At 36.9% G+C, this 106,032-nt stretch overlaps 3 protein-coding genes across 3 annotated transcripts; 1 reads left to right on the top strand and 2 right to left on the bottom strand.

Annotated features, from left to right (window-relative positions):
- The first annotated feature begins 5,588 nt into the window (after positions 1 to 5,588).
- LOC579904 (ileal sodium/bile acid cotransporter-like) lies at positions 5,589 to 10,331 on the top strand. Its single transcript, XM_011665720.2, has 2 exons — positions 5,589 to 5,769; positions 8,046 to 10,331. Exons 1-2 carry the CDS (start codon positions 5,758 to 5,760, stop codon positions 9,477 to 9,479), a joined length of 1,446 nt encoding a protein of 481 aa, XP_011664022.2. The 5' UTR covers positions 5,589 to 5,757; the 3' UTR covers positions 9,480 to 10,331.
- Positions 10,332 to 30,369: 20,038 nt separating this feature from the next.
- LOC115924277 lies at positions 30,370 to 35,642 on the bottom strand. Its single transcript, XM_030986383.1, has 4 exons — positions 35,494 to 35,642; positions 34,482 to 34,589; positions 33,150 to 33,320; positions 30,370 to 30,738 (listed from the first exon to the last, which is right to left on the bottom strand). Exons 1-4 carry the CDS (start codon positions 35,503 to 35,505, stop codon positions 30,484 to 30,486), a joined length of 546 nt encoding a protein of 181 aa, XP_030842243.1. The 5' UTR covers positions 35,506 to 35,642; the 3' UTR covers positions 30,370 to 30,483.
- A 14,070-nt stretch (positions 35,643 to 49,712) lies between these two features.
- On the bottom strand, positions 49,713 to 91,574 carry LOC580019 (solute carrier family 28 member 3). Its single transcript, XM_003724985.3, has 11 exons — positions 91,155 to 91,574; positions 68,675 to 68,779; positions 67,250 to 67,533; positions 62,674 to 62,830; positions 61,258 to 61,452; positions 59,796 to 59,957; positions 57,469 to 57,725; positions 56,325 to 56,493; positions 55,559 to 55,717; positions 53,862 to 54,042; positions 49,713 to 52,284 (listed from the first exon to the last, which is right to left on the bottom strand). Exons 1-11 carry the CDS (start codon positions 91,248 to 91,250, stop codon positions 52,187 to 52,189), a joined length of 1,863 nt encoding a protein of 620 aa, XP_003725033.2. The 5' UTR covers positions 91,251 to 91,574; the 3' UTR covers positions 49,713 to 52,186.
- Positions 91,575 to 106,032: the final 14,458 nt, after the last annotated feature.

Raw genomic sequence — 106,032 nt, 5'->3', positions numbered from 1 at the left:
TTGTATATATTTTCAAGTACTTATCAACCGTGTAATTTTGCTGCTGATTATATTCACCAAAGCTTAGCATATTAATGAATTAATGAATTATGCAATGAATTTTTAATTGTGTTTTAATCTCACATGTTGTGTCTTTGTATATCTTGATTTTATTTTTGGAAATGCAATTCTTTTACATTCACAATTTTAGTGCATCAATTTTCATTATTTTGTATGGGAATAGGCAATATATATGGTGCTAATCTTCTGTTCTCTATTTCAAGTAATGGTAACAATCACATTGATTTCCTTCATTGTCATTGTGGCAGATTGATACAATATTCTAGAATTGTTAATAAATGTATTTAAATTTGATATAAACTTAGCAGAACCTTTTTTTGTTGAAATAAAAGCATAAAGATGCTTTTTTTATTGAGTTTAAAACATGAAATATCTTTAAGCTACACGTACAGTATATACCATGAAGATTGGTCACATCCAGTTCTGAAATCATTCCTTCCTAAATGAAAAATATATTCAGAGAAATATCAATTCTCTTATAATCTTGTTTCTAGGCGTTAAATCTGATAGCTGTGTGGTTGCTATTTACCTGTTAAGAGTAAAATTTGACATGGTTTTTAAATTAGAAGTCAACAACTTCAGTCCCAACTCATCAGAATCACTTGATTTTCTTTTTTTGTCTCAAATGAATGAATATGTATATAATCTTATAGCATGACAGCTAGTAGGATACCATGATGGTGTGCCATAAATTGTACCAATATAAATATTTATCACTTGTTTTGAGATGCACTCTTGAATGTTGACAGGGCAAAATATTTGTAGACCTTTACAATTGCACATTGCATTTGGACTATATTCTTAAATTTCATCAATAGCAATTAACAATTTCAGCTGGGGTGAAGGTAAATCATCTTATTTTGTCGCATTATGCATCAGGAAATTTAAACTAACAATGAATAAAACTTTCAAGAAATCTACTTACAGCATTTTCAGTACCTGATCGTATTGCCTATAAAAATCTTGTTCAGGTTATTAAAAAGCTATTGAAATTGTCTTGATATTGTCTAACGTGTATGTCTTGAGACCGTGAAGGTTCATTTTAAAAGACATCAGTATTAACATTATCTGGAATAATGAATTAAAACTATAAATATGTACCGGTAGGAAGGAATTCCTTCAATGGCACCGAAATCAGTAGCCCAGCGAGAGTGGGTTTGATCTCAGAGCAGCTTGAGAACCTCGTATGGTGGTTGTGAACACTAAGAAAGTACATGTACCTAAATTAAATATTTATTGTTAGAATATTATTATATCAGAAAGTATGATTGGGGTATGACATCTTAGAATGTGGACTGTTCATAACCATGGAGTATTTTTGTTCTCACAGTGCATATGCTTTTTGTTCTACATAAATGTGGCTATGTACAAGGGTGCAAATGTGAATATGTACAAACATACATTTGCTATTTCATTATCTACATGTACATCTTGCTAGATCTTTCATCTCATGTCTTACTTATTTGTGATCTGAGATTTGCTACAGTGACAGTTCTCCAGGCTTTATTTTTTCAAAAGTTAGGGTTAGGGTTGCAAAGGGATTTAGGTCTGGTTGAGGGTTTGGGTTAAGGTTAGGGGTGCAAAGGGATAACCCTTCAGTTTGGTTGAGGGTCATGCTAGGGTTAGGGTGAGGTGTGCAAAGGGATTTCGGTCTGGTTGAGGGTTTGGGTTAGGGTTAGGGGAGCAAAGGGATAACCCTTCAATTTGGTTGAGGGTCATGCTAGGGTTAGGGTGAGGTGTGCAAAGGGATTTCGGTTTGGTTGAGGGTTTGGGTTAGGGTTAGGGGTGCTAAGGGATAACCCTTTGGTTTGGTTGAGGGTCATGTTAGGGTTAGCGTGAGGGATGCAAAGGGATTTCGGTTTGGTTGAGGGTTTAGGTTAAGGTTAGGTGTGCAAAGGGTTTTCGGTTTGGTTGAGGGTTAGGGTTTAGGTTAGGGTTACAAAGGGTTTGGGTTTGGTTGAGGGTTTAGGTTTAGGTTAAGGTTAGGGGTGCAAAGGGTTTTTGGTTTGGTTGAGGGTTTAGGTTAAGGTTAGGGGTGCAAAGGGTTTTGGGTTCTGTTGAGGGTTTTGATTATGGTAAGGGATGCAAAGAGTTTTTGGTTCTGTTGAGGGTTTTGATTATGGTAAGGGATGCAAAAAGTTTTGGTTAGGTTGAGGGTTAGGGGTTCGGGTTTTCGAAGGGTTATTGGTTTGGTTAGGGTTGCAAAGGGTTTTCGGTTTGGTTTAGGGTTAGAATGAGGGTAACAAAGGGTTTTTGGTTTGGTTTAGGGTTAGGGTTGCAAAGAGTTCTCGGTTTGTTTAAGGGTTAGGGTTGCAAAGAGTTCTCGGTTTATTTAAGGGTTAGGGTTGCAAAGGGTAATTAGTTTGGTTGAGAGTTACGGTTAGGTTTGCAAAGGGTTTGAGGGTTAGGGTTGAGGGTGCAAAGGGTTTTAGGTTTGGTTGAAGTTTGGGTTAAGGTAAGGTATAGTTTAAGGTCTTGTCGAGAAATCGTTCAGCTGTTTTTGATAATATTAGGCTCTTCCATTGGACATATTCTAAACCTAATGCAGTTATTTTACTCTGTTGATTGTAGTGTATTTATTTTTAAAATATATATTTTTTTTGATCGACGATGCAAGTTCGTATGCAATGTGCAATCAGCTATATTATATATTCATATTATTGAAAATCAATCCTTGTTGGTTGTGTTTTTGTAAAAAATGTAAATATGAAGAAAGGTTGAGATAGTTAAGAGTTAAAGAGAAAGAATGAATGAAAACCAACAAAAATACAATACACAACTAGATTTGTAATACTTGTTTCAAACAAGTTGTTTGGAACAAGTATAGGTGGGCTGGTCGAACTAAAATTTGAGACAAAATGAAGGGCACATATGAGATAGCTCATTGTCTCAGCTACAACATACTCGAAGTTCAGCGTAAAGGAAGTTAAAACTATATTATATATTCATATTATTGAAAATCAATCCTTGTTGGTTGTGTTTTTGTAAAAATGTAAATATGAAGAAAGGTTGAGATAGTTAAGAGTTAAAGAGAAAGAATGAATGAAAACCAACAAAAATACAATACACAACTAGATTTGTAATACTTGTTTGCATGGGTGTCGATCTGTCACTGATACCTATTCATCAGGGGGGATGATCTATTCATTCACCCCCCCCCCCCCTGAACAATAGGTATTACGTAAGTATCGACACCCATGCTTGTTTGGAACAAGTATAGGTGGGCTGGTCGAACTAAAATTTGAGACAAAATGAAGGGCACATTTGAGATAGCTCATTGTCTCAGCTACAACATACTCGAAGTTCAGCGTAAAGGAAGTTAAAACTACAGAGATATTGCTCGCGAAAGACGGGAATGTAGAATCCATTTTTTGAGAAAAAATCATGTCCCATAGAGAATACACGCAAAATGTGCAACATTGACATGCCTCCTTTAATCGCAAAAATACGCCATGATGCCTTTGTCAAAATGAAAAAATAATACCTATTGGATTTGTAGAAAATTATCTCAGCTAAAAATTTGGAAGAAAATTGACCGATATTTACAGAGATACAATCAATTTTCCAAAAATATGATGACGTCATAATATGCAAATTGAAATTTTGAGTTCGGAGGCCATTATGATGACGTCATGAGTTAATTGAGGGTCAAATGAGACATGAAATCATATCTCCGACTCATACTTTATCAAGATATGAAAACAAATTGAGGTCATCTTGCATCCTAAAGAGCTACAATGGATTTTGTATAGGCATGTTTTTGCCCATAATTATGTGCTATGTATTACAAGAGCTCGCACGCACGGAAATTCTTGTTAAACGGTCGATCATTCCGTTATTAATAGTCATAAAGAGACAAACATGGTATCAATTTGTTTGTAAATATATGTGAAATATTATGAAAGGAAAAAAATGGCAATTCTATGTTGTGCAATAGTTTTACGCGCGAAAACGCGCACGCTTGTGCGTGTGCGCGATTTTTTATAAAATGCTTAGAATAGCCTAAAACGTATACAAAGTGATTTTGAGACGATTTTGAGCATTTTAAAATTTTATTTGACCTGAAATTGACCGGACGGATATTGACCTTGATCATGATAAATTTGAATGAGTAATACTTCTCGGTTATGAAGATATGATCATGAGTTGAATTTCGTAAAATTTTACAAAAAGGCGCCTAAATGACGTCATCAGTCAAGGTCAAGGTTGAAAAAATGTCTGTGCTTTGTACATATGCCTTTACATATGTGTGCCAAATTTTAAGGCATTTGATCCAGCCATTTTCAAGTTATCTTGTCCACAAAAAAAGTGGTTAGAAATAAGAAAAAATAAAGAATAATAAATAAATTAAGGCAATTCTAACGAAATTATAAGGTGGTCTGTACGTTATACAGGCCACCTGATTAACTATAACAATTTTTTTTTAAAGTGGTTTTGAGTGAGAACAATTTAGAGAGAAACGCACAAACTCTGTGAATAAAAAGACTTCAGAAATGGAGTCTTTAAGAAAATAAATAGGTCTGTTCAAGCATGGGCCCGGCTTTCGTGGGTCCCGGTTCAAGATCATTCGAATGCACTCTACATGTATTTACGAAAAAGTACAAGTTCGAGCACGTTCAGCACATTTACATAGCACAGTTCACGTGAGGTGCCTGGGAGGGAGGGGCATCTTTTCGCCCAAAAGATTAACAAACTTTCCACATCACGACATTCATCATTGCCTAAATGAAGTATGGTAAATAATTTGTTTTATAAATCTGAAGGTTCGATGTTCTGAACATTCGTACCCGTAGGTTATAATTCTGAAATATGTTCGATGCCATTTTCAGAATCGTAAGCTTTTGGAATAACGAACCGTCAGAAATATGAACCTCTGAAAAAGAAACGACATTAAAAACAAAACAAAACAAAAATGAAATAACAAACACAGCAGATGCATCTTATTGTATACACTCTCAAACATATAAAACCAACAACTAGGTACCCCAAATCTTAACATGAAAAGAACATGCATGTTTGTTGGGGAAAATTTTAATCAACATTCGGTAATTTTTACCCAAGTTTGGGTACAAAATATTCTATATCGGGCTAAATCTCACATATAACAAACACACTTGTCCTTTCTGTTAATTTTACCCAAAATGGTTAAGTTTTTACCCAACACTTTAGAGGTTAAGCAACTCGGACCTTGATACCGTGAGAAGGAACATATCCGTCGTGTTTCGCACCGCGGGGTACCTCCAAGCACCATTGTTCCTCCCAGTTTACTTGACGGCTTGCAAGATGTCTTCATATATCTTTCTTTTGTTTACTCACTTTTCCCAGGTATTGTTAGTCAACATTGCTTGTGAAATCATGCTGGCATATAAATACTGCAGCCTTCTTCTTTTTGTTGTAGCTCTGCCAATCACAGTCGCGGACACAAAACGGTTCGTCTAATCCGCGTATTTACTCGGCATGAGATTCCAATATTTGATCGTCAAACGTTTGATAAAGAAAATCAAATTGCCATTTCATGCTGTGTCATCTTATTTTTCTTATACATTGTTTTGTATTTTCATCCTTTTTTTTCTATAGGTGAAACGAAACAATCTGAAAACATTATAAATCTTACAGATTCGGAGGAGCTCGCAAAATTGCTGACGGCTGCAGTCGAAGGAGACGCTTTGGCATCTTTTCGTTTTTTCTTCACAATTGATGTTTCTATTGGTAAGCTAATATATTCATTGTAACTTTAGAAATGTAATAACTGAGCCTGCATGTTTTATACTGCAAAAGATCTAAGAGTTATAATGTATTTTGAATATTACAATAAATGTAAGCAGAAGAGACTGAAAAGAAGGAGGAGGAAGAAAAACAGACCCCCAAAGAAAGCCCACTTGAAAAGGTTGAAATATATAAACATTTGATTTCAATACCGGTAAGGGCCCATTTTCAAGAAGAGTGGCATAATCTCGACGAAATAATGTTTAAGGTGGTATCTCACTGAGCGACGAATGATTGCGAACATAGCGAATTTGGGGCTTCGCCAGGGCTCGTAAAAGGTTCGTAGAAAGCTCCCAAACAGTTTTTCTTTGCGAATTTATTTTTACGCAAATAGTTGCAAGCGTTTGCAAAACAGTCGTAAGCTTTTGCAAACGATTGTAAGACGGTGTCACTAAAGTTCTTTTTTGATTCGCCAATGCTAGCGACCACGTGACCATAATTAAGCATTTGCCGCTCAGTGAGATTACCCCTTTACGAACGTTACTAATTTTGGATTCCCCAACTTTTCTGACGAATGTTGGCGAAAACTCCTGGTACTCAATGGGTCGATTTTATATAGGACCCGTTTGCAAAGAGCTTACGATTGTTTTGCAAACGCTTGCAATTGTTTGCAGAAAAATGAATTCACTCATTGCGAGAAGAAAAATGTTTGCGACAATGAAACTGTTTGCGAACTTTCTTGCAACCTTTTACGAACCTTTTGCAACACTAATAGTCTCTGATTTTTGCCAACATTCGTCAGAAAACTTGGCGAATCCAAATTCGCAACGTTTGTAAACATTCGCCGCTCAGGGACATAGGTCCTAGGGCCTATCTCACTGAGCGGCGAATGCTTGCGAACGTAGCGAATTTGGGGTTTCGCCAGAGTTTGTAAAATGTTGTAAAAGGTTGCAAGAAAGATCGCAAACAGTTTTCTTTGTTGTAAACAGTTTTTCTTGTCGCAAAGAAATTTTGAACATGTTCAAAATTTCTTTGCGAATTTATTTTTCCGCAAACAGTTGCAGGCGTTTGCAAAACAGTCGTTAGCGTTTGCAAAACAGTCGTAAGCCTTTGCAAACGGTTGTTAAACGGTTTTGCTCTTTGTTTTCGTCAGTTCTCTGTGTTTCGCCAAAGCTAGCGACCACGTTACCATATGGTTCCTTTATAAAATCGACCCATTGAGTACCAGTAGTTAGCAAAAGGTCTCAAACGTTCACAAATAGTGGCAAGGGATTGGCAAATAGTTGCTAATCTTCGCAAAAGTTGTCGCTAACATTTGTTTACAGTCGCTAATAGTCGCCAACTGCCTTTCGCAAACACTTTCGGAGATATTCGCTCAAATGTTGCTAATTGTCGCTAAACGTCACTTAATGTCGCTGATTTTCGCCAACATTCGTCAGAAAAGTTGGCGAATCCAAATTCGCAACGTTCGCAAGCATTCGCTGCTCAGTGAGATAGGCCCTGTAACCATGTATCAGTTCGGATGTTCTGCGTTTCTTTAAGGCCCTATCTCACTGAGCGGCGATGCTCGCGAACGTAGCGAATTTGGGGTTCGCCAGGGTTCGTAAAAGGTTGTAAAAGGTGGCAAGAAAGTTTGTAAACAGTTTTCATTGTCGTAAACAGTTTTTTTCGTTTTTCCGCAAACAGTAGCAAGCGTTTGCAAACAGTTGTGATCGTTTGCAAAACAGTTACTGGCGTTTGCAAAACAGTCGTAAGCCTTTGCAAACGGTTGTAAGACGGTGTCGCTCTTTGTTTTCGTCAGTTCTCTTTGTTTCGCCAATGCTATAGCGACCACGTTACCATATGGTTCCTTTATAAACACCGACCCATTGAGTACCACTAGTTAGCAAAAGGTCTCATACGTTCACAAATAGTGGCAAAGGATTGGCAAATAGTTGCTAATCTTCGCAAAAACTGTCGCTAACATTTGCTTGCAGTCGCTAATAGTCGCCAACTGCCTTTCCCAAACACTTTCGGAGATATTCGCTCAAATGTTGCTAATTGTCGCTAAACGTCACTAAAAGTCGCTGATTCGCAACGTTCGCAAGCATTCGCCGCTCAATGGGATAGGGCCTTTGGCGTTCCCGACGAGTTCTTTTATGACAACGAACTTTTTTATTTCATATAAATAGATTATTAAAAGTCGAATTAAAATGTGATTTTTTAATAATAAAAAATAATAACTGCATGTTGAACAACATGGTAAAATGTTTTTATAAATCTGTTTTATTGACTTGCAGATGACACACAACATGTATCAGCAACAAGTCTTTCGGTCCTTGCTAACATTGGTTTTGGGAATTCATGTTTGCATCGCACGTATTGACATCGTCTTTGAGAACCACACAGACGTGTACGTTGAGGAGGGACAAGAACTGGATATGAACGTGACCATATTAGTCTACAATGGTTCGGAGAGTACGATTATCTTTCAAAGTCTCAATGAAAATGAATTTGAAATAATTAACGCATCGACGTACAGTGTTTCCGCCGGAATGGTTTTACCTAGAGTTTACCATGTGAAAATACGCGGAAATAATCTTGGATTATCGAGTATTGTTATAATGATGTCAGGAGTAGGATCAAACGAAATGACACGCGTTGCTGAGATACCTGTCAAGATTCTGCTTGTGGCTAATTATTTTTATGACAACGTTTTGAATTATCTATTTTTCATTCCATTATCTATTACGTATTTTTTGATGGGATTCACGCTGGATATAAAACTAGTTTTGAAGAACTTAAAGCGTCCATTTGCTGTTTTCATCGGTTTCACCTGTCAGTTTGTGCTCATGCCGGCATTAGCGTTTGGCATCGGTAAGATGCTGCAATTGGAGCCAACAGCAGCTATTGGTTTGCTACTGGTTGGGTGCTCTCCTGGTGGAAAACTTAGCAATGATCTGAGCATCCTTGTAGATGCAGATTTCGTGTTGAGTGTCACCATGACAACTTGCTCAACTCTCCTGGCCCTCGGGACTATGCCACTGAACATATTCATCTACACGCCTCTCATCACTGACTCCACAATCGAGACACCCTACGATCAAGTTGCTATCCAGCTGGTCGGCATGCTCATCCCTCTCGCAGCGGGCGTCCTGGCACGGTTAAGATGGTCACACTATGAGAAGAAAGCTGTGAAGATAATGAAGCCAGTAATCGCAGTAGTCCTCATATTGGTTATAGGTTCATCGTTACCGTTTCAGCTCTACATATTCTACGCCCCCTGGCAGATTTATGTGTCTTCTCTTCTGTTACCTTTAATCGGAGGCACCTTAGGCGCCATCATGGCAAAGTTGGCTCGTTTAAAGAAAGAGCAGATAGCCACAATTGCCTTTGAGACTGGCGTCCAGAACGGAATAATAGCCTACGTCGTCCTAATCAACGCCTACCCCAAGCCGGAGGCGGATCTTGCAGGGCGGGTCCCCTTCATCAGCATCATGCTACAGTTCTTTCTTGGAATGGCAGTTATCGGTATCTACACCCTGCACAAGCGGTTCGTTTTCAAAGAAGGCAAGGAACCTGTGGAGGACAAAGTGGAGATCGCCATCGACAGTGGTACTTACCGATCCACTTCCGATTCCACTGTCCTCAAAGATGATGTGAATGAGGAAATACAGCAACCAACCGATCGAGGAGCAGTGATTAATCTTGCTGTCGAAGATACTGAATTTTAATAATCATTTTCTCCTACAAGTACATAAACATTTGAGTAGATTGCTAGTTTACACATTACGTCGGCTTATTGTCGATAGGTTGCAGGGAAAATCATGCATTAATTTCTTTGAATGATGTCGTCAAGTGCCATGAATATTGGTGGCTTTATATGAAGGGCATTTTCGGAACTAATCTTTAAGAGGACTTTCGTACAGTCTGGTGGAGGAGAACAAAAGTGTAAAGAGTTTTCTTAACCAAAGGTCAGTACCGAAGTGCCCTTAAAGTTTCCATAATTTTCCCGTTTCTGTGAAATTCTGTCCTTTCTCTCCTTTTTCTTCAATTTTTTCTCTTTTTATCCTTCCCCCTCTCTCTCCTCTTCCCCGATATCCTTCTAATATTTCGATTATTTGTATAATACTACTTCTTCATTCACTCATGTTCTCACTGGCCCACTCACTAACGAGTTCACTCGGTCACTATTCCTCGATCACCCGATCACTCACTAGCTCACTCGCCCACCTTCCCACTCACCCATGCACGCACTCACTCATTTCCTTACTCTTTACTTAATACAAACTCATTCATTCACTCACACTTACTGATTTCTTCAATAATTCACCCACCCATACTTTCCCACTTACATCTTCACTCATTCACTATTCAATCACCCACACTTCCCCACTCATCCACACTTTCTCACTCACGTCTTCAACCATTAAGTACTCACCCGATCACTCATTCACGCACCCCCTCAGTCTTACCCACTCACTCACTCACTCACACCTAAATCAGCATCTACTGATACTTTCTCGTTCTCTCACTCACCCATCCATTCATTTATTACAATAAAGCTTGCTTTCACCAAAATATTATAAAAGGTGTCCTAAATGACTCAATCAATTACTTTGAATGGTGACTATATTTCTAGTTTTATACAATTTGAGAATTAATAATCAAGTTTGTAAATGAAATAACGTTCATGAATATTGGAATTAAATATTTTTTGTAAATAAAGCTCATTTTAAATGGTTGCGCAATCATACTGATCAACAAACATTAATTATGTATTAAAGCTTATCAACACTAGTGTGGCTAGAAGGGATTATACCACACAGCGAGATCACTGACAGGTCCCCAAATAACATAAGAAATAGAGAATCATGGGGGACCAACAGGCACCGATTGGGGAAGTTTTCTATATAGAGGGAGCAAGTAGCTACAAGTAGGACATTGGGGCTTTAAAGGCTGCATTCTAACTTACAGGCATATGCTTGGTAGGGTATAAAGAACTTTAGCCGCAGTAACGAATTTAGCAATGCTGTTAATAACCTGTTTTAATAAGGCTATGATAACTCTTCAGCAAACGCCTCGCGCGGTATATATCTTTCCTTCTTAGATTAATTACTTTCGTTATTAATCAGACTAGTCACTATATTATGGTTTTATATAATCAAACTGGAATATTCTTCTTTTTTTGTGATATGATACACACAGCGGAAGAGGAGGGTGGTGGATTTCCTTTTTTTTTAAAACAAATTGAACAGACACGTATTATAATTTGCTTATCAAATTAGTTTATTGCAGAACGGCGATGGTGACACAAAATTGTCAGATACCTATGACGTGATACACGTTTTTAATAGTTTTTTTTACTCAATGAATAACAATAACTTTCACAAAATATACATGTACGTCTACCATAAAATTATAATAAATATATTCATTCATATCCACGTAAATTGATCACCACCTTAGATTAATTACTTCCGTTATTAATCAGACTAGTCATCATGTTATGGTTTTATATAATCAAATTTGAACATTCATATTTGTGAAATGATACACGCAGGGAAGGGGAGGGTGACGGATTCCCCTTTTTTTTAAACAAAGTGAACATACACATATTATAACTTGCTTATTAAATTAGTACATTGCAGAACGGCTATGGTGACACAAAATTGTCAGATACTTATGACGTGATACACGTTTTTAGTTTTTTTTTTTAACACAATGAATAACAATATCTTTCGTAAAATATCTACCCTCACGGTAAAATTAACATATGTATACATGTCCATGTGAATTGATAAGAAAATATTTGTGAGGAATATGATTTATCGAGGCTATACTAATAAACTAGTTTACATAGTGTTTGCGTGATACACGTTACATTGTAAACTAAAGTGTATAGATCATAGGAGTGAAAGAGAGTCATGTGGGAGAAAGAAGGGGAGAAGGAGACAAGGATAGAGGGGAGAAAGAGAGAAAGGGAGAGATTTGATACATGTAAAGAGCATATAAAGATGAAGGAGAGAAGTAAATAAGTATCAGTTTGAGTGGGATATATAACGAGTGAGAGACAGACAGACATAGAGGTAGTCAATGAGGATCTGGGATACTAAGTATAGGTAAGATTGAGGTAGATTGATAATAAAATCAATTTTTTTTGTTGTTGTTGTAAAGTTCATGTTCAACAAATGTCTACCTATTGTTCTACAGAATGTATTTGGGACACTCACACACTACCCCTCATTGTTCTCTCGTTTCCCGAAGAGGAATAGTTACCATACGGAATAATTATAATTTATATTTTAAAATTTTTACTGCAAATACGTCATACTTGACACAAGTAGAAATTTGCAAGATGTATACAGAGAATAAGTAGAAAAGAAAAATGCTTATATAATAAAGTTTACGGAGACTAAAATATTTGCTTAAACCTTGTATAGTACTGATAGGCTGATTTGATAAATAATACTTTCTGATTAATAGAAGATATTAACTAATCGGTGCTAGGTCGGGACCATCATTACCATGTGACGGCTGCAGCCGAGGAGTCTGCTTTATGACGCCACTCGCTCTTTCCACTCGTGGCCTTAGGAATGTCTCATATCTTAAAGCTTATCTGTACTGGTTTATATGAGGGATTAGACCGCCCTGCAAGGTTACTGAACGGGTGGTTATCTCATCAACTCAGCTCTCAGTTAACGTAAGAAAAAGAGGATCATGGGGGACCAATGGTCATCGATTAGGCATTGTTTTCTATATAGAGGTAGCAAGTAGCTACAAGTAGGACAGTGTGGCTTTAAGATTAAGACTGACAGGTCTACTACTACATGGCAGATTAATTTCTCAAGATGAATAATCAATGACATTATAAATTTATCGGACCAACAAGGTAAATATGCATATTCATCTCAATAATATAAGCAAAATATAAATAATAGGCTTTACATACATTGCACGTGTATGTGAATACTGACAATACTAAATATCAAAGGCAAACATCTTACATGTACATCCCAGTATCAAGAATATATTTCATATAAAGTAATCGACTGATACTATCTTATTTTGACAGTAAAAATACAATTTTATGAAAATGTACTAGTTGTTACTACAAATATATTAACAGTTTATATTTTATCTTCTATGGACTTATAAATAAACAGAGACTCAATATTCGTCTGATTTGTACATTATTCGGGCGTTGATGCACTTTCGCACCAGGCGCCTAAAAATGTGATTCCGTACGTTGATTCCCTTCAATAAGTTCAAAGGAAAGACTCATAATTATAATACGGAAATCACATTTTTTTAAATAAATATTTATCAAGAGTAGCAGAGAGAATTTAAATAGGTCTTTCCTTTGCATTCTTTGGAACCAACGGGATCACATTTTAGGTGCCCAGTGCGAAAATTCACTAGCGTCCATATCCGTTGTCAAGGCATTTGATTGGGTCATTGCTGTTACGATGTTTTACTTGGCTGTAATTCCGCTTATTGCTTCAACATCCCTGAGCAACGTATTGACGGCAATCTTTAAGCTGTCTAGGATCACATAGTCACGGAGGACCAAGGTGGCTCTGTCCAGACGGGGGATGTAAGGCGGACGGGTCATGACGGGTGACGGGGCGGAGGTCGCAGACGGCGATGACGGCTGTAAGATGTCGACCTGGAGAGTAGAGTAATATGTGACACAAACGTGACATTTTGACGGGAACTGTCGTCCGCGGGTACTGGAGCCTGACCATTATAGATCCGGGCGCCACTGGAGCACTAATGACATGTAATTAAACCGAAAGCTTCAGCGCCCTACGTCTTGCGCCACTCACTGCCTCTTGACAAATTTCAGTTTTATTCAATAGGCTTAAGCCCCTTTCACACCGGATCTGCGTAGACTTGCGTACAAATTGCGTACTTTCTGCGTAAAAAGTCTACGCCGAAGGTACGCGAAAAAAATTAAACATTTTAATTTTTTGCGTTCATCTCGCGTACCCACTTGCGTCCCTCCGCGTACAGTTGCGTAGGCCGGCGTAGGGTTGCGTACAATCGGCGTAGTCGGTACGCAACTCTACGCAACTCTCCGCAAGACCCGGTGTGAAAGCCCCTTTAGGCTATGCTAGACGGTTATTTATTTAAGTTTTATAAATGAACGACAACAACACAGACAGCAGAATCAAAGCGGTTATATATACAATACACTACTCACCCAGTCATTGAGAAGTCCTCTGGCGGTGAGCAATTTATTTTGCAAGGCTCGGACCTGTGATTCGAAACTACGGGTCCAGGAACTTATGCGCTCGTCCTCTAATATCGTATCCAAGAGATAGTCGAATGCTCGGAGAACGCATGCGTGTCGGTGAAACACTGTGATGTAGTCCTGCATTGGAAACAAGGAGTAAAGCAGTAAAATATAATATCATCATAATTATGATTCGTTCACATCTCACAGGCCTGCATTATGAACTCCGGTTTAACTATGGTCTAACTCCAGTTTAAATCAGCCATTTAAACCGCAGCTTCAGATATTTCTGAAGTCGGGTTTATCTTAAACTCCAGTCTAAGAATCTTTAGTTTCACTTGGACAGGAGTTTAAGTTAGACCAGAGTTCAGAATACAGGCCACAGACTTTAAACAAAAAGGTCAACATAATGCCATTTTAAAAGCCTTGTGTGCCACCTATTTACATACTTTAAACAAAATATAGGCGTTTAATACAACAGGGTATTGAATTAATACCTAAGTTGATTTCTTGAAAGTATTGGCCATTGTGTTACAGATAGATTAATAGTAATTAATATTCGGATATATTGAGAGGAACTGCAGACAGCGAGAGATAGGAAGAGTGAAGGTAGCCGACTAGAGATCAAAGTGAAAGACAGGATGACAGATACAGATAAGAGAAGGAAACATCTACTAGTCAGCATGGCAATATTCATTCATTCATTCATTCATTCATTCATTTCGGTTTATTGTGTCAAAAATTCCATGTTATAACAGTCGGGAGACTGATACAAAAAAAGATTACAAAGTTCAAAGAAATAAAGAGAAATTAAAAATACATGTACATCAATATGGAAACGATCACAAATTAGTTCAAGGAATAAATTAACAATAACAATAATGAAAACTTCAATATATTGCACATCATACATTAAAATAAATCGAATTTACATACATGGACGAGAGAGGAAAAAGGAAGATAAAAAAGAGAAAATGGACAAAGCATTTCATTTCCTTTTCTCGTAACATGTAGATTTGACATTTACATTTTAAACACAATTAACATATATTGATAGATAAAACGTGATGGTGATAATATCGGATTTACATGTTTTAAAAATAAACAACTCTACTAGCAAATATGAAGAAAGTTGGAAATTGAGAAATGAAATGGGCACCTGCAGAAGATCTAAAAAAAAAAAGCGTGGGAAAATAATGCACCAATGCATTAGTAGAGCGTCGATCTCATATCACTGAGGTCCTCGGGTACACCTTGATGCCGTAGGTCCGCAACTGATTTTCTTCAGTTTATTCGAAAACAATTGCGATGATTGCATTATTCAATGATTGATTATTCAGTAACCAATTATTGACTTATCATGATCTTTCTTCAGAACTATGTGTTTACTAGTTACTACGAGAGTGTACACTACTATATCCGGTTGGTATTTTGGCGCCGATTTCCGGTATTCGTATCCCAGGGAATTTCCCTATTGCAGTAACAATGAGTAATACGGTAATCAGGACACTTCCAGGAGAATGATTTTATTGGAAAGGTTGGAAAGTTCCATGTCTGATGATCGAGGCTATAGCTTCACAGATCTAAACCCTTAATTTTTTTTCGAATGTTCACGTTCATAGTTGTTGAGTATGATACGAACATTGCTCATGAATAATGGCTTGATAATGATGAAAAACATCGAGCTAAAGTTGTTTTCTTTGAAGTAAGTTAATTATCCGTTTTATGCGCGATATAAAATTGTCATTGGCTGACTCTCATAGAGAAGAGTTATTGGCGAACGCACGGGAAAATATTATTTCTGTTGGTAGAATTTCGGCTACACTGGAGGCTCTTGTTTCTTGAACTTTGTTCATTCTTCAATATTTTCAATGTACGAAACAAGAAGGATATTTATCAGATTACATTGATAATGCAATTGCTATTTAAACAGAGGGAGAGAAAGGGAGGAGGGGAAATATTTAGGTATGGAAAATACACAGTAGTCCGCTTTGATTGGTTTAACAAAAAATAAAAACAATAAATTGTAGAGGTCTTAGAATGACATAGTAAAATATAAGACAGGAAGTTATCCTCGGTTTAGGTTTCAGCCTCTGAGGAAGGACGATGAAAGCTTCACTTTTGATTCTGTTTGATAAAGACTTCTTGCGATTGCGCTACCTTTTAACTGCGTCATTATACAAATCAACTCTAAACACATACACACGCACACTATTATATATATATATATATACATAAACAAATATAAACATAAACATAAACATATAGGCCTATCCATATTTAGATACACACATACATACATACATGGGTGTCGATCTGTAATTGATACCTATTGTTCAGGGGGATGATCTATTCATTCATCCCCCCTGAACAATAGGTATTACGTAAGGATCGACACCCATGCATACATACCTATATTGAAAATTTTCAAAAAACAGAATCCAACGAAAGGCAGATTCCGGATATGAATAGAAAAAAGTCGAATTCACAACGCTGTAGTGTTGTATATTCTATTATATCATAGTACTACATTTCCCTCCTAAAAATTGTTTATGCTGTCTTAATACAGATGGACGGAAATCCCAGTTTAAAGGAGTTGTATTAGTGGTCACCTCCTTTGGTGTACAACCAAACTCAAACAGAAAATTGAATCAACTCCAAAGTTAGTAGTTGAATAACGCTCTTGAAAGTGCAAACAAAGTGATTACTGATATGACTGCCCGCAAAGAAAATATCCACTCCCGTACATATCCTCACCCGAACCCACACACACATGCACACATGCACTGGCAATGTAAAATCTATATGCTTTAAAGCCCCCCTCTTAAAGTGTTGGGAGCCCCAAAATCGCCAAAAATTTGATGGCAAATAGTGATAAAGGATTCATAATTTGGGTTTCCTGTTGTACGCAGAAATCCTAAATTTTGTTTCTTTCATCAATATTCGACTTCAAACACGTTTGGGGGATCCTTGCAGAAATGACATCCTCTTTCACATTATGATACAATTTAAGTGAAATGTTGCCATCAAATTTCTAGGGCTCCCAACACTTTTAGAGAGATTTTAAGGTGATTGTTCTTTTCTTACCCCTGCTCCGATTAACATTAGGGTGCTTCCGGGACCGCTACACATCGTGACCAATCCTACGTCTGTATTTACTGGGAGATCGCCTCTTTGTGGTTGTCGGACAGTCACCTGTTTCAAACAATACCAAGAAGAACAAAATTACACGCATACGATCTATTGCGATACACTTTTAATGCGTTCTATCTCATACTCGTGTAGAACAAGTTGAAATCTCCAATCTGCACTGTCTTTTAACGCCACTATGAAACAAGAATATTTGCTATGCGAGTTATTGCATTTAGAGATGGTGACGTAGGAACTATAGGCCCAAATTGCAACTGCAGGTGATCAAACACTGCCTCTTTTGATACTGTCCTATTCGTCATTCAGTCTTATCCAATGCAGGAAAGACTTATTAAATGAACATATCGGTATAATTTGTGTTCAGGTACTTTTATATTACATTTCAAGCATTATTGCAAAAACTTTCAAATGTCAACCTGAAGCAATTTTTAAAGCCTTATGCATCTCCTTTCGAAAAGTGGAAACATTTAAGTGATGTATGACATAATCTAAAGACAAAAAGAAGTATTTCAAATGCTGTTAAATTTACTTCTTAAATCTCTTGTCTGCAATCTTTTCTTTTTGTTATTTATAAATCGATGCTGTTTACAAATCGAGGAATTAAAAAAACACGTGACTTAATTTTTTACCAATTCCACTTTTCTTATTCAAGAAAAATACTTTTGTTATTTTCCAACGTTCACATAAAAAAAGAGAAAAATGATTCAACTTACGTAGTTGAGAAGTGTAGTCTGGATGTCACTAGATAACAGCATGAGATGGAGCCGAGTACGGGTGGAGAGATCGGAGACGCTAGAGCGTTGGGGTGCGGTTGGACCTGGAACAGGGCTAGCAAGACCGGCTCCGAACACAGTCGCTTTAAATAAAGGGATAATACGAAGTTTATTTAAGTGACGAAATAATGCCAGTGCTTACCATTCTTTCGTCTTTCCAGTGACATTTACTGTTTGTACTGTATTATAAACAGGTATAATTATCTTTCAATCTTTCCTATTTGCGTCTACACAGTGTATTTCGCAATGTAATGGCATGCTCTGTATTATGATTATATTCAACTCTATGAAACCTTTTTAAATGCAGTAAGTTTGGCAGGAAACAATAATTGGAAGTAATAATATATGCAGTTTCCGGAAGCCTTGGCGAAGTATTCAAGTCTGTGATATTACTTGCTGTGGTCGAATTTTGGTTAAATACATTTTTCACACGTGCACGTTAGCGCTCATTTTAAGATAACTAAAAGCCGTGAAGTAGATTTTATGAGACTAAATTCCAATCGGGTAGAGATTATATGAGAGAGAGAGAGAGAGAGAGGGGAGAAACATGTGATAATTGCAGTGAGCTCATTGTGGAACAATGAGCCTTGACCTGCTCTGTTACTAAATACAGCAAATTGTACATTGTAGAAGTAATAGTTTTTCTGCGGGATGTAAATGCGAGGTTACAGGATGAGCACCTTTGTACCCTGGTAAACATGAATATATGGGAGAAAAAAATACAGAATTATGTAAATTCAATATTTTCCTTCAACATGATTTGAAGTCGACCATCTGATTAGAATGAAATGATGAATTAAAATTTATATCTCGCACATGTAAATGATTTCCGATTGTGCGTGACCTCATAGTGAGAAAAGAAGTTTAAAAACTTGCAGGGAAAAAAATCCCCAGCGAAATCCTGTATCGTGGGTACTAAAACGGGAATTTTTTACGCGACTTGTTACGATAGGAACCATATGTCGCGGTACCAATGTTCTTTGGCAAGGCATTATTCTAAACATTTGCAACTCTCCACCTAGGTGTTGTAAATGACTTGTCATGTACTCGTTTGGAAGAAATTCCTTGAATGCCAGAGCACCTTATAGATACTATGTCCCATTTGCAGGCCAACAAAGTGAAAAGGTTAAATTCCAACGGCATTTAAAAGATAATCCTGATTTAGAACTTCCCTAAAAACAAAAGGGCTTGAAAACTTTTTTGTTTGAGGGGGAGGAGGGATTTCAGACCCTTGTACCGAATGGTCGTTCCTTTTTGTGCTGCGCAAGGATTCAATCAAATTAATTTTGGCCATTACAAGAAGTGGTTTATTGATGTAGACAAATGCTGATATACCCTTTACAGCTCATTTCTATGTATGTTATTACCAAAGAAAAAAAAGTCAATCAGTCACTCAATAGTGTTTGACAGTGAAGTCTAGAAAGTAAACGGGTTTCCTTGCATACAAATTTGAATACTAGGACACTGCTAACGTTAAATTTCACAGATAGGACAAACGTGACATAGCCTATTCATAATACACTACCTTTGACCAGTTAGCTCAAGTCAGGGTAGAAATAGTAAAGCGCAAAGAAATATATCTCCAAAGTTACTACTGCCTTTGTTAAAAGTCGATCTTAAACCCAACATAATGTTTAAAGTTTTGCAAAGTTCGGGTCTGATTGTCGAGCCAAAGAGTAGACCAGTTTGAAGAGAGCAAATTTACAAATATCCTCCGAATATTGACCTTTAAATATAGAGAAAACCCACTTTGTGTATTACTACCAAAGTGATGGCGTGATTTATGAATATCTTTTATTTTTCCCGTTTGAAAAAGAATACCACGTGCATATCATAGAATGTATCGTCGTTGAAAAAATAAACAATGATTACATAACTTTCATGAACACGTATTCAGCATTTACGTTTTGTACAAATGATCTTCAGTAATAATATGGGAAGATAGTATCTCTAAACGTGATAGATGCGGATATGTGATAAAGATCGACGAAAAATACTAACATCATATTCCTTGATTGAATAGTCCATAAGCCTACAATAAATAACAACATTTATTGGTTTAGTTGTCAAAGGAACAAAAAAGTTATAGACACAATATAAGTAAGATTATAACTACTTATTGTTGTCTTAAAAATGAACTACCTACCGATGAGCGCCAGAATCCTCAAAAGATGCATTGTAGATAGGTTTCTGTGAGATATGATCCGTGAGTATAAATCTTCAGTCCGATTGATGGCTCTCAATTAATGAGAGTTTGCTTCATAAAACCTTTCTTTTATAGCCGATAACAGAATTTACCCACTGCATATTGCGAAACGCCATAGTACGCACACGCACTCTAGCGCTCACCCACACACACCCTCCAAAACTTACACATACACACGCAAACACTACACACATCATTTTTAAGGCATGCCTAGAGAAATTGAGTAATAATTGAATTACTAAAATTAAATCATGATAATCTCACCTTCTACAGAATAGGATATTTCCACATTCGTTTTCCCAAATATAAATAATATGAATATTTCTCTGCACGCATGATGTGGTAGTTCCCTGAATAACGATGGCGGGCTGTGGGCTGCAGTTTTCACCCCGCTTGAAAAACGCCCCAGAACTAAAATTTCCCCATTTACATCTTTTGATTAAAAATCTAAAACTATATAATGGAATTCTTAGTAGATTTCAATGCTACATGTAGGTTACGATTGTAACCGGGCGTTTGTTATGAGTAATTAATGAGAGTGAAAACGGATTTTCTTTACCTGATATTTCAAGGAAGTTTATGGGAAATGTAACGGAGCGTTCGACAGGATATGGCCGGTCAAAACTTTTGATCTTCGTCTGGACCACAAGGGATTCAAACAAATGCAGTAATCGGCAGAAAAATTTAGATTAAAAGCACCTATTACAAATCCCAAAATAGTTACTGTATGTCAAATGAAGAAAGAAAACTAAAGAATAAACCAACATCGTGTTATCGTATTAAAATTAGAAATTTAGACACACATGTTAAGAGAAAGGCCATATATCTTGCTTAGTTTTTTGAGTTGGTTGCCACTACCACACAAACGAAGCCCGCATTGTTTATTCAAAAGATTTTATCTTAATAAACAATATTTCAGAGGTATTTTTTTTTTAAATTTGTAGCGGCCCCCGTAAATTGGAGGGGGCGTCCCTCAAAAGCGGCCCTTTTGAAGAAAAATAGTATTTCGTAAGTAATGTTTTAAGGAAACCTTGAAACACCATATGAAAGTGAATTAAATTATCTACATTTTGATTGATATCAATTACAACGGAAGTGGGATTAATTAAAGTCGTAATTCAAAGTAAAAAACAAGATTTTTGGGGTGATTTTCATAAATTGAATTTTATCAAAAGACCCTATTTTCCTTATATAAAAAATACCCACGCCCACATTTCCTGAAAATCCCTGAAAATAGAATAGGATAATGATTATTGTTGTATATTATGTGTAAGGGAAGAATCTCGTTATTGGACAAAAAATCTTCACATTCGAAGACAGTGAAAGAAGAACAAGCTTTATGTCAATACAATGGAATGCATTTCTTTACAAATATTACTTTAAGGTATTGAAAAAGCATTGTCTGTGTGTAAATTCGCAAGGAATCTTTTTTTGTTCTTTGCTATCAGATAGTTATATTTTATTAATCAAATCTGAAGCATTGTATATATTTAATGTGGACATGTTCACTTTATCTAACATTTGGAAATCGTATTTAATGCATTTAATGCTACATCCTAAAGGTTTACAGAAAATCATATAACAATTCCTAAATTTAAAAATACATGGCATGCAAGCTAATACTTTCTTTGAACGGAAAACGACTTTTTTTACATCAAATAATTATCATGATTCTGGTAATTAGTGCATCCGATAGGAAACATAAATTCATAGTGTCATTCATGTGAAGTGCATGTACTTATAGGGTGAGAGAAAGTAATAATCATTATTATTATTATTATCAAGAAGAATGCAAGATATGCAAACAAAGTAACAGAGAAAATATACAAAGAAAAATAAAGAATGCCATTATGGCCAGTGTTCACAAAAGTAGAATTCTGCCATGTTGCCCGTAGGCATGTAAACCTCCACATGCAATTTTCAAGAAATTTGATAGATATTGCTCGGTACATATAATAATATTGAATATAGTTGTCATCAAGGAAATCATCAATGAATAAATAAAATTGCCATAATTGAAGTACACCTATACCAAAATAAAATGAATTGATCATCATCAATTGATTATTAAAGATTGAAAACGAGAGAGTAAGAGAGAGAAGGAGACTGAGAGAAAAGTGGAAGATTAAAACTTCTTCCATAAAATGACGCCATCAAGCAAACTTTTGATATGTGTGATATGTGTAATATATTGAGCTTGGAATATTTCTAAAGGATGGGAGAAAATGATGGAGCTAACATTGGACAGTGTTCAGTGGAAAATTCAGACTTTCCATTCATCACAGTTGGCTTGAAGTAATATTAATTCGCTTGTCGAGAAAAAAAAGTGTCTTCTGTAGTATAGGAGAAGGACAAAAATATGTGTTAAATAAATGCTATGGATTCTATGTATGCTATGTGCCTCAATAAAATATATAAAATATATAAATATATAAAATATATATATATATTTTGCTTGCGTAATCAGTTTTACGATTCAAATCTCATGGGACTTTTTAAGCTGCTGCCTAAAAGTAACTTGTGTTATGAGTATTGCGATTCGTAATAAATCGATATGTTGAGAAATATAATACAAACTACTTTACTCCGATTTTATTCGATGCTTTTTGCGTGATTATTTCCGGCCAATTACAATAACAAGGAAACCATAAGGTAATAGACCATTAAAACATTCATTATACGAAATATTTTGTGCTTATTGATAGCCCTCATAAATGATGATGATGATAATGATGTTGTTGATGATAATGATGATGATGATGATGAAGATCGTAATAGCAATAATGAATATTATAACAACAATAATAATAATCATAATCACTATCATCATACATCATCATCATAATACTAAAGATAATACTCATAATAATATTCGAAACAATGTTAACAGTAATGATAATGATGTTGATGATGATGATTATAATAATGATAGACAAGGATGCGAATGACTTCTTTTCGTACGGAATATTAATAAGCCTGTTATCAGAAAGGTGTCCTTTTAGCAGTGATTAGAATAGACTAAAAGGATAACCATATGGTAAAAGAATGAGTGATAAGAACAGAAGAAAAAAAGATTACTTTCAGATAACAATTGTGAATAACATCCTATTCATCAATTTTACCCCGTTTTGCCAGATGACGGGCTGGGAGAGAGAGAGAGGGGGAGAGAGAGAGCGAGAGAGAGAGAGAGAGAGGGAGGGAGAGAGAGAGAGAGAGAGAGAGAGAGAACGGGGATGGGAGAGATGGGTCCTACAAAATTGCTAAAATAATAATACCCTTACTTCTGATCCTATATATTGGTTTCTCCTATGGTAATAGTTCAGTTTAGTTAATGTTATTTGTTTATCTGGCAATTGTTGCCTTTCGATCATTTATTTGATTATCATATCGTTAACTATATATATATATATATATATATATAAACACATGAATGTCACGTACTAAAACTTTCTTTCAATATACAGTATACTATATTTTGCTGAGCCTTGGCCCTCCGACGTCCACCAATAAGTCTAGTCGTCTCCACCGCATTCCTTTAACCAACTCTTTAACCAATCAAAAAACAGATCATATACATAAAGATTCTAAGCGTTAAAGATAAACTTTAGTACTGGTAATGCGATTGCATTGTAAAAGAAAAGGTGTGGAAAGGATTAGAAACAGTTGATCAGGTAGCATGTAAGTATTGGTGTGCACTGCAAGGTTCTCGAGTCATCAAAATCATAATAAATTTGACCGAGTCTTGGTAAAGTAACAAGCACTGACATAGAAAGCTATATATGGGACAACACACATGGTGTCGGGGCTAGTACTACCTTGATTTCCTTGTCTTTCTATGCTCATTACTCAGCCAGTATACATTTTCTTCCAAAATTGTTTGGCACATGTCATTTATTTGTAATCTTGAACATTCAGTGTAAGTTTCGTTTGATTCTGTGAGAATTTTTTTTTTTTTTTTTACCAGTACTGGAGTTTATCTTTAATATAGGCAGTTTTCTTTTCTCTTATTGAATTTTTTTTCTTCTTTCTTTCCCTCTTCTTCATGTATCACTCACTATAAAAAGCGAAGCATCTTGGGCTCAAATAATTATGTGCGGTGCAAGGTGGTTAGTAGGGGTACAGGTGTACCCTTTTAGTTTTAAAATACAAATTTGACCAGAGCCTGCTGGTGGTTAGTGTCTGTGGAATTTAGGAGAATTGGGATTGCATTTTCGCTTTCTATGCCAGATTCTGTAATAAGCATGCTCTCTCTATAAAGAAGAGCGGGCACTTGCATAACAAATGGTTAACTGTTTACTTTTGTGTTCACATTTTGAACAATGTCCAGTCTCATGTTTGATTCAACTCAGATAGATTTTTATATAACCCTAAGTTCCCCATTCTTAGACGATGGGGAATAGTTTCGTTAATTCTGTTGTTCAAGTAACAAACAAATGATTTTGATACTAGAGTTTGCGTTTTCCATCTTTTTGCCATTTCTCTATGTAGTATTTCTTTATAACATAGTTTGATTCTGCTGTCTTTATTTAGTCTTGTTTTATCAAACCTATCTGTTATTTCATTGTGTTGTAGACCACACTCAAAATCGACCTGGGTGCCCTTGTACACGGGGTTGAATAAACGATTCGTCTTTACGAGATTCTATGGCCTGGAGTGAACTCAAAGAGTCGGTAAAGATAACTGCCCCGGCAGTCCATCCTACCATAGCTATTTTCCCAATTCTCGCTGTTCCACCTGCGTTTCACTGAATAAATTACTACAAAGTCCCCAATTTTTTAATTTAAATATCTGTATTACAAATATCCAACTGATCCGTATCACGGGTAGCTTTTGAGTCTTAATTCTAATTGTTTCACCTAAGATCCATAGAATAAATTACCACAAATTATAAATTAATATCTAAAACATATAACTGCATTAGGATTCCCCATTGCTCCGTGGTGTTTCATACTAGGATAGATTTTTGGTCATAATTCTAATTGCTCCTCCTCACTTCCATATACCACAAATTTAAAAAGTACATAATATATGTGATGGGAATTTACCACTGTTCCGTTTCATATTTAATAAATGATTACACCGACCGAATATTTCATTTGGTATGCTTAATATAGGGACCATCCGGTTCCAGTATATAGGCAAAGGGTTAACTGACCGACAATTTCTCGCATTTCCTCTTCTCTGTCTCTTTCACACTCTCGCACTGTTCTGTCTGTCTGTCTGTGTCTTTGTCATTTCGTTTACTTTCTTGCATCTTTCACGTTACTTTCTCGGGCCCTCATTCGGTTAATAGTATAAGTCCTTTTAAAAAAAAAATCACCGATTTGAATGATGATACTAAACAGTTTCAACTCATTTTACGTTTGTGTATTGTAAAGTTGAAGAATGCATGTTCTGAAATTAGCATGTACGTTTAATTACTTCCCCGACATAATTCCACATAGTGTTTGAATTTTTCACCCTCCGATAGCCCATTTTATTTTTAAAGTATTCCCTGTACAACAAAATTGGACATAATAGAATAATGAATATTACAACAAAATGGTCATACTTTGAACAAAAAAATATACACACCAAAATGATAACGCCAGATATCAACGGAGTGAATGAGAATGGTTTGGGAATTGCAGTTAGACTTGTACTGTTAAAACAATCAAAATTCTCTCGAAATTCGATATATATTTTTTACATCGAATTCCTCCGTTTTGTTTGCTCGACCTAACTCTCATTCGTGATTAAATAATGGAAGAGGTTCTTCAATATGCGATTAATATAATTTCGTATATAGGTTTATAGATTATTATGCATCACACTTGCTATTTGTGAAAGTGTTTTTAAAGACATATCATGGTTAATTACTTATAGCACCGATTGCAAATGCGAAAGTAGATAATTATGTGTTGTTGTGTTTCTTTGTATTTGGAAATATACTGTATCAAGATATTTCAAACGAAATATCGTAGTATAAAACTTATTCTAGAATTCAACAATTTGACACATTACGAAATGTTTAAGTAAATTTCAACTGGAGCTGTAGATAGTTGTAATTGTTATGAATGAAAATCATGAATAACCCATGTTATTCCACAGGAATGAGATGGTGAGGTCTTAGTTTGAAGATTTTTTTTTTAAATAACCGAGTCTGAATTAAAGACTACGCTCTAATCCCATGCTTTATTACCGGGTCTTAATTTGGAAGATAGAGGGGTCTTAGTTTAAAAGGTTTTTTTTTTTTTTTTGCTTTGTTTTGTTTTGTGTTTTGTTTTTTTAACTTTTGAATAACCGGGTCCGGAGGAAAGACTACGCTCAATACTCATGCTTTATCTTAGTTTAAAAGGTTTTTTTTTTTTTTTTTGCTTTGTTTTGTTTTGTGTTTTGTTTTTTTTAACTTTTGAATAACCGGGTCCGGAGGAAAGACTACGCTCAATACTCATGTTCTTCCACAGGAATAAGATGATGGGGTCTTAGTTTTGAAGATTTTTAAAAAGTTTTGAAATAACCGGATCTGGAAGAAAAACTACGCTCTAAACCCATGCTTTATTACCGGGTCTTAGTTTGGAAGATGGTGGGGTCTTAGTTTAAAAGTTTTTTTTTTTTTTTTTTTTTTATTCTTTTGAATAACCGGGTCTGGAGGAAAGACTTGCTCGATTCTCATGTTATTCCAGTTGTCGAAAAACCCTTTCAATCATTTTTGAAGAACAAAAATAAGAATTCTATATTTTTTTATTGCAACCAACTCATCTGCGATTCTAAAATTTGTTAAAATTTAAAAAAAAGAAAAAGAAGTACGGATAAGGATGATGTTCTCCTAGAACACATATTTAATCTTTCCACGACCCTGGGTGCGGTTCCCGACATCATGAAACTTACAAAAATTGTTCCGATTTAAAAAAGGGTGACCCCTTAGATTCATGTAGTTACAGGCCCATATCTCTCCTGTCTTTCATCTCTAAAGTGTTAGAAAAACTCATCTATGATCGCACAGTAGCCTTTTTTAGTGAGTAATAATAAACTCTTTGACTCATAGTTTGGCTGCAGACAAAAACTTTCGACTGTTCATGCTATTTTACATTTCATTAATCATGTTGCTTCTGCAATTGATGATCCTGGACCTCTCTATAAAGGCCTTTGACACAATTCGACTATAAAAACTTTCACATTGTGGTATACGTGCACTGGAAACGTCTCGGAGTGGTTCGAAAGCTACCTCAGGGATAAGAAACAATACGTATCCATAAATGGAGTAGACTCAGGCTTTCAACAGTTAATATGTGGAGTTCCACAGGGATCCATTCTGGGGCCTCTTTTATTTATATTGTATATGAATGACTTTTAAAACTCATCCAATCTGTTGTCATTTATATCATTTGCTGATGATTCTTCTGTGTTTTTCTCACACAAAAATCCCAATGCACTACTTGAAACCCTTAATCTTGAACTGGGTCTTGATGAAGAGTGGATTTGTGCTAATAAACTTTTCTTAAATTTAAATAGCACTCAATGTATGCTCTTCAGCAACTCTATTTCAGTGTTTACATTAATAAAACAGTTATAAACTTAGTTGATACGTCAAAATTGCTTCGTTTTATCATGGAAAATAAGCTCTCTTGGAAAGAACACAACTTATATTTAAGCAAAACACTATCAAGGAACATTGGAATAATCAATAAATTAAACATGTCGTTTCCTAAGTATATTTTGAAAAATTTGTACTCGACGCTTATCTTGCCTTATCTTAACTATGGCATACTTGCATGGGGAAATTCGTTTAATTACCAGTTGGACAAATTATTGATACTTCAAAAACGCGTCATACGAATAATTTGCCACACTAATAGGTTAAGCCACACTATGATTTATATTTAGAAAATAAAATATTAAAAGTCAATGACATGTACAATTGCTTTTTATGCTGTTTTATGTTTCAATTAAATTCTGACGAATTTCCTCATGCCATTACGTAGACATTCCAAAAGAAACAACAACTTCATAATTATCCAACCCGGCAGTCTTCCATTTTCACTTACACAAACTGAGAACTCTTCCTGCCCAATGTAAGTACTCTTAGATATCACTTGAAATGTAAACTTCTTCTTCTGTAAGAAAATGCTTAAGAAGGTCATTTTGGAGACCACCGTTATTATCATCACTTGTTGGTTGGCTACACTACACACCCATTTTTATTCTTCTTTTGTATTTCTTTGTTGTATATATGTAACAAATGTCAAGGGAACCTTAATCACACGCTTATTGCTTCCAAGGTTTTCTCCTCTTTACTGTAAATTAAGTTAGCATCCTTTGTATTTATGACTTGTATAAAATCGTCATTATTTTTTTTATTACCACCTATCTATCGCATACATTTATAAGTTTTGTTACCTTGTATATGCGTTACTTTGTCAATTCTGTTTATATACTGTACAGTTAATGTGGAAATAAAACACATTAAAAAAATATCACGACGAGAGAATTTTACAATATTGTAAAAAGGAAGAAGTTTATTTCAAGGATTGAACATAATCAAATAAATTATAGTGATATTGAACATAACATAGTCTTGGTCATATTAGGGGGAGAACATTTTACAAAAGTATACCATGTTATTTTACAGAAATGATCGTAATTATATAATCACAATAATATAAATGTATGATAATATAACTTAATTGCACAGATCGAACGATAACATTGCAGTAAAATCTATGCCTGATCTTCGAATATCGACAGTTTAGATAAATATGGGTAAATAAATGAGAAAGTCTTCATAATGTGTTTCATGCGACAGAGACTCCACATTATTTTTTTTGATTAATCCGAAGTAAATGCTCAATAAATTCAATTACATTGTACTCTACATAGTAGATACTTCATAATGATGGTTCGGATCCCTGTATGGCACGGATGTCCTTTGGCAAGGTATTAATTCACATTTGCCACCCTTCACCCTGGTGTTTAATTGGTACTCAGTTACATCATGAAGTCATTGTAGTTTGCTCAGTATTGTGAGTGTCTGAAAATATGGTGCTTGCCTGGAATGATCCCGAAGGAGTGGAGAATGTTGAATACGTAGGGTACCGGCTAGCCTGAATCCGATGACCAGGGTAATATTATACATGTATCTATATCTAGCGCTCAGAGATATCATCGATGTATTAAGCGCCATTTAAACCCAGAATAATATTTTCATTATCACTGTAATATTAACTGTAGACCAGGTTTAAATAACAAAAGTATTTACTGATTTATGGAGCGCCAAAATTCAAACTCTTCATCCCATAATATTACTATTATTCCGAGAAAAGAAAAAAAAAACATAATCGCTTTATGGAATACATTTGAATTCTAATTTTCGTTGTATGACTACATTATTTCATTCATTCACTTTACCACAGAATTATAGCAACTTGTACATTATAGAGAGCTTGAGACTGGGGGATCCATAACAAATAGGTTTTGATTAATCCGCTTTAATTTATGGATACAAGCTATTACGAATTGAATGTGCTTTACATGCCAAGGTTCAGCATTATACACGTTACGTTATACAGGACTTATGGAGTTAAAAGACATTTAGCGATAGAGTGACAAAATATAGAAGAACGAGAAGGAGAGATGGGGAGAGATCGATCAATGAAAGCGGAATAATATGTGTTTGTCTCCCGTGATAAGCATTATAACATGCTATTTAAAAATCGCGTTATACACACAAGGTTTGTGGAGACTATCGAATTCACATTGAATGCCCTCATAACAATACTGATATGATATATTATCTACAAACATGTAATGTATTATGTTACTCTTATCTGCATCCTTGTTTGATAAATGATGTAATGATAGTGGAAAACCTAATGTAGGTTATACCGAATAGGTCCTGATTGGCCAATGATTACATTTTTAAAATTTGACTTTCCTCTTTGGGTTTCCAAGGCGTACGAAAATCTTGTACAGTCCATCCCAGAAAATGTAGGCACCGACAAAACAAACAAAAAACTATTTTGGGGCAAAGTTACTGCTATCAATTGCTAGAACTACATTTTATGAATTGAATTTACTATTAATTTAATCATTATTTAAACATTCCTTTAACGTACAATTTCTCAATATAAATACTACAACAAGAACAAAAGGCACTTATGAAAAGAAAGGATTTAACAAGGTGTAAAAAAGTAACCTGAAAATTAGGTCACGGGAATACTTTCTTTCTTCTATGAGTTTGATATACAAACTAATATCAAGGTATGACGTAACCTGAATTGGCGGTGATACATGATTTACAAGCATGCACGAATATATGACTTTATATATTTATCCTCATGGTGCAAATAAATACAATAATAAAAATAATTATCAAGGTGTTTTTGGAACCATTAGAAACAATGACGCTTATCAGTCATGACTAGTCTACCTTTGTTTTTTACCAAACAGACATCCCTGATCAAAATCGAATCGACGTATGTCTTTAAGGCTTCCACGATCTCAAAGCCGTACTCGCCCAAGGCCGGCAAGTCCAAATGGGAGTTATTTGAAGGCGGTTGAGTCATTGATAATGAAGGGAAGGATGTTGATGTCGGTGATGTCGGCGTAAGGGTCGAAGTCGGCAATGATGGTTGTAGGATTTCAACCTGTAGGTTAAGCAAAGAAAAATGGATTTAAAGACTAGACTTAAATTTAATATGTTTAATTCGATTTCTTTTCCCCTATTTATTTATGTATATTTTCAACAAAATACATGTATCATAATACAAAGTACTAGGCAAATTTTAAACAAGCATTCTTACATTTGAAACAAAGACAATATCGATACAGTGCATTATTTTCTTACAAGATGTCACAGATTAGCTTCTGTATTCTTGAAATTTTAGGCCTGGCTCAAGCCCCACGATAAGGGATAGAGCAACGTCGATCTGGCGCTGCTCAGTGGCTGCCGGGCTCACGATCAATTGGGCAAAAAGAATATCCGTTTCGGTTTAATAAAATTTGGAGTGGACTATTAGGCTATTATTATTATTATTATAAGTTTAGAATGCTAGAATTCTGTAAAATGAAAGTAGACAAATTCGTCTCCTTGAAATTTTTCTCCCCATTTCCTTTCCACGACAACTTAATTATGTTTTTTTTAATTTGTTTACATTATATAATAAAGCTTGGTAGATACAATCTGCGCATGAGCAGATTGTTATTTGTACAACATTTGAAAACCCACTGAGACAAAATACTGGATACACGCTCATAAAGGTTTGTTATCAATATCTGTTTAAGCCCCAGTGCATTTCAGGGTATACCGGTTGAAGTATTCTTTTCAAGAGGGGAAAACAAAAGCCATTCACAGAGCACATCCAACATGATCATTCTAGAATGTGAGTGGACCTCCCCATGTTTAAAAGATCAGTGGAAATTTGGGGGGCCATGTATGCCATGTACTAGTACGATTCTCATCTCCCTGATCTGTTTTAAAGTACACGAAATGTAAGGGTCAACACATGGCATTCCATAAAGTCGTGAACTTTGAACAGTTCAATTGCAAATCAGATAAATCCGTCGCTCAGTTTCCCTTTTTTTTTAAAGCTAATCTTAAGGTCTGGTATGGGAGTCGTATCTTGAGAGAAAATTGCTATGATATATTCTGGATTGTTTATCCTGCAGTAAAAAAAAAACTTACTGGGCATTATACAGTAGGCTTGCGGATGTACCATGTGAGAAAGAGAGGGAGGATTGAGGAGTCCTGAAAAGGACTCTCGGCAAGTTCTTGAGGGTGTGTAGTCCTGAAAAGAACTGTTGGTGTAGTCTTGAATAAGACTGTCGGTTATCTTTCTAAGCTTATAGTTCTAAGGAGAGCTATAGCGCTGGGCATTATCTTCGATCAGGGGCGTAGACAACGGGGGGGGGGGGATGAGGGGGATGCATCCCCCCACCTCACAAGGTGGGGGGGATGGCATGTACAATCATCCCCCCCCCCCAGGTTTTGGGGAATGATATTTGCTTACTTAATAAGTCATAATGATGATAATAATAGTAATAATAATAATGATAACAATTATAATATTAATAATAATAATAATTATGATGATGATAATAATATTCCTATTCATTATTGTAATTGTGTTTATTGTTATTAGCCGCATTCACACGGTGAAAGCCAATTCAGACGGTAAAAAAAAGAAAATCTTACAAGTATTTTGTGGTTATCTTGTGGTTTGGAAACCACAAGATAACCACAAGATTAAACAGGCGCGGATCTACGGGGGGGGGGGGTTAGGGGGTTTAAACCCCCCCCCCTTGGGCGGCCCAAAAAACAAACCAAAAAAAAAGGGGGGAAAAAGGAAGAAAAAAAAAAAAAAAAGAAAGAAAAAAGAACGCACGCTGGAGAGAAACCCTTTCAAGTGCAAATATTGTGAGAAGATATTCAACTCATCTGGTAACTTAACCAAACACATGATAACTCTGGATATAACTGTGTATTTAACTGTTACTTGATTTAAAAAGACGTTATCATGCACTGCTTTTTATGGTCTCCATTGTGTTAATAGATGCCAGGAAAACATCACTTACGGGGTTCAAATAAACACCCAAAAAAAAAATCGGCTCGTCGCTTCGCGGCTCGTGGACGATGCTCCGCATCGTCATTATTGGTCAACCCCCCCCCCCTTAGCAAAAAGCTAGATCCGCCCCTGAGTCATCCCCCCAGGTGTACGAACCTGTCTACGCCACTGTCTTCGATAAAAACCACGACTCCCATTTGCACATAATGACCTCTGCTATAAGCACAAGGTATCGGGCCTACTTACCTGGATTTCCTTATCAATCTAGTATGCTCATTACTCAGCCACTATATACATTTTCTAACAAACTTGTTTTGCATATGTCATTTATATGTAATCTTGAACAATCAGTTTCGTTGGATTCTGTGAGAATTTACTATCTATATTTACCAGAACTCAAGTTTATCTTTATCTTTATCTACAAGGCCGCTTTCGAGAATATGGGCCCTGGGGTTTTCCCGATTTTTCTCTCTATAGGGATAGAAATTACTCACCCATTGAAAAAGCAAGGAACAGACATTGAGTATATGTGTCTTCACGTCTAGGATCTTTCCTGTCAATGTGACGTTAAACGACAAATTTTGCTCTGTTTCTAGGACTGTGTCCAAGAGGCGGGCGTAAGTTTTTAGGGAGCACTCGTTTTGCCGAAGAGCAGCTGCATATTCCTGTGTTTTGGTCAAGTAAAGAAGAGGCTTAATATAATTTAGTATCAATCTGGCCTTGAGATGAAGTACAGAAATATATATGTATATATAAACATATATATATATATATATATATATATATATATATATACACACACACACACAGAGATACATACATGAGTCTTATTAGATACATATGTTTATGAATGATGCTAAATGATGATATAACATTTTTACAAAGCCTCTCCCCCCAAACAAAACAACAACAAAAAAAACCCTTTAATATGCCTTTTCTCTGCCTTCCTTTTTTTTTATAATAACTTTAATTGTTCCAAAAGCTCTCTCCCTGCAGAAGCTATCGTATTATTGTATTACAAAATTAAATTTGCTCCTTATAGACAAATTTAGAGAAACAATTTGCTGAGCTTTAAACTCATAATAAATCCCCACAAAAGAAGAGACGGTAAAAGCAGTACAAATAAAGCCGCACACCACCGAAATCAGAAGAAGAGAGAAAGAGAGAGAGAGAGAGAGTGTGTGTGTACAAATAAATGGAGACGCGAGAGCTCCTCCCCCCCCCCCCCCATCCAAGTAGTCCAACCCGCAGGAGACATGCACTTCTGTATCAAACTCCCCTTGAACCCTCTACTAAAACCACAAATTAAGTGTCTTCATGTCATATTCAATTAAAGACAATTAAAAGAAACTTTTAATTTCTTCCGTTTTTTTTTTCTCATTAAAAAAAAAAGTATACATACATAATGACATAAGCAATTTAATATAGCAACAGTTTTAATACAGGGGAGACGGCGTACTACTTCCTACAAGCTTATATATGCTTGTGTTGGATGCTTGTTATAACAATGCATTATAAATATGTAAGAATAAAAAGTAGAATAGTAAAAAATAAATTTAAAAAAAGGAAAAGAAGAGAAAGGGAAAAGGGAGTCGGAGTAAAGCTGTTGCAAATAGTGATAGTTAGCGTATAACTATTCTAATAACGGTACTGGCGGAAACATGACCACGTAAAATCAAGAGAAATAATGCTACTGGAAACATAAGGAAGTAAAAATTCATACAGGATTAATAACAACGCAATGTTGATATTATTCTTGAATATGAAGCAATGCTATTAACGAAATTGTTTTAAGTTGATTTTCTGTGAAGTTTTGTTTTTCTTACCCCATCACCGATCAACGACAACGAATTGCTTACTGTGCATGCATCCTTTACTTTCTCTACAATCTCATCTTCAGCTGATTGGTTTTTGGCTGGTTGCCCATCGCTCTCCTGTGCAAAAAAAATAAAACAGTACAGGTGTGTCGTTTTGTATATGGTAATAGTAATTATACTTATTATTACTACTACTACTACTACTACTACTACTACTACAATTTATACTACTACTTCTACTACTACTTCTACTAATACTTCTACTACTTCTACTACTACTTCTACTAATACTTCTACTACTACTTCTACTACTGCTACTACTACTATTAATAATGATAATAATAATACTGATAATAATATTAATAATAATAATAATCATTATTATCAATAATCTTTATAATTATTTTCAGTTTTATTATTATTATCATCGTCGTTATTAATAGTAGTAGTAGAATATTATCACTATATATATCTGTATTTAATGTGTTAAAAAATAATCATTATAGTTAATCAAATTGAGTTGAATAGATTAATTATATAAGGGAAAAAGCAGTCAAATACCTGAATTGCTGAGAATTGCACAATTTAATATATCAATTTCATACCACGTTTGCATAAAAAGATCACTACCTTACATATAAAATAAATAATGGAATATGAGAAGATTTTAAAAAAGAAATATACAAATGGAAAATATATACAAAATATATTCAAAATATGTAAACTGTAACTTGGTTAATTTTAATTTATTCTTTTCCCATCTCAAACAATTAAGGTGATACAGATTTTCCCATAGGTTATATTATTGAATTGGAAAATTCACAGGATTATATGATAATTGTTTAGACATTTATGAAAGTTATTCCTGATAAATATACTGTGATACAGACTTTTCCACGGGTAAAATCATTCTTAAATTACTTCCGGCAAAACGAATATTACATTAACTTAAGGTTTTTCTGTGCTTGGAACTTGCCATTTCCAAACCTACATCAAGTATATAAAACAGTGCAAAACTTACGTATTCTAGCATTAGGTTAAAGACCGATTCTTTCAATGACAAGGCACGAATATATGTAGAGAGGGCGCATAATTCCGTCCTTGTCTGTTCTGAGATAGTCGAGACTAGAGATGCGTTTGGAACTGGGTTAGCACTACTCACTCCAAAGGCGGCCGCTTTAAACAGACAGAAAATACGTGTAACAAGTAAAGTTGGATCGGACGTTTGCCCTTATATTAGAAGTCATTAAGTAACCGCTAAAGGTTGTCGATCACTCGATCACACTTTCCTGCCGAATATAGACCTATGTTTAGTCCCATTATCACATTTTTGTGCAAGGTGCATGTGACCTTTAGCATGACTGTGTTAATTTTGATGATTACTAATGCTCACGTGATCAACATTTTCCATTTCCTCCAATCACAATGCAATCGCATAATCATAACTCAAGTTTATCTTTAAAAATTCGCTTCATAGTTGAAAGTCCATTATTTGCGATGGCTATACAACTCTCATTGGCAAACGTGAAACAAATAAAACACAAAATAGATCAAAGGCTATCGCACAAAGAGCTACTATTTGGTTGATACTGATCCAGTTTTGACCACTAAGAATACGCCTTTCTTCATGTCGTAACTGAAAAGCTTGTTTTTGATTGGCTGATGAAATTGGTATTAAACTAATAATCGCGGAGGAGGTTTACGGTACACCGTAAACCTCTTCCGCGATTGTTCATACCACCATGCAAACCTTCAAACTAATAATGATTACATCATTTTCATGAGCACTTTTCCAGTATTCGTACAGTGGTGGGTTATTATACTTTTGGAACAAATGATCTTTATATGCCAATGTGCAGACAGTTTCACTCTGCTTGTCAAAGAAAAAAATGAATAAATAAAGTAATTAATAAATCGGCTAAAGAAATATCACACAGATATTTGTACTCCTTCCCCAACTGAAAGAATGATGTCAAGAAAAGGCAATGGTGGTGATAATAATTAGAACAACAACAAGAAGAAAAGAAATTGGTAAATACTAAAGAAAGAGAAAAATTTCCATCGTGAAAGACAAAAGACAAAAGACAGAATATTACTCCGATTGACTTGGAGTTTCCAGAAGGAGGAGACCAATAACATCGTTAAAATGGCGTGAGACAAACTCTTTAAAATATACGATTTCGGAGCTAATGTACGTTGTTCAAAACATGAGAAGATTAGGCAAATAACCAGATCACAATAATTATCTATTCCTTATCCGACATAATAATAATGCACCTAATAAGAAGAAACATACATTACTGTATAACTATAGTATGGCTGTATATTTAAACCGATAATTAGAAGCATTGAAATTAAAGACCTACCAGTGAGCGCCAATATCATCAATCGAAACATATTGAATGAAATCTCCGTCAGATGTTGTAAAAAATTCGATGGTTTTTGTTAATATTCAGTCCAACTGATGGCTATCTCTCGGTGAATGACAATAATCATGTGGAATGGTCATTATTTTATAGGAATTTTTGTACATACCCATTTTTAAATCATTGCGTAACGTTAAAGCGGTAAACATAGGCCAAACGCCTACGTATACCGACGTGTATTCTCTCTTCCTTCTCATTTGCCCATATAGAGAATTTCACCTGTGTGACATCTTTTCTTGGAATAAAGCAAATTAAAAACAAGACATTGAATTCTTCACGGATTCACCTATAACGAATTAGGTAATTTGCCGTTTTGATAGAGACATAACACATATAGAAACATCTGAGATATTGAAAAAAGAGCGATTGCAAACATATATAATATGCTCCGTTCTTTGCGGAAGTTCGGCCTTTCACATGAAGATCTAGTTACTATTTCCATTGGCTATATTCGCCCAAACTTGAATATTCAACTCCAACTCCTTTTGTATTACATGTTTATATTCCTTAGTATATTATTAATTCACAAATCTGAGATTGTTATATTACACAGTTATTCAATGTATTATTTTATGAAATGAAGTATACAAATGCATATTTATATATTTCTGGTGTTCACCTTAATATTCATTTTTGTTTGTAATGTATCATCGTATTTTATCAGTATGTACATAATCGCTGTCAAGAGCCCATTTTCCCTTTCTTTCAATCTGTCCCCCTTCAGTGCCCCCCCCCCCTCTCTCTCTCTCTCTCTCTCTCTCACTCTCCTGTGTTCACATCTCTCTGAATCTTGTCATCTCTCTCTTTCTTTTTTAACTCAAATTTTTAAATTGTAATATTGTATAAGATTAATGGTATACAGTAAACATGTAGACACTCTTCATAATTATGTAGATTGTAGTCTGATATCTCTTGAAATGTATACTTGTCTTTTCCATCAATGTTTTATTCATGTGCAATTCAGTTATTTGTAACTGCGATACATGAAAATAAATCAATAAATACCATTTATCTATCTATTTAGAAACTCAAAGAAGATTTGGTCATTAAAAGAATCCCACCTTCCACTCATATTATGTACACGCCTATGTACAAGCTCGTTAATTAGGAGAATGTTTGCACTCTTCACCTGATACTTCGGGCTGTAGGCCTAATTTCTGAAGAGGATATCAAACAGATTGCATAATAGATAAGGTCGAGACGGTGGGACTGGGTGTGTTCAGGTTAGTATGGAATGGAAAAAGCACCGCCAAAAGAATTCCAATTAGGGCATGACCCATGACAGAAGGTGGCCCCTTCTTTTAAACACAGGCGAAAAATCTCAATACATGCAAAGTTTCCCTTTTTATCCTACTAATAGGTATAAACGTAATACTTGTCACTGATTTTGAGGAACTGTGTCCCTTCTGCTCCCCCCTGCTTTTTTTCTAAAATACTAACAAAATTAAATCCGCCACAGCCTCATTCATTGGTAATGGAGATTGAAAAGCAAAATGGCTGTTCAGGCCCTTTAAAGCTTATCTGCCATAGTTTACAGGAGGGATAAGAGCGCCCTGCAAGTTCACTGGACAGGTGGTTATCTCATCAACTCAGCTCTCAATTAACATAAGAAAAAGAGGATCATGGGGGACCAGTGGTCACCGATTAGGCAGTGTTTGTTATATAGAGGGCGCAAGTAGCTACAAGTAGTGCAGTGGGCCTTTAAGGTGGGGATAAGAAATATGTAAATATGTGGGAGCAGGGATACGAGAAGAGAATAGATTATTGCGTGCCAGAAGACGATCGAAACAGTTATTTCTTTCATGAGTATCCTGTACTACCAGCGAAAGAAGGAAGTTTACAAGGAAGTGCAAAGGTATTTTTTTTTTTAGTGAGAGAAGATGAGATAGAAAGAGAGAGAGAGAGAGTGATGGGAGGAGAGAGAGATGGGAGTGTAGAGAGGAAAAAGAGGGAAACACACACGCACACACACACGCACACACACACACGTAGAGGCGAGAGAGAGAACTATCAAGAGACCCATGGAGATGCGAGACAGAGAAAGATAGTCACAAGACAATGAGATAGATACTATTATATTCCACATACTAAGAATCTTGCTCTACGATTGGTCATAAGTAAATCACGTGATCAAAGATAGTTCGCCCATCATTGATGGGAGAAGCAAAAAGTTCGTTGCCCTTTGTAGATAGTACTACTATCTACAAAGGGCAACGAACTTTTACTGAAGATAGAGGTACTATCTACAAAGGGCAACGCACTTTCACTGAAGATTATCCAAAAGCGCACTAAAATAATTAAGCGCGCATTACCAATGAGCGCAATTAAAGCAAACACATGCGCGCACCGTACCCTAAAGGGGTTGGGTTAAACTTTTAACCTTTTTGGTGTGAATTTCATTTGGGCCTGGTGTCTTTCATGTAGATGCATACACGTCCTTTTCTTGTTGTAGTTATATTGTTTTTAGATGTGGAATATAAAGCAAATAATCACCTTTTGGTTTCAGGCGATGGCAAACTATCACTTCCTCGTCGATCAGAATGTATACGCTATCTTTCCTCAGCTTCGCTTCGGAAAGATAGCTACATCCAGATCGCCTCGGAAGTGATAGTTTGTCCCATCACCTTCACCAACGGTAGTTATTTGCTTATTAACCAAGTATTAAAAAAATAATGCGCTGAAAAACAGCAGAACATAGAAGCTTAAGTTTTTGTTTTATTATATATATATATATACAATAAAAAATAAAAAAAGAGATTGATAATACAGTTCAATTAAATTTCAAACAGAATTTTCTTCTATTGTGTATTCATTTCGAGTTTGCTTTACCTGGAAATTCAATACGACGTGCGAAATATATAAAATCTGATAAAAATCTAATTTATATAGATGACCAATCGAGCATAAACAATAAGGGGGTTTTGCAAAAATATTACATTGCTGATTACGTAAATCTCGAGGTACTTTTGTAAAAACTTGTTTACATAACTTTTGCGATGCAATTTGTGAAGATTTACATGTTTATATTTAAAGTTGTTAAAGTACAACTGTTGTTTCAATTTTTCAATTAACCTCTAATTAATTTTAAGTTAACAACGTTACAATGAACATCAATTAATACAAAGTTATCATACGATTGATGTTCAATTAAAAAACAAAAACATGTATTCAACTATCGTTGGTAGACTTTAATTTGTAATGGTAAAAGTTTCTCAAAAAGGCCCTTCATCGGGTGTTCATATTTTACTTCGTGGGCATTATTAATCACTCTTTCTGTCTTTCATAGCTTGAGAAAGATTTGAAACAATCACTAAAACAATCCTAGTAGCATATAACTTTGTGTTCAGTTACTGGGATTCACCTAAGATATTGAAATTACACATTTCACTCCTTTATTTCAAATTAAGGATGAATAATTATGTTTTTGAAAAGAAAAGTATTCGGTTTTCATATTGCAATATTTACAAATTTTCTCACGGATAAAATTGAATATCCGTATGTAGCCTCCAGTCTTTTTTTTTTACCGGAATAGCAACCGACCATTTAAAAAGAAAATTACATCATTAATCTTTCTCACAAGAAAATAAATCTGCACTTCAATCAAAATTCTTTTATATCGGCTTTTGGGGAAATGGTTTTTCGAATAATGAATGGATAATGTGGAACCAAATTTAATAATGCTTTTAATCAAGACGCGTATTCAGAACACAGGAAAATAAAAGACGAACATTTACAACAACATACCCAATAATTATTATTTTTCTAGAATTTCCCTGCATGTTTTTAAAAGTAGAGTCATGGGTAATTCTCTAATCACATTGATGTTTTATCAAAAACATGAATAGCAGGTATAGGTGTAATTACTCTTACATCTAAGGTTACCTGAAACATGGGAAAGGGATGGTTGTTTCTAAACAAATTTAATTATTTCATGAGTATTTAATACGTCGGTAAGCAGCAGAAGTTTACAATAGGAAATGCACAATTCGTTTAGTAGGAAGTGAGAAAATCAAAAATAGAAAGAGAGAGAGAGAGAGAGAGAGAGAGAGAAGGATGCATGATTGGAGAGTAATAGTTAAAGGACGGATTGGAGGCGGAAAGTGAAATAAGACTAGTGACTGCAACTTATTATGACGCCATATAAAGACATATTGAGTGCCCATCTATACGACAGTATAAACATACATACTGGCGTTTTACAAAAGCGTAATTAAAGAAACGATAAAAGTTTTATTAAAGCCCCACTGCACTACTTACAGCTACTTGCCCCCTCTAGATAGCGAACAATGCCTAATAGGTGACCATTGGTCCCCCAGTGATCCTCTTTTTCATATGTTCAGTGAGAGCTGATTTGATGAGATAACCACCTGTCAGTGACCTTGCAGGGTGGTCTAATCCCTCCTGTAAACTAGTACAGATGGGCTTTAAATCTGGTCACTATTATGCACCATAACCAGCATGAAACTTAGTAACATCTGCCTATAAGCCTACCGTTTAATATGTTATTAACATTGTAGATAATTCAATTTACACTAACATTGATTGTTGAAAGTCTGACTATAGGTCTCAATGAGATCAGAAACTCATGTTTTACATTTCCCCTACGAGACAGCTTACATACAGTAATAGCTCATTACGCAAATCTTTAAAAAAAGAAATTAATCAATTATTATTAGTATCATTACAAGACACTCACAATGTCCGGATTGACCACAACACAGGAATAGTAGTAACAGTCTACTTACAAGGAATCTCTACAAATGTCAATACCTCCGTTTTCACAAGGAAATAGATATATTATATTTCAATAAAAATTCAATCTATCAGTCTATTTGGACGATCAAAGGCGGTGATCCAGGGTAGGGATGGTCCAGGAAATTTTGAAAAATTGAATGCAAATATAATATATATATATATATATATATAGAGAGAGAGAGAGAGAGAGAGATATTGAGGAAAGGCTTCAACACACTACTAACATTTTTAAGAAGTGTTCTTCAATGAAGTGTCACCATTACAAATGGAACTTTTTCTTGCTCGGTCGCTTCGCTTCCTCGCAAACTATAGTACTTAAATATAGAAGGTGAATGTATTACAAAGATAGAGATTTTCCCATGTTTTACAAGTGCAAGACAATGTACGCTCCCAATATGATCTATAGCATGGCTGGCAGTTCAAGGAGGTGGCACCTATCTTTGGAATTAGTAGAGGGGCCGAAGAAGAAAAAAATGGGTATAAAATGCGATTTTACGATTTCTGTACAAAAGATTGTGGATTTTAAAGCCTGTCTGCACTAGTTTGGCCAGAAGGGATTAGACCTCCCTGCATGGTCACTGACAGGTAGTTATCTCATCAAAACAGCTCTTAATTAACATTGGGAAAAGGGGACTATGGGGGACCAATGGTCACCGATTAGACATTGTTTGCTATATAGAAGGCGCAAGTAGCTATAGTTAGTGTAGCGGGGCATTAAGATCAGACTACCATTTTCCTTTGTGATTGAACGCGCTCTAAACAGCAAATCTTCCGAGCCCTAAAATTGTCTCAAAAGGATGAATAACAATTACAAAAGAAGTCGCTAGAATACAAAGTTTTTAAACTGCAAATATGCGAAATATGTGTATTCGATGTGTGTGTGCGTGTGTGTGTGTGTGTGTGTATGCGTGTGCGTGTGTGTGTGTGTGTGCGCGCGTGCGTGCATGTGTGCGTGTGTGCGTGTGTGCGTGCGTGCGCGTGTGTGTGTGTGTGTGAGGGGGAGGGAAAGAGTAGGTATGAACCGACATTGATTCCCCCCTCCCCCTCCCGGCCGCGTTATTTTCTTCTGCGGCACAGATTGGGGCTTTTTTTTTTTTAGAGGCCTTGATTTAACCCTAACCCTAACCCTAAACTTTCCCATAGGCTCAACACGCACCTAACCCCAATCTGTGCCGCCGAAAAAAATAACGCCTCCCGGCCTAGACAAGATTTCGCTGGCCCCGGCAATTATATTTCCCCTCTTCTCAGAGTTGACGATCGCTTTGTCGCGATTTTGTTTGTTTTTGTTTTTCTTCCCCATAGCAATATAGACTGGCTTCTATCCTGTGCTTTTAAGAATTCAACTTTTCACCTTTTAATTTTTTTTACCGAGTCATGGTCGATATGAAAAAGGATAACATTTGTTCGCCGTTTATCAGGACTTTACTGCCTCTTTCTGTATTCCAAAAGTCCCTGAAAACCATTCTTTTCAACCATTAAAGCAATTGTTGTATGTCCTTGAAGTCAGAAAGAAGTATGAATTTGTTGTCCTCTGTTTGCGTATTTTTGTTGTAACAGTTATGTTTGTAAAGCACTGAAATTAATCTAGGAGCGCTATATGAGTTTCAATATTGTATTGTAGTGTATTAAGGGGCCGATCCGGTCGGCGACGAGGAGACTCAGCCGATAGGCCGAATAAGCGGGGGGGGGGGGGGGGGGGGGGGGGGGGGTGAGCACTATTTTTGTTGGTTCGACGGGAGGGGGGTATGGAACTCTATTTTTCTTTTACTCAACAACCCCCCCCCCCCCTCCCTATGACCAACAACAACAAAAAATTATTTTTTAATTTTTGTAAGAGGTAAAATTAACGTTACCATCTTTAATAACTATTTTTGGGGCCAGGTGAGGGGGGCCCGGGGATCCGCCACTGTGTATTGTTTTAGTATATTGTCCTTGCTGTACTGTGTTGTATTGTATTGCATTGTATTGTGTTGTATTAGATTATGACTTCAACTTAACTCTTATATTGCTTCCTCTAGATCGATTGTAATATTAGTTAGAAAAATATGATGTGTTTTATGAAACCGATATCGCATCATTTCTTATGCGTCGGACTTTGTGTTACTGTTTCGGTTAAATTCAAGCCACTTTATCACTGGTGAGTCTAATGGATAATGTAACATATCTTTGCATTTACCGTAAGGAATTTCTTGTGAAGCAACTCTGCTGATATTGGAACTAAACAAAACTATACTGTTAAGAGAATGTATTGATAAATAAACGAATAAACCAATTTATTTTCAGATGTTGTTTCCATACGACTGCACGTTATGATTTCCATGACGACGGGGAAGTAAGTGGTAGTATTTCATAAACCAAATGTGACAAGTTATCAATTTCATCCCAATTTATGATATTTTTGTACTCGGCGACAAACAGGAGAGATATCCATGCAGACCTCATAATCCACTGAACAAATTGCCATTTTGAATTTCGTTAGATTTAGTAATCTCAAAAGTATATCAAATACTCATTACTTTCTTATAATTGGTCCGATTTATTTCACACTTTCGCTCTTCCGTTTCTCTCATTTTTCTGCGTACGTAAAGATGAAATCATGACACCCATCATGACACGGTGGTACTATATACTTGCCCCTGCCACAATTGATCCGCGGTAATTTCATACACTAACCAAATTCCTAACTTCAACCCTGGACCAAACACTGTACCTATACCTATAAACCTCTGACTCCTAACCCTAACCCTAACCCCAACCTTTTACTCTTTGATGAAATAATGCACGGAGCATTTGAGTTGTTGGCAGAGCAAAATTTAATTTTTGCTAGATCTTCATTGATAGCACGATTCACAACTCCACAAACATCCACGCACCCATCAACGACAACACAAGAACACAAAGTATTCCAATCCCTTCATGCAATAGTCATGAAATAATAACGTGGATCACTCTCTTATACATTTATTGATACAATTTGCGTAAAAATTTACAAAAGCACGGTATAAACGATATCGATATCCATGTTCTCTCTACACAATATCAATACATGTATATTAAGTAATGCTATTTATAAGTGAACGATCACCACTTGACCCGTTGACTTCTGAATTGTATAGGTCCCATAGGCTTAGCATGGGGACCACCAGGTTCCTGTTAGCAAAGGGTTAACACAATAATATTGTACATTATAACCGCGTATAATTTTCCCACTTACAAGAAGCCCCGTATGCATAATACACTATGTTGAATTGGGGAAGGAAATGGAGAGGGGGGGGGGGGAGATAACCCAATCCTTCAGTAATTGCCATATAGAACCTTTAGCTATGTGCTGCATCATTTGTGTCGTTTCGCTCTCACTTTTTTTCTTCATATAAATATTTAATCGTGGTAACGAACCATAATATTAAGACCCGACTATAAGATTCTTCATGGAAAGTTATATTGTACTGAACATGATGAACGAACCATATATATTGTGGGGGGCCTATCATATTATTTCCACCAAAAAAATACCGGATAATCATTATGCATACAAAGAAACGTTGCAGACTTGCAGTCATACATGATAGATTTTGTGGACACTGTAAAGAATAATGTACACGTATTATCCAGAAGGCGTACTTTTTGAATTTTGGGGACAAGAAGAAATATAAATATCCAACGTATTTCATGTTCTGTACAGCAAGCATAAAGAAAGGAAAACGAACAAACAAACAAAGAATAGGTGAAATGTACATATACATCTTTAACAAACAAAAACGTGGGTAATTCATCCGAATGTGCGTTTGTCAACTCCACTTAGATGATAGAAACAAAGGAACACCAAAAGCATCGTTTCAACTTAGAACGTCCCGAATAATAATCTTTTAATCTGAGAGTGTCACAGCAGAGCAATTCACCATATTACTACCTCCTTGCCCGAATATTTTCTAAAGTATCTTTTATGGGGCAAAATTACTATTATTTCAGCAGAATATATTTTTACGCCCAATAATAATAATGATAAAATTACCAGTCATAGCCGGCGGCCAAAATATATAGCGCTCTGGTATATCGGGTACCTAATTACACCCGAGTGGTGTGGCTTGTGAGGGTAATTATCTTATCAATGGACGTTAGCACCGGGTTGGGATTCGAACCCTCAACCCCTGGATTGAGAGGCAAGTGAATGAATCACAATTGCACGACACCTTATTGCCCTGGGGCATGTGTGGATTATTATACAAACAAAATTAATCCTAAACATATAGGTAAAGTACGTGAATACGAACATAAGGGCCCGAATTCTCAAAGGAGGCTTGTCGACAAACCTAGGTTTATGTATAGGTTTGTCGACAAACCTCCTCTGTGAATTCGGGCCAAGATGTTTATTTTCTTACCCAACTTAATTAATGCAAACGTTAGGAATGAAGCTCATTGATACTTAAAACCTTGAGCTTTTTTCTTCTTTTACTCTTATTTTTTGTTCTTTATTTGTAATAGGTCGCTTTCAATTTTCTCCCTGTCTCATAAGGGTTTTGCAAAAAAATTGATTTATAACTATTTATCTGCGAAAAGACTTTTTCTTGGAATATTTGGTAAAAGGCATTTATCCTTTTCAGAAGAAGATATGCACCACCATGCGCGAGAATAAATATTTCGAGTCAACTGTAAACTGTCAACAAGTGCAAACAAAAATAGTACAAAATTAATCGCAAACTGCTGAAAATTTTAAATGTAGGTTTTATCAAGAAGCAGAAATTTGCGCCCGATTGTGACTTTCACGAATTCATCTCCAACGCTACAAAACGACAAACAACTTGTGATAAATATCATTGTTGCGACAAAAAGGACCCCATGACGAATAATACCAACTAAAAAAAATAAATTAAAAAAAAACCAAAACTTTTGAATCACTATATTACGACACACTCCAACTTTTCTTCACATAATATTTTTCTTTGCTACTAAGCAACATTAATAAATAATGCACAAAAAATGAAAACAATGAGACAACTTTTACGAAAAGTCCTTTTCACGTGTTTCGAGAACGTGAATACGAACATAAGGGCCCGGATTCTCTGTGAATTCGGGCCAAGATGTTTATTTTCTTACCCAACTTAATTAATGCAAACGTTAGGAATGAAGTTCATGTATACTTTTAACCTTAAGCTTTTTTCTTCTTTTACTCTTATTTTTTTTTTTTTTGGTTGTAATGGGTCGCCTTCAATTTTCTCCCAGGCACATAAGGATTTTGCCAAAAAATCGATGTATAAATAAATAATCGCAAACTACTGAAAATTTTAAATGTAGGTTTTATCAAGAAGCAGAAATTTGCAACCGATTGCGACTTTCACGAATTCATCTCCAACGCTACAAAACGACAAACAACTTGTGATAAATATCATTGTTTCAACAAAAAGGACCCCATGACGAATAATACCAACTTTCCTTCACTACATTTTTTCTCTGCTACTAAGCAACATAAATTATAATGCACAAAAATGAAAACAAGGAGACAACTTTTACGAAAAGTCCTTTTCACGTGTTTCGAACCGGTAATTAGAATACCTTTCGCACAGCAACTCATCAGATCCACTGCACTGTGCAATGAGGGGTTTCCCCCAATAGGCTCACTAAATGTACTTCCGATGACGGGTCCGAGATCCTTTGTCAGAAGGGGTTGGGAAAAAAGTCTGAAAACTTTTCGACAAGGAAAAGTCCGAAGTAGCCGCCGGATGTTATAAAAGGTGGTAGTTTCTTTCTTTCTTTAATAGATATGCCAGATCGGGTTTAGAATGGATGGAATGTGGCTCATGTCCCTCTTGTTTTCTTTTCATTTTAATTCCTTGTTTGGGTTATTAACATTAAAAGATAGGATCGGAAGAAGAGAAAAAGGAGAGATAAGCCTATAATTTGTTATACTGTCATCCACATTATATATTTTTAAAAAGAGAGAAAAAAGATAAAGAGGGAAATTAATATTAAAAGGGAAGGCGTTGGTGATCATAGTCACTTCTTGACTGATTGCCATTACAACAAAAAACAGCAACAACGAAACTCCCGGATCCGTCTGGGATATCAATATCCATTTTCTTTGAATGACACATGTTGCATGTTATGGTGGAGGTAGTTTTCCTGGAGGTAGTTTTCCGTAGAATGTTTTGGGTCTGTTTTAATTGCATGTGAACGGAACAATAGTTTCGTTAGCGACAGTTATTTTATTTGTTGTCCTTAATTGGACCGTCAACTCTCAGGTATGGTCGTTGTGTATTTTTAAAATTAATTTTGGGGTTTATCCCTAAACGAAAGTTACAGGATGTTATTTTGTGCTCAAATTTTCTTTCATACTTTGCATCATCTACGGTCAAAATGTGTAACACACTCTTAAACGACAAACAATGAGAGAAGAGTCAAGTTATTTGCCGACTCATTGTTTCCTTTTTATTTCAATTGAAGATGTACATGTATATGAAGTGTACTACAAACATTTTATATTAGAATAAATTCGGGAGTATTAAAGTTTGTAAGAAAATATAGTAAAATAAAACCCTTGCAGATGGCTGCCCTACGTGCCTCCCCCCCCCCCCCCCACTCCGGGGTTGGAAGTTCAGCATGCCTGTTTCCAAAATCTCCGGTAAGGGGGTACTTTTTCGCGGCCCGTATTGACTTTCACACCGGAGATAGGGGTGCTTTCAAAGGGGGAAAGGGGAACAAGCATACGCGTACCCTAAATAACACTGCGTTGGAGGGGGGCTGCATGACATGGCAATAATGCCCTTGTAAATAATATTAATCAACATCTCCAAATGGTGCAAGTATTGAAGAAGATTAGGAAATCTAAAAGGGAATTTCTCGATATTCCTATGAGATTTATTAATAAAATAAAAATAAACAAGGAAATGGTTTATCAGCAACATGATAGAGATTGACTTGGTAAAAAGGACCTTCCAACAAACCAACACGCAGACTAAAGGCAACGGGTGTTTCTCTTGTTTTCATGACTAAACACTTTTCAAAATACTGATATAAAAATTCTAACATGCTGGTGCATATGTGTCAAATCAAGAGTTGGGTATTTTAATAAAAATATTGGGTAACTAATTAAATTCTTGTTAAACTGGGTTACTCTGTTACGTTACCCTTTATCGATTACTGCTGTACAGCATGGGCAGGATGCTTAAAAACAAAATCTAACAAAGATTCAGAAGATACAAAATAGATATGCAAGTTTGTTTTAAAAGCTGATTGGTATACATCTTTTTATCTTTTAACTAGTCTTAGTTGAAATTCTGTTGAACAAGGAATTAAGTATCAGTATTGTGTCCTCGCATACAAACAGTTCCATTGTACATGGAATATTAGGTCAACATACGCTAAACCCACTACTCTACCCGTTATTCTTTAAGCCGCCTCTATCGATTCCCTAACCCCCCCCCCCCCAAAAAAAAAAATTACTTTTATAGCTCCCTCTTTGTATACTCCCAAAAGATGTCAAGACAAGCTCCTAGCTCTTTTTCAATCTTTAAAAAGAAATGTCAAGTAGTTTTAAATGTGTTATAATCACATGGTTGTTATCCTATATTACCTGTTCAGTTTATTCCTTTCTTTTGTAACTCTCGCAATTATATTGTGTATACATTTCACTAATTAGAGAGAGACGGAATAAATGGTTTGGACACATAATACGACATGATGAGGGCTTGATGCTCCGAGTCATAGAAGGTCGTATTCATGGAAAGAAGAAGAGGGGAAGACCTCGTAATGTGGAGCGACGGGGTATGAGACGATGAAACGGTTGGCTCAAGACCGAGGAACTTGGAGAGACACTTGATATAGAATTTTGAATGGGTCACTGAACCTGTCATAAACTGACAGATCACTATTGATGATGAATTATTTGTACGTTGATATTTTCTAGTATTTCATGCAAAACATTTTTCTTCTTTTGTTGTTGTTGCTGTACTATGTATTTTGTATGTTGCAGCAGGGTGCCATTGTAAAGCAGTTTTTTTTAACTGAATGACCTGCCCTGCTTTTTTAAGCAGACATGAATAAAATAAAATTAAAACAATACCTCCATGAGTATTAAATGGTCCAATATTTATTTACTTTCGGTACAGAATGGTGATGACTCATAGCATTTATAGATTGCTATATTTTTGTTAAAAAAAAACATTCAAAGTCTCCTCCTACAAAGTCAATATTTGCATATTTATTGAAACAGGTACGCGTTTGAGGCATGATTTGAAATGTTCTAGATAATATTTAGTCTAGTTAGGAAGAAGCTGCCCACACATAATGTCTTTCCTAGGGGCATTTTTTTTACCCAACTTTATTTTTGTTAAGTGTGTCATGTTTGTGAAGGTGTAACAAGGAGGAAAAGGAATTCATTCAGATTGGTTTATCAAACATCTCTTAATCAACCATTTACAAAATAATGAATTACATGAAACATTTATTACAAATCATCATGACTACTTTTAACACTATATTTTCCACATCTATCTAATTTTTGTGCATCAGACACACACTTTGATACACATGGTTATAAAATGTAAATGTTAATGACGTAGCCTGTCATACGTCTACATTTGTAACAACATGAAACAAATATTCAATGTTATAATCAAATCTATATTGACACATTAAACAATACATTTAAATATTCAAAAAACATTAACAGTAAGAGTAAAAATCAATATCCAGTGCATTATTTACAAAATATACATTAATATAATGTTATTCTATTCAATGTACATATTCATATATTTTCTCTGACTTATGTCTACCATACTATTAGGAAATACTGACAAGAAAGTGAAGAAACACACAAACTCTTACCATTCACAAGTATAATTCTGAATTGTACCACACATTTACGTCATTGTTTTGCTAATCCTGAAAATACAACTGAATAATACTTAACTTTTAGGAAATATTCATTGATCCATTTTTTAGACAGGCTTTACTCACCTTGTGTATGGAGTTTGTCATTTCTAGTACAACAGCAGTGTCACCAAAAAATACTACTGCAGTATTGGTAAAATACACATTAATCTACATTTTCTGGCAGCAATCACATCAATTCTGGTCTTTCTGGATAATTTTCTTTTAAAAATAAATGTCTAATAATTATCCTCCGACTAGGTTCGTGATTGAAATTAAAAATTGAATCATTAGCGACATCGAAACCATTCCTATATAGACAAAAACAACCTACAGTAATCAGTTCATGAACATGAAATTCAAAAATCAGAATATTAAATATTCAAATATCTTTCTAACCAGCAGTCAATAATTGGATCCGAACTTTACTACAGACTTGTACCTTATTCATTTTCTGATCTTTTCAAGATTCAAATGGATGCATTTTACAGAACCATGAAACCAATTGACAAGTTGAAAACTAAATAAAGTTTCACCAACACCGATTCTCCTTTGTTATACAATTCAGAAATAATAATAGTACAATGATATAAATAAGTCGTAGTATGCTAATAATAATAATAATAATATAGCGTTAAAATATACAACAAATACATTCATAAAGTAGGAATAACTGAGGTATGAGGAGACATTTAAAACAAATGGAACATGTCTTTTATATTCCATACCAACAGTAAGTTGCATAAGGATGAGGTGGAGTTCAGGTAATGGTAAAACATTATATAAGAGGTGTTTTCCTCGTTTTTGTAATGACACAATATCAAAGAGTCATGTTCCACAAAAAGGAATACCTTAAGAAGCTTGCATATTTAAAATTTGATTAAGAGGATTTTACAGCTTTGGAATGAATTCTGATGCCACATTATCACATACTTATATATGCATCATCTGCTTTTCATTCTTTGTAATTTCCCGCAAAATTTTCAGGCAATTTATTCTCATTTCGAAGATTCCAAAACATGATAATGTACAATTGTTCCCGTTTACTACATTTTTGATAATTCAAAATTTGAAAAGATACTTTCACCACCACATCTAGTAAGTCCTTCACATGTTACATTAGGTCTGTCCTCATCATCTTGAGAATGCCAAATAGCCTGCTATTTCTGATTTGGGAAATAATCCAGAAGTTATAAATCGCGTCTTTATCAGCTCGAGATTTGACATTGAAACTTGAAACTCGAGCTAGAGAAATTAGCTTGAGATATTTTGCTCAGCTTTCACGCATAGTGCAAGTCTTCGGGCTGGTGAAGACGCACTGGACAAATAGCGGGATATTTTGCAAACTAGCCCAAGATATATGTTGGGATGACTATCTCATGAATATCCCACTAATTGCAACTTCGGACTGATGAAGACACAAATTAGCTGGATAATTTGCGATCGAGATATTTCAAATAGCTGGATATTTGGCAATCTCGAGCTGATGAAGACAGGCCTATTGTATAACACACTATACAATCATCCAGAAGATAAACAGTTAGAATGACAAGTATCTACATAAACACATCAATGCACACTCTGGCAAGAGTATTTCTACCGTTAGAAACAAGAAAACAAATAAAACATGGCAGGATTTTAGAATTTATTACAGATGTTTAATCTCTAGCTGTCTGGACTTATCGCAGTTATGTTGGGCATTAACGTTGTGAGAGACGAGCTCGGGCCATCAAAAAACGATCTGTTGGGGTCGTACAAAAGCCCTGCAGTAGATCAAAAGGGTGCAAGAGAGGGACCATACAAGAAAAGAGAGAGAATAAGATAACGAGCAAGAGAGAGGGAGAGTGAGAGAGAGAAAGAGTGAAATAGAAAAGAGGAAAGAGAGAAAGAAAGAGTGAAATAGAGAAGAGGATAGAAAGAGAGATATAGAGAAAGCATGAAATGGAAAGATAGAAAGAGTATGAAATAGAAAGTCAGTGAGAGAAGATAATATGAAGGTAAGGATTAAAAGGTTTGAAAAGAAATGAAAGACGACAAGGAGGAAAATAAACAGTAATATAAAAATTAATATTTCAATATACATTGTGTACTTATATTAATGTTATTACAGGTATTAATAGAAATAGAAATATGCTGAGAGTAAGAAAAACAGGGGGAAAGTATAAGCTAATAATAATAATAATGTCAACTTATAAAGTGCACATATCCATTCTAAAAGACTGCTCAAGGCTCTCTCTACAGTATCAAAATAATAATACAATATTAAGACTACATTGGATGTGCAGTCTCCCTGTCCCTAATGATACCAAGTATATACATCATAAACATAGATACTTTTGCTATTCCCAAATATTTAGTCTAATTCCAGCTATAGTATAGCTATCAACTCATGAATTGAAATCATGGGGTACAGTAAATGTGTTATACTTTGTTTACTTTTACTGGGGGGGGGGGGGGGCAGGGATGCAGGGGGTCATAGATAAAACACAGATAAAAGGTGTCTTTAAAATTGTAAAACACCCCCCCCCCCCCTAAATACTCCCTTGCCTTGAGTAAAATATGGGGCATGGACTAGCCCATCAGTCTGACCGGCATGACTGGGGTTGTTAACATATTCCTTTAAACGAACCCCATTTAAAGGGGAAGTCTTCCCTGATATTAGCTTGGTTTTAATGGAAGCAGGAAAATGAGAGGAACAGGTCATTGAGAGTTAGAGCAAATCCCCTCCCATTTGCTCTGTACTAAAAACAAAATTATATTCCCTCAAAGAAATTTTTCTTTCATACATGCACCCTAAATTAAATTATTGCAAATAAGTTTCTATACAACCCCTGTATGGAAAGAGATCCATTCCGACATCAATAACGACAAAAATTAATGTTAATGAAATTTTCTATACAGAGCAAATTGAGGAGGAGCTCGTCACAATGTTGCCAATTTGTGTGTAATAGATCGCAATTTCAATAATTTGCAACTTCAATAATTCACGACTTTCTTACTGTTTATTAGAATTTGCTCAAACTTTCACTTGCCTGTTCCTCTCATTTGTCTGCTTCTATTAAAACATATTTAATACCAGGGTGGACTTCCCATTTAGGTGCCAGGGGACTGAGGGGCTGTGTGGAGGATCCCTCATTCCACCCAAAGTGAACAAATCATAAAATTAAGTTGTGGTTGTAGTTTTTTCAAACCAGTCTCCGAATTGATAATTTGAAATCGTTTCAAATTCATTTGAGACTTGAAATTATTTCCGCATTTTTTCTCTGTTTTCCGAAAGATCCGATTAATGAATTGGGAATTGTTGGTATTTTTATGAAACAATGTAAGTAGAAGCTTTTACCTGCAACACATGAAGTAAGCAAACATGCTAAGCTGCCAGCGATGAGTGCTCTGACAACCATCTGAGAGATGTCTGCTACCCTATGAGGGATGAGCGGTACCATTGCACCTAACATGATACCAAGGCTACCCAGGTTTGTGAAACCACACAGTGCATAGGTCGCTATCACCTGAGTCCTAGGCTGAAAGAGAGCAGAGCAATGTAAATAATGAGAGCCTATTTTCATCAGACCAAAGTACGGAGTCAAATATCCTGATCCCATCATGCACAACGATTTCCGGTTTTCCTCGTTTGTAAATTTTGTTTCTATTGGAGCCTCACTAGGCAATCAATGTTCTTCTATAAATGACTTCAATTGTTTTTTACAAGGTAACTATACTAAATCTTGAAACCTATTACCGAGGGAGATATTGCCGAGATTGTTCAAAGTTTTAAAGCAAATAAAAGTGCTGGACATGATGATATCAAACCAGAGATTAGGAAAATTATGCATGTTTATGCCAAGCAACTTTTTCATATTAATGAGTCTTTTATTTCAAGACAACTTTCAGATCATTTTAAGTTACCAAAAGTAATATCCCTTCATAAGAACTTGTGTAAAGAAAAACTAGAAAATCAAACACCTATTTTTATCTTGCAAATCCTATCAAATTTGTTTAGAAACAAGGGAAACGCTCTCGGCAGTTTATCAATATGATAAACCAGAACGTCAATGAGGTAGCGCTCATCCGCATCTCGCAACAACAAATATCGTAAATTTTATGTGGTACACTTTTGAACTGGTCAAAAAATAAAAGTTTGAAGCCCTGGAAGGGACATAATTTAATTTCATTTGCATAAATAATCAATGGAGCAAAATCTCAAAATTCTGTGAAGAAGTTTAGTGTTCCAAATTTAGCTCTACCAGATAAGGCAAACCAAATCAAAATTGGTCAAGATATGAGGGAAAAGAAGCAATTTTTGTTATTTTGGAATAAATTTGCATAAATTAACATAATTAATTAATGGAGAACAATTTTAATTCTGTGTAGAATTTTGGTGTACCAAAGTTAGCTCTACCAGATAAAGCAAACCAAATCAAAATTGGTCGAGAAATGAAGGAGAAGAAGCACTTTTTTGTGATTTCGAATAAATTTGAATAAATTAGCATAGATAATGAATTTCACGATTCTGTGTAGAAGTTTTAAATCCCCCTCCTAGCCCTATCATATGAGAAAATCAGAATCAAAATCGGTTGAAAAATAACGAAGAAGAAGCATTTTGAAAATCTTGATGTTCATGCCACAACTTTAACCTTAGGTTAAGTTTTTGATGTTGACATTTCCGCCGTCGCCGTCACCGGAAAAGCGGCGCCTATGTCTCGCTTTTTGCTACGCAGGCGAGACAAAATTGGTCTACTAACTATTTGAATAAGAATAATATTTTAAAAGCATGATGCATTTGAATAGGTCATTTTCCTTCAGACAATCGGAGCATACTAACTAAAGCGTTAAGAACGTTTTTAGCAAAGTTCCCAAGCCCTCCTTAAGAGCAAACTAACTGAAACGTAAAGAATGTTTTTAGCAATTTTTACCAGGCTTTTTCAGGGCTTTCATTTGTTCGGTAGGATTTCATGGTGTAACTCTGAAAACTTTACCTTATAACATTGATGATAAAATGATTGTTACCAATTTTCATGTACCGTAAGCAGTACTTACACTGACTTCACCCTTTTCAATATAAGTAGCAAGATCCTTGTACGCTATGAACTCATTGAGAAAGGTCTTGATCCCAAGTAGTTCTGCCACCATGCCACATTCTGAAGGCGTTGTTCCCAGGATCCATGCCAACGGGAAGAATAGGTACCGACAGATCAGCTGGAGAAATGAAAAGTGCCAATTTTGATCATGTAATGGAGTTGTTTAAAGGCATTGTTTAACAATGTTTCCAGTTTTACAAATCTGAGATGCATGGCGCTACATGTTATCAGTGTCTGTGATATGGTGCAATATTAAAGCCCTAACAAAATTGCGCTTCAAAATGATCATGAAGTGCTTCAAAAAAGTAAAAATCTTTGGGTGACTGGTCTTACCATACTCATTTTACCCAGAGTGGAAAGTTAAGGAAGTTACTTTCCAGATTTGTCCTTGGTTTCTAGGATAGCAGAGGGTTTTTTTCACAAAGACTAAGATCGACTTTAAGTTGGACTTAACTATGGCAAGCCATTCATGCCAATAATTCCCCTCAACCATTCCTGGCATTGGTTTCTGAAGAGAAGTATAAATAGTGGTCATAAATCTACAGAATTTGCATATTTTTATAGTTCATTATTGAAGGAAAAATTATTTTCTGAAGATCCTAACTGAGAGACCAATAGTGAGAGCAACCAGTGGCATGAACAGCCTGCCATAGTGAAGTCCAACTTAAAGTCGATCTTAGTCTTTGTGAAACACCCCCCTTGGACTCTTGAATAGCTAGGTTTACCTGAAAGCTAAAGTTCTCTACACCGGCCATGTTTCCTAGCCATTTGAGGACAGCATTGAGGAAAGCCAAGAAGGAAATAACGGCCAGGATATTGCAGATGATGTAGGCACAGATTTTCAGGCCATCAGCAGCTCCATTGAAGAATGCCTCCAAACAGTTTCTCTCAGGGCTGCATGAAAAAAAAGGACAGATGAATATATAAATGTACACATATAACCCTACATGTTGTATTAAAGATAAAGACCAGTTATGGTCATGTGATTGCATTGTGAAAGAAACGTTGTGGAATCGATCAGAAAAGGTTGATCATCTAGCATATAAGTATTGGTGTGTACTGCAAGGTTCTGGAATCATCAAAATGATAAGAAATTTTGCCCAGTCTTGGGAAGTTACAAGCACTGTACACATAAAGATGTATATGAGACTACGCACATGTGCGCGACACGTGCGTTATATCTATCAGGTTCAAATAGATATAATAAATTTACCAAATATATCAATTAGTTGGCGATTTCTCGGCAAAATTTGTATGACCACATATTAGTCAAAACATATTCTTTCACATGATTGGTAATAACAACTTCCATTTCATTTTATGATAGGGGGGCGTTTCCAAAACTGGTCTTTACCTTTAACAGGACATCTTTATATAACCCTAAATGGTACATTAACCGGACATCATAAAAAACTGGTATATTACCCTGACCCTAACCCTAACCCTAAATTCAAAACAATATAACTAATTAAACTAATGACTAATGAATAAACCTATTGTTTCTCGGGAGGCCTATAAGTTGCTTCTGCATGCAAATGTACGTAAAGGGCAGTAATTCTATTGTTCAATCGTTAACAGTACACGCAAAATGTCCTGCTAATTAATGACCAGTGACTAAGTGACTCTTTTTTGTTTTACTTCAAATGATGCTGTAAGATGTATAAAATCAACGATGATGTCATTTATTATGACCTTGCAGTCATACAGATGTGCCAGGTGTCTGCCCATTACGTTGGATCTCAGAAGCATTTGATCTATATCAATATTCAATTTCTCTTGAGATGTACACTAAATGAAATAGGAAAGGCCTCTAAAACCAGGAGAATCTTGCCCCTTCCTTCAATAGAAAAAAATTCAATGGCAACTTACACTTTCTCTGTCTCCACGTTGAACACTCGAGCCGTTTTGGGTCTTCTCGTCTCAGGGTAGACCATCTTGGCGATGGCCAGCGCTGCTGGAGCCGAGATGATGGATGCGGAGAGGAGATGGGCTGCGTTGATCCCGAAGCTGATGTAGACTGCCAGCATGTTACCAGCGATGGTGGCGAATCCTCCGGTCATCATGGAGAAGAGCTCAGAGTTTGTCATGTCATTCAGATAGGGTTTGATGGCCAGGGGTGCTGTGGTCTGTGGGGCAAGAATTCAACATATATAAATATATATATTGGAGAATTGCGTTAAAAAGAGCCATACTTAAGCTTATGCCCACCGGTTACAACAGGATAATCTCTAAAATATATATATATATATATATATATATATATATATATAAATGCATGTATGTTCATTGGGAAGATGTTAGCACTTTTCACACTTGATTAACCTCCACAATGTTCCACAGACCTTTTTAGTTGACTTTGAATATTGTAGAATGTCTATGAAACATACACAGACCCCAAACCAGAAGCGGATCCAGGGGGGGGGGCACAGAGGGCACATGCCCTCCTGGCGCCCCCCCCCCCAAAAAAAGTGCTCTTACCCCCCGCCGCTTATTTAGCGGCAGCGGCTGGCTGAGTCGTGATTTTTTCGGGACCAAAAAAGTTATATATATGTCCTCTTACCCCCCCCCCCCCTCCCATGTGCCCCCCTGTGTGCCCCTCCCCTGGAAGAAATTCTTGGATCCGCCCCTGCAAACAGTACGGGAGTGTGGTGATTCAGACCCTGGCGCGTAACATTTTAGCATAAAATTTGCCCCTCTCAACCCTGGTGAGGAAAAGGGTAACCCTCCTGGTGGGAAGAAACTCTGGACTGCTTCCAGCACCTTGATGCAACTTAGCTAAAGTCAGGGTAATAATGGTATCCTCTGGGATGGATATATTCTCACTATGACTTGTTATATGCCACACAGGGTATCTCCCAGTGCCACACTGTATTTATCATGGAATAGGTATACAGTTAAACCTGTCTATGAAGACTACCAAAGGGAGACAAGAAAAGTGGTCTTTATAGGCAGGTGGTCTTTATGTACAGGTTCCTGGCGTTTTGAACATGAATCAGTGAGTATTTATTTACGAGGGAAACAGAAAATGTGGTCTTTCTATACAGGTGGTCACTAAAGCAGGTTTGACTGTACAGAGGGCTTCAAGATTATTTAAATGTTTCCTGTGCTAGATAAATCTATACTGGTGTTTAAAGGGTTGTCATGGAACTAATCAAGACTGAAAAATGGAATTGTGTTGCCCAAAGGAATTCCTGTCATTAGGTACCTAATGTTTTTTCCCGATCGACACATGTGGCAAATGAGGGTTCATGCAAAGAAGTAAGGAGAGTATTCAAAGTGTTTAATAGAACTACCGGTAATGTTATTATTACTAATTATACAACACCTACGTGGATCCTTGTCATTTGATTGGACGATTGTTGGTCACATGATATTCAATAGATGGTATATTGCACGGTCGTGCATTTTTGGTTATATGCGCCGTGCATTTTTGGTTATATGCAGACTGCGTATCTCTCTGCTGCATGTGCGCGCGCGTATCCCTGGGTGTATCTGACGCGAAGGCAATCTGCATGTAATTGAGAAGGCTTGACTCGAACTGTAATTTATCTTTATAAGGAGTAAAGCATAATTTGTTGATTAATGTTCTATTAGGTCTTCTTCGATGTTGTATAAAACAAATAATGAATGTTTTTCATTCGTTTAATAGTGCAAATATGTTCATTCGTTGAAAGATTAACGTTAATTCTATTCAACTCGGCTGACGCCTCGTTGAATAGAATGTTAATCTTTCAACTCATGAACATATTCGCACTATTGAACTCATAACCATTCATTATTTGTATATTATGTAATGGATCCTCTAAATCCTCATAGAATAAATTCAACACAAAACAATAGACCCTATGTGAAATAAAAAGTGATTGAAATCTGCATAAAATCATCACGAATTACTCAAGAAAACATAATTATAAGTTTGACACGAAATTTTCCTCTTTAGTTTTGTTTTGTGAAAATCAAGTACATGTAATAACGTTTAAAGCCCCACTATACTACTTATAGCTACTTGCTCCCTCTATACAGAATAATGCCTAAGCGGTGACCATTGGTCCCCCATGATCCTCTTTTTTTATGTTAATTAAGAGCTGAGTTGATGAGATAGCCACCTGCCAGTGACCACCCTGGATGGTATTCCTCCTAGCCAAACTAGTACAGACAGGCTTTAAAGCATAAAATGTGAAATTGTTATCATTTACCATTCCCACAAAGATGTTTGACGCAGCTGCAAAAGACTCGGCTCCTGAGGTGCCCATGGTAAAATGCATGATAAAGGCCAGAGCCTTTATGATAACCTGCATCACGCCCATGTAGTACAGCAACCCACACACAGAGCTGGTGAAGATAATTACAGGAAGAGCCTGCAAATTCAAGCAGAAACATTATTAGTCCAAGGGAGTGTTTCACAAAGACTAAGATCGACTTTAAGTTGAACTTAACTAGGGCAGGCCTTTCATGCCATTAGTTCCTCTTAACCATTCCTGGCATTGGTTTCTCCACAAGGGACGTACAAATCAGTCACAAATCAGATCTGATAGTTAATTATGGAAGGAAAAAAATGGGTACCTGGCAGGAATTAATTCTTTGAAATGCTAAAGCGCCGCAATGGCAGCACAGCTAAAGCCGGGGTAATAATCTCCAAGTTTGGAAGCGCTTAGTGATTCTAATAACCGCTATATAAAAACTGAGTATTATTATTATTATTATCTAAAAATCATAATTAAGAGACCAATGGTGAGAGCAACCAGTGGCATAAATGGCCTGCCATTTTTTAGTTTTAACTTAAATTAGATCTTAGTCTTTGTGAAACACCCCCCAGATCTCAAATTAATCATCAGTGTCATAATACCGACATTAGTAAATACGAGCTAAGGGACAGAGAGTTTACTTGATTAATGATTCAAGTATAACTATCAAAATAATAGAATAGTTTTCCAATTAGTATCCCTCAATCCCCATCCGTAGAAATGTTCAAGGAAAGTTTGAAGTATTTCTTGTTTAATAGTAATTTATAGGGCAATTTTTTAAAGTTGCTAATTATCTGTAATTGTTATTATTAGACTTATGAATAATTATTGCTGTATGTTTACTTTACATTGCACCTTGCACCAAGATTAGGCTAAAATAATCTGCAAGTAAAATATAAATATACACAAATAAAAAATATATTATTTCATACTCTCTTTCCTTATGTTTAAGTATATATACTTCCTAGAGGGCCACAAAAATTTTTGATTGCAAAGCACTGTACTGTTACTGCTAGAAAAGTTAAGAAAAATTTATCCTAAGCATAGTTATTTGGAACTAAAACTGAACCTAACCAACTCCATTCTAAACCTCTGGCTTCAGCCTTCTTCCCTATTTTCTTGAAAGTGAGTTTTCTTTTTTCCTTCTTCACACTAGTAAAATAGGGAAAAGAATATAATATTTTCATCTTTATTATTTCATTCCAGGATTTCTTCTACATTTATTTTCTGGCAATAAGATTATTCTTTTTTTAATTGTTTGAACTAGTGAAATTGGATACATATGAACAACATTTTCTATATTTCAAAGTAATACTATTCTTCATTTGCATACACAAAGTGTAATAATCATTTCCATCTAGTTTTCTCCTCTCATTTATGTCATATGACTTATCATCCAAAGAATTCTACTCACTACAAAGAGAAAAGAGTGGAGTTCGAGCGGGGCGGGGCCAAACACAAACTCTGCACCAGCCGTTGTATAGTTGAGGAATATCTCCACGTTTTTACCCAACCAGTTAAAGGCTACGAAACCAGGGTGTGTCCGTAGGATGAGAATTCCAAGAAAGAGTTGGAGGTAGATGCCCCAAAACACCGTCTTCCATTTTATCTGAAATGATGAATAACATATTGGATAATAAACTTGTACAATTCTTGGGGGAGTATGAAAACTGTCATGTCTTTCCAATCAAAATATTCACTTGATGACGATTAAAACTGTGTAATGGTTGATCAACAATTAATGTACCAAATATTATAAACAATGGTTAATACTTGATTATGATGAATCTATTTGATTATGATAAATGTACTTGAAAAAACGTCGGTTTGTAATAACTGATGACTATGATACCTGATAAATGATACTGATGGATTCACATGTAACACTTGACAAATAGTAATGAAAATTGTATAATACTTGATGAATATAATGGCAATACTCCATAGTTTGCAATATTGAGCAAGATTATTTACAAACTGACTTTCATACTGAACAATGCTGAAATAATATTAAATTAACTTTGATGCACAATTTGTAATGCCTTCAAAACAATATATCATAATGCAGATTTTGTAATACAAGATAATTGTCTCTTTCAACAATCATTCCACATTTTGTGGTTTGTTTTAAAAACTTTTGATCCATGCAAAGCCCTAAAAATATACAAGATGTACAAGTAGAAACTGCAAAATTGTCTTCCCATGACGCTTCAACTTGTGTCGCATGACCACGTTGCATTTGATGCTCAGATTTTTAAAAGGAAAATAAGCTTTAAAATCCTTGAGTTGGTAACATGTTGTAAGGTTCAAAATCATTCTATTTCACCAATTTTTTCAACCAAGTCCCTACCCATATATTTGTTTTCAAAGACATAACAGTTTATTAAAACAATGTAGCAATAGAAGACAAATATTTGTGTTGCCATTTTGAAGAACAATGACATGTGATCAATTTAGCCCTGTCAATAAATCCTGTCTTGAAAGGGTGGTCATTGCAGTTTTTCTTAAATTTTATTTCTACTGGGAGTGTTTCACAAAGACTAAGATTGACTTTAAGCTGGATTTAACTATGGCAGGCCATTCATGCCACTGGTTGTTCTTAACATTGGTCTCTCAATTATTGATGTTTGGATAATGTTTTTTTTCTTTCAATATTGAACTATCAAAAAATATAACTACTGTAGATTTGTGACCATGATTTGTATGTCCCTTGAGAAACTAATGCCAGGAATAGCTAGAGGAAATAGTGGCATGAACGGCCTGCCATAGTTAAGTTCAACTTAAAGTCGATCTTAGTCTTTGTGAAACAAACACTCCCTTGTACACTTACTCTTGCTGGGAATTTAGAGAGAAGAAAACTACAGAAGAGCATGAAGAAGATTCCAAGGACAGAGATGAGACGCTCAGGCTCGAGAGCTAAGGATTTAAAGACCCCTGTCACGCCAGCCAATATGATCAGCATCAGGGTAACCGAAATATACACCATCCTGAAGAAGAAAAAAAATGTGATAAAAAATATCATGACCTTTAAGCTCATCAAGGACAAATCTAATATTATGTCAGCAATGAAAATAAATGTTACATTAGAAATAAGATGTTATCATGATATGGAAGAAGTCAGGGAAAGTTTGATCAAATTTGGATTAATAATAAGAAAGTTATGATTTTTTGAAGTTGCAATCAAATGAACAAATATTTGCAACTCTGTGAAGTATCGTGCAAGGTCCCCTCCCATTCGCTCTGATTATATAAGATATCAGACAGTTGGGTAAGGGGAGGGGTTGATGGAGATGAACATATTTATTTTTACTCTCTCTCTCAAACACACAAGCACACACACACACACACACACACACACACACATAGTCTTTCCTTCTCTCTCTCTCTCTCTCTCTCTCTCTCTCTCTCTCTCTCTATCTGTAAACTTTTGATCTGTTGTCATTATCTCTGATTGGCACACATATATTTTTTAAACCCCTTTTCTGACCTATCATGTACTTTTATTCCTTGGGCTATTTTGCCCCAACCTGACCTTGGACCTTCAAAAAGGTTTATAAGCTGCAACGATAAAGCTGAACATACATCTCTAATTAAACATCACTCCTGCTGAACAGCAAAACTTTACATCATTTGACCCAGTCAAAGATCACTTCAAAATCAAAATGTATCAACTTTACCTGAACCATAAGCTTAATTCATTTTGATTGGGATTGAACATTTGGCTTTGTGAAGAGGCAGGAAATGAAAGAGTACCATACACCTTGGCAAGCAATCCATGTTTAACGTTACCATGGCAACAGCTTGCTGGCAAGTTCGCAAGATACACACAGAATCACGTTCAACTTCATTAAATTACAGTCACTTCTTCTGGGTATGAATGTACCACTCAATTTTGTAATTACTATTGATGTTCTATTTTCCATACTGGAAATAGAAATTTCTTGTAATATTACTGAATGGAATTAGCTCATAACAATTCAGGTTCAACCTACTGTAAAAGTCGATTTAAGGTGCTAGTCAACATTTCTTTGGTAAACAATTGTTAAGAAGATATTATATTGCTATCTGCAAATAAGATTTGCTAACATTGATTTTAAAAGATATGTATATCCATGTATCTTATTGTATTTCAAAGATCTCTTTAAAAGTTTCCCAGAGGAAAATACAATGATACATTAGACCATATATTTTCATAATCTACACAAATTGCCAGTTAAACTCCTTCTAAAATTGACTTACCAAAGTAACTCTAGGAGAAGGTGCTTAGATATACTGTAGTTGTGCTGTGCGAAATCATTGGATCAACTCTCCGCTTGGCACTTAACAACACCCCTTGGCCTGTTCACAGAGTTTTTGTTTTGGAAGACCCACCTATTTGCAGTTCTAAGCTGCCATATAAGCTAGTTGCTTGAGCATTAATTTAGAGGATGATTTCCTGATAATGAATATGAAGAGTCTTATATACCCAGGGAAACCACAATAGTATTGATATAAAGTATTGACTTAAGTTGGACTTAACTGTGGCAGGCCCTTCATGCCACTGTTTGCTCTCACCATAATGATCTTCAGATAATATTTTTTCCTTCAATAATATGAATCATCAAAAAAGGTAAATTCTGTAGATTTGTGAAAATGATTTGTACGTCTATTAAGAGACCAATGCAAGTAGATGACGAGCGCAAACAGTGGAATGACCGGCCTGCCATAGTTAAGTCCAACTTCGATCTTAGTCTTTGTGAAACACCCCCCTGGGTCAAGAGGGCAAACACCTTGTCCAAGGATGTAAGCACTGAGTAAGGATCGACCCCAGGACCTCTTGATTGAGAGTCAATCAATAGCCATCACCACTATACCACAGTATTGCTTTTCTATATCAGTTGAGCTATATAACTTCATCTATCATCAATATCATTGTAATTTATATACACTCCCATTTTTTATTTCCTTTCTTTTGGACAGGATGAGGGCCTCGATCAAGCTACTGTGAGGATATCTGTTTTCATTCTATACTGGCGACTAGCCAAACAGGAAGGATATTGTCATCAAACACATGGGCAAATGGGAACTACCTTATGTAGGTCACAGGTTTGGGGAGGCTACATAATTTTCATGTTTTTACGAGGAAAAAACTTCCATGTCCGATCGCCTTGACAGTATCAAATGTAGTGTGAAAGTGAAACATTCTGTTGCCATACAAGCCTTCCTTTCTCTCCAACATAAGTAATTGGAATAATGTTGTGCACATACATGTATTCATGACTTGGATTTAGCGGTTGGTTTGATCAAACAAACATGTCCCGGTGTCAACATCAGACACCATGGGAAAGCTATACCCCAATGTTAAAACACTCAAGAGGTCAGGTGTATCCTGACCACTTTGAACAGTGGTGTCAGTTTTCAATGTTCAATATGGAAATTACTATAATATATGCATTAGCCAATACAGCTTATTAATTGTCAAGGAGAGGTCAATAAGAGGTCAATACGAGTGTCATCCCCCCCCCCCCCAAAAAAAAAAAAAATATATATATACCACCACCACCACCATCCCCAAAGACAGGCCATTTCAAATAAGAATATTAGACCTAGTTAGCAGACAAGTTAGTCAATGGAAATGAGATCAGCCCCAAAAAAGATTTAATTGGCAAAGTTAACTGTTTGATGAGGTGTTACCCCCCCCCCCCCCTCCACTTTCATATAAATGCCCCTGAAATATTACATATATTCTACATTATGATAAATGAATGGCTTCTGTCTTGAGTGGTTATGTTTGTCCTCCATATAGAAGAGATTGTCAAGATGTCTGAGGGGTGTGTCACAGGAAACCAACCCTATGACCAAACGCCTCTTCCACTATAGGGGCAGATCCAGGCGGCGGCGAGGGCGGTGACCCAATTCCGGAGAAAATATTTAGCAGGCCGAATAAGCAGGGAGAGGGAGGAATAGTGGGCACTAATATTTTAATTTTTAGGGGACCAGGGGTGGGGCCCGGTCCCCCCTCCCTCTTGGGTCGCCCCTGCCTCCCACCAGCTATGCCCCCTGAATATTATACATATTCTACATGATAATATGAATTGCTTCTGTGTTGAGTGTGAACAGACTGTTTGTCCTCCACTCGTAATAGATTTTACACATGTCAGAGGGGTGTTGCAGGAAACATTCAATGTGTTGACAAATCCTCCAATATACAATGAACACTGTTAAACACATCCGAACAGCGTGGAAATCTTACTTTGTATCATAGTAGGCTCAGCACAAGCATAATGATGGACTTGTACATAGAACTAAATGCTCCTTAAAAAAAATTGAAAATCAACATGTCAGTGTGGTTTGTAGGCGAGTGATGGTTTATAGCCTGTTTGGCTGCATGAAATTTGAATACCATTGATAAAACCATGATAAAACTGATACGAAGTACTGCTCTTGAATGTATCTGTGACATACATAATGCTCTATCAGGATAGAATTTATGCCATCTTAAATTTTATCTATAGTCACATTTAAAAGACATAAGAGTATATTCAGGCACTCAGTTTCCGTCATTTACAGGTTGACAGTGGTGCCAAGATATGGTCGGTGTGTAAAATGACAAGAGTTAATGCCCTTATGGCTCTAAACAGACGACATCTAAGGCTGTGGTCTACGTATTCTAAATCAAACTGTATTCCAGGGGTTATTAGAACCATTACTTACATGTACATTACTGTCCTAGCTTTGATCAAGCGCATACTTAATTATGCTCACCACAAGATTTCTTACTTAGGCTGCGTTCATGCTTAAATTTTGAAGGCAGAATGAGCGATCTGAAACGCTCATCGTAAACGCTCATCGTGATCGCAGTTCCACGATGTAGTGTTCATGCTTACTTCTCTGGCTCCCCAGGCAATTCTGCGTGTGTGGCCTTAATTGGTCTTCCAGCTGGATTCGCAAACCTTCACTGTGCATGCTACGTAGACCCACTAGAGGTCAGTGCGTTGACCCCATTTAAACGCGTTTAAAAATTGTAAATGCATCTTTTTGTGAGTTTACGATCGGCGATCGTGATCGCCGTTTTTCGGTGATTCTACAAAAGTGAGCTAAGACGCAACCGTGTTTTAAACTAAACGCGTAACAGATGCCTGATTCTGGCCGTCAAAATCAAGCATGAACGCGCCCTAAGTGTCAAAAGAAATTACATTATTTAGTTGTAGTACATGTATCTCCTGGGTGAGAGGAGTGATGCTGATTAAAGCGCATCAATATCTTAAAAGACTCTTGGACAGGCAGAGCCAACCCACATCTACAGGAATAGAATAATTTGTTCCATCTTTAGCCCATTAAATACTTAACCCAAGACAACAAAGCCCGAGATAATTTGGGATTAAACCCAGTGAAAAAGCAGGTTAAATCTCTCAAGACATCCCTACCCTTTTAACACCATCTTCAATATCCGTGGCATCGTCTGCAAGAGGCTGACCAGGAAGGTATGCATCCCCCCCGAGAAGCGGTTCCATAGCCATCGCCAGGCCATGATGAGGATGAGGAGGGTGGTGATGATGAAGAGAGGCATGGCACCGTACGCATCATGGGCTAGGATGAAGATAAGGTAGGCCAGATAGAGGAGACTGAAGAAACCGTAGCAGCTCCAGTGGATGGTGTTGTGGTTGTCATGGTAGAAATGGATAACATGCTCTTCGACCTGTTCAACCATCTAGGATGTAAACAGATAGACTTCCTTTAACATGAACTGTATAATTACATCTTTACATCATACCTGCCAGCAGTAAACACCAGAGGTAGATCATACTGGAAGAGAAGACAGGGGGAGGGAAAGGGAGGAGGAGGAGGAGGAGGAGGAGGAGGAGGAGGAGGAGGAGGAGGAGGAGGAGAAAAAAGAAGAAGAAAGGAAAACAAGAAGAGAAAAAGGAGAGATGAGAAAATAAGCAGAAAAGACAGAAGAAGGAGTAGGGGGAGGAGAAAAAGATGAAGAGGAGAAGGACAGAAGGAGAGGGGAAGAAGAAGAAGAACAAGAATAAAAGAAGTAGCAGCAAAGAGAAAACATAAGAGGAAGAGGAGAAGGAAAGGAGGGAAAAGTCGAGAAAAGAAGAAGAAGAGAAAGTAAGAAGAGGAGAGGGGGAGAAGAAGATGAAAAGGAAGAATATATAAATAACACACTGCATAATTATTTCATAAACTCAAATCATACCTTAAACTGTCAAAAAGTGAAGTGCATGCTTCCAATTTCATCAGCAGAGGCGCATGTATTTTAATAAAGTCTTGAATATTGCGAGATCTAAAAGAAAAAGATGTAAATCTGAATGCCATTTGGAAAAATTAATTATTCTAAATTATGAACTCCTAGTTTTGCAAGCCTTAATACTTCATCCATATCTGTTGAATAATTAGTCCATAAATTGCTGACATCTAGGCTTATACTGACATCCCTAGTTCAGTTGCTCAAGGATAAATTAAAGCTGGAAGGTTCAGTTCTGGAGAAGGTGAACATAAAAGTGGAAGAATTTCATTAAAAAGATTGCTACTGAAATGCTCTCATCTTTCAAATATAAGAAAAAAAGTTAACCCCTTGGGGTTTTAATAAAACGATGCCACATGTTCTTGCAGTAGTCAACATACCCATATCTCAAACCGATGTTTTTCATATTTCTTGATTTCCAGAAAGATGGAGTGAATTTGTAATAAATTTGATGATTCAAAACATCAAAATCCACAATTTTTCCAGCTTAAGACTGTATCAAAAATTCAACATGACATCTGGTTAGCTTTTTCAACATGAAATTGCATGAAAAACACTCAACATTTTCTTTAAAAAAACTGATATTAGCTTCACTTACGTCCGTGCAGCAGTTGGCCTTGTAAGGAAGCTCATCCTTCTCAGCCTCCTCATCGTTGGTGAGTGTGAGTGTATGTGTGTTGGTGGGGGAGGCAGGTATACCATCCTAAATACAAAGATAAATGGAGACATATTATATATATAGAATATTACATTAGGGAGTGAGACAGAGAGGGTGGGGGATGGGGAGAAAATTATTAGTAGAGATGTGTGTATATTGCCTGGTGCATGAGGCTGGTATTTGATCCTTTAAAAAAAAGAGAGAGAGACCATGTAAAAGGTTGAGAATGAAACAGAGCGAGAGAAAAATAATTGTGAAAGTGTGTAAGTGTGTGTATTGGCGGGCAAAGATGGTAAAAATGGTAAAAGATGGTAAAAGATGGTATTCCATCTAAACGAAAGACAACTGGAGACATATTACGATTAAACTTTGAGTTTTGGGTGGGATGGAAGGAGAAGGGGGTCATTGGTGAGTGTGTGTATTGATGAGGCCAATGTGTCATCTGGGGGGGGGGGGGGGTGAAAGGAGTCATACTGCATATTCAAGTGTGCATATTGGGTGGGGAGGGGATGGATTAGCAAATAAAAGATGAATCAATCAAATATACATGTTTAGTGTCCCAGCCCGCTTCCTTTTTGGGGGCCACCTCCTATTTTTGTTGACATTTTTAAAATTTAAAATTTAAAATTTTTTGATTTTTTTTTTTTTGAATTTTTTTTTTTAAAGAAAAAAAAAATGAAAAACCCTGCTAAAATGGATCTATTTCTGATTTTAAAAAAAAAAAAAAAAAATTTTGGCAGCCATCTTGAAAAAAAGCCCGACTGACAGGGAAAATGTAACGAGCGGCCATTTAAAAAAATATATAAAAAAAAAAAAAGGAAAAAAAAGGGCCTCCTACTTCCTATTTTTCCAAAAAACAGGATGCTCAACATGTTTTTTTTTAATTTGGCCTTACAGAGGTATGCATTTTGAAATGAGTCATGAAAAAGTATATACTGGAGAAGCTAAAACCAAGTATACAGTACGAGGTCTAGCAAGTTCGATAAAGAGAAAGTGATATATAATTAAATGAGGGTTACAGTATAAAAGCAAGGCAGAGAATTAGATTGAAGTAAAGCCATGTATAGAAAGAAAAGAGTGATCTATGGTTTTTGAGGAAAGGACTTCAGATAAGACCAGATGTGCATGTATGGCTTTGAAAGGGAGAGGGTGGGAGAGACTAATATTGAAACACTTATCAGGGAAAAGAATCGTGACTTTGTTATCATTAATGGCAATCTACCTTGATGACTAGAGAGCTAGACAATTAGTATGAGATAAGGAACATTGATTATCTCCTGTCTGCTCCCCAATTCAACAACCACGGTAGATTTGACGTCACCGCATAGAAGCGCTGATTACAAAAGTCGGTTCACTTCAGGTCAACAAGCATCTACATGTATTTCTAAAAAAAGTATGCATACAAGAACATGCACACACAAATAAAAATATAAATATTTCATGTAATATGTGCTTGTCCATATTACTGTATTACGTCCATGTCCTACATATATCAATTAAGTTTTTTAATGATAGGGTAGGTGTAAGGTCTTCTTTTCTCCCTCATGTTGCAGCTCAGTTTTCGGTGTAGGCCCTACCTGGGGCTTGTTGCATAAAACTTACCATGGATGGTATCTTTGCCATCAAGGTAACTACCTGTACTATGGAAACCTTGATTTTGATTGGTTGTTGAGCCCTGTTACCATGGTAGTTACCATTGATGGCAAAGTTACCATCAATGTTACGTGTTTTGGTATGAAATTGTTGTTTTTCATATTATTAAGGAAATTCAATCGTTGCAAAGGTATTTATTTTGAGACCGTTTTTTCCCGTTACTTTGTAAGCTCAAACAGTTAGAGTCGTATTTTCTTTGGATTTTTCTTTCTGAAGATACCGTAGCAATTTCTTTCACGGTGGTTTTAGTACGGCACGTTCAGTTGTCACTCACTTTTATTTCAACACGTTGACAGGAAGGAATTGTCAGCTCGTCATCATTTGCTCATTTTCAGCATGTTAATTTGTGTCCCGCCACAGAAGTAAGTTCTTTGGATTAATGATATAATTATGTAAATAATGTGTTGATGATGTGATTATGTAAAACAAGAAGGAAAAGGAAAGTTATAAACAAAAGTCAAAGTTCTTGGTAAATAATGTACACGTGAAAATAGGTTGAAGTTAGGAGCACAATTTTTGTGTATAGGAATTTAAGGTAATGTGTCAGTGAGTGAGTTGTTAGTGATTTAGTTAAAGATCTGAAGGTGATTTGTAAATTGGTTTTTGATAACAAGCAATATTGTCTGCTACGTACACTCAAACACTTAGGCAATTTAGAGGATATGGGTCATTCATTAATCAGGCTTTTGTAGATTCTTTTCTATATAAGGAAAACATAAATAAGAACCAGGTCACAAAAAGAATTGTACATTTCAAACCATTTATTAAGAACATGTCAGACTCAGAGTATGAACAAGATAACTCAAAATATGTTATTTTTTGTGCATTATCTTTACAGATTGAATAAATACCTACACCAGTAGGAACTATACATTCTAACGGGCACATCTCGGCTTGTTCACTGATCCAAACATAATTCAATTTCTCACGAAACTCCGGGATTGGAATCAGACGGACAAGATGGCTGAAACTGCAGGCGAGCTGAAAGTTAAGAGGAGAACGGCAAAAGGGAAGCTCACAAGGGGTATGAACCAACTACAGGCCCTTTTGAACACTGAAAGATCCATCAAGGAGGTAGATGAGAGCTATCACGAATTCCGCAAACTGTATGAAAATGTGGAGGCAAAGCATGATGCCTATTCTGAGGTTCTCGATGACACCGCGTATGAAGCAGAGCAGGCGTGGATGGAGGAGTGCATGAATAGCTTCATGCAGATGAAGTTGAAGGTTGTGGACTATGTAGGCAATAGTACCGGCGCGGATGACACGGTTGACACCACAAGAGAGGTTGAAAGCCCAAGGTCAGAAGTGAGAAATACAACAGCATGTCACGTACAGATAGAGAAACCAAAGTTGCCACGTTTCTCAGGAGACATCAGAGAGTACCAGACCTTCAAATCGGACTTTAAACATCTTATCGAGTCCAAATACACGGAGAGGGACTGTATAACCATTCTGCGTACTAGTTTACAAGGCAAAGCACTTGAAGTGATTCAAGGCATAGGAACAGACTACAACGCAGCTTGGGAGCAACTAGATGTCATCTACGGTGATCAGAGGAATGTTGCAGATGTTGTTATCTACGACATCACGAAGTTCAAGAACTTGAAAGACGGAGATGATAAAGGGTTCATTGAACTAGCAGGGTTAGTGAGGAGGAGCTACAACACTCTGAAGGAAATCAACAAGGAGGAGGACATGAACAATTCTCACATGTTGTCATTGATAGAGCGAAAGCTTACGAATGAAGATCGTAAGATCTGGTTACGTCAACAGAAGTCGCCAACTTTGAAGTGCTTAATGGAATGGCTGAGCCAGGAATTGCAAACTCGTATCAGGGCGACTGCATCGATTCGAGAAGGAAGGTCAGATAGCAAGTCAAAGCAGGGTGCCTTCATACACCATCTGACACAGGAGGACAAAGGAAATGAAGGTCGCAAACCAGACTTTAAGTGTTGGCTCTGTAAATCCAATGATCATTGGGTCGATAAGTGTCAGAAGGTCGTTAAGATGAGCCAGCAGGAGAGGTACGAGTTGATGAAGGAAAACAGGGCTTGTTTTAGCTGTCTGAAACGGGCTGGCAAGGAACATCGGATGACTACATGTCGGAGAAGAAAGAAGTGTGATCGATGTTCTTCCTTTCACCATCCTTTGTTACATTCAACCATAAAGATCCAGGAATCTACTGTGGATGTTGCAAGCACCGGATCGAGTGAAACTCTTCTGCCAATTCTTACAGTCAAGGTTCGTGGTCCAAAGGGAGCGGTCATTGGCAACTGTTTACTGGACTCGGGTTCTCAGGTGACACTGATCAGGAAGGGAGTAGCAGAAAAGCTCAACCTGGAGGGTGATCCGGTTCAAATAGTGATCACAAAGGTCGGCGGAGATAGAGAGACTACTAATTCTAAGTGGTATCGGGTGAAGGTAGAGTCTTTGGACAATCATCGAGTTGTTAATGTGAAAGCTATTGGACTAGATGTGATCAACGACAACATCAGAAGTGTTGAAGTTCGGGAGCTTGCAAGGATTTTCGATCTTGATAAGCTCAACAGAGGAGACGGGTCAGTTGATCTACTCATCGGTGCTGATTATGCAAGACTACATCTTGGTGACGTCAAGTCAAGAGAAAGAGGACATCTAGTGGCTACGCGAACTCCACTTGGTTGGGTGGTATTTGGTGGCAAGCCAGGACAGAGCAGTGGAAGTGTACTTAATGTACAGGTGGTTGGAAATCCTATTGACCTGCAGGATTTCTGGACGACGGAGTCCATGGGTGTGGCATGTCCAGCTATGGAGACAGATGAACAGAAGTTAATCACCAAGGCCTGTCAGAAGAAAGGACAGCAGTGGCTGGTACCGTACCCATGGTTGAAAGATCCTAGAGAACTTCCAGACAATAAGGTTCTAGTGGAGAAAATGCTCTGTGCTACTGAGAAAAGGCTGATGAAGGATGCAGAGCATGCAAAGGCCTATGACCATCAAATCAAGGAGATGGTTCAGATGGATTTTGCTAGGAAGCTAACGGCTGAGGAGATGGAGTCGTACAACGGTCCTGTGCATTACATCCCTCATCACGCCGTATTGAGACCAGAGAAAAAGAGCACACCGATACGAATTGTCTTCAACTCTTCATCAGTGTACCAAGGCAAGTGTCTCAATGATTTCTGGATGAAGGGGCCTGACCTGTTGAATAATTTGTTTGGAGTCATCATACGATTTCGGGAGAAGCCAGTAGCAGTCTGTGCGGACATCTCCAAAATGTATCATAGGGTGCTGATACCGGAATCTGATCAACACGTACACAGATTCTTGTGGAGAGACTTGCAAGTTGATAGAAAGCCTGATACCTATGTGATGCAAGTTGTTACCTTCGGTGACAAACCGGCTTCAGCAATGGCGCAGACAGCATTGAGGCTCACTGCAGAAGAGGGACGCACTCAGTCCCCAGAGGCTGCAGATGTGTTGAAGAGAGACTCATACATGGATGATATCTGCACATCTACAAATACGAGAGAGGAAGCTCAAGCCTTAACTGAGAGCATTGACAATATTCTCGCTAATGGTGGGTTTAAGGTGAAAGGCTGGACTTCAAGCACACAGCTAAAGGGAGCAGGAGGAGATGAAATGGAGAAAACTCTGATGGAGAGTCTAGCAGAGGAAAAGGTGCTAGGAGTCTTCTGGGACAGAAAAAGGGATGAGTTCTCTTACAGGGTGAAAGTTGAGAAGTTCTTGGATAAGGAGCTAACCAAGAGAATCATCCTAGGCCAGGTTTCTCGAATCTTTGATCCTATTGGCTACACAGCACCGTTTGTCATCCGAGCAAAGATAGGACTACAGAAGATGTGGGAAGCTGGCTATGACTGGGATGCAGTTCTTCCAGAGGAATGCCAGATAGAGTGGAAGAGATTCTTTCAAGAGATGGAAGAGCTCAAGGAAGTAACGTTTGAGAGATGTTTGACTCCGAAGGATGTAGTTGGGAAGCCGCTACTATGTATCTTCAGTGATGCATCAATGCACGCCTTCGGAGCATGTGCATACCTGAGGTGGGAGACGGAGGATGGAGACTACAAGACAAGATTTGTGGCAGCGAAATCACGAGTGGCACCACTGAAGCCACTGACGGTTCCGCGCCTTGAACTTCAGGCTGCAGTTCTTGCCAGCCGACTGTACAAGACGATAGTAGAGCAGCTGACGATGGAGATAGATGATGTCATCCTCTTTACAGACAGTATTATAGCCCTCTCATGGGTGAGGTCTAAGGCAAGGAACTTCAAGACGTTCATTGCTACTAGGGTAGGAGAGATCCAGAGCAACACAGACCCCAGCAAATGGCGACATATCTCAGGAGTAGACAACATAGCAGATGTGTTGTCAAGAGGACTGAAGGCAAGTGAACTGAAGGGGTCATGGCAACACGGTTCAGACTTCCTACAACAGTCAAGATCTGATTGGCCTGAGGAAGTGAAGGTTCTTACGAATCTACCTGACGTTGAGAAGGAGAGGCGTCATGAGAAGACGGTTCTAGCTGTGGGTTTAAGTTGTGACCTAATCGATTATGAGAGGTTCTCCAGCTGGAGGAAACTGGTCAGAGTCGCAACGTTGTTGTTAAAGTTTGTGAAGAAACTAAAGGCTAGACGGGGAAATCAGGAGAAAGAGACCAGTAAAGGAATGACTCCCGCAGAACTAGAGGAGGGAGAAAGGTACATCATCAGAGACGTACAGAAAGGCATGGAATCACGAATCAAGAAGGGAGAACTGAAGTCCTTGAGTCCGTTCATTGATGACTATAGAGTCATTCGAGTAGGAGGCAGGATAGATAAAGCGATGACATCATTCGAGCACAAGCATCCTGCTCTTCTTCCGTATGGACATCATGTTTCCAAGTTGATTACTCGTCATGTTCATGAGATGAGTCATAGTGGAGTAGCTGCAACAATGGCAAAGATAAGGCTAAAGTACTGGATTCTACGGGGCCATAAACTTATCAAAACGCTCAAGTACAGGTGTACTAAATGCAGAGCTTTTCTGCAAAAAACTGAGACCCAAGAAATGGCCCAGCTACCTAGGGAGAGATTAGCTCCGAATACACCACCGTTCCACTTCACATCGTGCGATTACTTCGGGCCACTAACCGTGCGAGTGGGACGCAACAAGACGTCGAAGCATTACGGAGTCATCTTTACCTGCTTGAACACAAGGGCCGTTCATCTCGAGCTGGCAGTAGATTGCAGTGCCATGGAGTTTATGCAGGTACTGCGGCGTTTTTTTCGCTGTGAGAGGACAACCGGCCAGCATCCTAAGCGACAACGGCACTCAGTTTGTCGGTACTGAACGGGAGTTAAGGAAGATGACTGAGGGACTGTCCAACGAAGAACTTCAGGACTTTTGTGCTGAGAGAGGTACCGTATGGAGATTTACCACTCCAGGAGCACCACATCAGAACGGCTGTGCGGAGGCTTTAGTCAAAAGCTGCAAACATGCTTTGAAGAAGGCAATTGGGGAGCAAGTGTTGGCACCATTTGAGCTTTTAACTTGTCTGGCTGAGGTGGCGAATCTGGTCAACCAGAGACCAATTGGCAGGCTGTCGACCGATCCAGATGATGGCGGGTACATCTCACCGAATGACATGCTTCTGGGACGAGCATCAGGGGACGTAGCGCAAGGTCCATTCTTGGAAACGCGAAATCCGAGGCACAGAGTAGAGCTGGTTCAGCGCATCGTAGATTCATTCTGGCAACGCTGGACGCGGGACGTATTGCCACTGTTAACTCCTAGAAGAAAATGGAATGTGCATCGACGTAATGTACGCGTTGATGATATCGTTATGTTCGCAGACGCGAACTCTGTGCGTAGCAAGTGGACAATTGCTCGCATAATCGAGGTGTTTCCGGGTGATGACGGTAAAGTACGGAACGTGAAAGTAAAGACTATGAACTCTGAGTACCGTCGCCCGATCACGAAGATTGCTGTAATCTATCCCGCAGAAGGTTACGAAGATTAGGTTACACGAGAACTTTAAGTTTGAAACATTGTAAACTTAAGAACTGATTAATCTTTGCATTTTTTCGGATGTAAGATTTTCTTCATTTATATCATGAGGACAAATTCCCTCATTGGGTGGGGAGGATGTTTTGGTATGAAATTGTTGTTTTTCATATTATTAAGGAAATTCAATCGTTGCAAAGGTATTTATTTTGAGACCGTTTTTTCCCGTTACTTTGTAAGCTCAAACAGTTAGAGTCGTATTTTCTTTGGATTTTTCTTTCTGAAGATACCGTAGCAATTTCTTTCACGGTGGTTTTAGTACGGCACGTTCAGTTGTCACTCACTTTTATTTCAACACGTTGACAGGAAGGAATTGTCAGCTCGTCATCATTTGCTCATTTTCAGCATGTTAATTTGTGTCCCGCCACAGAAGTAAGTTCTTTGGATTAATGATATAATTATGTAAATAATGTGTTGATGATGTGATTATGTAAAACAAGAAGGAAAAGGAAAGTTATAAACAAAAGTCAAAGTTCTTGGTAAATAATGTACACGTGAAAATAGGTTGAAGTTAGGAGCACAATTTTTGTGTATAGGAATTTAAGGTAATGTGTCAGTGAGTGAGTTGTTAGTGATTTAGTTAAAGATCTGAAGGTGATTTGTAAATTGGTTTTTGATAACAAGCAATATTGTCTGCTACGTACACTCAAACACTTAGGCAATTTAGAGGATATGGGTCATTCATTAATCAGGCTTTTGTAGATTCTTTTCTATATAAGGAAAACATAAATAAGAACCAGGTCACAAAAAGAATTGTACATTTCAAACCATTTATTAAGAACATGTCAGACTCAGAGTATGAACAAGATAACTCAAAATATGTTATTTTTTGTGCATTATCTTTACAGATTGAATAAATACCTACACCAGTAGGAACTATACATTCTAACGGGCACATCTCGGCTTGTTCACTGATCCAAACATTACGTTTTATGCAACGGGTCCAGGATGATTCTATCAAGTTGATAGCAGCACAAGAGACTGAATCAGACCAAAGAACAAGCCAGGTTTTGATGCTATTATTATTATTATTCCTATTCAATTATTATTAATTCTTGGTAATGTATGGGGCAGAAAATAAGAGACCAAAATAGCCTGGGATTGCCCAGTAACAATAATGCATGTTTCATTATTGTTTATGAAACAGGACATTCCAAACTGAAACAAACTTAAATCACCACACATGAAAAATGACAAATATAAATTATGTCAACAAACAGCGGACATAATAGAAATAGAGAAATTGATTTTAAAAAACAGCACAGCTCAAACAAAATAGCTTAACCCATCTCTCAATAAAATTCCTAAAAACACTCCGTTTGTAATGAGGCTGAACCAACTTGAGTCTTTTGAACTGACAGGTATGTAGAACTTGGTTTATGTTTTTCAGATAACAAAAACAAAGTATTCAGCAAATTTTTATTTAGCAAAAACATTTATATTTCAATGTAGCATGTACTGTGATACATTTACGGTACCCTTTCTATGCCAGGGGCAGATCTAGCTTTTTGCCAAGGGGGTGTTTGACCCAGTGGCTGATCCAGTATTTTCCAAAAATTGCGCCGTTTTACTGTTTTACTTTTTTTTCCTTCTTTTTCCTTCTTTCTTTCTACTTTTTTTTTTCTTCACTTGGCCGTCCAAGGGGGGTGTTTAAACCACCAACCTCCCCTAGATCTGCCCCTGTATGCAAATACCAAAGGCTGCATGAACTCTAATTACTGATTGTTAATTAAAAACTTGCAATATCATGACCTCTATATTTCCTTCGCATCCTGTCAACATTTTCACTTTCAATGTAAATCCAAATTTCAAGCCCATTAATTAACTTCATGCAAGATGAACTTTAATCTTATTCACTCATCATTTTTCAACCACACACACCTTTCCTGTTTATGTTTTGTTGATGTACATGTAATTGGACTCATTTTGGTTAAACATACACATTTGGATGTATATCAATGAACAGACTTTGACTACACCTATATATTTACCAGTTAGCTTCACATACATATAAAAAGATACGATACACTGCTTTCACTAGTCTACTAAATAAGTACTAATGTACACAATCACCAAAATTGTTGATGACAAATAACTTTCGCTCCATATTTCTTAAAAGGAAAAGCCTACCCTGGTAAAAAGTTAGTTTTTATAAAAGCAGAAAATGAGAACTACAAATTAGTGAAAGTTTGAGCAAAAGTAAATTTATGAATTTTTGAAGTTGTCATTAGTGAAACACAATTGGTAACATATCATACCAGCTCCTCTCCAATGACAGTGTCCTGTACAGAAAAATGTATAAACTTCCTTTTTTCTTACTCATTGATGATGGAATGGTTTTTCCTAAAGGGGTTATATACACAAAATTAAATTACTATATTTAGGGTAAATTTAAATATAAATATAAATTGTTGAGATTTTTAAGTACAAGGCGAATGGAACAGAGTTGCTTTTTTTTTGTTTGATTGATTGCACCTTCCAAATTTCATAACTTTCTTATTTTTAATTTACTCAAATTTTCAATGATCTGTTCCTCTCATTTTGCTGCTTCTATTAAAAACCAACTAACTATCAGGGTGAACTTCCCCTAGTTCTCACTCAAAGTTTTGTGCTGGGTGCATGGATACAATTAACTTTGAGGTGATGCCATCTTGTACAAGTAGTTTGAATACTCTTTGTTTTTGGTCCCATGTGGCCCTTGTCATTGTTAATAGATCGTATAACTTTGAGATTTTGCTCATTGAAAATCTAAAACTACAACATATCTGTGTGAACACATCTATATAGATATGCAAGGAAGCAAGGCAAGTGTTCTACTCTCCTTTCTCCAAGAGTAGGTACTAGGTAATAAGAAATGTACCTGTATCCTTGCACACATTCTGTAAATGTATTTTCGCTAATACCTGACAAAGGCTACATCTGTTCATTGGCTTCCCTAGCGGAACTAGTTTTCAAAGATGATCACAAACGAGTTCCTTATAAGTAGCACAAGTATGTGGAGTAACAATCGCCGCCCCTGTATCCCAACATAATAGGACTAGATCTAAGGGCGCGTTCATGCTTGATTTTGACGGCCAGAATCAGGCATCTGTTACGCGTTTAGTTTAAAACACGGTTGCGTCTTAGCTCACTTTTGTAGAATCACCGAAAAACGGCGATCACGATCGCCGATCGTAAACTCACAAAAAGATGCGTTTACAATTTGTAAACGCGTTTAAATGGGGTCAACGCACTGACCTCTAGTGGGTCTACGTAGCATGCACAGTGAAGGTTTGCGAATCCAGCTGGAAGACCAATTAAGGCCACACACTGAGAATTGCCTGGGGGAGCCAGAGAAGTAAGCATGAACACTACATCGTGGAACTGCGATCACGATGAGCGTTTACGATGAGCGTTTCAGATCGCTCATTCTGCCTTCAAAATTTAAGCATGAACGCAGCCTAAGTTACACACATTTGTATACCACATGCACTACAGTGAAGTGATCCAATATTCCTCATGGAAGCAGAAAGCAACTTAGCTCTGAAAAGTTGAAAGTAAAATCAAAGCTATCAAAATCTCAAATACAGCCCTGGAAAAATGGAATTCTATGATAACAACCACCTAAGTTCCTCTAACATAAACATACAAAATGAGCTCTTATGAATAACAACAAGAATAATTGAAAAAAAATAAAATCCAATCTTCTCACAAGGAAAACTTTGTAGCACTCAAGATACCCATTCACAGAGTGGCAAATTTATATCAATGTTTTCAATGGTGCCATGCAGATAGGTATGAAAATCCTAAACCTTTAGATTGAAAGTCAAGTGAATGAGTCCTTATACCTCGGCTATAATGACCAAGATACTTCAAATGACCTCCTTACTAGGTGCTAAATTACATTTATGGAGGAAGTGCATTATACATTGTAGCTGCTGCGTTGATCTTTATTGCATGTGTAATCACTAAGTAATCTCAACGAGGGGCAGGAAATTGGAGTTGATAAAAGTACAAACGAACGACAGCATGAGAATCAGAAGATGAGAAATTATGCAGCTGATATCCCTAGAATTACAAACTGCACATACAAAGTAGGTAAGTAGTAACAGCACAACAATATTTGGGGGGCGGAAGGGGGAGGGGCCTTCTCGCCCCTAAAATTCTCTGACAAGCGAAACAAGAAAGGTGCTTTTGGGGTATAAACTTGGGGGTATAAAATAGGGGGAATGAAGGGATTTTGTTTTTATATTTGATGTGCACTTCAGTCTATGCCAGATAATACATGTACATTCAGCGGAGAGGTGGGAAGGGGGGGGGGTGGGGTAGATCTACCACTGGGCAAGGTAACATCAATCACAGTTACAAATTCCTTTCAAACATTACTGATCCTCATGCCATGTAGGCCCATTTGATATTTTTTATCCCATGAGAAAAATATGATCTTCTTTTCATTACATTTTTATGACTCTTTTCAATCCAGCATTTATTTTCATAATGCCTTGGTATGAGAGGTCATGACCTAGCAAATGTTTCCTGCAAGAGGAGAAATATGCCTGGATACATCCATTCACAGCAGGCCGGGGGTTCAGGCACAAATCTTCTAATTCTCTGACAAGCACTAAACAACAAAAATTGGTATCACATTTGTAGATGTTATTTTTTGTTGTTGCTGTGGGGGACGATAAGGGGGCACATTTCTATTTTCACGTGTACTTATGACTTTCCAGATTAGATTTTGCTATAGTCTATAGAGGGGGGAAGGGGGGTGGTGAGATGTGCCCCCCTCCCCCTCCCCATTTCCCACTGCTAATTTTGATTAAAGGCAAGCTGAGCTAGGCAACAGTTTAAAATTGTAAATATTGCAGAGACTGAATCTGAAGACTATTTCTATGAAATTTCCTCCAGCTTGGTTAAGCTATGTATATAATTTCAAAATGTGTAGGATTTCAAACAAAACATTACAGAAAATGAGCTTCAAGCTCAGAAATTCTATCCCATGCACAGCAGGAGAGCAATTTTTTTGACCCAATTATTACAGAAATATTTATGGTCAAAGGGTACATATTTATGGGTTACTGATATGTTCTCTAAATACTGTTTGCCCAAAAGGTTAAAGGTATTAGAATTGAGAGTTTGGTTTCATATAGCTACTCATGGCATAATAACATTTTTGGCTCTATAAGATTTACCTCAATCGTTTTAAACTTTTAGTTTCGTGACTTGAGGGTATTAAAGTTCCCCACACTATAATGCATAGCATTTGCAAACACTTTTGCAAGCAACAAGTGAGTAATATTTGACAAACATAAATATATCACACACCTGCAATCTTCTAGTAACTTTTGTTTATGGCTCAGTGGTAGAGCAATGGTCTCATAACCATGAGGCCCTGAGTTCAAAACCAAGTCAGTGCACTAGTGCCCTTTGCTGAGGTGTTAATCCCCATCACCAAGTCCCCTGGTTGCTTATTACTATTACAAAGACACACCTGCTTTTGCAGCAGTTGAGTAAAAAACAAACCATCAAACCATAAAACCATCAATCATCTTTTAAATAGAAGCAACCTGAATTTGCTTAAAGAGCAGTTGTCATTCACACTATATTAAACAAAACAAAATATTGAATTTTTATTTTGAAAATAAACAAAGGAGCTTCATTGTTTATTTTTCAAAGAATCACTCCATCAGATCTTCAAAATAAATATATGAATTTCAAATAAATGGTACAAGGTTAAAAAGAGAATGAGTTTGCAGAAGTTTTCACACTGCCTGTCAAATCAATCAATCCGCTCATTCTACTTTTTTCCAACCCCAGGCAAGTGCAAGGTGCCTAAGTAAATCTCTCAAATACCAACATAAAAACAGCCCCCTGCTAGACCTTAATGCACGGGTCATGCTCTCACAAATATCCTCATTCTCGTAGCTTCGATCACCTTCTATCAAACTATGGGCATCACAGGCATGGCCTAAGAAATAAAGGTAAAAGGTTCATACAGTTAGATCCTTTCACACCCAAGAACTGAGCATGCTCTATACTGGGTTACCCCTGAAAGAGCATACTCACAGGAATATGGGAACAGAAACACCTCTACTGAACATTCTGTAGGACTCAATTACATCTTCAAGAGGTAGTTTGCTCTATCTCTATGACTCTTTGAAATTAAAGTATGAAGATACACCGACAACAAGGTGGCCTGTACTTCTTAACCCACAGCAAGTTTTGACAAATAGTTGGATGTTTGAAAAATGTTTTCCAAACATTAAATCCTAGATCAAATCTTTCTTTTGTATAATAGAAACGGTTGGCTTTTGTTTCGGCATGACAAAAGCATGAAGGAGTTGTAAGTGTGAACAGGGTCTTAAATAACCCCCTAGCAGCAATTGCTGTCAAATGTCAGGTGACATCACCATGTGATTGAAAGCCCACAAATTTACTACAGGCTTTTGACTTCATGTCAACCTCTAGAAATCTTAGTCACAACTTTTGTCCCTGTCAAATGTTGGAACTTTAAAAAATCTAATACAAGAAAGCAATAAAAGACATGTTTTTATGCCTTCTTAGGAATGTCAGTCGATAAACACAGAAATGTTATTGGATTACTTTTATATCTTTTCCCCTATTAAAAGAGAAATAAATCAGGTTGATATCACCACAAGAATATGTTTAGTTGACTAATTTAGATGTGAGAGATGATACCTCTCCATTTCTTTCAATTTCTTTTTTGGTACAATAACAATTACTGTCAAGTAAATAATAAATGTGTTTTTCCTAATCAAATTTATTTCCGGTTAATTTAATGTTTAATGATGTAATGCTTCAACAAGATACAAAGTTTTCTCTTTTGCTTCTCGTGCATTCTTAATCGTTTCATCTTAAAAAATGTAGCCTCTACTTCATTTACACACAAAAATCTTATGTGATACTGACAAATATCTGATTGACGTATCAAAAGTGAAATGGCTATCAATTTACAAGAACAAATTTTGCACTGACTACAATTTCACTAAGAAATATAAATAAAACAAAACACCCACATCTTCAACTGGAGGAGAAAACAAAATGAAGCAAGAGCAACAACCGGTGGCTATCACTCTTCCTTGAAAAGTCCAACGGCTTTCTTTAAATCCAAAATATATACATCTCATTACTTGAAATGGATCAATGATGGATGAGATGGCTTGGAAGATTTGCTGAAATCACAAGTAAATGGGACTCGTTGATGGAATTTGAGGCGTTTCTAACAAGCAATCATACACTGCTTGAGTTTCAAAGTCGCTAACCTCTCATTTTGAATCATAAAAAGCAACGTGCATGTATATGGGTCAAGCTAAATAGAGGCCATTGCAATTGATAGGTGATATATAACCAAGTGGAATTACATGTATGCAGTAGCGCTAAGAAAAGTAAAAGTATTTATAGTTAATATTATTGTACATGTTTGTAACTATTTTTTAAATGGCTATTCCCATGAAGGAAATTAACAGTGCCAAATAACATTCAGTTTTACCTAAAACTTGACAAAAATTAAGACAAATATCGGAAGTAGAATATGAAAAGTGAGTTTACACACATTAAATCAAATTCAAACTTTTGAATATTGAGAAGAAAGTAAACACTTAAATGTTTATTGTTGAGAAATAATTCAGCACATGACTTGTGTGCACATAATTGAAAAAAAAGGTTAACTTGAATATCTAATTCAATTTTTAAATACAAATGCAACATTTTGTAATGCAATTAACCAACTCTCCAAAGAACTGTTCTTTTTTAAACTCTTTAATAGTGCTCAAAGGCGTACCAACTTGTGGTTATACATGCATTACCCTCCCATTCCCAATATAAATTGTTATAATGGTTTCATCCGTCAAACAAAAATATTGACATTCACCACTGTGTCTAGATACACCACCCTCAAACATGTAACATGAACTAATCAGTAGAGATCTATGAAAGGCAATCAGATGCTGTTTGTGATAGAGAACATACCGTACATGTAAAGACTCTCAAGCCTGGTTCACATGTGGCTGCCTCAAAAACTGCCACTTTGGGCAAAATAGCAGTTTGGTCTACACACCGTTTGTCTACTTCCCAATCAGTCTATTCCCATATAGTCTGCACCCAGCCAGTCTACTATATAAATGGTCCAATAATCATATGATAATAATCACCACATGATTGATAGACCGAATGAATAGTAGACTTATTGGAGATTAGACCAAATGAGTTTTAGCCTAAATGGTCTTTAGACCAAATGATAAGTAGACAAAATGGTTATGAGACCATGTAGATATTAGACCATATGGGAATAGACTAATTGGGTAGTAGACGAATTGGTTGTAGACCAAATAGCAATTCACCAAAATAGGAACCATTCTGGGAGTAAATGAATGTGGGGAAAAACAAAAAGTAGCAACCAACAGAGGCCATAGCATAGAGTTGTTGTGGTCTAGTGAATAAGTCTCTGGACTGTGAACCACCAGGTACAGAGTTCAAACCCACGATGAAGAACGAATGTCCATTAGCAAGGCATTAATCCATATTTGCCACACTCAACCCAGGTGTAGTACATTACATGTACATGGAAGTGGGTACTTGGTGGGTTCTATTCCTTGAATGCCGGAGCTACAATGTATATCCGGGGTAATACATCCAAGAGTACAAGAGACGTCATACATGTATTGAAATGTGATACACACTATAAAAGAGTGGCATATATTGTATCACTATTCATTAATACTCACTTATAAATATTTGTATTAGAAGATAGAGGAAGTGTGAAGTGCACTATATGCCATCAGAAATCAGTTTTCTTGGAATGGCTTACCACATCATGTGTGGGTGTGGGTGTGGGTGAGGGTGTGTAAAACGAAACAATACCACCAGCATCTAGTTTTCACAGGCTATTAACCTTCTGCCTGCGGGAACCAGGTGAGCCCTGTATTATTTCTATAGGAATTAAAGGTAAAGACCAGTATTGGAAACGTCCCAATTTCAAAAAATGAAATGGAAGCTCTCATTACCAATCATGTGAAAGAATATGTTTTGACTAATACATGATGATAAAAAATTTGCCAGGAAACCGCCTGCTAATTCATATATTTGGTAAATTTGTTTCTCTCATGGTCTGTGAGAGATATAGGGTAGTCCCATATACATCTTTCTGTGTATAGTGCTTGTAACTTTACGAAGAATGGGCCAAATTTCTTATCATTTTGATGATTCCAGAACCTTGCAGATGCTAGATGCTAGATGATCAACCTTTTCTGATCGATTCCACAACGTTTCTTTCACAATGCAATCGCATGACCATAACTGGTCTTTACCTTTAAAGAATTCAGTAGTCATCGGGTTAAGAGAACATTATCTACAGATTACAGAAGAGATCGAGACATGCTCCTGCAATGGTTTTACCTCATTTTCACTTGGCTCAAATTAGCCACTGAATATGTCTGGGTGAAGATCTTATTGTTGATTAGATTAAAGATTGTATCATGTTGAACAACATTATCTGACTGTAAGGGAGAGATAACTCATGGGCTCATCTCCTCAGGGTCTTTCTAAAACAATAGCTATGTTTACATGCATGTATAGCACTGCTGTGGTTGTGAAGATTTAGGCTATCAAAATCTGAAAGTGAAAATGATAACCCACCAACAACAAGGGTTTACACAGCACCAAAATGATTTTTTAAAACTTTTCAACTACAAGTTGAGCAATAACAAATTAGCTGCATTAAGACTGCAAGCAGCAATCATTGCTTTTTCTCACATTCCTTTGTTGCTAAGCAACTACGGCAAAAAAGGAAAAAGCAAAAACAGCACCTCGGGAGTGTTTTTTTTTTTTAAACTAACAGATATTTCACATATTTTTTTAGGTGTAAATGCCAAATCTCGAACATTGTTGAATGACTCACGTTTTTCAGTCTCGTGACTCTCCTTGCATCTGTGCTAACGCATGCAGGACAGCGAAATTCACTACTCACCAAAATATCAGAATGAGCAAATTACATCAACATTCTTTACTGGGTTTTCAAATGGGGGTCCCCAAATTTGATGATTTTTCAAAATGGTGTTTGGGATGTTTCCCATTCCCACAGAACTATCACGTTTCCTCCTCAGAACGGACAAAATAATCATAAGTGATGTTTTGGTGGGACTACCCGATTTATCATCCCACACAAAAGTCATATTTTCTGGCTCACTGGACAAACAGCCTATTTCCCTGCCACTCAATCAAAAAGATAAAAGCCCATCTTCCGACAGACTGAGGGACATAGCAACGGGATGGAGACTCCTGGGATGACGTGACTTAAAGTGGGGTGGACTTCACTTTCATGTGGAGAGAGCAGATCAATAATTGGAGGGGCTGTTGAGACGTGGGTGTAGGTCTTAACCCTTCGTCTCTCCCATGTATATGTTCTTTGAACTAGAAATAATCTCATCATTATGAGGATAATGATTAGAGATAAATGAAGGTTGTACATGTCTATAGTACGGGAGGTGATATGCCAGCGACACCTTGCTGACAACTTCAATATCTAGATTAGATGTTGAAGTGGAGGTGTCATGGTCTATGTGGAGGTGTCATGGTCTAGTGGATAAGTCACCGGACTGTGGATTGCATCGTTCACAGTTCAAGTCCTGCTGTGGCACTATAATGCCCCTTGGCAAGACATTAATCAACATTTGCACACTCAACCCAAATTTCAAAATTACATGGAAGAAAGTTTACTGTATCAGAAATATGCTTTACAAAAATAAAATTTGACAGTCCTAATGAATTACACCTTTATTGAACTTTAACTAAAAATCCAATAATGCAACCTTTGGGTGGTTTTGCGGTGCCTGTTCATATTTAATATAGATAAATGGAAGGAAATATATTAATTCTGTCTTTTAACTTTCAAAAAGTATTTGTGTCAGGGTATGAATAATTAGTATATTATCAAAATGATATCATTACTACAGGAGTCATGGATTTTAAACAACTTCCATGGTAATGTCACTACCCATATCTTGCTTCAAAAGGCATTTTGGACTAATTTTTCATTTTCGATTTAAAAGTTGAACAGCATGTGGGAGTCCTGAGACAAATACAAAAATAAAAGAGAAAACCTTGACATCTCTAATTCGTTTGAAGGTCTACTGTCTTTTCGAAATACCAGGAAGATGATGAAAGAAGTGATTTGTCATACCAAGTACCAAATTTAATGGGTACATCTGGTGAATGAGGTAAAAAAGGAATTGAATTACATGTCTTTTCAAGGGCAGATGTTAAATTGACTAATATGTTTGTTTTTTTGCTTCGTTCCTCTGTGTCTGTCTGTAATCTCTCAATGAAGATGACTATGATTTTGGAGTTATTTTTACTGTGGTATAAATGGAATTCATACATTTAACATGAAAAATGTCCTGTAGTTTTTAAACTACATTTCAGAAAATGTTTTCCTCTTCCTTTCTTTTAAATGGTTTCCTTGTCCTCTACCACCACCACAATCACCACCACCACCACCACCACCACCACCACCACCACCACCACCACCACCACCACCACCACCACCACCTCCACCACCACCACCACCACCACCACCACCACCACCACCACCACCACCACCACCACCACCACCATCACCACCACCACCACCACCACCACCACCACAATCACCACCACCACCACAATCACCACCACCACCACCACCACCACCACTACCAATACTACCACCACCACCACTACTACTACTACTACCACTACTACTATAAATGCCACAGCAGTATAGTACAACATCACTTTTCATTCATTCATTAAACATAATTCCTCAATATTTGAAATTTCTTTCCTTTGGGATGTTTGCTCTACAGCAAAATATATTGTCTGCTCAAAGCTAGGAGGGAATTAAGTTACTTTAGCATCTAGACTTTATTAATCATTTGCCTATTGGTATCACATGTGGTCCATGTATTAAGCCTATGGGAATTAGAGAATTCAGAGATCAAAGGGTTAACTACCCATTTCTGGATCCAGTAACAGTCAGAAAATATCATCTATACAGAGCAAAAAGAGCATCAGGAGTGTCATGGTAGAGTGGTTAAAAGCGCTTAACTGGAGCTGCGAAGGTCGAGGGTTCGAATCCCGACACAGCAATATATATCCTTTGGCAAGATCATTAACCTGCACTTGCTACTCTCCACCCAGGTGCTATATGCATGGGTACCCGGTAGGATGTGACCGTCATTGTTGGTCAAACAGTTTTTGAGCGACAAGTAACGCCTGGCTGGAATGCTCCCCAGGAAGTGGAGATTGTGCACACAATGTGTGCGGGCAAGTATTGAATCCAATGATCGGGTAATAGTATATCTGTAAAGAGCTTAGAGACATTGTAGATGTATTAAGTGAAATATAAAAGCAGAATATTATTATTATTATCAAAATGTGCAGTCATTGCCCTAGATTCTCTGAAGACGCTATGTCTAGTGAAACCGAGAACTGTTCGAAAAAGGGAAAATAAAGAGCATGAGAGCGTGGTTGTTTCCTCTGCAGGAGGGTACGGCTCTTTCCTGTATCATTCTCGATTTAAGTCACAGTTGATGTTGGCCAAGTTTGATTACAGAGTCATACATGTGGGGCAGTCAGCAAAACAACAGCTGGTTTCATCATTTTCTTTTCTTTTATAACAGAGCATGCACAGTCTTTGAAAGTATGGTTTTCCATCTGTAATACTATACTTCAACGAAAGTCCTAAATTGTGGAAGACATCAAGATAACAAAGAAAAATGTGAAGTATTTCATTCCGAAACAATGTTGTGCTTTGCCTGTTTAGAGCCAGATTGGCATTATCTCAATTACACAGAGTTAATGCCCTTCTGGCTCAAAACAGATGATATGAAGGAAATCATACTGTCATTTTTTTCTGAATGTAATCGTGTTTGCAATAAAGCCTTTTTCTCTTTTCAATACACTAAACCAAAGTTATTCAATCTTCTCCTAGTCACTGCACACTTTGAGGAATTAAAAAGTTTTGTGTAACCCCAATCCCTGATTCAACCCAGAATATTTGTTTTCTACCATTCTAACAGGTTCACATTGGCAGGATAGGCGTACCGCACATTTTCACATGGTGGACAAATGGACAATGCTTCTAGCCTGAATATATGGTCTTTAACTTTTGTGATCTACCGAAGCAAGCAATAAAAAAAAATTGACACATTTTTATGAAAAATCAAAGTTATGAGCATTTATAAATGCATTCATAAATTAGCTTAGCCATTTATTCTTAATGGGAAAGGAAAGTGATCAGGATTCACTGGAAAAAAATTAAGAGCCCACATCAATATAAATCCTCCATATTTTGAGATTATCAACACGCAATATGAAAAAGAAAACACATAACTATGATATAAATATCACTTTGTGAGTCGTGTACTACACGACCTTTCATCAAAACCCGGGGAGGTATGTGCATGGCATGCATGCTGGGGAAAATATTGCAAACTGTGAAAGGAGGGTTTCATAAATAAGTAATTTACCCTAAATTTTGGCCTATCCGCTACATGAGCTTAGATGTAATTGACAGAATATTTGCACAATGATGAACCCGGTTATGACATATTGATGAATTTATTGGAAAACACTGCCACTACATCATGCAGTCAAGGCCAGCTAATCATTGTCATCTATGATTTGTATGAGAAAATATCACCTGTTTCTAATTCCCATTTAATGAAATTTGGAAGATAGAAGTATTTGATATAATTCACGATCATATATTGCCCTGGGAAATAGTCAACGCTATATCTCTCACACAGAAAAGAACTGTTTTGACTCAAATGTGGGCTACCTACCTTGGATTAATACACTTTTGAGGATTGTACACTGTAAAGTGAATATGGTGATTATGGCACAGGCAGATTTAGGGAATGGGGGGCACACCTAACTCGTGCCTCCCCTCCCCCCCCCCCCTTTTCAAAACCAAAATAAATACCTTGTGCCCCCATCCCTTCAAGGTGATGACCTTTTTTTCCTCATATTATTTGTTTCTTTTATTTTGCTATTATTTTAATTCTTTGCTTGTCACAAAAAAATTGAGCATTGTGCCCCCCCCCCCCCCTTTTTTTTTAAAGTCCTCGTTCTGAACATAGATTATGATGCCGGTGAAAATTGAAATTTGTGAATTTGTAAAATATTTTGAAAAGAAAAGTGAGATACCCAAAAGACATTTAGCGATAGGGATCAAGTTTGCTCTTCCCTGAACTGCAAGAGACTGCTGCATAATGAAAAATAATAATTACAATAGATACCGGTACTACTATCCCATTCATCATTGAATGCAGCCCAAAATTGCACATTAAGTGCACCATCTCCACTTGCATGAGAGCCTAGCTTTCATAGTGTGCACATTCACGTGTGTGCAGAGCAGTAGCTATCATACAGATTTCCTCCACTTCACTCCACTTCATTTTTGGTACAAAGGATTATGCAGAATTCACTGCCTTTCCAAAGATCATTGAAAGCTAACATAGCTGTCTTGGGACACGTGACCCAAAGACCACAAAACATCCAAAGAATAAAAGAATAAGTCCACTGCAAAGCACACTAAATCATGACTATTCACATGAACCGATTTGGGTGGGAAGGGCACTTATGCTTGTCAAACACTTGAGTCAAAGTTTTGAGTATTATACAAGCATTGTGTTGACTGATCATGATGTCAACAATAGAGAATCATGAGACAATCAAATCATACCTTGGTCACCTCAGCGGGTTGCAAACTCCCCAGCTCTATGCTTGTTTCCTGGACTCCTTTCAATATCTCTCCACTGTGATTAAGGTTGTCCGTCATTGCTCAGCTGTTTTTACTCACTCCACAGGTATATATGCAAAGCTCACAAACTTCGCTTTTTCTATGACCCGAAGTTTTCCTTCTCCAATTCCTGTCATTCACCAGGCAACAGCATGTAGTCCATTCTATTCTCTCAATCTCTTTCTCTTCCTCTTTTTCCCTCTCCCTCCCTCCCTCTCTCTTTTTCTCTCAGTCTCAGGACCTGCTGAGCGAGACTTGGTAAACTCTCAAACTTTGGCAAATTGTATATCCCTATGGCGTAGTCACGTACAGGCCATGAAAAGCTGCTTGCGCTGGGGTTTATAGAGCCGGAGTGGTAACTGACACTTTTAATACCACAACAGTAGTACCTCCTGCCAATATTTACAGGCACACAAACTATCGAAAGAGGGCACCGTGCAAGAGAGTGGACTTTCCAACCCGATCCTCTAACCAATCCAACCACTGCTCGGGACGGGAAGTTGACCCCGGGATACCATGATCAATTTGCCCGCCCATATTTCTTCAGATTTGGACTGATTGAGAAACTTGAGCCCCAGGGTCATTTAAAGCAATAAACTATACTGAAATGGGTATTATTTACACAAGATAATATACTCTTTTCCCTTTTTTAAAATTCTCCTGAAAAATTCCAATTATTCTTAGTAATCTAGTTTAAAATCTTAGATGACAGGAATACCCAGAATAATGTTATGATGTAAATAATAGACAATATTCCTCAAATATCTGTAGTAGGTGTCACATATTTTTAAAATGGTATGGAAAATTTCATTTATTCTTCTCCATTTCATTAAATGAATTTTATAGCAGAAATATATAATCATTAAATGTATATTCCTAATATAAGCCTACATTTGTATTTGACTCTATAATGCAACTATCAACCCCCCCCCCCCCAACCTTCTTTTACAATCCTACATCCTAATTATTAGGGGGATAAATTCACAGATAATCCTTCTTTTATGCTCATCCACACATTTATTATTCCCCTTGTCAGTTATGTTTTTTGCTGGTGTGTTTGTTTTGTTTCTGTTTGTATTTGTGCATCATTTTAATACTACAAAGTTCAAAGTTTCTCAGGCTTAAAGTTTATAACTACGACAGTATTGTGTAAACATAGCTTTTCTGTAAATGATGAACAAGCAAATAACATTGTTTTACACTCCCTGAATAAATAAACCACTTTTACAACCAAATATTGAATATTATTCCCGGATGACAATGGGGAAATCACTGTTATTCCATACTGCAATGTAGATGAAAACATGGGAAGTCAATGATTTTTCATACTAACAGAGGATATATTTTGAGGGAATCGTGGTTCATACACATCTACGGATACCTGTTGTTATACTCATATATTTAAACAAAATGGAAAGATGGACACCTTTTTTGTGTTTACCCTATCCTGCATGATCTTTATCCACAACATAATCAACATTACTGTTTTTGTTTGAGTTTGGAGAAATAACTGTTATTCCATACTGCATGTAGATGAAAACACAGGAAGTCATTGGTTTTTCATACTACAAGAGGATATATTTTGAGGGAATTGTGGTTCATGAAAGATCCTGAGAAAACAGCACTTTTTGTTTCTTTTTTATGTTTGTTGATTTACTTCCTCCACAGAGAAAGGAGATAGCCAGTTCTAGGGTTGGACCCCCCCCCCCCCCCCTCCTAGTGATTTAGGGATACCTGGTACTAAATTTGTTGTACTCATTTTCCAAAAAGCGAAAGGTAGACACTTTTTAAAAAAACTTGCGCTATCCTGTATGATCTACAAATGAATTACACAATAATTTGTTGAAAAGCTCATTGGGAGATCTACATGTATATCCTAGACATAATGAACATTGCTGTTTTGTTTGAGATAATGATAACAAAGATACAAATGATTAATCAAATCCATGTCTCTAGGTACCTTGTATGAATATTTAAGTATAGTATTTGCAAATAATTAAAGACAATGACATTAAACATCCAACTAATTGACAGCCTTTCGGTAGGCCACAGTATATATACAAAACATACTGACCTACATTATTGGTAGCTGCAAGGAGACCTATACTACCTATGAGCGACATGTTTCTGATTATATCTTCCCTTTCAACATTTAATGAGTGTATTGTTGAGAGGAAGCTGCTTCAATCGTAGCTTTCTTCCTATTACCGCTAATTTCCTCTTCTTGGTAGTATCGCTCTTTCAATATGTGATCTAATTTCCATTGAAGGTATGTGATAGCAGGCATAATGATATTAGCTTCTTTGCAATACTTGTACTAGATTTATCCTCAGACTAGCAAAATCCAGTGTATAGTGATATGAAAACCATACATGATAACTAATTATATTTTTCTAGTCTGAACATCGTACTATAAAATTGTAATTTGAGCATCATTTTGAACAAATCTCAATAAAGAATCAGGGTATTTCAGGGACCCGTTTCACAAAGCCTTTTTTCAATGATACTAAGACAAAAATCAGTGACAAATCTGCTGATAACCAATCAGAAACAAGGATTTCAGTAGCTTATAACAAAAACTGTCATTTGTCACTGATGACAAGTTTGGTGAAATGGGGCCCTGGTGTGAACATTTACATTTTTGTAAAACTGTTTAACTGGGTGGGGTTTATTGTGAGTGCACTGATGATTGGGCAGCTGGTGTGTGAACCCACTTCTTCAAAACAAGTGTATTCAATTGGTACAACACTTTTTTCCCCCTTATGTTCCCCATTTGCTGTAAAACAATTTTTTGTTTACACGACATTTCTATATACGATTTTTGCATAAATCTTGTCTTGTCTGAACAGGCTCCTAGGCCGACAGGATATTAGTTCTCTGATATAAAAGCAGAGATGGTGCTGATAATGCAACTGATGACATGATTGTTATGGCATCATTCACTCTTGGCAGTGGAGTAGCTCCACAGAATAGAGTTCTCATCATGTTGGTGGGGTACTTTTCATTTGTTAGGGTCTAGATTTATAACAAATCCTCACTAAATGGTTTCCTTGTCCAGGCCTTCATTCAAGTTTAGATATAGGTCTATTTTGTTATCTCTGGAAGTGTCATGGAATGAGTTTCATTCACTTGACGTTTAATCAAAACAGAATTCCACACTGATATTAAGTTGGTTTTAATATGAGCAGAAAAAAAGACAGATCAGTTGAAAGTTTGAGCAAATTCTGATTAAAAATAGGAAAGTTACACATTTTTTAAGTTGCAATCGAGCAAACACAAACTGGTAACTCTGTGATGTATCTTGCAAGCTCCCCAAATTGCATCTTTTCCCACTTTTTTCACCGAAAGTGCACCTTTTTCTACTTTTGAAGCATATATAGGATTGGCAAATACATTGGAATTCCTTCCATTTCAATTTAATTGAACATTCTAAAAACATCTCGGTAGAAGAAAGGTGAAGGTTGCCTTGCTCAAGGTTGAACTCTTTTATCGACAGGAACTCAAAATAAATTAAATACATGTATGTAACAAGACATTTTAGAAATGTCATAATTAGGTCCATTTCAAAGCAGCAAATGACATATTGTGGGTGGCAAATAATGTGAATGTTGAACAAGATGTTTGGACTATATTTATATATGCAGGTTAACATTTTATTCCTGAAACTTACACATATGCTTTCACTGCAAAGTATACCAAATTTTACTAATTATGAAAATTGACAAGCCTCAGCAGCACAGAATTGATTAAAAAGCATTTGGAGAGAAGGGTATGCTTGAGCAAGGGAAAGAATGTGTGAGCATTTTTATAGATCAAAGGGATTTGCCCATGAATTTGCTATTAAAAAGTTACATTAGAAAGAAAAATATGAGGGTATATCGTGATACATTTTAGGAAAGTGTGATCGATTCCTGTACATACAATGTAGAGCCGACGTGGGAGTTCTTATTATGAAAGTAAGGCCGCACCTTCAAAGAGGGGAAAAGGAGGGGGTACACCAGCTTTAACCTATACTAGCTAGTAAATACCTCACTTTGTCCTTGAACATGAATACAGTTCAATCATGCCCACTACCAGCACTATATACTGTAGTATCAAGTGACAATTTTTGGATTTAAGTGTACATCAAAGATTTGTCCATAGATTGTGAATATCAACTTAAGTTAAGCGTTGTAAAATGTAAATGCATATATATATATATTTCTCTCTCCCTACATCTGTAATAAAAACAATATTGCCTTCCAGGATCCAATCTGAGAAAAAGTTGGTCCATTTGCAACTTGGCAAAGAAACCTGATAGTCCGATAATATTACCAGCCATTCCTCTCTTTTGGGAAAACCCCTCTTCACTCTGCATGGGCTCGGGGCTGGTGATTTACCTCAAAAGCGAGACTCAATCTCTTCCGACTTTTTCTTTAAAATTATGCGCAATGAGAGAGCATTAATGACTTTTGTCTCGAGGTAGAAGCAACAGCCTCTGAGCATGAGTGTAAATGATAGCTTTCTCCTGCACACCCTGATGACTTGTGCAGGGAATTTGTGTCAAACCTCACTACAGGGGAGAAATCTATGCACAGGTTTCACAAGACATAAAAATATCATCATCAAACATGATATACACAGGTCATGGACTCAGAGAAAGAGTTTGTTGACAAAGTCAAAATCTTTTTAATGTCTAAGGAAAAAATAGTAATAAATCACTTCTTGAAAAATGTAGGGCAGCAATTTCAACTAGCCATCTAGCCTCAAAAAGAAAGATCTCTGAGGAAGTTCACAGCAGGATTATGTTTTTTCGAAAATCAATATAGCAGTCCTGAATTATTTCATAGCGAAAGGGCCTAAAGTTTGTTAGAGTTATCTTTCCAGTCACTATGAAAAGCCAAAGAGCAAATACGAGCAAATGAAAAGAGCAATGGTATTCCGGATTTGTATAGTGATTGATAAATTAACAATGTCTATATTCTCCCATTCGTTGGATTCAGGCTTGCCCACAAACAATGTGTGCACAATCTCCACTCCCTGGATAGCTTTCCAGCAGGGTAATCTTTTACTTTCATGTATCCAAACACAATGAAGTTCACATCCTAAAGGTTGTATCAGGTGCCCATTTACCACCCGGGTGGAGAGAAGCAATATACATGGAACACCTTGCATAAGGATTTAAGTGATGAAGCAGGGATCAAATCAAGTATATATTTTCTTAATCTAATTTTGCACCTGACTGCTAAGAAAGCATGTATATGCTGGTACATGTAAGTAAGCAACCAGAGGACCAACCGCTTTAAGTTTAAGCCCTCTCCGAGGGACTTTGTAATGAGGATTACTGCCTCACCTAAATCACTCGACTACGATACAGTTTTAAAAGCTTTTACACAGTGGTTCTGAGATTTCCACCATATGATATATTGGCTTTATAACCTCGAAACGCTAACCTCTTTTGATAAAATATAATAATTCTAAAATTGCTATATTGTGTTTACCCTCCTTATTCAGCAGATTAAACCTTGACCAATTCAACCATGCAAGGATTGGTGAGAGTAATGAACATGAAGGGCTTCACCAAAACCAATAGGACGATCTTACACATAAAAGACAACACCTGCTCGAAGCATTCACTTCACAGCTCAGGTGTAAACAGGGGAAGAAAAAGCCTTTAACTAAACCAGGCATTGGGTGTGTCTGTTCACACCGGTACAGCTTAAAAACACCTGCGCTGGTAGGAGAAGGATGCATCAAGAAATGAATGTGATTAAAATCATTCAAATAAGATGAGCCTAGTATGTGAGCATCTCCAGATATTGGAGATGGAATTCAATTAAAGTATTACAGTCCATATCTAAAATGCTCGATTAACATACATACTGCACCTCTTTTACCTGCAATGTAGAACAAGCTAGCCAACCCCAAGATACTTCATACACTAGATACCATATTTGATGAGGGATGCACTTTACAGTATTGTATCGAATACTAATTCAGAATATAATTGTGGAGTAGAAAACGATTTTCCTAAATTAATATTTTGAGCCTCAGATTACATGTTTATTGATTGAGATAATTTGAGATGGCTAAACAGCAATTGCCACAAACCCCAAAAGTAAAATTTCAAATCAAAATTATGTGCAACTCATTCTTTTCATGAAATGCCAGTAAAAAGATATTGAGCTCTATAAATTTAATGAAGTGCATTTGACATTAAGTATAAATATAATTCATATTATTTGATTGTGTAAAGAATGAGTGCTTATCCCCCCTCCCCCCCCCCCTGTTTCCCCCCTCCCTCTTCCTTCCCCTCTCCCCCTTCCTTCCCCCTCTCTCTCTCTCTTTTCCCCCTCTCTCTCTTCCCCCTCCCCCTCTCTCTTAGAAATGACTCCAGGACAAATATTAAACAACGCTCAGAAAAATCAATTACCTGATCACCACAGTGGATTTGCTCCTCTTGTTAGGCAAGTTTCACAGAATTCACCTCCCTGGCAAGATTAAAGAATTAATTTGGAGTTACTTTCCCCAAGAGCGAAGAAGAACTTATTCAGGCGCTAGGAGAACAATCCATCAATAAATGTGTATAAAGCTAAGTGGTGTTTCATCATGATAACCGTCATTATCATTTCCATGAAAATGAGTTCTGGGTGAGCTAGCCCCCAGTTTTTTTGCCACTGCCCACAGCTTTTGATTAAGTACACATATAAAGTGCCTGTAGCCCTTGTAGAGGTGTGCAACAGGTAGTGGCACCCAAAACTATGGCTTTCTTATGAAATGGCAAATGACATTCAATTTTTCTTTAATATGGAATCTTTCTAACTATGGAAAACCTGCAATTGTGTCTAAAGTAAAAATGTACTTCTGGTGCCTGCCTGCTCTTAACCTGGCTAGCTATACAGCAGATTTAAACAAAAAGTAAAAGATGATTAAGTGTTATACAATAAATACCCAGATAAAGTAACTTTAATAGTTAAAAAGCTCCAGGTTCACATGCCATTACATACATCTCTTTGCTGACTAGCAACAGTGAATGTGTACTACGTGTACTTGTAGGTATAAATGTAATACTGATATTGCATGATTAGCTCTTAAGCCTCAGTCACAAATGCCATTACGAACTGCTACGAACGCTGTACGAAAGATTTTCTGACAATGGAAATTCGGGAAGACAATGGAAAAACAGGGAGATTTGTACGAAATTATCATTTGTACGAACCTTTGTGACCGCAACAGTACTTGTACACATCTGTTTGGAGCCAGGATGGTGTTCATTCTGCCGACCTGAGGCTAAAATCACACTATCAATGGGAAATCTTAAGTTAAACCTCAGACTAACTTCCTTCGATAACAAGATTTTGGACAAATACCTACATGTATAAACCAAGCATTGGGTTTAACTTTTAGTATAATATGAGTCAGACTCCAAGCAAATGAAATGACAACTGCCCATTCTACACCAGATTGCTTTTCAGTTACATTCAAGGTCCTCTTATTTGACCTGGAATTGTGACCTAGGGCTGCACTTCCCCTCTCATCATCATCATCATCATCATAGTCCATCTGGTCATCTTGGCCTTCAAGTATGTAGCACCTGGTCCTTGTACCATACACACACCTGTTAAATGGCAATCATGCCTTCTTTGTCTGTATAGGAGCGAAATCCAGAACAATCTGATTATGATCCACAATTCCCAAACACTTGATATTTCTCAAACCAGATTACAGACCTACTTCTTCACATAGTAAATCTTTAAATTTTTGCCCATAATTCAACAATTTTGTATATTTCTCTCCATATATTGCATCATGTGATCTTATCTTACAACACATGTACATATTGTACTCACATGTATATGTCTATTACCATTAATGTATTTATAACATAAGTTTTTCTTGTTGTTATGTTCTTTATGTTTATTTCATTTAAGTTATATAAAGCCCATAGAAACATTATGTACTTATAAAGCGTTATGTAAATTAGTATTCTTATTATATCCCTATCGTGCAGTGAGTGAATAAGCCTACATGATGAGCTCTTTCATTTTCACTTTAACTATTCCCCTTTGTGAGGAGGGGGAAGAGGGGGTAAATGTGGAGGGAAGGGAAGGGGGGCAGGCTCATCACATCAGGTAGCCAGATTACCCTTGTGTACCTTAGCTCAGGTTCTAAGTGCCGTTGTATTAGGTTAACAACTAATGCCTAGTATGTTCAGATCAGCATAAGATAGCTTATCTTCACAAGAAGAATCCTTGACATTTTGATGTCGTCTTATTTTCTTCAAGTTTTACATTCAATGTCAATCCTGATAATTTTCTTGGATATCAATTGCTACATGTAGTGCTACTGCTCATACAATGTTACTGCTAGTGCTACATATGTAGTAGTACTACCAGAAGTAGAAGTGTTACTGCTACTGATACAGCTGCTAGTGCTGATGATCCTGCTTTTACAACTGCTGCCATCAATGCTACAGCTAATAATAGTGTTACTACTGGTACTACATGTACCACTCCTGCCCCTCCCGCTCCTGATCCTGCTCCTCCTCCTCATCCCCTTCCTTCATCAACCAGTGATGTTACTACCACTCCTCCTCCCCTCATGCTCCTCCTCCTCCTGATCCACCAACCATGCTATTATCAAGTAGTGATGTTACTTTTGTTACTATATGTACCACTCCACCTCCTTCGACCTAACGCTTCCCCTCGGGCTCCCCTACTCCTGCTCCTTTTAATCACCCTCCTCCTTCATCAACTAAGTGATGCTACTATTGCTACTACATGTACCCCTCCTCCTCCTCCTTCTCATCCTTCCCTGCCTTCTATAACCACCAATACCAGCACCATCACTACTATTTCTCCTGCTACTAGTACTAATGCCACACCACCACCACTGATGCTGCTGCTACTACTAGTACTACTTCCAGTAGAGATTGCAGAGATTTGTTTAATAATTTGAATATTAAGGTAGAGAGGGTCAGGATGTGAAAACTTGGGTATATATAAGTATAGCATGTTTATAATACTGGTGGAAAGCAAATTCAAACAGACAATGAATTAATAATCAAATAGTCAGTTTGTAATTATAATTGTTGAAGAGAGCACTACTGCTGTCACGATGCTTTCAACTTCACAAATGCCAATTTTAAAACCTTTCCTCATATTCCAAGGCTGCCTGGATCAACTTTATAATCATCACTCCTTAATTATTTCATTTACATGTACATATTCTAAAATAAATGTTCAGCCGACTTCCCAATTCAGAATCCAATGCCAAAACATTACCTGCTTTTTCAATTACACGTTGTTCGGACGCCATGGCTAAGAAGACATCAATAGACATGGAGCAAGGTAGAGATCATTGTCCGTGGCAGGTCTTGTCTTAATTCGATCAGCAGCGAAGGACGGTGCAATCATCATCAAATTTACCCCGTCAAATACCATCTTAGCTTGATTAGAGCCCAGGGAAGCAAGTTCAAAGTGGATCTTATCTTGGGCCTTGATCGCCTTTCTAGGGGTCTCCATTCTTCCAATAAATGGAAACCATTAACCTATTATCTCCTTCCCCTTCCGGCTATAGATGCAACGGGATGGTGGAAGCAATGCCGGAGAGGGGGTATGCATGCTCCTTCTCATCCCTCATACCAAACTTGATATATCGAAGACAAATCCGGCAAAGAGTTTCTTTAAATTACTCCTACTTAGAGGCTCCTTTTTGGATCTTAACGATGGGAAGGGAGAAATAAATCATTAGGCTCTCAGTCAATTCTAAAAGGTTAAGTGAAGTTCAAGATCAAAAGTAGAGATGTAATTACTACTAAATAACTGGCAAATGTTTGTGGCAAGAGGTATCGTAATGGATCTAAGTTGCATCTTGATAAAGTGAAGGAATTCGTGGCAGGGTCACTGCAATCTACAGGTCGTAGGATGGGAGCCTGAATCTGCAAGGAGTTTATGAGAGAGCTTGGTGATATGTACATGTATCTCTGACTGGTGAATGCACTGTCATAAAAGATAATGTGTCATAACTTAGACTTTTCTCATCCTATCAGGTCCCTATTTCTCTCCAGGGTATGGTAAAGGACATTGGTGCAGTGTCGGAGATCGAACCCATGACCTTAGCATTTCAAGTCAAATGCTTAAACCACTTGACTATGACACCTCTACTTATAACCAAAGAAGCTTTTTTTTTTCTTCTTAAAGGTAATACAAAGTTTTGGTATGGGGTCATGAATTTGATTCAAATTAACATATTCAAGCATATGTGATCCTACAATATTCAGTAACCGTTGTCGCTGTTGAAATCGAGTCTAAAGTGATGAAATTGTAAATAATAAGCTGTTCATGTTGTATAGCTCCCTCTCAAGGTCAAGATATCAATTTAGCTATAAATTAATGTTTCTTGACTAGAATCGACCGATTGGCTATTCCCATTTGGAAATTATATACCACAACTACATATTCTGAGATTTTCATGGTCGCAGCTACCATTGTTTGGCCGCAGGCGCTATTTGAAATTTATCAAAATTTACCGGGAGCACCGGTAATTTTTTTAATTCAAATTTTCTCGAAAGCAGAAGTGTTTTAGGGGCTAAATTTGCTGGTGTTTATAATACATCCACAGGGGCATCCAAATATATACAAATTGTAAAGCATTACTATCCAGCCAATTTTCAAAATTTACCAAAACTTTGTATTACCTTTAAGACTGCCCGAGTACATTTATAAATACAACATGAGCCATCTTATTCCATGCATGTTGAATATTATGTTAATCAATCAGCCACTCTCATAATCCCTGTACTTACACACCTCTAAAAAGCAAAATAATCCCTACTAAAAGACAACCTTGAGGATTTTATCTCTTGCAAAGGATCCCCATTTCTAAAAATGTCTCGAGGGTACATCTGCCATTCTACATCTCATAGAATACATACTTCCTGTCCTTCGCTAAAGCCTCTTATGACAAAGATTAATATCTGCATCCAACCATCTCCATACAATTTTCCTGGATATCTCGTATTAACTACTGAACATGTTGTATGTTCACACGGCATCAGAGTTTCGAACAGTTTACATAACCACAAATTTTAAGCCATGACCCACAAACAATGATGCCGGTTCGCATGTCCCCAAAGGTTTAAATTAAAAGCAGCGCAAGAAGTTGTTGTAACTAAAAGCTGGCAAAACCTCAAAGTTAAATGTATCTGCAAGGCACATATGACATGGGCAAGAGCCCTACACTCCCAGACCCCCCCCCTTAACTCCTGGTTTTTGTGTAACCAAAATATCACTCATAGTTTAAAACTTCAAGTAAATTTTAAGTTTAAAAAACAATGAGTGTGTCTGCACGATCCTTAACTAAAAGATAACCTCAAAGTTTCCAACCACAACCTTACATTTAATTTTACAGATTTTCATGTAAACACAGCTATTATTTGGCAAATATCCCTGGTAGTGATCTTTAAAATTTACCAGTAATGAGGCTTGAAAGATACAGCATGTTGGGTATTTGATTCAAGCATTCAACTACCGATGTTATTAAACAATTTTTTTCCTTCTATCTGACCATGATTTATAGCAGATATTTATTGCAAATTCCTTTGATTTGATTTGTAGAATCTTTAGCACACTTGAGAGAAACAAATGGTTAGTAAAGTAAAGTAATCGATCGGTAGAGGGTGACTGGTCTATAATAATTATGGAAGTATTATAGAAGTATACATTAATAATAATAAGTGTGGTCAAATCAGACATAAATTTTCTATTCTACCTATTGACATATCAAGAGTGAATCTCTCGAACTGGATCGACCAAATCAATAATTGATTCATAATACATATATATATATATATATATATACAGTATATATATAATATCTTTCCCGTAACATAAGAATAATTCTAATAGTTTCATACTTTTAATTAAATGTAATGTTAATTGTTATCGTATCATTGTTTTAAATGGGGGCACGCTACAAGAGTCCTATCTCGCACCCCGGGGCAACGTGTCTGACACGGCCGGTTGTAGCAACTACTCCGAAGATCAAGATTAAATCTTGATCTAAGGAGACACGAACGAACGAAGTGAATCTCTAACATATGAAGATGATAAAAATGACTAAACTTATCATTTGATTTGACAAGCTGCCCCTTTTCTCTTTTGCTGTAGACTCTCCCCCCCCCCCTCCTCTCTCTCTCTCTCTCTCTCTCTCTCTCTCTCTCTCACTCTCTCCCCCCCCCCCTCTTTCTCTCTCAAGTCATTCTCTTCTAACTTTCCTTTCCCCACCCCTTTCTTCCCTCACCATCGCCCCCCTCTTTCTCTTTCTTTCTCTCTCTCTCTCTCTCTCTCTCTCTCTCTCTCTCTCTCTCTCTCCTCCCCCTTCCTCCCTCCCTCTCTCTCACTAGCTCAACATACTGTAGATGGTCAGCCAGCTTGTTCTTCTCTATTTGCTCTTCTCCTTTCGATCATATTTCTATTGCCTCTTTTCACATTTCTACATGGTACATCCAGCTCATAGCTGCCAAACGATCACATACCTCATCATAATGGTTTTTCAAGCTCAACAATTTTCCTCCCCAAAACCTTCCCATAATTGGTGTCAGAGGGCAGGGCGTACCCACGACCCTGCTGAGCCTGCAATCAGTGTCCTTTCTCTCGGTGTACTACCTAGGCTAAGACCCCCACCAGGCTCCCAAAACTACTACATATTGTTATTCCACAGGTCCTTGAGAAGTAGAGCCTGGCCCTCGACTATAGAAGAGAAAATATATACTAAAAAACGAGGATGAAAAGAACAAAATTCCACCCAAGTATTCATATTTTTGTTGGTATCCTATGAAGTGTGACCCTGCCACTTAGCGTTATTTCCCAAGAGAGATTTTACTTCTTCACTCTCAAATTAAGTGCATGTAATGTAAAGAAGAGTGAATTTTGGAATCCAAAATACATGTACAGAGAGATGGCTAAGAATTCTAGAGGCTATTCATGTAGATATATTATGTTTGGTATACTGGGATATGATGCAGTGTGTAATAAATGCTCTTCTGGTGGCATTTCATAAGGGATTACAATGTTTGGAATGAGTTTAGGAACTTTAGGCCTGCATTAAATGTTTCATCAGTTCTCCCATTCTTCTCCCAACTTCTCTCCATCTATCTTTCTATCTCTCCCTTCTCTTTCATATATCACTGCCCCCCCCCCCATTCCTCCCCCTCCATCATTTCTCTCTCTCTCCTACTCCCTATCAATTCTTACCTACAACTGTAGTTCTCTCCCTCTTTTTTGTCTATTTCTCTCTTTATCTCCCTTCTATCTTTATATCTGTCACTCCCCTATCCCCCTTTTTCTTTCTCCCTCTATTTTCTTCCGCTACACTCTCCTTCTGCCCCCCCCCCTCTCTCTCTCTCACTCTCTCTGTGTGTCTTGCTCTCTCTCTCTCTTTCTATCTCTTCCATCAATCGTCTTCCTTTCTCCAAATTAAAGGAAAAACCACCCTGATATTATAAGTTGGATTTAAAGAAGCAGAAAAATGAAAGGAATCAGTCAGCGAAAGTTTGAGCATCAGTGAAACACAAATTGCCAAAACTGTGTGTGACATATCTTTGTCAGTTTGTTGTAGATGTTGCACTTTGTTCATCCCTTATACCATGCTAATCCAGTGCTATTCATGATTTCTGTATGCATGTCTGCCTCAAAGTTCCTCCTATGAAAGTGGATCAGCAAACAAGAACCACTCACCTTTACCATACAAGGGTTCTTGGCGTTACTTGAACCCCCTTTTACTGCGACCGGTTCCCCATATTATGATCTGCATGGCTATCCACAGAAAATGCAAGATATCATTATAGGCTTTTATCAGATCCATGCAATTTGCCCACTGAAGTATAACCTATATAGCCCACATGTACTCTTTGGTGTGGTCATCAACAGGTTAAAGATATAGTAGTGGGCTCTCATAGGGAAATTCAACACCATTCAGGTATTAACCCAATAACAGGAGTTGTTTTATGACCAACAAACCTTATGTAATGTTCTGCATTTTCCACCAATTGCCCCATTTTGAAAAGTTACTATCCAACGTTTCCCTCAACTGAAGACTCTGCAAGAGACTGGGGTATTTCTTGATGGGACTACGGGTTTGCTGTGTGCGAGACTTGTACACCCATTAATGGTATTTCCATCAAGTCTTGTGTCAGCAAATTATGACCTTCTGCATATCGAAACTGACGACCATCTCCCTTTAACATGCTTTTGGATAAACCAATCACCCATGTAGACTTCAAAATGTACAACTGTAACACTAGAACAAATAATTTGTGGTTCTTACAAGATTTATACCAGACAGGGATTACTTACAGCATTACCTGAGTAATAAGTCAAAACAAATGGGAGGAATATAGCAACGCTCTACCTGAAATGAATTAAAACTATTTTGAGAAATAAACATTTTGGAAAAAAGTGATATTTTCAATCTGCCAATTCCACTGTCAAAACTAAATTATCCTTAAACGCTAGCTAATGATCTCTATAAACCTTTCATTAAATAATCTTATGGTATATTTGTCCAATGCTTGTGAGTTGTCACCATTTTAAATTCCCTAATAAAAGTTTGATCAGCACAGGAAGTATTAAACACACTAATTACAGGTGCAGTCAATCATTACGAGAGCAGACATGTTCTATTTGCTCTTCAGTCCATACAGCATACATTGGACAATATACCAAAGGCTTCAGTCTCTGATATTGACAGTTGTTCCACTGAGACCTTGTCTAACTGGCTACACTGACCGCCTCTATGTACATGTAGAGCCTGAAGTACATCGTACCGGTTAGGGAGGGGA

The sequence above is a fragment of the Strongylocentrotus purpuratus genome, unplaced genomic scaffold (assembly GCF_000002235.5).
Source record: "Strongylocentrotus purpuratus isolate Spur 01 unplaced genomic scaffold, Spur_5.0 spur5_scaffold_15, whole genome shotgun sequence".
NCBI lineage: Eukaryota > Metazoa > Echinodermata > Echinoidea > Camarodonta > Strongylocentrotidae > Strongylocentrotus > Strongylocentrotus purpuratus.
This window is presented reverse-complemented; position numbering and strand designations above follow the sequence as displayed.

What these genes read in the sequence shown, in the direction of transcription:
- LOC115924277 (XM_030986383.1), bottom strand. An exon ending in TGTCGTTGATCGGTGATGGG is followed by an intron (nt 33,321 to 34,481) that starts GTAAGAAAAACA and finishes ACCAAAACACAG; the next exon opens with GAATATGCAGCTGCTCTTCG. An exon ending in GTTCCTTGCTTTTTCAATGG is followed by an intron (nt 30,739 to 33,149) that starts GTGAGTAATTTC and finishes CTTAACCTACAG; the next exon opens with GTTGAAATCCTACAACCATC.
- LOC580019 (XM_003724985.3), bottom strand. Translation starts at nt 91,250, where the DNA reads ATGACGGACAACCTTAATCACAGTGGAGAGATATTGAAAGGAGTCCAG. An exon ending in CAAACATCTTTGTGGGAATG is followed by an intron (nt 57,726 to 59,795) that starts GTAAATGATAAC and finishes CTTGCCCCACAG; the next exon opens with ACCACAGCACCCCTGGCCAT. An exon ending in TTGAAAAGGGTGAAGTCAGT is followed by an intron (nt 54,043 to 55,558) that starts GTAAGTACTGCT and finishes GCTCTCTTTCAG; the next exon opens with CCTAGGACTCAGGTGATAGC.